Source organism: Miniopterus schreibersii (assembly GCF_964146895.1).
Source record: "Miniopterus schreibersii genome assembly, chromosome: 15".
NCBI lineage: Eukaryota > Metazoa > Chordata > Mammalia > Chiroptera > Miniopteridae > Miniopterus > Miniopterus schreibersii.
Window position 1 is genome coordinate 45955092 of NC_138115.1, and position 139689 is coordinate 46094780.

General features: G+C 50.4%; 5 protein-coding genes and 1 long non-coding RNA gene across 16 annotated transcripts; 3 read left to right on the forward strand and 3 right to left on the reverse strand.

Annotated features, from left to right (window-relative positions):
* Positions 1-24667: 24667 nt before the first annotated feature.
* On the forward strand, positions 24668-56731 carry WDR48 (WD repeat domain 48). Of its 8 annotated transcripts, XM_081160790.1 has the most exons (22): positions 24669-24746; positions 34378-34518; positions 36410-36488; positions 37171-37253; positions 37381-37510; positions 37825-37890; positions 39454-39542; positions 39936-40037; positions 40910-41134; positions 42933-43007; positions 43886-43988; positions 44760-44857; positions 45467-45574; positions 45894-45990; positions 46673-46768; positions 48523-48628; positions 49551-49638; positions 50885-50920; positions 52518-52594; positions 53910-54102; positions 54760-54858; positions 56632-56731. In XM_081160790.1, exons 1-21 carry the CDS (start codon positions 24699-24701, stop codon positions 54853-54855), a joined length of 2136 nt encoding a protein of 711 aa, XP_081016916.1. In that variant the 5' UTR covers positions 24669-24698; the 3' UTR covers positions 54856-54858; positions 56632-56731. The 8 variants fall into 8 exon arrangements, with proteins under 8 accessions (XP_081016922.1, XP_081016916.1, XP_081016915.1 ...); XM_081160789.1 differs by having other exon boundaries at positions 54760-56731; XM_081160792.1 differs by lacking the exon at positions 50885-50920.
* A 1-nt stretch (position 56732) lies between these two features.
* GORASP1 (golgi reassembly stacking protein 1) lies at positions 56733-66294 on the reverse strand. Its single transcript, XM_081160797.1, has 9 exons — positions 66133-66294; positions 63445-63525; positions 62734-62937; positions 61429-61515; positions 61159-61289; positions 60563-60935; positions 59623-59773; positions 59030-59179; positions 56733-58813 (listed from the first exon to the last, which is right to left on the reverse strand). Exons 1-9 carry the CDS (start codon positions 66193-66195, stop codon positions 58554-58556), a joined length of 1500 nt encoding a protein of 499 aa, XP_081016923.1. The 5' UTR covers positions 66196-66294; the 3' UTR covers positions 56733-58553.
* Positions 66295-66373: 79 nt separating this feature from the next.
* On the forward strand, positions 66374-93860 carry TTC21A (tetratricopeptide repeat domain 21A). The gene is made up of 29 exons (XM_081159852.1): positions 66374-66513; positions 67779-67908; positions 68720-68830; positions 69500-69666; positions 70161-70283; positions 70606-70763; positions 73557-73641; positions 75341-75439; positions 76398-76590; positions 80251-80348; positions 80485-80685; positions 81358-81487; positions 83311-83468; positions 83657-83872; positions 84351-84589; positions 85289-85361; positions 85453-85563; positions 85906-86044; positions 86231-86334; positions 87852-88040; positions 89252-89362; positions 90066-90147; positions 90985-91135; positions 91377-91538; positions 91673-91865; positions 91948-92172; positions 92469-92589; positions 92766-92833; positions 92934-93860. Exons 1-29 carry the CDS (start codon positions 66487-66489, stop codon positions 93009-93011), a joined length of 3942 nt encoding a protein of 1313 aa, XP_081015978.1. The 5' UTR covers positions 66374-66486; the 3' UTR covers positions 93012-93860.
* Positions 93861-95980: 2120 nt separating this feature from the next.
* On the reverse strand, positions 95981-107861 carry CSRNP1 (cysteine and serine rich nuclear protein 1). Of its 2 annotated transcripts, none has more exons than XM_081159909.1 (5): positions 107745-107861; positions 100653-100903; positions 98977-99236; positions 98201-98515; positions 95981-98097 (listed from the first exon to the last, which is right to left on the reverse strand). In XM_081159909.1, the coding sequence occupies exons 2-5, from the start codon at positions 100861-100863 to the stop codon at positions 97117-97119; spliced, it is 1767 nt and encodes a 588-aa protein (XP_081016035.1). In that variant the 5' UTR covers positions 100864-100903; positions 107745-107861; the 3' UTR covers positions 95981-97116. The 2 variants fall into 2 exon arrangements, with proteins under 2 accessions (XP_081016035.1, XP_081016034.1); XM_081159908.1 differs by lacking the exon at positions 107745-107861 and adding an exon at positions 107173-107377.
* LOC308567846 lies at positions 107532-116773 on the forward strand. The gene is made up of 3 exons (XR_014000386.1): positions 107532-108130; positions 109305-109391; positions 116170-116773. It is a non-coding gene; the product is annotated as an uncharacterized lncRNA (long non-coding RNA).
* Positions 116774-128599: 11826 nt separating this feature from the next.
* Positions 128600-137817, reverse strand: XIRP1 (xin actin binding repeat containing 1). 3 transcript variants are annotated; one of them, XM_081160224.1, is made up of 3 exons: positions 137671-137817; positions 131427-134766; positions 128600-131002 (listed from the first exon to the last, which is right to left on the reverse strand). In XM_081160224.1, the coding sequence occupies exons 2-3, from the start codon at positions 134760-134762 to the stop codon at positions 130994-130996; spliced, it is 3345 nt and encodes a 1114-aa protein (XP_081016350.1). In that variant the 5' UTR covers positions 134763-134766; positions 137671-137817; the 3' UTR covers positions 128600-130993. The 3 variants fall into 3 exon arrangements, with proteins under 3 accessions (XP_081016350.1, XP_081016348.1, XP_081016349.1); XM_081160222.1 differs by having other exon boundaries at positions 128606-134766; XM_081160223.1 differs by having other exon boundaries at positions 128606-134763; positions 137671-137809.
* Positions 137818-139689: the final 1872 nt, after the last annotated feature.

Consider the following 139689-nt stretch of genomic DNA (forward strand, 5'->3'; position numbering starts at 1 on the left):
CCACTGGACCCCCAATTTTCCTATTCACCTCAACGTCTTACCACCTTGCCTCTCAAGAATGAGGCAAATTTCTTTCAATGCCTTGGGCATAACAGTTTCAAAGGTGACCCCCCTCTGTTTTTACACTCATGCCCTTGGGGACTTACCCTCTGCCTCAAGCAATTTATCTGAGTGTTACTTTCAAGTAAACAACATGCTCCCTCCAAAAGAAATTTTAGTAAATAAATGTGACTCCACCTCATTGGATTGCCATAATTTAGAATTAAAGGTAATATTGTCTTATTTTTTACTGTCAATTTTATATTTAATTTTAGAAATTAAAATGGACACCAGAAATCTCAGTTAATGCTGTTTTTGTTGTTGAAGTCTAATTTTTAAGACATTTTAGTCAAGAGACATCTTGAAGTGAGCATGCATGTGCAGACAACCGGGTCCCTCCCCAGCTTCTCCCTCCTCGGCTTGCTCCCTGGGATTATCTGTGTCCTGGCCAGTCTAGCTCTGGCTCCTTGAAAGCCAGTGACCCCTCCCCCACAGCACCCAGCATGTTGTCTCCTTCTGAGAATGGATCAAAGCAGTGGACTGTGGGTGAACCCTGAACATGGGACCTTCAATGGGCCCCCAAAACCCAGCAACCTTGCTCAAGAGAAGGGGCTTATGTGGGTACTTCCTCAGTGACTCTGAAGGCCCAGGCTTCCTTACCCCCACCACATCCTTGGGCCCATCCTCCACCATCAGGGAGCCCAAGAAGCCTTGAGGTAGAGGCAGAGCTGCATGCAGTATGTGGGGGGCCCAGGTTCTCACAGCCTCAGTGATTCAAAACTATAGCACCTGCCTCTCCAGCCCCAAATCGAAAAACGAAAGTGTCTGATGTGGGTCCCTGAGAACCCAGGTGTACATTCTCACACACACACACACACACATACACACACACACACACACACACACACACACACCAGCAGAACAGAGACATGAAAGTAAATAGACCCAGAAAACCTAAAACATCATTGGGGCCACTCACTACCTGATTTCCTTTGTAAAGAAAAAGTCTAAAAGCCAGGGGGTTAAAGAGGGGAGGGCCCAGCCGGGCATGGCTCAGCGGTTGAGCATCGACCTAGGATCCAGGCGATTGCTGTTTGATTCCTGGTCAGGGCACGTGCCTGGGTTGCAGGCTCGATCAATGACTCTCTCATCGTTGATGTTTCTGTCTCTCTCTCTCTCCCTCTCCTTTCCTCTCTCTGAAATCAGTAAAGATATATTTTTAAAAAAAAAAGAAGAAGAAAAAAAAAGAGGGGAGGCTCGCAGGCCAGGTGATCCCAAAAAGATGCCACCTAGCAAGCAGGTAGGCAAAGGAAAGGGTGCCCTGGCACTGGCACTGGCCTAGTTAAGGCTCACCTCCCTGCCCTCACCTCACCTCTCACGCTAGATGGAGGCTCACATCATGCTCCTGCCCGACCCCTGCACGGGCTGTCCTCTCCTTTCCTTCCTCCCAGATTCACACACGTTCAGGGCTCAGTTCAAGTCCTCTTCTTCGGGGACCTTTTCTCACAGAAAGGTCTTACTTTGCTGGAAATGACAAATACTGTCCCCTGCTCCCTCCTCTGACCATTTCATGCTGGATGAGCCTCATCGGCTCAGTTAGATTAAAAGCTGGTCCAGGACAAAGACCATACCCTCTTCCCTTCTGTCTCTCAGCATCCAGCCAGGAGTTGATGCTCATAAATTAACATACAAGTTTCCTATTAAATGGGATGAAAAGAGGCTAAATGGGAGATGGCTCAGCTGCTTCCAGAAAGACACTGGTGTTTCAAAGCTCAAGGAAAACTGGAGGAGGGGAGGGGCAGGGAGGGAAAGCGCTCACTAAAAGCTTGTGCAGTACACAGAAGAGCTGGGCATCAGAACAAAGTCTCATTTAAAAGGGCAAAGAAAACACTAGAAGGCTGTTAATGGTGAACTGAATATGATAAATTATTACTTAATTCACTTGGTTTCACTCCTTGTTGTTATGCACAGTTAATTGGAGGGAGCCAAATGCTGAGCCTGCCTGAATGGGGTGGGAGGTGGGAGCAGTCTCTTCTCCAGGACCACAAAGCCCTCAGGTAGGGATGACAAGCACCATGCCAACCTCACTCCCCAGCCTCTTGGGTGGCCAAGTCCCATTTACCCACACTCTGGTCCCCCTTTGGCTGGAGCTGGTGGCAGCCAGGTAGCCTAAGGAAGGGTGGATCAGAGGGCTGGGCTGAGTGGCACGAGGTCCCATTATGATCTCCCAGCCTCTGAACACCAACTTTGCCCCCAACGGGCCCCACTCCATGTCTCTCACCCTAAAGGAAGCCAGATGCCTCAACAGAAGATTTAATTTCTCTTCAAAAACTTGGATTTTGACTGATTTTTTTTCTTACATTTTTATTTATTCACTATATTTACCCTGAGTTATTATAAAACACTTAGTGGGGGAGGGAGCCAAAGGAGACAGAGAAATGAGTAAGAGAGAGCTTCTGCCTTCTCTCGGGGAGGACAGATACCAGCATATCAAAACCGTTGTGGGCTGCTGCACAGAAAAAAATCTTTAACACTTAATTTAAGACAAAGAATCAGAGTCTGGGATTTTATTAATAATCCTGTGGCCAAAGGGAGAGAGGCAGGCAAAACAAGCCTGATAACACCATCAGCAAAAAAAAAAAAAAAAGACATTTAGAAACATAGAACTTCTACAGACCAGGATTTGACAAGTAATGTTTATATGACAATTAATTAGCAAGGCTTGGAGAGTTATGGTTACATGCTATGGGAGACGACATTAAAACATGGAAGTCCACGTGTCCACAAGATGGTTTAACAAACATTATCAAAAGACGTTTTCATAATCACAGAAATAGAAAAAGAGGGTTATAAGATATAATACAGGTCTAAGTTTGAAGACCATGTCCCTTTTCCTAAACATGCATTTAAATTTATTTTTAATCTTATGTTTAAGGACTATCCTCAACCTTCCGTTTTATCACAAGAAAAAGTTTTTAATTGCTACACTCCTTTTAGTGAAGCTTTTGTGTAAATAAATGTAATCTCAAGAGAAAAACTTCACAAGCCTGTTAATTAGAGGCTCACAGTCTCTCCTTGTGTGTGTATATATAGCTTAAAGGAGACCCCAGAGTGACATTCCTATCAGTATAGGGAATTAGATACCTTGAGTGGTTCTTACAGTTGGAACAACTAAGACTGTTTTAAAAGGTGAAAAATTAAAACATTTAAAAATCTCTGAGGACGCTACAGATAAAAACAGAAACCCTTGGCTGGAAGAGAGCATTAGAACTAGCTTTTACCTAATCGCCAAGCCTTGGTGACCTCATGCTCCATTTGGATGGCTTCATGGGGTGTGGGGCAGGTCAGAAAACCACGGCCGTTTGAAAGTGGGATGTTTAAGAGGAGTCTACTGGGTAAAGATGGAGCACCAAAGGACTTACATCCATGATATAAGGTGAACAAGAAATAAAATCTGCCTCTACAAGGAGGCTTGCAGAAGCAAACACAAATCCTTTCTGGAGGAACTCCACTTGGATCAGGCCCCAAGCAATTCCCACAATAAGGTGGTGTTTTGGGGAGGGGGGTGTTGAAGATTTATTTTATTTTTTTAATCCTCACTGGAGGATATTTTTTCCATTGCTTTTTTCAGAGAGAGTGGAAGGGGGAGAGAGAGAGAGAGAGAGACATCAAATGGTTGCCTCTGGAATGTGCCTTGACCACGAGAGGGACCAGGGATAGAGCCTGCAACTGAGGGACGTACCCTTGGCCAGAATCGATCGAATCCCGGACCCTTCAGTCTGAGGGTCAACACACTAACCACTGAGCCAAACTGGCTAGGGCAATAAGGTTTTAATAACACTTAGCAGTTCACAATAAAGATCACAAAACATACAAGGAAGTAAGTCACCATGAGTGAGAACCAAAACAATAGACAACATAAAGATTTTAGGCACTAGAATTATCAGACATAAAGTTTAGGAACTAATAGAAGTGCTTGAAAACATGAGGAACGAGACACTATAAAGAATGATCTTAGCAAATTTTTAAATGAAACAAATGTAATGTCTGGAAATTAAAATATTTAGCAACTGCAATTAGAAATATAATACACAAGTAAAACAGCAGATTAAACACATACGAAGAGAAATTTTTTAAACTGGATAATAAATATAAGGAAATAAGACCAGCATGTACCACAGAAACACAAAATGATGCAAAATAAGTAAGAGGGGTGAAAAGACTTGCGGGAGATCAAGGCCTAAAATAAGTCTAATTAATTGGAGTTCCAAAAAGAAATAATAGAAAGAGGAAAGACAATATTCAAAATATATTATAATAATGGAGAAATTCCCAGAATTGTTAGAAAAACATCAATCTTCAAGTCCAAGAAACTCTGTAAATCCAAAGAAAGAAAAAAAGAAATGTTTTTAATCAAAAAAATTTCAGAACATCTAAAGCAACAAGATTGTGGAATTTGCCATGGAGAAAAGGCAGATCATGTACCAGTGAATGACAAGTTAATTGATAGCTGGCACCTCAACGGCAGTAAAGGAATCCAGAGAGGAAAGGAAGAAAGTATCCAATGTTTTGTGGGGGGAAAGTCCATCTAAAATTCCATGTTGATAAAACTATCTTTTAAAAACAACGGTAGGACATAGACAATTTCAGACAAAACCTAAGAAGAGTTTATCACCAAAAGATCCTAACAAAAATTCTAAAAAATATACCTCAAGCTAAAGAAAAATTTTCCTAGATGGAGAGTCTGAGACACAAGAAAGGATGGTGAGTAACAGTATGATAATGTGAGGGTAAAGCTAAGTAAAAACTGACTTCAAAATTAATAATAGTAACAATAATAATAATGCCTAATGTGAGGGTTGATAGTAGGCTAGAAATAAAATACTGTATAACAGGGAGAGAGATTAAAGCATTCTCAGGTCCTTCCACTAATTCAGTGGGATTAAAGTGTTGATTAACTTGAAACTAGTGTAGGCATGTTAAATTAACTTGCTAAGAAATACACATCTGCCATTAGCATGTTACAGTTTCCAAGATTATAATTTATTTTACATAGCTCCTTATATCTTCCTCATTCAGAAAAACTCTAATCTCATCAACCGCATGTCTACAGGCCTTGTCTAGGGCTGGAAACTCTTACTGTCCAGGAAAGTCACTCTCTATCTGGTGGACAGATGCAAAGAGTGTAACTGTCCCCCTGTGCACCTTAATTATATTTCCAAGAAGTAGTTCAGAAAAGCAGACTGGAAAATGGCTTCAAGTTATCTCAAATATAAATTAGAGCTCTGCCAGCCGAGAAGAACTGAAATCCAAGGGGAGCAGGTGCCTCCTGGGTCCAGCCCTATGGTGCTCGGTGTCTCTAGAGGTCAGTCTTCAGTTCCTTTTTGCAGACTTCATCCACGGTCTCCAGAAGGGGCAGCAAGCCATCTGATTTATGGCTGATTTTTTGAGGTCAAGTGCCATAGTGACTATCCTGAGGTGAAGGATGAAGCCAGCAACAGGGCAATCTACAGGGAGAATTCCAGTTCAAAAAAACCCGAGGGGCCGGGGTGGCCCCGTTCGATGTCAGACCTTCCAGTGAGTGAGATGAATCTGACAGAGAGGGCACAGTGAGAGAGCATTAACTCAGAGCCCTGGGAACAAGGGTAAGACAAGGCCTGTTTGCATGGAGCTATGAGAGCTAACGAGCCAAATGCTCAGGAGGAACCGTAGCCCTGCTGTCTGCTCTGTCAGAGCAATACCTGGACCAGCTTAGGATGCAGAATTCCTGGAACTTTCAATGAGTGTAAAGGGCATTTTTCACAGAGCCAGAGGAAATTAGCTTTGCTCCCAACAGAGTGCACAGATTGTCCTGGCCCATGAAGGCACCTGTTTTCTTAATGGTTTAATGGGCTCTGAGTAAATAGGTGAGCCCCTGACTTCAGTAGGAAAGTCTGACTTTCTATAATACAGCCCCACAGAGCTAATAAAGCAAGGGGGGAGCTAGCTCCTTTAAAGCTGCTACTCCTTTATGAACCTACAGGGAGATGAAAGAACCCTGTGGCTTGTTGTACTGGAACCAACTTTCAAAAAGGTTTCCTTTATTAAGGGAAGGAGGTTTCCCTGAAAATGAGGAATCGGCAGAAATACTTCCTGAGAGATACGATGGCAAGGCATTATATGGTGGCCTAAAATGTGTCTGCTACACAGTGAAGGTGTTGATGGCTCAGGAGAGGGCTGGGGAAAGGGGGAGCAGCAGGACTCAATGGCTCTGAGTCAGGGATCAAGCATTTTGGAGAGGAGCATACACAGGACAAGGAGTGACTGAAATACAGGCCAAGTCCACACAATTCTGGGGAAACCTGGGTGCAGTCCTAGCAGCCTCTTGCTCCAGGTTTGCACAGAGTCTCTAGAAGCTGGGATCAATAAAGCCATATGGCATTTACCAGCTACGGGGCCATTTCCCGCCCCATGGTCAAGGAGGAATGTGGTCCCCTGCATGTCTGTGCTTCCTCCCACCTTCCTTCTCACACCTCCATAGATACAGCAGGGCCAACAGAAAGGAGACACATCCAACTGAGAAACACAAGCCTCTGCACCTCCCCCAGCCACACAAAATGATTTTAATGTAAAACTACCCATTAAAACACCGTGACTAATGCATGGAAAAAGAGAGGTTGGGTATGTTCCGAAGGGTGGGATGGGAAAATGAGCGTCACAGGCATTCATCCATCCCTCCTCTCTCCTCTTCTGTTCTGTCGTCTCCTCTCTTTCCCTCTCCTCTCCTTTTCTCCTCTCTCCCTCCCTCCCCCCACCCCCCAGGCACCACCTCCCTCTTTCACACCCACATACACACCTGTCCTGTCTTTATAGGAGTCACTGTCAACTTGCAGGGTTGGCTAATGGCACAGGCATGTCCAAGGTCCATATTCCTAGCTTATGGCTTCTTCCACAGGTGACAGGGTCTCTCCTGGTGCCTGAACCCTCTCAGGAACTCCCCAAGGGATGTGGGTCAAATACTGAGGAAGGGAATCCTCTCCCCAAGACACTCTGAGACCCAAGAGTTGCCTCCCAAGAGTAGGCTTCACACAAAGGAGGCGGATATCTGCCCATGTGATCTGAAGGTCTGTAACTTCACCCCTAAGATGGTCAACCTGTGAAAACTAGCAAACTCACTCTGGGCACAACACTTTGGAGGTAGCTAATTGATCAGATTTACTGAGTCTCACCTTAAAAATGCAAAGCCCAGGTGGCCTCTTGCCCCAGGCCCACCCTTGAAAAGGAGCACTCTGAACCAAGGACCATGCCCCACGCTCCAAGCACACAGGAAGCCAGCCCCGCCTGCCTGTTATTTCCCCGGGGTCCACAGCCTTGATGCCTGCCCTTGAAATTCATCCAGCCCTGGGCTGAGCCATACAGAACTCTGCAGGGAGAAACGCTCTTCCTTCCTCTACTTTTTGTCTCTCACTCTCCAGCCTAGGCAGTTTCATCTTCCCGTCTCCCTGGCCAGATACATACTCTGCAGCCTCCTTCCTCAGAGTTTCCGTACTCCTCCCTCCTCCTCACAGCTCTCTTCCTGTCTTGGGCAGCAGTGGCATCCCTGCAGCTCATACCTGCCCTCCTGGGTCACCTTCCAGGCCCTTCCTGCCTCAGGTGGTATCACACACACACCTCTCACCCCTGTCCAGCTCTACTCCAACTCCCCACCACTGTTCTCAACACCCTCTCCACCTCTCCCTCCACTGCCACCGAGCTTCTGCCCAACAACAGTTCTGCCAACAGCTTGGGACTATTCCAATCTTTTATAGTAATCCTGTTCAGAGTTTAACAGGACAACTACATTTTAAAGATATTTTATAAGTGACAAAAGGTATCTAAAGGTTTATTTATTTTGTAATGAAGGATTTTATAAATGAGAAAACAGAAATTTGAATGGGTTAGATGGCTTGTTCACTGTTGCACAGTGAGTTAGTGGCAAAGCCAAGGCAGGATTCTAGCCCCTGCTGACTCCGAGTACAATCCCTAAAAGAATTAGGGACTGACGGGTTCGGAAGGAATAAGGATATAAAGGAATGAGATACAGTGGAGCCTAGAAACAAAGGCTACATAGGCTTCGGCACTGTTGAGAGGTGGGCCTGTGTCCCTTCCCTTGAACCTGGGCAGGCTCATGATTGCTTCACCCAATAGGAGTGGGAAATTAATCTAGGTCAAAAAAGGCCTGCCTGGTTCTCTCAGGATGCTCACTCTGGGGAAAGTCGGTCTCCACATAAGAGCACCAAATACCTGAGACTGCCATGTTAGAAAGGCCACATGTCGTGCTCTGGTCAACAGCTCCAGCTGAGCTCCCAGCTGACAGCCAACATCAGCTCTCAGCCAATTAGCCAGTTGGACCCTTAGAAGATTCCAGCCCCCAACTTTTAAGTGACACCCCCCCCCTCCCCGGGATATATGTCCTCCCAGTTGAGACTTCAGAGAAGCCATACTCATTGTTGCCCTACCTCAATTCCGGACCTGCAGTACCTATGAATACAATAAAACGATTGTTGGAAGACAATCTGCTTTGGGGGGATTTGTTATGCAGCGGTAACTGAAGCAGACGCGTACAACCTGCGCATCTGTTCAAGTAATACATTTCGTATGACTGCCTCTAACAGCTTCTCAGCATTCCCTTGATAGGCCGTGAGAAGGTGCCAATTAAGAGCAGAGCTTCCCCCCTCAATCACACTCCTCACTCCAGCCAGGTCTTCTTTCTGAGAAGAAGTGGACAGCCTAGGGTTTCACTCCAGAGCCACATTAACCTCTCCGAACTTCAGTTCCTTCTCTATGACATGACAGATAGACAGTAATTCTCACTTCGTGGATGTGATGGACAATCCAGGAAAATGAAGGTGTAAACCTGCTCTGGGAGCTCTTCAGCACACTCTAAGGATAATCATTAAGGCTACCTACAGCCTGCTTCCCCCAGCCCACTCCACAGTCCCTCCTCTTGCCTTGCTGACCAGTAGACATGGCCTGACTCCTGTCGAAATAATTTTCCCAGCCCCAGCCATTAGCTCCACAGAGGCTCGCACAGCTGTCATCCTTCCCCTCTAGTTTGCACCTTCCCAATAAAAGCATTGCCTCTTTTGATTACAGGAGAATGCTCTACTCTAATTGACTTCCAGGCATTAAAGTTTTACTGAGATGATCTCAGAGGCTCCCTGGGGACAGGAGAAGTGCCGAGCATTGCTGCCCTTAGGGTTCTGGTGCTAGTGGAGAGTTTCTAAAACTGTTTGCTCTAAATTTTGGCAAGGCACCTTCTGGGGGATATAAGGAGTGTCTCAATGCAAGACAAGCACTCAATTTCCCTCTAACCCCAGGCATGGGGGTGCGTGAGGGCAGCTGGGTCCCAGGCTCCCTGCTGTATCTCACTGACTTCTCCCACAAGGGGCAGAGGAGGTCACAGACATGGAGGCCCGAACACCTGTGTTCCTGCCCCAACTCTGTTCATACAAGGCCTCTGCAGAGACACAGAAAAGTGAGAGATGTGGGCCTGCCCTCCATAGGTCCACAATACACCAACATCTGGTAGTATCATTAGCACTAAAAGAGGTAAACTGTAGGGGAAGAGGAGCTGGGATTAGGGGTAATCGAGCAAGGTTTCCTACTAGAAAGGAAACAAGCGCTAGACCTTTGAGAGCAATAATAGTAGTAAACACCTATATCCCACTTGCTTTGTGCCAAATCCTGCCTAAGCCCTTCATGGACCTGACCGCATTCATTCTTCACAACTCTTCAGGACAGACTTTACTTTAATCCCCTTGGACAGATGAGAAAATCGTGGCGTGAAAAGGTTGAGTAACTCAGCTGAAATTACAGCTAGTAAATGCTGGAGCCAGGACGTGGAGCCAGAAAGTCTGACTCAGGGTCTGCGATCTTTGTCACTGCACTGCATGTCCTTTCAAGGCATTAGTGCAAGGAGATCAGGAGGAAGAGAAAGGCCTTTTGAGCAGGAGACACGAAGGCGCAGAGGGGGGACTCTGCTCTCTGCTTTGTGGCCAATCACATCTTCCCGCTGTCTACTGGGTGAAAAAAAAGAAATCACGTGTAGGGTTTTACATGCTCAGAAAATTTCTAAAATGACAGACAGAAAATTTTATCAGTAATTACCTCTTAGAAATGGAAATGGGGGAGAGTGGTGGGAAGGGAGGGAAGCTCTGATTTTTACTTTTATGCTCTCCAAATGTTAGAAAATGCTGCCTTGAATTACTTTTAGAATTCCATGTTGTTTTGTGGAAAATGGACAAAGGAAAGACTTTCCTCCCCCTACCCCAACCAAGGTTCTCCTAAGAAAAACAGCTGTCAAGAGGGGGAAGCCAGAGACAGTTTTTGGGCTACAGAAGTGTGCAGTGAAGATGAGCCTCTGCATCCTGTCCTCTGCCCAGAGGGAGCTGGGGACCCATCCTCCGACCAGTCAAAAGGCCTATCCTTCAGGCCCAGGAAGCCAGGCTCACCTCCAACCTCTCTTTTCTCTTCTCTGAGCTTACCCAGCTTTCTACTCACCACCACGTGTTTGTAAAGATCACAAAAAGAGAGCTGCAGGCCTGTGTTTTGCAATTGTTAAAAATTGAGAACTTACCAAAATTGTGAAATTCTATATAAACATCTGGGTTTCTTAGTTCTTTGACCAAACCAAAAATTCTGGGCAGTTGTAGGCATGCATTCTCAACAGGCAACTTGGAAGCTGAGTTGAAGCTGCCCCTTTTGCCTCCATCTTTATCACTCCCTATACTCACTCTCACATTAAGGTCAATGCCATTTATATTGCTTCTGTGCTATTGTTTTTCTTACAAATGGTGGGCTTCTCTGGCTACTGGGTCCTGGTAAGCAGTTGAACTTACAGTTTGTGATTTAGACTGTAAGTAAGTTCCAGCTGTCTCTGTTCTCCCCAAGATCCTTGAGTGCAGAAACAAAGTTCAACACATCCTTTGCATGCCACACATCCTCTATTGGTAAAGCTTTTCACTGCAAGCCTGACAAATTGATCCATCATGGTTAAGTCAAAGAGTAAAGACCCGGATTTCAATCTATCCAGAACTGGCTGTGGCCAAATCCTTGCAGCTGAACACTCAATCCTCAAGAGTGCTCTGTGCTTTTATGCCTCAAAACACTGGTAGACAACACACTGCTCTCCCCTGGGCCTACAGTTTACTAAACAGAACTGCTGACTCTGTTATCTGTCTTTACAGATTACCAGCGTGCTCCTGGCTGATCTAGCTTCCCCTCTGACAGCCAGCTTCCCATTACATCTTTCTTTTGACCCCACTTCCCCTGCCAGTTTCTGCCCCAATTCTCTACTTCTCTTTGCAGTGAAAGGGTTGTCTATTCTTGCTTTCTCCAATTCCTTTCCGCCTGTTCTCTCTGAAACTCATTCCAATCAGGCTCTTGCCTCCATGCCTATAAGAAAACTTCTCATGTTAAGGTCCCAGTGAGGCCCACATTGTTCAACCTAATGACTATTTCCCAGCCCACAATTTTGATCACTTAGCCGCATACAACACAGCTGACAGTTCTCTCCTTTTACATACACTTTCTTTTTTATGTACATTTATTCCATACTCTTCTGGTTCCCTTCCCACCTCTCTGGCAGCTCTTTCTCAGTCTTCATTTATGTGTCCTCCTATCCCCCCCAAGACCTTACCATGTAGTGCCCCTGGACTCCATCCTGGGCCTCTTCTCTTCTCTACCACCACTGGTGATCCCATCTATCAACTACCATCTATCTGCTGATGACAATCAACTTGTATCTCCAGCCTATAACTCTCTCCTAACCTCTAAACTCATATTTTCAACTGCCTATTTGCCATCTCCACTGGGATGTAGACATCTTGAACTTCACATATCCACGGCTAAACTACTAAGATTTTCTCATGCTCAAACCATAGTCGTCTCCATGTCCGTTGATGGAAACTCAATCTTTTCAGTAGCCAAAAAACCAAGAATCATCCCTTACTCCTCCTTATTTTCTGTCACATATCCAATGCATCAAGGTAAATGTTGGGTCTACCTTCAAAGACAATCAATCTTAGGACTTCCTTTGCTTTCACCTAGGTGTGACTACCAGGTCCCACCTTAATTATTGCAATGGCTTCCTAACTGTTTTCCTGCCTCCACACTTGCCACCCAATTTACAAATAAATACATTAAAGATCTACAAATTAGGGTAGGGAGGGAAGGGTTTTCATAATCCCCTTGCAAAAAAGGAGGGATTCTTTGCTTTCACAACCACCTCCCATAAAAGGGGGAGTTTCGCTGTGATTACTATGAACTTCCTCATCCTAAGAATTGATTCACTTTATAAATATTTTATTTACATGTATTGCTTTTTAAGAAATGTGGCTGCAGCGCTAAGGAGAAGACGAACAGCCAGTTACATCAGCAGCTGAATTTCTCACGAAGCCCAGAGCGCAGCCTGTGGGCCAGCCCAGCCTTCCATGGTTCACGTCTGGGACAAGCAGCTGCAGCTCCCACGAGGAAACCTTGCTCCTCTTGCGGGAAGGAGCAGGGCCAGTGATCTAGAGCCAGGTTTGCAACCTTCACTAACCAAAAACACGGCACGTTTAAAACTGCTTTCATGCCTACTGGGCCCTATAAGCTCTTACAGGGTAGAATTAAGTTCTTTAGAAAAAAGCTTTTTGAGGATAATTGGTCTTGGGAAAAGGTCACTTTAAGTGAACCTACTTAAATGGGAAGTGAGAGTTTATAGTAGTCAGTGGGAATTAAGGGGAGTGTGAATTGGGGCTTTATCTTAAAAAGAACTAAAAATTATGATAGTAAGTTTATCTTATTTTAACACATTTTGATTGCAACTATGGACTAATTCTTAGAACAGAAAAGTGAATCAAGACTTGTTTTTGGCGTGCTTTTTTCTAGGGAAAAATTGTAAGATAGCAACATATGACACCTGCCACTTCTCATTTGATCTTCACAGCAAGGTTTTAAAGACAGAGAATTCTGCAAAATAGTCAAAGGCTTTATCACTTTTCCCCAGGAACTTCTCCTAATTTTCTGAATTTCTGAGCATCCCTTTCTGAAGCCTCCAGTGTGTCATCACCTTTGTTGGTTTTCTCTTTTTCAGTTGTAAGCAAACAAACTCTGCCAGACCTTCATTTCCTGGAGACTGTCTAATAATTATTGAATCAGTCCTCTACCATCACTTTCATCATCTGAGTCAAATCCTACGTCTTTTGCAAGATTGGCAGTTTCACTTTGCAACTGGTTGGCATAGTAATTGCAATGAAAACGCCTGACGTTGTTGGGGGAAGATGGATGCTAGAGTTAAGCCACAGGGAGGTGTCAGGGGGCTGGCTTTATAAGAATCTGTTACTGAGCACTTCAGGTTGGGGGTTACCTTCATCTTGGGTACTCCTATAGTAAATACTCTGATAGTGAGGTTCCCTTGCACTCAACAGGAGTTAGCATTGCAGTTTCTGGGTTAAAGGACTACGCTGGGAGACACATGAATGGTCTGCTCTGCGCAAGGTGGTCACCTGTAACCTATGGATGCCGGCTGGGGGACTGTCTAAGATCCATCCAGGCTGCAGTTTCCAGATGCTGTGTGTTTAAGCCCTAAGTCTGTGTTCAACCCCTGAAGCTAAAGTACTGAAAAACAAACAAAAACCAGCAAACCACAAATATCTGCTTTGTAACTACTGCCACCTACTGAGGTTAAGCTTCGTTTCCAATTTCACTGTCAACATTATACCTGACTAGCAGGCATTAGTTTCTGAATTGGATGGATTTGCCGTTCATAACAAGCCTCTTTCAATCACACCTGAGTTTATGTTAATGAGGTGGTTTCTGTAAAGTCCCTAGGATGGAGGCTGGTTGCCAGGCAGCACCAACCCTGTGATTACAGAGTTGGAACTTTCAGCCCCACCCTCTGAACTCCAGATTGGGGGGCAGAGACTGAAGTGCAGGTCATCACTAACAGCCAAAGAGTTCATCAATCATTCCTACATAATGAAGCCTCCATAAAAACACAAAAGGGACAGGGTTCAGAGAACTTCCAGGTTGTCACCAACCTGGAGGAACTAGGAAGGTAGTGTACCTAGAGAAGGCACGGAAGCTGCACACCTCTTCCCCCATGCCTTGTCCTGTGCATCTCTCCCATCTGGCTGTTCCTGAGTTGTATCCTTTATAATAAAATGGTAATAGTAAGTAAACTGTCTTCCTGAGTTCTGTGAGCTGTTCTAGCAAATTAATCAAACCCTAGGAGCGTGTTGTGGGAACTTTCAATTTATAGTGTGTCGGAGCATCACAGGTGACAACTTGGACTTGCGATTGTTGTCTGAAATATGAGAAGTCTCATAGGAAGTCTTGTGGGACTCAGCCCTTAACCTGTGGGATCTGATGCTATCTCCAGGTAGGTAAGAGTCTGAATTGAATTAAATCATAGGATACCTGTTGAGGTAAGAAGGTCTAAACCTATAGAGAATTTTTATAAGAATTTGAGCCAAATTGATGACATTTCTGGGAAGCAAGATCCCAACTGCTATGGAGAAGGGCAGTTTTGCAGTTTCTTTTATACATTTGGAATTTAGAAAGAAGATTAAATGAAGGTGGGAGACAGCAAGGTGGGGAATGGATTACAGGAGAGTCAACAAGATTATGTGCTCTCCCGAGGGTGTTTGCACTGGGGACAGGACCAGGGAGTTGAAGGGAGGTTGTCAAAAGAGAACTAAAGCCTCATCTCCCACTGTAGGAAGCCAATAGACAACAGCTAACCACGAAAAAGAAGATATAGGAATATAAGCATGTATTCAAAGATATGGAAGGAGATAAATCGTAAAAGCCTGAGAAAGGAAGTGGAAGAGGTAGCCTCTGGGGAGGGGGAATGGAGAAGAGGGGGCTGTTTTCCCAGGAAGTCCTACAGACCTATTTTACTCTAATCATGTATAATTTTGTTGAAGATAAAAACTGAAAATAGAAAAAATATATAATCCACATATAAGTTTTACATTTTTCCTGGACCTTAACTTTGAAAATGCCTGCTTTGATAGCCAGCCCCTCAGGGGTCAGGACCTGTGCCCCTGGGCCTGTCACAGAGCCTGGGCACCATGTGCATCCCATGTGTTCTGGGGAGTGAGTGAGGAACAAACGGCAGCTAGTTTTCCTAAGAATGGGCTGCTCATGGCAGCTTTAGCCCCTAGTACACAGGTGTGATCTGACTTGTTTAGGACTGACTTGGAGGCGACCGAGTTATTTCCACATCTATTTTTCCATGAAAAAAGGAACAGAATCTGCAAAATGGAACCGGTTAGTTCATAAAAGAGAGCAGTTCAGCCTTATGACTCAGACCACCAGCACGGTACACTCGGGATTTTCAATTTTGATTTCAGAAGTGGAAAATTCTCAACCAGGGGAGGAGGCATGAAAGAACCACAGGGCAGGGCTGCTGCGAGGGGATACGTGTGGTGTGAAGAAAAGCCACTGTTCATCTGTTCAAATGTTTATAGGATGCAGGGGAGATAGAGTCGAGAGGATGGTTTGTGGCTCTAGGTCTGCCACTTACTCATCTAACAAAGCTTGGTCGCAATGTCCTGTTAAATAAGAGGGCTGTGCTTGATGGTTGCACAGATTACTATCAGGTCTGAAAGTTACTGTGTGCTCTCCTAATACTATTCTCCACAGCAAAGGCAGGGCGGACTGATCTAGTCAAGGTAACTCTTTTATCTTTAAAATGGAAATAAAAACATTTTGGAAAAGAAGATATTTGGTCTTTGAGATGTACAAATTAAATAATGCATAATCCTATTTGTTGAATAAAATTAGTGTACTGGGTATGGTTTCTTTACATGCAGATGCCATGAGGTTTTTATTTGGGCTCCCTGCCAACAGCTTCCCTGCTTCATAAATTCTATTTAGAATGCTGTTTTCCTGATCTCTATGTGGCCAGAAAAAAAGGAGTATGCTTAAGAAATAAGTGATGATCCTCGTCTCTTACTTTTGCCTATGTTCATTTCTATGGCTTCTACTGCAATTATGTTTCTTTACTCAGGATGGCTAAAAATGTACCTGCAGTAAGAGCTTGTAAATGCAAAGGTAAATGCTTGATTAGCTGCAATTAGAGAACCATGAAAATAAATACCAGGTGACAATTTGCACTAGTCATCAAAGAGCATTCATTGCTGGAGGTGAGAGGGGGCATATTATTCCTCTTTTAAAAAATAACCAAAAACCAACAAGTCATCAGTAACGTCACCACGTAGGGACAGCTGCCTTTAATAGGCTGCATCATTAATACTGTCTTCCAGTTCTCTTTTTCCTGGTAGACATAGCAAACGTTGTGGTCCAGAGACACATTTCGAAGGCTTAGCACACATACGAATTCACATACAGAAAGCTCTGTATGTGCCATGACCAGACTATGGAGGAAACAGCCCCTGGCAGACACGAGGCGGAGAGGAAGCAGGGAGGAAGACATCCGAGAGTCGGGAAAAGGCAGCCAGCGGCAGGCAGGCCCCAGGCAATCGAGGGAGGGACCGGGTGAGGTACTCGGCCCAGGATCAGCACCGCCCACCCCTCTGGCTGCTCAGTGTTCATTCTCATCCTCAACCCACATGTAACTCTCATAAGGTCACTCTGTGTTCCACCTAACGCAAAACTGTAGTGTGAGTGCCTGACATTAAGCTTTTGATTGCCAAGGCATCCATTTTAAAAGGCATCCATAAACATATCCCAGCTATGTGACACAGCTGCTAGCTAAGCCAGATAAAGAACTAGGCCCTCCCCTCCCACGAAGGTCCCTCCCTCAGAAAACCCTGGGTAACCTAGATAACTGGCTGATGGAATGACCCTGCTTCTCCCTTCCCATCTCCTAATTTCTGCTCTTATGCTTTAAATTAGCCAATATAGAGTGAACCCACAAAGCCCTAGACACCCTACTCTCTGACCATAATAAAGGCAAAGCCCCAAGTCCTCTCTCCCCACCACCGTGTGGTACTCAGGGATGCTACACTGGTCCCATTTGGGGAAATGTCTGTGGAAGCTTGCTAAGAGTAATAGGGCAGGGGGGAGTGCCTCTGGCATTCATAGTTGATAGCATCACTATCAGTAGGCTGGGACTGACAACAAAAAAGTTAGGCAGAAGGTACATCCTACAAATAAAAATGCTCTCACCCTCTCCCCAACAACAGAGAGCTCTGTACTGCAACAGACCCTGCATCATTACTGATCCTTCTCTGAGAGCTATTTTATAATTCTGTAAATGACCCCTAACTGAAACAATGAAGACTAATTCCTATCAATTCACATTCAAACCGATTCTGTCCGATGGAGGGACGACCTTACCCACCCATGGAAAAACCAGTGTTGCAGTCACTTCAACACTCCTTTGCTCCACGTGAATTTGTGCTTCGACTTCTCCTTTGAACCAGTTATGACATCTGCCTACTTCCTTCACTATAAACAAAGTAAAATCTTTGTTTTTATTGTGTTCTATTTATTTATTTAAATATGTTTTTATTGATTTCAGAGGGAGGGAAAGTTTACATGGTGACTCTTCAATGCACCCTTTTTCTTGCACTTACTCCACTTACATCTTCATTGCTGGGCTGTGGTGAATGAGAAAGTAACAGCTTAATCAATCTGGAGGGCAGATCAGTCATTGGATGAGAGAGAGTCATTCATTGATTGGTGGCCTCTTACACGCCCCCTACCGGGCATGAAGGCCCCACACCCCGGCATGTGCCCTGACCAGGAACTGAACCGTGACCTCCTGGTTCATAGGTCGATGTTCACACGCTGAGCCATGCTGGTTGAGCAACTTGTGTTCATCTTATAGCTTCACGAAAGTCATGATTTTATTTTTATTTTTTTAGAATTATCCGTTAACAGAATTTAGCAAACAGGTTGACCATATAATTCATTGGATGTGAGGAAAACCCAACTTTATTTTTGTCTCTCAGTGCCCTGTGTGAATAACTGGAAGTATCAATAACTCTTAATCTGTCCCAAACATTTGCTTCAATAACTCAACAAGCATCCTTCTACCTGTGTTTTTAAGTAAAATGTAATTACACTTGTAGGATAAATTTATAGCAGAGGAACTGCTAATTCACTCTCCAAGATTATGCTGATTTACTCTCCCACTAAGAGTGTATAAAATCATGGGTTTTCCACATTCTCTGAAAACTATATGTTACCAAACATTTAGATCTTTTTCAACCTGGTAGGTAAAAAATGGAATCTAATTTAAGTAAGTATTTCCTTTATCATGAATGAAATGAAGTATATTTTCAGACAATGTAAGCCATGAATTTTCTTTTTCTGTAAGCAGCCTATTTATGTCCTTTGCCCATTTTTCTTTCCTATTGTGTTTTGGTATTTTTCACATTCACTTATAAGCTCTCCTCCTATAGTAAGGAAATTGGCCCTTTGTCATGTGTTGCACATACATTTTCCACGGTGGGGCCAGGGCGACTGTGAAGAAGAAATGGCGCAAGGCGAGCACAGTACAACTCGGTGGGTTCAGAGTATGGCTGCGCAGAGAGAGGCTGCCTCTCTCACATTTCCTCCTGCCCTCCAGATTAAGCTGTTACTCTCACATTCACCGCAGCCCAGCAATGAAGATCTAACTGGAGTGAGTGCAAGAAAAAGAGTGCATTGAAGAGTCGCCATGGAAACTGCCCCTCCCGCAGTATTTACCATTCAAAGGCTTCTGCAGGCATTCATGTACAACGAATTAGCAAAGGGAGATTTACAGACTCACCACCCTAATTTTGAATGCACTTTGAAGGTGTTTAGAGGCATAAAGCAAGCCTGTGGGGTTTGTAGGGAGATTACTAGGAAAAGAATTGTCTTCAGTTCCAGCTTCCACAGAGGACAACTGGTGAAACATCAGAGTGCATTTTGTTTTTGCTGCACTTTTCCTCCCTTCCCCATTCTGTGCTGCTGAGTGCCAGTCCACAGTGCTTGCTGATCTCAGGGGTGCTCTGTATTACTAGGCCTGAAGCAGAAGCTCTTAACCACCACCCCGGTCTTGCCTTCAGTGAGAGCCCAAGCTCACTGAAGAAGTTGAGCTACCAATCTGGGTGGGAAAAGGTATGCAGGGGACAAGTGAATTCTCCTTGTAGGGCAGATGAGAAGTCAGTGAAAGCAGAAGAGGTTCTGCGAGGAGTGAAGGACTGTGACTACTGTTGAAAGCATCCAGGTTGGTGATTCTGGCAGGTGATCTTAGGGAGATGGGGCCCTGGACACTGAGATTTCTAGCTATAACAAAAAAAGCCCAACCCCAGAAGCCTGTTCACTTTCAAAGGACACTAGGCATCTCAGCCCTAACCAGTGTGGTCTAAGGATTGTTGGTGCCTCCAGGATATGACCTCTGGGATCTATGAGTGACCTCATCGTGGATTAGGGTAGCCAGGGAGCCTTAACAATGACTGAGGTTTACTCTTCCATCATATTGGCTGGCTGAGAGCTCAAATAGCTCGTTATAATTAATTTAATTTTAATAATCTAACCTGACATCTTTATATACCAGAGTTTGTGGAATAAGATTCACACCCACTGTACTTTTGTGGCCTGGTATTTTAGGAAGCCTTGGCCAGTTCAGCTCCTGTATAAGAGTCCCACCACAGAAAAATTACATTTGTGATGTAGTTTCGTTATTTTTTCCCCACTTAGTAAATCCTCATAAATACACAGATTTTGCTTTATTTCCTTTTGTTTTCACGGTATATTATAGATTTTTATGGGATCACAGAGATTTCCTGAAAAGATATTTTGATTATGATATTTTATCAGCAGGAGATATTAAGCATTTTAAGGTCTGACTTGACACATTAGAATGCTGGGAAGGTCCAAAGTCAGGGATGGCCTGAATGGTTCTCTACTGCCCTCCAGTGGATAAACTAGACAAAGGCGGAAACATTTGTGAAATGGGAGAGACTGGTTTATATTTCTAATACTGGCATGTAAAAAATATAGACAGAAAGAGATAAAAAGAACTAAATGCTATTTTTCCCCAGTGTGTTAAAAAATATGTGCTCTGTTTGAATGATGAGTCATTTAGTACCATGCCTTCTAAGACTGTATTTAAACCGGATTTGCTGACAAAATAGCACACAACTTTTGACAAACATCTTAAGCATTCTGTCTCTATATTCACTTATATAATATTGTTTTACTTATTTAATTATAACCTTGTAGTCTAGTATATATCATAACACCCTTCTTAGTAGTTATACGGAACTCCTTAAAGAGTTATAAGGAATGATGATGCAGCTTTTCAATTTCTCCATGAATCTGACTGATACGACCAGCTTGCATGAAAAAGTTTATTTAGCACTTCTATTCTTTTTAAAATTAAACTTAAAATTCTATTTTTTTAAAAATTGATCTTTTAAATTTTTTTATTGATTTTTTTTTTTAAGAAAGGGGAAGAGGGGAGAGAAGAGGAAAAAACCTCATCAATTTGTTGTTCAACTTATTTATGCATTCATTGGTTGATTGTTATATATGCCCTAACAAGAGATTGAACCCAAAACTCTGGCATATCAGAACCAACTAAGCTACCTGGCCAGGGCCAAAATTTATCTTTAAAGTATCCAAATTAATGCATTAATCACTAGCAGACAGTAGGAGTTTCAAACCAAGCCTCTACATGATTTTGTAATTTTAAACAAATTTTTTTTAATTTTATTTTTTATTGATTTCAGAGAGAGGAAGGGAGAGGGAGAGATAGATAGAAACATCATTGATGAGAGAGAGTCATTGATCAGCTGTCTTCTCCACAGCCCCTACTGGGGATCGAGCCGGCAACCTGGGCATGTGCCCTGACCAGGAATCAAACCGTGATCTCCTGGTTCCATGGGTGGATGTTCAACCAATGAACCACGCCGGCCAGGCTAAACAAATTTTTAAAACATATTAATTCCTCTAAACAATTAAAACAAAAAAACACACAAAAATATTCATGTGTCCCCCTGATGATGATAAGTCTTCAAGGACATACCTGGTTACCTTTGATTTGTTCAGTAAGTAGATTGATCATGGAGCCAGAAAACATGTATTTAAGCATGAGGACAATCCGTTAAAAGTCTTGATCACAAATATTTTTCCAGGCTGTTGAGAAAAAGAGAGAAGGCAAGAACCAAAGCTATAAAATTTCAAGCTGGTTTGAAAACTTTAAAAAGTGATGGAGCCTATATTACATAAAACTTGAGACAATCTACTCTAGGAAATTATAGCACTAGCAATGTTTCCTGAGCAAGGTGATGATTAAAAATAATACCTAAAATAGACTGAAGATTTCCTGTATACCAGGTACTGTGCTAGGATTATTTCATTTACCTTGAGAAGAACCATATGAGATAGGTAGTACTGTTATTCTACTTTACAGATAAAGAAACCTAAGTTAACTACTTGGTCACGTAACTGGCAGAGGGAAGGACCAACCTCCAGAGCAAGATTTAACAAGAACGAATCTAGTTTATTTGGAAACAGAAGCCTTCTACAACTCTTATTTACTTTTAAATTTTACTGCATTTTTATTTAATGTGGATTATTTTTTCAGGATGTCAAAGTTTTCATGTTGTCTAGGACATTAAGCAGAGGTCTCAAAAACTGAGAACAATATAATAGGTGTCAAGCCTTCTTACATCTTGAATAGAGACATCAATCTTCCTATGAAAGAAATGCTAAGAGATTGATGGAGGAATTCCGTCAGGATAAGCCTCCTGGCAGCTACCCAACAGAAGACAAAGAACTGAATGGGGACTGGTGAGGCCGATGGTGAGAGTATCTTTGCAGAGCTGTGAAGGTGCTCTGACATCCCCCCTCCTCATGGATAAGGGAGGATGTGTAACAAATTGCCCTACCACTAAGACACCTCAAACAATAAACGTTTATTATCTCACACAGTTCCTGTAGGTCGGGAATTTGGGAGTTTAGCTGAATGGTTCTGACTCAAGAGTTTCTCATAAAGTTACACGCGAGATGTCATCTGATTAATGAAGCTGAGGTCATGCACACAATCTTGCCATAAAAAGGCTAAAAATAAAAAAAAAAGCGGGTAACTGTCTTTCTCACTTTCTGTAAGCAGTGCTCACCATCACCAAGACACACAGTGGGGAATTCCTCAAACACAGAAAGAGAGCTCAAACGATGGATGGCAGAAAATAAAGTCACAGAAATGTCAAATTCAGTCACCCCTTTAGCTGCCCAACACCAATATAACCACCGCTTTTAATGCTTATATGTCAAAAAAAGCTGTCAATATATTGCAACTATCCCTCATTCGACAAAAGGTGTACTAACTCTGTCACCCTCTAAGCGAGTCAACCCCGTTTCATCAGTTACCACATCCACTCATCCATTTCTAAGCCTAGAACCTCAAGTTGATATCCATGCCTCTGCAACTTATGGACTAAATAACAAAATTTACCAGCAATGGCGCACCCTAAAAACGATAGCAAATCAAAGGATAAAGAAAGAAAATAAAAGCTAAAACATATACAAGTATACACGATACAGCAATATGGGAAATATAAGAGAGATGACAGCTCTCATTTCATCCCGATCATGAGGATTTCACCTCCGTTATGACTTTCTTTACCAGCCATAGTGTTCCCTTTACTTTCAACTAAAACCTTCATTTCTAAGAAATCTGAGTGTTTGATGGACCTGTGTGTTTATGTGTGCCAGCAAACGCATTTCTGCTTGCTCATCAAGGCTAATCACTCCCACCAATACCATCACCTTGCCCTTTTCCTTCTTTTGACTATCCAGGGATGCAAGACATGCAAAACTATAGCAGTCTCAGCTCCAAATCAATGGGACCGCTTTTCAGCCTTGGTTTGAAGAATTCCTTTCTATGGAGACAAATCTCTAAACCAGCAAAACCCAGAATCTCAAAGAATGGCAGTTAAAATTTTTTTCAGTGGGGGGTCATTAAGTATATTTCTTTGTTCCTAAAGCCATCAAATTTTGCTTATGGAACTGTGGTGGTTTTGAAAATGCATCCACAAATCCTTTGACACTTCTGCCATAAAAAAAAAAAAAAGGAGTCTCCTTAGATATAACCAGGCTTAGTAAATCCTAATGAACTAGATGTGGTTGGAAGTGACACTGCACAACTTCCACTGTTGGTTTAGAAAAGGCATTAACTACAGCCTCCACCCGAATTTCTCTTTTTGGGGATGCCTGCCCTTGGAACCCAGCTACTATGTTGTAAGAAACCTAACAGCCCTGTGGAAAGGCCATGAGTAGGTGTCCTGGTACAGATTCAGCATCAGTCACCAGACAGGTGGAGTGAGTGGGCCAAGAGGTGATTTCAGCGCCCCAGTGCTTAGCCGAACCAAGTGGAAAGCGGAACACAGATAAGCTGTCCCCACTGAGCCCTGCACAAATTACAGGTTCGCAAGCAAAGTATATGTTGCAGGTGTTTTACTTATTTTAACTAAATTTAATTTTTTTATTGTATTACTTTTTTCAAATTAAATTTATTGTATAGTTGTTTTAAACCGCTAAGTTTTGGGGTGGCTAAACAGCAATAAGAGGAACAGGAAGAAAGAGTTCCAACTATTGGACACAACAGAAAGCATATCCTGCGTCCTAGAAGGCAGCACCGCAAGGGTTGTCTCCCGGAAGCGCCCTAACTAAGGTCCCCCAGGCCAGGCGCTTCCTGGCGGCGCACTATATATACCATTGGACCAACGGCTTCTACGGGCCTTAGCCCGCCGCACTGCTGCTCTCCTTACGGGGCGAGTTTCTCGGTCAGCAGCAGTGTGGCGTCAGACACAGCGGGGTACGAAGCATTCTGTCGGTCCCCGGATGGCGGTGCTCACGGACGCACAGCAAACGGGGAAAGCCAGTCTAAACCTACGGTGTGTTCCAGGGAAGACAGGTAACTATTCCCTCAGAGATCGGGAAGGACCGAAGGAATCGACTTGCCTCCTCCATGTGGCTGGCTGATCCTCCCGGAGCAGGGGGCGTATGGCCAACTTAGGACCGGTCACCGCTGCCGGCAACCTGCACCCTCAGCAATGGCGTCGGTAGCGGGAGCAGCGCCTGAGCCACGCCGGCCCGGGCGCGAGACGACTTCAACCAGATTCCAGAGCGCGCCCAGCTCCTTCAGCATTTGCAATTTCAAAAGTTGTCTCTCAGGGCCGTTTTAACTGGTGTGCGTTTTTCACCTTCCTAACATCCTTTACTCTCTTATTTGGACAGACTCTGCTCCTCCTGAAGATGGGGGCCACCGCCTTTGCAATCTCCTCCTCTGAGGCCAGTTTATGGTTCTCCACATTTTGGGGTGTGTCATGGCAAATCTGTCGGTTCCCCCGGCGGCCCAGGGAAACCCGGGGGGAGAGTGTCTGTCCTAAGCCGCCCACGTCCGGCATTATCAATCCTTCCAGCACTTTCCTCGAGCCCGCCTGGGCCTCTGGCGCAGCACACGCCGGGGTTCAGAGGCCCGCGGGGCTGGATTCCGAGGCTCGGAGGCCGGTGCTCCCTCCGAGACCGGCGTTACACGCACGCACGCGACAATTTCTCGGGACTTCTACCTCACCACAGGGCCACGGGGGGCCTACGGACAGCCCACCCGCGGCCTCACCACCTGCCCTTGGCCAAAGGGGAAGAGGCGCGACTTCCGCCCGGACGGAGCCACTTCCGGAAGTGACGTAGGAGTGTCAACATGCAAGATGGCGGCCCATCACCGGCAGAACACGGCAGGGCGGAGGAAAGTGCAGGTACGGGGGCCCGGCTCCGCGACCTCTCGGCCGCGGCTGCCAGCCCGGCCCACCTCCGGCGAGCAGATGCCTCGGGCCGCGATCGGCCGGGGTGGCGACGTGGGGCGCGTGGCACGGGGTGCGGCCGGCGGCGAGGGGTGGGGCCGCGGCGCTAACGGCTTCTGGAGGGGGCGGGGGGCGGCCGACCCTGCCTGCCTGGGCCCCGTCCCGGGACCCTCGGGGGTTCGGTTCGGAGCCCGGGGTTGCCGATCGCCCGCTTTCTCCCGGGCTCGGGCTCGCGAGGTCGGGATAGGCTCGTTCGCCGCCCACCTGCCTCCCCCTTCCCTTGCCTGTCTGCACAGCGCCCTGCCTGAGCCGCGTCCGAGCGGAGCGGAGGCCTCCGGGCGCTTCGCAGGCGGGCGGCTGCCGAGCCGGGGGACCTGTGCGGGGGCGTGGCGGGGCGGCGGCGCGCAGACTGTCCTGCGGGGTGTCCGCGGGGGCCGCTGCGCGTGAGAGCCCCCTGCCGAGGTGGAAACGACGGGGGCAGTGCGCTGGTGGTGGTGGGGGAAACGTAATTGTTGTTGTTTGGGAATTTCATTTCGTCTTCACCATTTCCTCATCTCCACTGTGCATCCTTGAATCTTCTTTTCTGTCTCCATAATTTACTATCCAAGGCTGAAGAGGTATCTTAACCTACCGATTTTCAGCGATGCGAGGAATAGCAAAGCCTTACAACAGGTGTTTGCTTCAGGTATAGTGTATGTAGGAGTGACGGTAGGGCGCCCTTAATTCATTAAACGTTACTGAGCACTTAGTGTGGCCCAATAATGTTGCAAAAATGTGCAAAGAATTGAGAGAGTGTAGGGATAAGTAACACCCAGGCTTGCTTTATGAAACAGCATGATCATGTAGTTCTACGGGGTGAAATCAGTGAGCGCTCCTTCAGTAAGGGAACCCCAGCAAATTGCTGTAGGCCATAAAGTCTTCTGGCCAGTGCACTTTGTGTTATTGATCTCATTGATGTGTAGTACAGTATCCTAAGCACTCAGTAGGTGTTGAATTGAGATCTAAAATAGCTTACCGTTAGGTGATTTTTAAAAAAAATTTTTTTTAAATCCTCAAGGATATGTTTTTATTGATTTGAGAGAGAGGAAGGGAGGGAGGGAGAGAGAGAGAAGAAACATACATCTGTCGCCTCCTGTACACGCACAGACCAGGAATGAACTGGAAACCTAGGTATGTGCCCTGATTGGGAATCAAACCCACAACCTTTTGGTGTACCAGACGACGCTCCAACTAACTGAGCCACCTGGCTGGGGCTGTTAGGTGATTTTTGAGTGCATCAGTGACAGAATTTAAGTAACCCAGCATGCAAGCCAGGTGGGGAGAATGTCTGCTCCTGGCTAAAATGTAACTCAAAATGGTAATTGTATTCTAGGTGTTAGAATGGTACACTCCTTAGGGTAGTAAGGAGAGCTAATCAGGCCTCTCCATTTCTTGTGTTTAGACTTAAAAGGCCATATAAAAGTATAGGGTGGGGAAATGTAAATCTGCAGTGTGTGTGGAAAAACTGAGTGTTTTAATAAGCTGAATGTGAGCCATTGCATGTAGAATGAGAGGTGATAATTCCACTCTTCGCTGATCCGAGTACAGAACTAGAGTTTGAGGTTCAGCATTTATCACCTTGTTCTTAATAGGTACAGCAATCTGGTTGATAGTGACTTTAAACTATTTCCTATTAAGAGCATTCGAAAGAACTGACTAGTCTGCTGAACATAAGATTCAGTGAGTCTTGTTAGTTGGTTTCAGAATTTTCCCCCAAGGTCTAGAACCAATGTGAAAAGCCACAGAGATTGATTTTATCTCATCATGAGGGAGAACTTTTATTTATGGAAGTGTTTTTTAAACTAGAGCATGTTCACTGCAAAAAACCTGCAAACAGCACAAAAGTATAAATGGTCATTATCGTCCACTCTTCAAAGAAAACTATGGACGGTGATATATAATCCTAGCCCAGGATTTTTCACCCTGAGTGTTATTATTTTTTTTAAAAAAACATCTTTATTGATTTCAGAGAGAAGAAGGGGAAGAGAGAGAGAGAGAAACATCAATGATGAGAGAGTTGTCATTGATTGGCTGCCTCCTGCACCCCCCTGACCGGGAATTGAACCTCGGTCTTCTTGATTCTAGGTTGATGCTCAACCGCTGAGCCACACCCAGCCAGGCCACCCTGAGTATTATTGACATCTTGAGGGGATGATTCTGTCGGTGGGGGAGGTGTTGATACTTTTTTAAGGAATTAGAATGATGGGAAATCCTGGCTTCTCAAGAAAAGACCCTTAGCCATATCTGAGTTCCTTTTTATGTAAGATGGGTAATTAAAACTGTGGTGCTAATGTGACATCTGTTAGAACAGGGGTCTGCACACTTTCTCCAAAGGGCCAGATAGTAAGAATTTTACACTTTGTAGGCCATCCTGTGTCATAACCACTGGTCTCTGCCATTACAAGGTGAAACCATCCATAGACGATACCTAAATGAATAGGCTTGGCTGTGTTCCAGTAAAACTTTGTTTACAAAACAGGATTTAGCCCAAGGGCAGTTTTTTACTAACCACCAAGTAGGACAAGATAGACAAGACTGCTTTTCAGAATACTTTTTAAATTAACACTCTAGAAATATAGGTTCCAGCAGAAAGTCACAGTCCACAAGATTGAGCAGGAAAAACAGATGTGAGAATTACTGATACTTGGCCAATTTTTCTTGGCCAAATTTAGCCTGAGTTAGCTTGATAGCTAGAAGTAGCCTTACATAAAAGAACTGTGTGATTCCTTTTATAGGATGTTATAGAACAGGCAAAGCCAATCTGTGGTGAAAAACATCAAATCTCGATTGGGAGTGGGGTGTGGAGGTTGGGGAGGAGTACGAGGCAGCTTGCTAGGGGTGTGGCAATGTCCTGTGTGTCTTGCTAGGTGTTTGTATTACACAGGTGCATTCAGTTGTCAGAAGTATCTGTACACTTAGGTCTGTACATTTCACTCTAAGTAAATTTTACATTTTAAAAAAGGATCCATGAATAAATAATGAACTATAGTTAATGTTTTACATGCTGAAGTATTTAGGGGGAAGTATCATTGATGTGCAACTTACTTTGAAAGGCGTCGGAAAATAACATCAAATGGATAGATTGTCATGAGGTAAAGCAACTACAGAAAATGTTAATTGTTGAATACATATATGTGGCAGGTATATGAATGTTTGCTGTGTGATTCTTTCAACTTTTGTATGTGTTTGAAATTATTCATAATAAAAGGTTGGGAGAAAATAAGTTTTAAAGGCTAAACCTTAGTTAGACAGTGACACACAGCAGAAGGTGAGCAAGTAAAATTTTAGTGCAGTGGCCAGAGAAGGCCTTGCTGAGAGGCTGACACGTGAGTAAGGATCTGAAGGAAATGCCGAAACGAGATGGCCACAGGGGAAAGAGCATTCTAGTGAGAATATCAAATGCAAAGGTCCTGAGGTGGGAATGTACCTGGCCTGTCTGGAGTAAAGATGCCTTGCGGCTGGCAGGAGGTGAGTGAGGGTAAGAGGAGTAGGAGATGAACTCAGTGGTACCTGCAGACCAGATCATGTCGAGCACTAGGGCATAGTGAGGTCTTGGCTCTTACTCTAGAGTGAGATGGGCAGCAGTTGGTGGATTTTGAGCAGAGGAATATCCATGATATACATGTGTTTTAGTAAGATCGGCCTGGCTTCTGTGTTGAGAACAGACTGCTGTGAACAAGGGCAGAGAGGGGAGGCCAGGAGCCATTTAGGAAATCCAGATGCTGTATGATAGTGGCCCCCACCAGGCTGGTGAGAAGGGCTTGAAATTAAAGTAAGGATGGCACCAAGGTTTTGGGCCTGAGCAACTGGAAGAATGGAGTCATATTATAGAGAGGAGTTCAGGAGCTCAGTTTGTGATTAAGACACATCCAGGTGGAGATGAGTTAATGCACACACACCTCAGGGGGGTCCTGGGGGCATAGCCCAGAGTGTCCCCTTCGTGTGCCTGAAATGCTTTTAAAATCTCCCTTCTTTTCTTAAAAATATTGTGAATTTTGTACTTATTCCATAATATATCCACATTTGTTTCCATATAAAAAAATTGTTTAGTTACCTTAGTCAGCAGAATGCCTCCCCACCAAAATGTTTTGCCCTAATCCCTGGAACTTGTGAATATGTTATGTTACATGGTAAAAAGGACTTTGCAGATGTAATTAAGGTTATAGACCTTAAAGCGGAAGGGTTATCCTGGATTATCCGAGTGGGTCCAATCTAATCATATGAGCCCTTAAAAACAAAAGAGCTTTCTCCAGCTGGAGGCAGAAGTCAAGAGAGATTTGAGGTATGAGGGGGAACCTCTGTTGCAGGAGAGGGTAATAGAAATCATGAGAAGAAATGCAGGCAGCCTCTAGGATCAAGGAAACTCGGCCCTCATGCCTGCAGTCGCAAGAACCTGAATTCAGCCAACTACCTGCATGATCCTGGAAGCAGACTGTCCCAAAGCCTCCAGGAGGAACTAAGGCTTTCCAGGACTTGTGGATTTTGGCCTTGTGAGAGACCCTAAGCAGAGGACCCACCCAGTCCAGCCTGACTTCAGACCTAAAGAACTGTGAAATTTAATGAAAGGGACTGTTTTAAGCCACTACATTTGGGTGATCTATTGTGTCAATAATAGAAAACTAATCTGATTATCTTGAAATAAAATAATCAAAGATTGTTTTTCTCCTGATTGCTTCTACCCTCTGGCACATTACCTATGACTGCAAGGGTCTATAAGCTTGAAAGCAGAGACAGACCACATGGATCATCCCCACTCTCTGATTTCTTTGTTTCAGGTCCCAGACAATTGTTTGGGAAATTAACTGCTGCTTACTGAGCCAGCTACAAATACTTAAAGCATAACTTACTGGATGCTTGCTGCCAGGGGACTCCCCTATTATTTTCTCCCTACCAAAGTCCCTTTAATGATCTCTTCCAGAATGCACACTTCCTACCGAGGGTCTCATCCCTTGCCGAGCTCTTACAGTACCTTCTCCTCCCTCTTTTTAAAAGCAAATCAGATGTGAGTCCTCTTCTCTGCCTTAAATGAAGTTTTTCCAGGACCTTGTTCACTCATTTATTGAGCAGTGCCTTCCAAAGCTGGGGGAATTTTTTCTACATGGACTTCCTGTCCTGCCGAATCAAGTGTAAAGGGAAAGACTTTTCAGGCCTGCAGGGGCTAAGTAACTTCTCCTGTGTTAGTTTTTTAGGGACCTGGGGATGTACTTCAGCAAAACTGGGAGTAAACAAAGAACGGAGACCTTGGAATTCAGGAAACATGGCTCTAGCCCAGAAAAGCAGTAAAGGGAAGCACAGAAGATGGCAGCTGTGCCAGCAGACCTAGAGGGCAGCCAGCCCAGCCTGGAGTGCAGGGCGGAGGATGCTGAGGGAGAAGCCTTCTGGGAAAAGGGGCTGGGGGGTTCTTGCTGGAATATCTAATATGGTGCAGCAATTAAAGAAAATTGGAGTTAAAGTGGAGGAAACCACTGAAGAAGGAAAGAAAGAACTCTAGGGAAAAGAAAAGCTCTCCGAGGAAGGAAATGTATTCATAATACAGCACTTAGCTAGTCAGCAGATAGCAGTTGCAAAGTCAGGCAGTGCAGCCCTGATTACTCATTCAACCCCAAATAGCAGCATATCCAGATCAGAAGAATGGAGGGGAGGAGGTACCATGGTAGTTTCAGAGCTACATCCTAACCCGCCACAGCCTGAGTAAATAGGTAAATCAAATGGGTAAGCCAGAAATGGTCCCTGACCCCTTCCCACTGGACCGGTCAGATAAGCACGGTATTTCAAGAAATCCAGTAAGTATCCAGAAGAAACCAGGAGTTTAAATTAGTCACCTCTGGGGATTAAGATTGGCATGGGGAGCATTACACAGACAATAGGTAGGTAGATGGTTTTTCTTTACAGTCTTTCAGTGCTATTTGAGTTTCTGAATATAGGCAAGAATTGCTTGGATAAAAATTATAAATTTTAAAAACTAAGTAATATATGTCCATTGCAAAACATTCATACCATATAAAAAAAGGCATGAGTGACAGTCACCATAATTCCATTACTCGGGAATAATTACTGGTAGTTTTATATGTGTATGTCCTTCCAAACTTGTACTTTTATTTTTAAATGTACATTTAATATTCTGAAATATTTTTACAGTAATGGTTACTATACAGGGCTGTGTCGGACCACATACATTTCACTTAAATATAGCATGGCTTTCTTCCCACATCAATCAGTCTAGATCTAGGTCAACATTTTTAATGATTGAACAGTATTCTGTTTTATGGTTGTGCCAAAATGTATCCCATTAGGATACTTCTAATTCTTTGCCGTTTTCAATCACACATCTGCGGTAGATACTCTTGAAGAGGTGGCCCACTTGTTTTGCTAGGAATCACTTTCCACCTAGAATGAGGACCTGACAATCACGCTATTCTCTGACCCTTTCCCACTGGACCAATCAGATAGTCTCCCAGAAATTTGAAAATTAAGATTCATATATGCTACATGGTCTCTGATAAAGGAAATGTGAGGGGAGAAGCAGATAAGGGGCCTTAAAGCCCCAGAGAAAGTGATTGATAGAGACTAAAATTGACATGGAAGCCAACTTGGTTCCTGATGGCTTTCTAATATCTGATTCATGCTACAAATATTTAATGTCTCCTATGCCAGATACCACGAGCAGGGGGAGGAACAAGGCAGACAAGTTTCTTGCTATCTTGTAACTTTTATTCTAATGAAGATGATGTAACAAAAAAGATAAATATGGAGTGTGGTAAGCACTGTGGGAGAAATAAGTAGGGTAAGTGACAAGGGGAGGAGATCAGGGAAGGCCTTTGAGAGGAGGTGCCCTTTCTGCTAAGACCTGAGGGTTGAGGTGGGCCAGACAAGATACCAGCTGGGGGAAGAGTTCTTGTACGGATTGGAGAGGTGGGAGTCTTCCTGGCAGGGGGAACAGTAAATGTGAAGGGATGGGAAGAGGAAAGCTCCATGTATTGGAGGAACAGAAAGGCGATTGGTGTGACTGCCTCATATGAGAGAGGCTGGGGGAAATGAGTTTGAGGAGAGTTGAGGGTGCAGGAAGCATGTGAAGGATTGAACTTTAAATGTAGTGAAAAGCTTTTGGAAGGTGTCAACAGAGAAGTGTCATGATTTTATTTCAAAATGTCTTTTATGAGTCATACTTTACTTCCTGCCCTTGGGCTGTTAGATATCTTGTATCCTTATGTTAAATTTCCTTTCTTTTTTTTCAATTTAAGCTGGTTGAGTCGATTTCAGTTACAGTTACTTGTATCCAAGGACCAGGTTAGGACAACATCCTTTTTGTCTTTGTGCACACAACCCTGGCCCTTTCCATGTCATTGATTATTTATATTCATTGGCCATTTTCTTTCTTTTTTAAAATTCCTTTTCATGACCTTTACTCTTTCTGTTGGGGAGTTTGGCTTGCTCCTATGTGTTGTAAGGAATCTTGCATGTTGTCAAGAGTAAACTTTTGTCTTTTGTATTCATTCCATTGCCTTTCCAGTTAGATGTTTGCCTTTTAACCTTGCTCCTACTGTTCTTTGACATTCAGAAGGTATTTTTAAAAATAACAGCTTTATTAAGATAACACTCACATAATATAAAGTCACCCTGTTAAAGTTTACAATTCATTGATTTTGAAGATATTCACAAAGTTCTGCATTGATCACACAATTCAAGAACATTTTCATCGTCCCAGAAAGAAACCCTTTACCCATTAATAGTCTCTCCCCATGCTCCTCTCCTCCAAGCCCCTGGCAACCACTAATCTGCTTTCAGTCTCTGTGGATTTACATATTCTGGACATTTAGAATAAACAGAATCATAAACTATGTGGCATTTTATAACTGGCCTCTTTCACTTACCATGTTTCTTTTAAGATTCATTCAGGTTGTAGCACATTGTCAGTATTTTGCTCCTTCTGTGGCTGAAAAGTGTTCCATTGCATGCATAGACCACGTTTTGTTTATCCTTTGTCAGTTGGTGGACATTTGAGTTGTTTCCACTTTTTAGCTTTTGCGATCGATGCTGTGGTGAACATTTGTGTACATGCAAAAGGTGTTGACTTGTATTTGGTCAGATCAGGGTTACTCTTTTCCTTTGGAAAGATTGCTGTCTGTCTTGTCATGTTAGCAGAGCCTTCTCAACATAGTGAATGTAAATATTCACCTGTCTTTTTTAAAGTATTTTTATGGTTAAATTATTCAATTTCAACCTTTAGTCCACATGAAAATTCATTTTGGTGTAAGATTTGGAAAAAGATATGTGATTTTTCCCAGTAGAATCACTAGATGCTCCCAGATGGTTTATTAAATAATTCATGCCCTCGTTGGTTTGAAACACTATGTTTACATCAGAATAAAAAATTTATAATAGGAAATTATGTTTTCAAATTTAGTTTTACTCCACTGATTCTTTTATATATATTCCTATTGTGGTACTTCATTATAATTCTGGTAGCTTTAGCTTTATAATACCTTTTAAGGTATTTAATTATGCTTTCATTTTGAAAAATAACTGGGTATTCCCCCAAAAAAACATTGTACTGTATAGTTTGTCAACTTCTAGAAAGAAATCCAGTGGGATCTGGCCAGAGTTGGGTTGAACTCGCAGGTTTAGGAAACAGTTGTCCGTTGCGAATCTTCTGTGCTATTACCTGGCACCTCCTTTATTCAGGCCTTTCTCTTGCGGACCTTTTGGGCCCGTTATGTTAGGTCTTCATTCCTGTTGCTGTCGTGAATAGGCCCCCCCACTGCCCCGCGCCTCCCGTTACGCCCTGACTGCTTGTCTCGCTGAATCAGAAGAGCTTCGTTTTCGTCTCCAGCCAGTTTGACTTTTCATAAGCGTAATTGTCGCGGCGGCTGCTCTTCAGTCCCACGCGAAGCAGACAGAACCTCCCCGCAGTCACGACGCAGCGCAGCGCACTCGGAAGGGGGAGCCTAGTGTGTGACTTGCTTGCCAGGTCACAGAGGGCCTTTTTGAGGAAGCGTTATTGAAACAGAACCCTAAAGCCTGCAGTAGGGCTGGCCAGAGAGGGGAGGGAGACCTTCCAAACCGAGGGGACCAGCACATGTGACAGTCAGGAGGCACAGCGTGTGCAAGGAACGCGGCAGAGGGAGCAAGGACAAGTGTCAGGAGAGGTGAGCGAGGCACTTGCTGCCGAGTTGAGCAGCTCAGATCAGATTGTGAGTCTAGTGGAGTGAGCACTGGAGAGGATTTTGAGCACGAGTGAAACACATTCTAGTTTCCAGCTGCTTGGTGGGCAATGGATCAAAGACAAACCACTGAGTGGAGAGGAGGCCAGTTAGGAAACGGTTACGGCAGTTGAGCATAGACTGGCTCATCTTGGACTAGCCTGTTTTAATGTCATTCTTCTCCACCCTTCCGTCGCTACAGGGTAAAATAAATTTTCATTGGATTGAAAACTTAAGTTTTATATTGGAAAAGATGAGATTCTGAATTTCAGATTGGCCACTAGCAGGCTGCATTTTATTGCATGTTCTGTAACTTCATAGAAAGCCAATGTTGACATGTTTGTCAGGTTTCTTACGTTATTCGAGATGAAGTGGAGAAGTACAACCGAAATGGAGTCAACGCCCTGCAGCTGGACCCAGCCCTCAATAGACTTTTCACGGCAGGTCGAGACTCCATCATAAGGATATGGAGCGTCAATCAGCACAAGGTAAGGCAGGGATCAAGGTGACATTTGAGAGTTATACTCCATGAATTTTGGTCTGTCCAATATGGCATACCTTTCATAGTTTCAGATGTAATCTCTGAGCACTGACTTACTTGGTACATTCTATAAAGACTGCAACCAGCATTCTATGAGCCTTTGAGAAAAACACCCGTAGGGGAGTTTGAGAAGTATTTCAGCAAAGGCAGGGGCTCCATAAACTAGGTCTGTGATAAGAGCTCTCAGCTACAAAGAAACAGAGGTTTGTCTGGTAGAGGGATTACTTGCAACAATTTATTTTTCTGCTTTAAATATGTTCCCATAAAGCTTCTTGGCAACCCTCTCATGCTACTAAGAAGAGGTTGAATATGCTTTTACATTTATAACTAATCTTGAACAGATACTTGATTTCTTCAAGGTTGGTGTAAAAGTATGAAGGCAACGTGCTGCCTTTCCTCAGATTTAAAGTCTGCTTTCTTAAACAGAAACCAGGATTTAAATATACATAAACACAAACCCCCAGTCAAATGGCAAGGAACTCCTTTTATATTTTGTTTGAATGCCTGTATTGTGAATGGCATAGAAAGGAAGATTCCGAGAAGGAAAAGGGCATTTATGGAGCAACCAGCTATGTACAGTACATTCTTAGCACTTTCATGTCCAGTACGGTCTTAGTTCTCACAAATCCTCCTTCAGGGCAGCTGTTATGGTTCATGCTCATAGATGGAAAAACAGACAGGGAATCCATGGTTAAATAGCTAGTAAGTGACAGAGAATTAGAGCCCATCTAACTTCAAAACCCTGATGGTAAACCTTGCAGTTTTAAAAGTTTGTGTCATCTTAGCAGGTTCCGCAAGTCTGATGTAGGATTCAAAAAAGACCCACTGTTTTGCACACTTACTAGATGGTGTCTCTTTAAATGGACTTTGGTCTAGTGGGCTTTGGATTCTTTAACCAGCGTCAGTAATGGTGGCCCAAAGTCAGAAATATAGAAAGTAAGAAAACCATGGCTTTTAAGTGCGTTTTGAAACTTATATTTGAATTGGAATGTCACCTTTCTGGAAATTAACAGTATTTCAAACAAATTACAGAAAACACAAATGCTAACCTGCAAGAATCTTGAAAGCTGCCTGTCCTGTCCTCAAACATCTTTTTTCTGGTCTTCATTTTATGACAAGATCGAGTAGCAGCGTTTCTCAGATAGTCTTGGAGAGAGCTGTTCTCTTTGCCCATGAAGTGTCTTGAGCTTGCCTGTCTTGGGTGTAGGATGTAACTAAATACTCTTCTTGAGACCTCTCCTGGTAGTAAGCCAAGGGAGAGGCATAGAAGAATCTCACATTACTGAATAGAAATGGTGACCAGGGTAGTGCTCCTTTAGCCCTTGGCTTCCGTTTCTTCTCTGAAGGACTGTAGGTACCATGAGGAAAACACTTAATTCAGACGGTAGAAACTGTGTAGGGAGCTAAAAGCAAAAGTGTTGGTCTCCATCTGAGTCAGGCTGGGCTCCTCCACATTCATCTGCCTCATTTCTATCCCTTCTGTCTGCTGTGGATCTTCACCACCACCGGTTCAAATTCCCAGCCTGAGATTGGTTCATGTCCTGTCCTGTCCTTTCCTAGAACCCCTTGCTGTAGCGTTGTTGTCTTCACTGACTCAAGGCATAAAAATTAAGCAGTTGTCTTGGAAAACTAGGCTTTTTATCAGTAATAAAACTGTCCTAAAACAAAACATCCATGCACATCTGTTATCTGGAAGCATTAATTCTTGGGAGCTAGACTTTAAGGTTGTGGAGCAGTGTGTCACACTAATTGAAGAATCTAAACATATCTGTAATTTGTAATATATTTCATTCCTAAGACAAACTAATGATGTCCTATGATTTTTCTTTTAATTTCAGCAAGACCCATATATCGCATCTATGGAACACCATACCGATTGGGTAAACGACATTGTCCTCTGTTGTAATGGGAAAACGTGTAAGTATTTCCTGGGTAGTGGGCTTCAGGGAATTTTAAATTAATTTGATGCATTTTTTTCATTTTTCATGTAAGCTTTTTATTGCAGTATAGCACATGTACAGAAAAGCATACACACCTTGAGAGTACAGCTCAATACAATTTTACAAGGTGAGCACCTGTATCAAGAATAGATCACCAGAAGCGTCCCCCGCCCTGTGCCACCTTTTCACTCACTACCCCTTGCCCCAAGGTACCTGCTCCTCTGTCTACTAAACACTGTAGATTAGGTTTGCCTACATTTGAACTGTAAATAAATAGACTCATACAATATGTATTCTTTTAACCTTATTAATTTTTTTTTTCTTATTATGGTAGGATCCATTTCTTGTGTTTTTTTTTCAGTCTGTGTTACAGAAATTTTCCCAATCAAATTAGTTCACCTGGAACTTTAAAAAATGTTTGCCCTGCATATTTAAAAAAATATTTGAGACAGAATACAATAGGTTCTAGAAAAAGCTTTACAATATATATGTACTATGTGTGTTTGTGTGTATGAACAGGTGTTTGAATTAAGAGTATTATAAATATTCAGGGGTGTGTGTGTATAAATATCAGTTTGAAACAATTGTTTTATGATAAGTCTTTAAAATGGTGATAAGTTATACTACTAAGGTGTTCGTTAATTCTTTGCCTCTTCTAGTAATATCTGCTTCTTCTGACACGACAGTAAAAGTATGGAATGCACACAAAGGATTTTGTATGTCAACATTAAGGACACATAAGGTAAAACAACTAACTAAATATTTCCATTTTCAGTGTCTGTAGTGTAATATTGGGATCTCAGTACTTTATGTGGCTCATTTTCTTATTGATCTACCATGTAGATCATAGTACATGTGTTCTATTACAGGATTATGTAAAGGCCTTAGCATATGCCAAGGATAAAGAACTGGTAGCATCGGCTGGGTTGGACAGACAAATATTCCTTTGGGATGTGAATACTCTAACAGCATTGACTGCCTCAAATAACACTGTCACAAGTAAGGTGTTTGAAAAAATTTCTTTGAAAGTACTCCAAGTTGACATAAATAAAGAATGGTTTATAAAGCATCTTTGATAAGTTTGCACTGAGACAGTGGTTCATATTTAGAGAGTGCTTCTACCTGTAGCATTCTAGCCCCCAAGAGTATGTTTGAACAAGAGGAGCTAGTTCCTCACTGCAGTATAAAAATGGTAACCTCTCCAGGTATCACCTGGTGTTTTTGTACGTGTGCATGTCTTAGCTCCCTAGCTAAAGAATAAGTTCCTCTAGGGCAGGAGAGTCTGTCTTACTACTACTTTGTATCTCCCACAGCATTGCCTGGCCCAAAGCCACACACTCAGCAGATATTGTTGATGGAGGTGGTAACTACCAGACAAAGTAGGCAGTTTCTGACTTTTAAAAGTGTTACTGTATATTAAGAGTCTTTGAGTTAATGGCCAAGATGGTAAATACCCAAAGCAAAGAAAGAAAAGATTTTCAGTACTAACTTTACAGGATCTTTTCAGAGCAGCCCTAAAGAATCCAGCCAATTCCAGAAGCGTTCAGGGAGGCCAGGGTGCAGGGAGAGGCCATTCAGAAATGTTCATAGCAAACTAATAGCATAGGTGCCTCATCAACTAAGAGGTCTCAGATTACCAGGTCAGACCCATACAAGTCTGGACTGGAAACTCAGCCTCGTGCTTGGCCCAACCTACTAGAGTCCTCTGGCCAGGTGTCAGGAGGGACTCTAAGGAGCACATTTTTGGCTAAGCCTGGCCTGGAATGTCTGTGTTCGGGACATGGCCTGAGCTATCTAGATCCCTGTACTACAGATTCAGTTTGTCATGCTTGTGGAATACTCACATTGGCATAGCTAAGGCACTTCTAATGAACCCGAGTGTGTGCCAAGAGGGGTGAGTTGGGAGGCTGATGTTTATAATTTTTTGATTATCTTTTTGCTTTTCCCCAGGAAATATGTGAAGTCTAAACACTGTTCTCCCCTTGTTCTTGATTTGCCACCTGTGCACTGCCTCAGGGATCAGTAGCTGGTCCCTGCTGGGGCTGTCACGGTCCATCATTTAGCTCTCTAGATGTGAGGCCTGCCTCAGAGACACTAACGAGGGGACAACGCAGAGAAGCAGGGCAGTCCCAGGTCCAAGGCCAGGTGTAGAGGTTCCAGATTTCGTAACACATGTCTTGCTTAGGATCGCTTAGAGAGGATCTCACATCAGGGTTTTTTTTATGATTATAGAAATAATACTAATAGCTAACATTTGTTGAGCACTTCCTACATGCAGTTACTTTTCTGAATACTTTACATATATTAACTCTTTTACTTAACACTTCTCAGTATGCTTGTTTATATTTATTCTTTATTGTAAAATTAGGATCATACTATATAGTTTTATATGCAATTCTTTTCACTTCTGTGATACTGTGTTCAGAATCAAAGGGCATGAACATGATTCTTGCTACATGTTGCCTAATTTCCTTCCAGAAGAGTTGTACCAAATTATCCTCCCGCAAGCAATGTATGAGAGTGCCATTTTACTGGGGGTTTTGATAATTGAATATTACCTTGTTTTCTTTTTAATCTGACTTTGTGAAAATAGTATTTTTGTTTTTATTTGTGTTTCTTTGAAAATAGTGAGTTTGGACATATTTTTCACATATTGGCACATGTATGTCTTTGAAAATACATTGCTTATGTGGATAGTTTTGAGATGACAGTGCAGTTCAATTTAGCAAGTATTTCTTAAGCACTGTGTTTACTCAAATCCAAAGAAGATGTAAAACTTGATGGCAATATTATTATTTAGAATCCTCTCTATTATAGACTTCTTTAGAGCTCTCATAAAGATAAGATTTTCTAAATTGAATAATTAAACTTGCAGTTTTTGCTGACTGTGTACTAAACATCTGATGGTTTTGTTAACATTTAGCTCCATTTATCCTTAATAGCTTCTTCTTTAAGTGGGAACAAAGATTCCATTTATAGCCTGGCAATGAATCAACTGGGAACAATAATTGTCTCAGGGTCCACTGAGAAGGTAAGAGAGGTGCTTAAAGGGGGTATTTTATCTCTAGAAAACAAAGACACCAAAATAACTCGGTCTGTGTAATTACTAAATATATAGACAGTGGTTTTGCCTAGTGGGATGCTAAAAGAAAGGTTTTATTTGAACAAATAAGAGTATAACTATGTAATTACTGTCGTGTGTGGTGATGGGGGTGGGTGGATGGGGTCTCGAAGGCCTGTGCATTTTTGGACATTAACGAGGCTTCCTCTGACTTGGAAAGGGAGCCGTAGGCAGTGGCCATTGGCAGAAGCAGTATTTCTTTCTCAGAATTTAATGGTTGTCATTTGATTTATAAAAGTCATCTATTCAAATTTGATTATGTATGGACTCAGTTTGTGCGTAACATTTTGTTAAAATTTACAGGTTTTAAGGGTATGGGATCCAAGAACATGTGCAAAACTAATGAAGCTTAAGGGGCACACGGATAATGTGAAGGCTTTGCTGTTGAACAGAGATGGCACCCAGGTACGCAGTTCCCTGGGGACATTCCCCTGATCACTTCATGCTCTTAGCTTTGTCCATATTGGACTGGCTCATATGGTCTCCATGGACCTGGCCAACTTTCTGAAGTTCCTCCCCACTACTACACTGCATGCCTTGTTACCCATATATACATTTATGAATGCGCTTTTGCCCGAGATGGTTTAAATAACAGGTAAATGCACTTCACGTGAAGCCAGCTGATTCACCCCAAGCAGAGGCAGTGGTGTGGTACTACGTTAAACCTGCCTGTCAGCCTTAGAGTGCGTAATTAGTGGGTATCTTCCCTCCTCCGGTCCTTCCTCCATCCCCTTGCCTTATTGACCCCTAAAGACTGAATGTAAATTTAACCACCGACAATACACCACTTTTACGTTAGGGAATTGATCAACAAAACAACTATAACTACTCACTTGGGGGAAAGAGGGGAAAAAAGAAACCTTTACTTGCTGATTCTCAAACTCTTGTGATACAGAAGAGAGTTATCATTACTGGGCCAGAGTTCGTATTGCATCCTGCAGAATTGCCCAGCAGGCTCCTAATCAGGGTCTCTGGTGGCATGTAAGTCAAGGGCTTACGATGTGTAATAGGCCAGTGAACCCCCGGGACGGCAGCCTACTGCCTCAGCTCCTCTGTTGTAGAGTAAGACCCTTATTTAGCAAATCTTAACGATTTAAGGCCTGTCACCATTGCACTTGTTTTGATTGGTGCCAACATCACTGGGGTGAGGCACTTTTCAGAGGCAGAAATACAGGTTGTTACGGTGTGCGTTTGACAGTGTGGAGTCAAGAGAGAAGCCAGTGCAGAGCAGGGGAACTTTCAGACAGGTTTCTAACCCTAACTTTCTTTGTTCCCAGTGCCTCTCTGGCAGTTCTGATGGGACAATTCGCCTTTGGTCCCTTGGTCAGCAGAGATGTATAGCAACGTACCGGGTCCATGATGAAGGAGTTTGGGCCCTGCAAGTCAATGACGCCTTCACGCATGTGTATTCCGGAGGGAGGGACCGGAAGATTTATTGTACAGACCTAAGAAACCCTGACATTCGAGTGCTGATTTGTGAAGAAAAAGCACCAGTTCTCAAGGTATGTGATATATATATTTCTTATTTAATTTAATTTTTTAAATTGATTTGAGAGAGAAACATCGATGTGAGAAAGAAACATCGGTTGGTTGCCCCTGTATGTGCCTGTACATGCCCGACCGGGAATCGAACCTCCACCTTCTGGTATATGGGACAACACTCCAACCAGCTGAGCCACACCGGCCAAGGCAGTATGTCACATATTTTAGTTTTATATAATTAAGATTGTTACATCTGTTAGCCAAATGTACATTTGAAAATTTGTATATAGGAAAATCTGTACTAAAACATGAATCAATTGTGAGAGTGTAAAAAAGATTATTTTAACATTTTTGTTAGTCACATGTAGAAGAAATGGTGACTTCTTGGGCACATCAGGGATGCCTGGCTCTCCCACTGGCGAATCCTAGTGGGATTGCCCCGCATCACTCCTGAGATCGCCTGGCTTTTCTAACCTGTCGTTAGAAGGGGAGTATGAGGAGTTCAGGTGTCTGAGCTGGTGGCAAAGCAGACCTGTGTCCCCTGCCTCAGGAGAGGGAGGGTGTGGAAGAGCTCTCCTGAAGGGGGAACAAGCTGGCTCAGCTCCACACCGGCACTCCCTCAGAAGTACTTGAAAAGCCATCCGTATTGACACCTGCTAAAAGTAAAGCCTAGGCTGAAAAATGTCCAGTCATAGGACAAAATGTTCAGCCTCACTGGTATTCCTAGAATTGCACATTAAAACGCAGGAATTTCCCAGATGTAAAATGGAGGCATGAAGAATAAAGACAGCCTACCTTGTCTTCTCAGAAACCATCTGGAAACAACAGCAAATACCCATCACCTGTGAAACTGAGTGGCATCTGAAACCCAGTCCACGGGGTAGGAGGGAGGGCTGAAAGGGAGTAGGGAAGGTGAGGCGGTTGAGAGGATGCCTGTGGTCTAGGAGCTCACACAGAGCTGGCCGAGTGCAGTTCTCTAGAGTAGATGACACATCCTCATGGGGAAGCCAGTAACGCCTTGGAGAAGCAAGAGCACCGTAGAGAAGCAAGAGCATTGGGGCGAAATCACAGGCACAGCATGTGTGCAGGAAGCAGGCTGATGGGGGGCAAGCTGGGAGGAGGAGCACTGCGCCGTGAGTTCTGCAGCTGCAGGATCTCTTGGCTCTGGCAGACAGCCATGTGTTAGAAGGAGCATCACTCAACTGAGAGGATTCCTGCTTGTTGGGAGCCAGCCCTGCTCCACAACTCTCATCCTGCAGTTTCCTGGTACAGGAAGAACAGTGGGCAAATGTAGAGTGACTCTTTGTATAATATGTGGGCATTTGTATATTTTGTATGTTTAGTATTTTAAAAATGCAGAAGGGCACACAGTAAACTGTTCGCAAGTACACTGACCTTAGGTGAGAGGGGGTACCTCAGGTGGAGGTACTTTTCACTTTTGCTGTGTTGTTTTTTTACTACAAACATTTTCAAAGAAAAAATAAACATATTTCTTTGTTATTAAGAACATAAAAACAAACAAAAGGGTAGTAAAAAACAAAAAATTCTGGTAAGTCCTTTGGATTGTACCCATTCAGATTCTTTAAATTAACCACACTTAAAACTTTAAGTCACCACTACTACACTTTTATAGGGTCGTGAATTTCTTTAGCACAGACTCCCTTGTTGATCTTTTAAATCCCTAGCTTTTAACACGTGCCATGGTATAGTCAACACACAAATGTTGAATGGACGCATTGTTTAATAATGTATAGCTGGTCCTGGCAGCTCAGAAGAGTCAGCATTCCACAAAGCAATATTTTTGTGCATTGTTTTCAGATGGAGCTTGATAGATCAGCTGACCCCCCTCCTGCAATCTGGGTTGCAACAACTAAATCTACAGTAAATAAATGGGTAAGTGAGCCATTGTACACTTGGCAAAGGATTGAAAACATGTTCTTTGTTATCATGACCTGCCAGATACCTGTAGCAAATGCTACTTGTGAACCTGACTTTCAGCATGCCTTTCAACAGTGGCAGAAATCCGAAAGCCCCCATGAATACAGGTGTGAGCCTAAGGGTTGTACAGAAATTAAGGTAGTAGTCCAAATGAAGCTTCTGACGACTGTCAGGAGCCAAGAAATATATTTGATGTGCTTAGAATAGGCACTGTAGCCTGATACAGTCAGTAGGTATCAGTACAGCTCTGACCTCATGAAGCTGCATTTGAAAATAGGCAGCCCAGGTACCAACATAGCAGGGAAGCTCATTAGGTTTCTGTTTTTCTAAACAGAGAAAACAAAACTGCTTTCAAATTTATTTCCTTTTTCTTCATAGTATGAAGAACAAGGAGAGAAATAGAAGTCATCAAAAGTACTATTAATTCTTAAATCTTAATTAAAGAAGATTTTACATTTTCTTACCAGGCTATTTGTGGATAACAAAGGAGAAAGTATTTACATTTATTTCTGTCCATATGCAGGTCAAGTGGTCTTTCTCTGTGCTTGTATCAGATGTTGTATGTCTTGTCTGTCGTGCCAGTTTGAGATCAACATCGTTTAACTGGAAGAGTGCCTCGTGTTCTCTCCAGAAAGACAATAGTCCCTTCTTCATGTTTGTTTTGGTTTTTTAAATCACGATAGATAATTGTACTTTGTCACTGTGTATTTTCTGGTTGATGTTACTGTTGGGTTTTTCTCATTTGCCAGTTCTTTGTTTTTCTTGCCACTTTAAACAGATTGGCAAAGCTTATAAAGCATAAAATGATTAAATACTGAATTTTATTCCTTCAGACACTGAAGGGGATTCACAATTTTAGAGCCTCTGGGGATTATGATAACGACTGTACAAGCCCTGTAACACCTCTGTGTACACAGCCTGACCAGGTTATTAAAGGTGAGTAAGGAGACCAAAGGCACCGTCCCTTCTGTGGGGATTAACTCTAGTTACGAAGAGACTGACAAGTAACAGATGACCTTCCTCTAAATGTAATTCTCATGTCCACAAAAGACTCATAATAGCATATTGATCTGTTTTTAATAGGAGAAAAACATGTAAACTGCTGTTCAGTGGCTTCAGAACATGGGCTTCCTTCAGTTAATCTCAGCCGGCATCGGAGTAGTCACGGTCTTGGTAGAGCCAACAGCCATTTTGAAAAATATAGAGAGTTTAATGTCACCTTTTGGCACAAGCCAGACAAAGTCAGATCTGGTCCTTGAATTCTGCATGCTTCAGCTGGGACCGTGGTGTCAGAGTTGGAGGTTAGAGTACTGAATGGCACGTCCAAGAACAGACTGTCCCTTCAGGGCGTAGAGAGGAGGAAACGGGGAGCAAGGTGACAGAGCTGGGCTGATGCAGAGGTTTCCTGTCGTCACTCGGGCTTTCCCAGCGGGTAAAACTTCACCCTCAGCATTCTCAACTAGCAGCCCCTGGAGAAGTGAGGAGTCTTTTAATCTAGAATCTGTTATTAAAATCACATTTTTTTTGATTGACCTTAAATTGCCTTAGGTATGATTGTATTACATGTGCCTTCTCACTTGCCTTCTCCTTCCTGGTGGTTGGTATGATTTCTGTTCTGTTACATGCAGTTAACAGTTATAGCCGTACTGCGAATGTAAATGTAGTAGGAGGATTGTTTTGCTAATTGTGTGGCTTTTTCTCCTTCAGGTGGTGCTAGTATTATTCAGTGCCACATTCTTAATGATAAGAGACATATATTAACCAAAGATACCAATAATAACGTGGCATATTGGGATGTATTGAAGGTGAGTATCTTTTTTTTTTTTAAATGTATCTCTGTTGATTTCAGAGAGAGGGAGGGACAGGAAGAGAGAGAGATAGAAACGTCAAGGATGAGAGTGTCATTGATCAGCTGCCTCCTGCATGCCCCCAACTGGGGATCAAGCCCACAATCTGGGCATGTTCCTTGACCAGGAACCCAGCCGTGATCTCCTGGATCCTAGGTCGATGCTCAACCACTGAGCCACGCCCAGCTGAGCTCTTTTTGTATTAAATATAGGTTACCAAATCATGTATCCCATATATGATCCCAGTATAATAAATACATAAGTTTTTATTTCTTATCCCAAGATACTAAATACATAAAGATTTAGTTGCAATACTTCATTTGGGGGTGGATTCTTATGTGCATATTAGATAAAGCTATAGTTTCCTGAAAGAGAATATTTTTAGGTTTTTAAAATTTTTTAATTATAATAGTTATTTGAAGGTAAATGCTCTAAAAACAAATGTTTGGCCACATCTTTTTAAAATCTTTTAGACTCCATATCATGTAGGCCAGTGTGAAAATTGTAAAATTTTGAATAGCTAAGCCAGAATCAAATTAACTATTATCCTCTCTTTTTTATGTATAGGCAAGTAAAGTGGAAGATCTGGGCAAAGTGGATTTTGAAGATGAAATTAAGAAAAGATTTAAGATGGTGTATGTACCAAATTGGTTCTCAGTAGACTTAAAAACAGGGGTAAGTTAGCAGTTGATATTTGTGCATTTTGGAATAGTTGAAAATTTCTAATATAGCTCAAAATTAATTATCATTAGTTACACAGTCCTGTTTTAAGTGTGAAAGAAAAAAATTATGTTAATTCTTGCAAAATGCAGTTTAAATACCTTTTGGTATCCCCGTAAATCAAATTGTAGTTGCATTGAATTACACGAAACATATTTTGGTTCTGAATCTGTGGCTTAGCACTTTGGTGAAATAGCACAAATAAAGAAGGTTTAGATACTTATTTGGAGAATGTATTCAGTGGAATGCCACTAACAATTCTCATTTTTGACAGATGTTGACTATTACCTTGGATGAGAGTGACTGTTTTGCTGCTTGGGTTTCTGCAAAAGATGCTGGCTTCAGCAGTCCCGACGGGTCAGATCCAAAACGTGAGTGTGTCCTTCCGCCTCCTTGTCACAAAAGAAGGTGGCATGTGCTGTCTTCCCTTTGTGCTCATCTTTCTAAGAGTCCGTCCTGCCCAGCCGGGCATGGCTCAGCGGTTGAGCGTCGGCCTAGGATCCAGGCGATCAGGGTTCGATTCCCGGTCAGGGCACATGGCCGGGTTGCGGGCTAGGCAGCCGATCAATGACTCTCTCATCATTGATGTTTCTATCTCTCTCTCTCCCTCTCCTTTCCTCTCTCTGAAATCAATAAAGATATATTAAAAAAAAAAAAAAAAGAATCCGTCCTCTTGTGCTGATGATGTCTTTGGTCAGGATTCTCCTAAGAATGTAACATGTACCTGATATATACAAATACAGTTTTAGTGGCTTTACATGGACATAGCCTTTTAAAGAATGCAGCTCCCGTTGTGTTTGTTCATTTTTAAAGAATGGCTATATCTGAACAACCAGATAGAATATGTTTACTCCATATTGCCACCGCCTTAAACATTCAAAGATAAAATTTTAATAGACTTGGCAAAATCTCCAAAGTCTTGCTTTTAAACATCGTTGGCATTGGGTTAAAAATTTAACATCAGGATATATGGAAACTTATTTTTCTTTCCCTCTATTTTTAGGTGAAAACTAGTAATTCCACTTTTTTTCTTTTTAATTAACTCTTTTGCAGTGAACTTGGGAGGACTTCTACTCCAGGCGCTCCTAGAATATTGGCCCAGAACACATGTGAATCCCATAGATGAGGAAGAAAATGAAGTAAACCATGGTCCGTGCTTTTCCGTCAGAATAAGTGATGAAAAATTACTCAGAAGTTAGAGAGACTTAGACTGGTTATTATTTTAAGAACCATTTTAAGCATTTGCTAAATTGTGAGAGAATATTTGTGGTGTGCCCAGTTTATTGCCTTCCCTTCCACATCCCAAAGTAAGACTATCCACCCAGTCTTAACTGAAAACCCAAGAAACTTTCAGCCAGTGACACTGCTCAAGATAGAATAAACACTGTATATTCACATGACTTTTGTCCTTAAAAGTAGGCAGCTTAGCAGGCTTATTCCAACGCTGTTTCTCAGAGTACTGTGGATCTGCCAAAGCCAGCTATTAGCTGCATCAGAAAGCTAAGGATGGCCTACTTCTGGTGGTCAGCAGTGACGAGGACCTCCTGTCAGACTTCGTTCTGGCTGACTGACTCACCCGTAATGATTTTTGCAAGGATGACATGCTTCCTTGAAAGCCAGTCTTCTGATGTCCCCGTCAGAGAGAAAGCACTGATCCCACCAGTGCTTTTCTGTCGCCTCCCCATCAGAATTTTACAGTGGGCTGTGACCCAGAGAAACTCAGTAGACACAGCTCTCCACAGAAGGTTGAGAAAGCCAGGCTCTGGTATGGGCTCTGCCATTCATCAGCTATGTAGCTGTGGGCATGTCATTTTCTGTTCTTGACTTGTCCTCCATCTGTAACATGACAGTTGGACAGGATGCCCTCAGGGGCCCAGGTATACAATAAAGATTAAGGAGTCAAGAAAGAGGGCTGCACTAAGCACCTCTTGGACCCAGGCTTTGGTTGGGGGAGTGAGAAAGAAGTCCCAGGAAACCCCAAATCTTAAACTGCAACCGTAAAGGCAGGGCGGGGCCCACCCACCTCCCCAGCCAGAGCTCAGGACACTACATGTGCCACCCGCCTGGTAATCTGCTGCACCTGCTCCATGCTCCGTGGCTACTCAGTAGCTGCTTAGATTATACTTGTTAAGCAGCTCAAGTATTCAGAGGTCTGTTGTGAGCTGCAGGTGGGGCTATTGCAGATCAGTGGGCATGGAACCTGTCCTGCAGGGACTGGCATTCTGGTAGGGCAGAGAGCTACTTCAGAAAGCATTCTGAGCTAGATCAGAAAGAACCCTGGGTGCCATGACGGAGGCTCTGGAGGTACGGTAGGGTTTCAGAGGGTGAGGTTGCTTCCAGATTCATTAGGGAAATGTTTATGAGCAAGTTGGCACTTGATTGCACTTGTCAAAAGATTACAGAGAAAAGAGTGAAATGAAATCTGCAGAGAACAAGAAAAGCAAGATTATGACCTTGTCAAGGATTTTATTTTTCACCGATACCTCTGCTATTAGTTACGGCTGCCATTCAAATAATTTTTTCCTGATCCAAGAAATTTTTCTGAGCTTGGTGTTCTACTACAAAAAAAAATTAAAAATTCAGATTGCTATTTATAAACAGGCTGCCCTAGACTTCCCTGTGGCTCAAGTAGATGGTTATGTTTTTGTTTCAAATCTCAGACATTGATCTCTTCTACTAAAACCCTCTAAAATGCAGTCATGTCTTGTGAGGCATATCATAGGTTGCTGTATTTCTTATTTTCAGGAATTTGACTTGGTTTGTTTTTGCTTTTATTTCTGACTCTGGCTGACTTAAAGGACTTTGACTTTATGACAGTGTTTGAAGCCTGTGTAAACAAAATGTTTAGAATCTGTGTTCGTAGCACTAACGCTGCATCTGACACCGTCTGTATCTTTTCTTAGTAAACGGGGAGCAAGAGAACCGAGTGCAGAAGGGAAATGGATATTTCCAAGTGCCCCCGCACACCCCTGTGATCTTTGGTGAAGCTGGAGGTCGCACGCTGTTCAGGTATGGGCAGGAGGGCTAGGGCCCTGTCTGAGAACTCATCTCATTTGCTCAGAAGTATTGATTCCAACAGATGTTATACATTGTTGATCATTAACTTCTAGAGATGTCAGGATTTGGAAGGTTTTTCATCTCAGTGAGATAGTTGTGTCTGATGCTATTAGACCCCATTCTAATTGAGAGCTGGGCCTCTGCTGTTAAAATGAGGTCGAGACCTTGCCTCGAGCAGCTTCTCTGGTGGTTTCTGCAGGAAACTGTCACTTCTCTCACTTAGCCAGCATGACTGCCAGGGTCAGGGAACAGATGGCATCACCAGGAGTCCCTGTCCACAGGACAGCAGCAGAGTAGGTAACTGCCCTCCAGCTGGGTCAGGCAACATGGCATAGGCTGCTCCTGGGAACTGCTGGGCCCAACTATGGCCCGATCCGAGGTGCGAGGGTGTCCTTTGTGAGGCCCTGCAGGAAAGAACTAGACTGGCTTTATCTCCACCGTTGCCAGTAAGGCCCTGGTGGCGTCGGGAGAGCTCATGAGAGTCTTCTGTGGGGCCATAAGGAAGAAAAGTGCTTGTCTTACCCTTGAGCGCAGACTTCTCTTCCCTTATGGTGGTTTTCTGGCCCCGTTACGTGGGGGAGGCCCGCGCCGTGCTCTGTGGCACTGGCAGGGCGCCTTTCCTGAGTGCTTTGCCTACACGCAGCTTTCTTGTCATCAGCAAGGACTCGGAGGCAGCTATGGTGTGTGCCTGGCCTGAGTTTCAGGGCTTCTCGCTCTTAGCTGAGTGAGTCACTGCCTAGCAGCACTTGATTTCCTCAGCTCAGTGGGGGTTATCCTGAATGAACTCTAAGGTCCTGTCCCTCCGTCTAGTGTTTATCGCAGTGATTTTGTCCTCTGCTTGTCGTGTCACTTACCGCCTGATGGCTGTGTTTAGGCTGCTCTGCCGGGATTCCGGAGGCGAGACCGAGTCCATGCTCCTCAATGAGACGGTGCCGCAGTGGGTAATTGACATCACTGTGGATGTAAGTGTCCTCCGCGCCCGCTTCGCCCTGGTATTTTTTCCAAATCACGAAGCAAATTCAGAACTGCTTTAGACTATGTAACCTTAAACTTTAATGCAGACTAGACCGCCAAAGAAAAGGAAGTTTCAAAGAGTTAACAGTACAGAGATTCCCCCGAATCCTCGTGCTCCCCCGTCTTGATCAATGTTCTGCCTCCCATGCCAGTGACAAAGCCGGGAGACCTGTGTGTCAGCTCTGTGCCCTTTGCAACCTCCTGGGCAGCGTCCGCTCTGGCCACCACATAGCCCTGTGCCGGTTCCAGACTGGTTGGCATGTCTCCACGGACTCTTGTGTCTCCCCTGTCAGTGAAAACCAGGTTGCACCCAATGAGGGCGACGTGCTATTCTACCAGCTGGCGCAGGAGCTGCCCTGGTGCCTATGACACCCCTGAAACCCTAGCACCTGTGAAACCTTTTAATACCTTTCAGTCTCAGGCTCCCCATTTACCTCAGAGATGTCATTTTTGTGTCTTTTTAATTGAGGACCAAGGAGGGAGTGGTTGTAGCTCCCGTTGCTTTTTTTTATTATAAAGCACCCTTCCACCTGGAGGTTCCCTTGTCTCCCAGCCCCCAGGCCCCTGCCCATGTACCCCCAGACCCTCTACAGTCTTCCTTTTTGTGAATAAATTTAGTAAGAAAAAAAATTAGACTGCCAGGTGGAATCCTCTTCTGCTTCCCCACAGTTCCAAAGTTGCAGAAGTAGTATTGATATTTATCTGTTTATGTCTTCGTTGGTTTTTAATTATAAAATTAACATATGCTTATTAAGGAAAATGAACGAATGAAGTGAAGCTCCCTTCCCTTTCTCAGTCCCTCCTTCCCTTCCATTCACCCCCTGTCCTTCTCCCCAGAGATAATAACTGTTAATAGTTTAGTGCAAAGCCTTAGTACTTTTTTTGATGCTCACATAAACATATTTTATCTATATATGCATAGAGCTTGTTTTATTTTACACAAGATCTGTTATACATACTGTTCTTCAACTTGGCTTTTTTTTTTCCACTTAAAAATCTATCTCGAGCATTTTTTCATGTCTCTACATTGGATCATTTCTTTTAAATGACTGTATACTATTCCATTGTATAAATGTACCATAATTTATTTAACCAGTACCCTGTTAATGGGCACTTAGGTTGTTTCCAATGTTTTCTATTACAAACGATGCTTCAGTGAACATCCTTGTACATGTATCTTTGTGTACTTTTTAGGATAAATTCCTAGAAGTGGAATTGCTGGATCAAAGGGTATGCACGTTTTAAATTTTGATAGATATTGCCAAATTGCCCTCCACACAGGCTGTACCAGTTTACACTCTCACCCACAGGGTATGCCTGCCCACACCCTCACCACCACTGGATACTTGCAATCTTTGCTGAATGATAAGCAAATACTATCACATTGTTTTAATATGGTTTGGGTTTTTTAAATATGTGGTGAGGTTAAGCATCTTTTCATATCGGCCATTTCCATTTCTTCTGTGAATTGCCTGTTTGTATTTTTTACTCATTTCTCTGTTGGGTAATTTGTCTTTCTTATTAATTTATAGAAGCTCTTCATGCTGACTATTAACCCTTTGACTGTTGTCTGTGCCTCTCAACTGAATTTTTACTTTGTTCATGGTATTTTTGTCAGGCAAAAAGTTTTAATTTGCTACTATCAGATTGACTCTTCAGGGTTCTGAGCTTCATGTCTTGCTTATGTATTTCTCACTCCAGAGCAGCAAAAAGGTTCTGTGTTCCCTAGATGTTCATGATAATGGCTTATGTCCAGGTCTTCAGTCTATTAGAAGTTAATCTGTTTGGTGTGAAGTAGGATATAACTTTCTACAAGCAGATAGCCAGTGTGCCAGCACAAGTTTTAATAATCTATCCTTGTTCTACTAACTTGAAATGCTCTCTTTATCATATACTAAATTTCTCTATACACGTGGGTCTGTTTCTAGACTCTGTTCTGTGCTGTTTTGTCTATTCCTAAAGCCATATGAAAAGAGATTTAATCTCTAGAACCTTCAGAAAATTTGTTCTCCATCCCAGATATACTCCCTCCGAGAACTGAAAGCCAGTGTGACAGCTGGTGGGTATTCTGTGGCCTTCCCTAAGTCTGAGCTCCCCATAAAGCACTTCGCCTTGGAGTGTGAGACTCTCCCAGGACACACTGCTGACTTTAGGCCTGTGGCTTATTCCTGAGGGGACAGCCAGATAGGACAGGGCATGGAGTCTCGGAGGAGATTAATGCACAGAGAAAAGGTGACCAGTTCATTTTACCCTTCACTGAGCATGTGGCTTACTTCACAGTAGCTGTCTGGGTGGTTGGCTGAGGTTTCCACTCTTGTGGAAAACCTCAGACGCCACTCTGATGTCCGAGGGAAGGAGTGTGGGAGGACCTGGTTGGCCTTTCAGTTGGACAAGGGGCCTCACCAGTGTAGAGTATATGGTTTTGCTCAAAGGCAAATATTCGGGGTTTCTCTCAACACTTAGTTTTTGTTTGGTCCTTTAGGGATCAGCCCAAATGTTTTAATGTAGAATTGAGATTTTGGTTTGTATGGCTTAAAGAATTAAAGTAAAACTTGTTTTGTTTTAATTCCTTGAATTATTTGAAAAGAGCCATGCTTGCCACTGGCATTACGTATTATCTTTTATTACAAAACTGAACATTAGACTTTCCTGATACATTTTGTCTGACGCTGACTTAGATAATTTGATAGCCTATTATCAATTTTGTAGAAAGTGACTTTTTATTGTAAAACTGCTGTTAACTTGTCAATCATGTTTTCTGTTGACATCATTTTAATTTATCAGCTAATAGAAACTATTATGCCACTTTTTACTTTTAATATTTCAGAAAAATATGCCCAAATTCAACAAAATTCCTTTCTACCTCCAACCTCATGCATCTTCAGGAGCAAAAACCTTAAAAAAGTAAGTAAATGTAGTGTTTTGTGATGATTTGGTCTAATTAATTACCAGAGAGGGGTTTTTTATTCATTATTGCTTTTATAGCAAAGGAGGCAAATGCTGGACCTAAGGCTAGTTTTAATACTATTAACACTTTTCACAGTTTAACCATTTATCAAGTACCTACTGTGGTAGGTTGCAGATGTTCAAAATAAGACATGGGTTTCATCTCTTGCCATAACTCATAGTGTAGGACACAAGCCGTGTGTAATAACTGCCTTTCTGGATACTTAGGAATCATGAGCGTAGGGGAAAGGAATTTTTGACTGGAGCTTCCCAGAAAGGCTTCTTGAAGGACATGGGATTTGAGCTGGACATGTAAGAATGGCTAGAACTTCAAAAGAGATATCCCAGGTCCAGGAAATGGTTGGATTGGGGATGTGAAGCGGAAGCACATAGAAGATTCTGAAAGATGAGCGGGGACCTCTGTAGCTGCAGCTCATGCTGTGGGGGCGGAGGAAAAATAACTAGGAGGGAAGTCGGAGAAGACATTAAGAGGTTTCATCCACGCATATACCACCAATTAAAATCAACAAGACTTTAAAACCTTTTGCTGGGAAAATTTCCAAACATACAAAACAGAGAATAGGGGAATGAACCCCCTTCATTCCCATCCAGCAGCTTCAGTAATTCTTAGCACATGGCTAAAACCGTTGCTTCCTCTGTACCTCTTCCTGCCCTCCCACCCATCTGCCTGCACACACCAGGGCAAGTCCTAGATCTCACCTCACTCGATTTAATGACCCCAAACTCGAGATGACTTTCGGAATTTGAGCCTGAGCCTACTTGGTTTGGCCGTTAACTGACGTCAGAGAAACAGGAGAAGTAGGTTTGGGAGTGAGGAAGTTGATGAATCCAGGTTTGAACATGCAGAGTTTGAGGTTCCTGCGGGAACAGCCAACTGGACATACCCCGGCAACTACTGGGTTTGGGGGTCTGGAGTTCAGGCAGGAGGCTGAGGCTCAGGGTCTCGGCTATCGGAAGGCAAGCCCTGGAAGGAAGGTGCGCCGAGAGCCCAGGAGCCTGGGGAGCCCTGGGGCTGCCTCCCCTCCAGGAGCATTTCCTTTGCCTGGGCTCCGGTTGAGCATAATCATGTCTTAAAAGGACACCATAGAAATCTGTTGGAAATTCTAAAACTGGATTAAGGCAATGACTAAAAATTGTATTGGCTTATGTTTCTGTGGTATGTTTTCATCTTTATCAAACATTAACACCAAGGAGTGTGGACAAGAGAACACCCAGTGATTTGGTGATGTCACAATCTGCCCTTGCGTTTTAGAGACAGACTTTCTGCCAGCGACATGCTCCAAGTCCGGAAAGTAATGGAGCATGTTTATGAGAAAATCATCAACTTGGATAGTGAGTCGCAGACCACCGGCTCCTCCAATAACGAAAAGCCCGGCGAGCAGGACAAGGAGGAGGACATCGCTGTGCTGGCGGAGGAGAAGATCGAGCTGCTGTGCCAGGACCAGGTGAGCCCCCGCGGGGCTGGTGCTGCGACAGCGTGGTGCCCGTGTGCCTCCCAAGCTGGTGCCGTCAGGGGCCTCTGCTTTTAAAGAGACAGGGATTCTGGGTGTCTCCCACCTGCGTGTGAGGCCCCTGCAAGGAGAGGGCAGGATCATCTTGATTTGCAGGGAGCATCTGTTGTTAGTTTAGGGTTTGAAGTGGAGGTGGGTGGAGCTGTTTTAATGCAAGATGCACTCACCCTGCCCGTGTGGCTCAGTGGTTGAGTGTTGGCCCATGCACCAAGAGGCACATGCCTGGGTTGGGGGCTCCATCCTCAGTAGGGGGTGTGCAGGAGGCAGCCGATCGATATTTCTATCTTTCTATCCCCCCTCCCTTCTTCTCTCAAATCAGTAAAAACATTTAAAAAAATAAAGATAAATCAGGATATACTCAAGGCCTCTCTCCCGGGGAACAGCTGAAGAGAGTTGCTGGCCTAGCCACACAGGCTGCACATCTACCGTGCCCAGGTTCGTGCCTGTGTACATGGCAGTCATGTCAGCAAGAGCAGGCCAGTCTCGGGCGTGGGGGCGGAGAGGACACGCTGGCTCACCTGATGAGAGTCCCGGAGTTAACAGTAAAGGACTTAGATGTTAGACATTTCTCATTTATGTTTTGTTCTTCAGGTTTTAGATCCAAACATGGACCTTCGGACAGTGAAACACTTCATATGGAAGAGTGGCGGGGACCTCACCCTGCATTACCGGCAGAAGTCCACGTGAGGGGTGGGTGAGCACCCGTGGGTATCCATTTACTGACCTTCCTCCGTGGCCCCAAGCGTAGTCCTAGGAAGCCCACTGAGCCCCAGTGGGAGCAAGACTAACGGCGGATTTGGTATGGACTCAGATTCTCTTTCAGCCGAAGTGACTAATCGAAATGTAATATAGAAACCATCTTCTTGTGTAGATTAAACTGTCCCCAGGGAGGCAGAGTCCGAGAGCAGAAGAACCCCCAGCAAACTCTCGTGAGATGTACAGAGAACTGACAGGCCAGCGCAGACTTGGCTTCCTCCTTTTATTTCAAAGGACCTTATCTTTGTTAGCACTTGTTAGAAACACATCCGGCAGGGCCACGTCTGTCACTGTTTCAACTTCAAACACGCTGTGTAGCTTTTCTAAGAGAGTACATTCCATTCATGCAGTACCTACCTATGAAGGCTTTTTCCAAGTTTGTCATTAAAAACAAGCAAATTGTTTTCTCCATTTAAGACAGTTATTTTTAATAGGAACTTGCTGTTGCACAATTCAGAGCCAGCCCATTTCATAATAAACGATTATTGTTGGGCTTGTTTTTAATACTGCACCTCAGATGTGTTCCTGTAAGAGGATCTGTTGAACTTCCAGGGGCTGGGCCAGAGCACTTGTACTTGTGCCCAGCGATGCCACACTGACCCCAGTGCCCTGGACTGGACGGCAGCCACAGGGAGGTGTGGCTGTTTCACTCCTTCCTCCCATGTCGTTTTATTTATGGGCAAAGCCAGGTAACACCAGAGGATCTTGCTCTGGTGAGCAGCAAGGCACCATCCCAACTTAAGACCATGGTGAAATTTTAACTTCATTTAAATGCTACCTAAAATGTATGGTGTCAGTAAAAGGATATCATGGTGAGTTACGTTGGTAACTCATAGCCTGGAAAGATACATATTTGTTTTTCCAGAGTTTTATACACAGGTTTTTGTTGTTGTACCTATATCCAGATTTCTTTTCTCTGTTCTTTCTAACAATCTAAAGCTTTCATAGAATCATTTGGATCTTGTACAGAATATAACTTATTGGGGATAAACACTTCAACTTTTGGCAGAAAAAAACACTTTGGATTCTCCCCAAGGTCATTTGTATTCAGGCTAGAACAATGGTCCACCCCGATCTGACTCCATGAGATGAGCCTCCTGTCTGAAGCCAGAAGCACAAGTGCCTTCAGAGGGCAGTTTCTCCAGTCCCTTGCCTCCCCAGCTTGTGCACAGCCCGTGCCCACAGCAGCAGGGCCTGCGCAGGGGTGGGCAAGTTTTTCTTTCCTACATCTTCACAGGTTCAGCTGAAGGCAGCTGATGGGCCTGGGTCCAGACCTTACTGTTAGAGATACTCTGATTCGCACAACTGTAGAGACAGGGCTCCCTCACTGCCGGGCAGCCTCCTCTGGAAAGTGGACAGGTCACTGCCTCTGGCTCTCCCAACGTGAGCAAAGACACGCCACATTCCCATCAAGCCCTCCCTCGCACAGAGAGCAGCCGGCTTCTTTTGTAAACAACCCTTTCTATCTGTTGGATACAACAGTGCACTTTTGGTGCACATTTTTTAGCAATAGTTGTTAATATTAAAAAAAAACAAAAAAAACCCTCATTTACCAGCCCTCAGTAGTGTTTGCATGAGGGGCCCTCGGGCTAAAGGAGTGGGTTCGCTGGGCCGTCTTGCCCTGCGTTCCTAGTCGAGGGGCGGCTGCGCTCCCTTCCCGTCACAGATCTGACCCCAGCATGGTTGTAATTTTTTCTTTTCTTCCAGTCAAACCAGTAAGTTTCCAGAAAATTTGACAGTCTGCAATGCCAAAAGGGTAAAAATCTGTATTTCACAGTTGTATAGAATAAAGGCTTTAGTTAAAATACTCAAAGTATAGCACGTTTATTTCTCTCACTTGTCAGTTTCCTTCTGAGCAGACAACAGAGAAATTGAGAAACCTCTGGGTTCCTGGTCACCGTGGAAATAATCAGCACTGACACCCATTTTGTCCTACAGTTTGGGGAGAGGACTGCGTAAGGGCAGGAAGAGCCAGAAGCCTTGGGCGAGGGCAACGGGGTCAGACCACCAGGCCAGCGGAGGGGAGCTGCCCGCAGAGCAGTCCCGTGTGCTTCTGTTTGTCTCTCTGGGTTTCCGCGGGCGCACTCTGGGCTCCCGGGCGGCCCAGCAGCCAGGCCCCAGCATGGCTTTGGATTCCCAGCCTCCTTGCTTTGCAGGCTGAGCTGCGCTGGCAGACATGACAGGGCTTGCTCTTAGTGCAGTGAGTGCTAGAACTTAGTGTTTGCTAATTCGGGGCCCTCCCTCCATATACTTGGTCTGTGCCCCCCACAGCCGATGGTCCTTGTGCTACGGGCCTAACAGAGCTCTGAATGTCCTTGTAAGCGTGGATATTGCAAATCAAGCAGCAAAGGGGGGGCTTTATGTGGACAGAGACTGGAGGGCAAGGCCAGAGGCAGCTTTCATGGTAGTCAGCCCAAAGTGTGGGAAGGTGAGGGGCTCTGGCCAGGACAGGTGAGGACGTGAGGTGAAGGGCTGTCCCTGGGTGGAGCCCCCCTCTTCCTGCAGGGCAGAGCAGAAGGCTCATCTGAGCCTTCGCCTCCCAGGCACCTGGTTGGGGGAGAACAGCCCCTCCCCCCACACACACACAATGCTATGGGAAAGAACAGAAGGGTCTTTACCCACTCTTGTCCCAGCCTCTCATTTCCCCCTATGGTGGGAGCTGTGTATGGAGATCAGTCTGGGGGACCGGCTTTGAGAGTCGGTGAATTTAAACTCGTAACTCATTCACCACTGGGGCGGGCTGGGTGCCTTGTGTGTTTAGAGATTGTTGTGTGAGTTTGGGAGGTGACAGGACTCACACTGGGGATACTAGGTCTAGCGAAGAAGAAACATCGGGGTCCAAGCACAGGTGAGTGCTGAAGATTCCAGAATTTCCAACCCTGCTCTCCCAGGAGAGGTGGGCAAGTTCACTGCCTCTCTCCTCCAGCAGTTACTGGCAGGTGTCAGTCAGCCTGAGCCAGCTGTGCAGTGTCACACAGGAATGGGGGCACATGACAAAAGAGACAGTAACTGGGGCTTCAAGGTTCCCCAGGGCTGGGGGTGCTTCCAGTGAATGCTGGCGAGCTCTACAAAGCGCTTAGGCAACTCCACACCAACCCCTCCTCCCTCACCCCATCGTCACACCTGGTCATGCCTCGGCCCTGCTGCCCCTGGGAAGCCACAGTGACCAAGCAGGAGCAAGCGCTGCACCTCGGGGAACACAGCCAAAGGATGCCCTCCCGAGGCCCACGTCCCCTCTTCCTACTTACTGAGGCTCCATGCCCCACACAAGCAGCAAAGCAGCCCTCTCCTACCCGTGCCCCAAAACTGATTTAACCTAGGGTGCCACCCCTAGCTCCCACCCGAAAAGGACATGATTGAGATTCTCAAACAAGCGCCCAATTCCCCAAAGCCAGGACCATCACGCAGAATGCTGGTAGGTCATTTCTTAAGAGACCAGTAGGGTCTGAGTGGACACGAGCCCCCCACCTGCAGAAGTCCCTGCACATCACTTAAAGCTGCAGCTTAGGAAGCTGGTCATACTGGGATGGGATCAAGCGAGGGGCTGGGTCCCGCAGTGTGGCCTGAGCCACCTCCCCACATGTGGGCCTCATGAAATGCCATCAGGGGCCTTGTCACAGCCCAGGGTGTTATTTGGGGGTAGAGAGCTGGGCCTGGCTGGCTGCCCCCTCTGCCTCCACCTCCGCCCGGAGGTCTGGACTTGTTGTGCTTGCCGGCTCCTCCTCAGCCTGAGCCTCGAGCAGCTCCGCAGACAGCCCGTCCTCTGGTGAGGCCGCAGAGGTGAGACTGTCGGGGAGGGTCAGCTGAGGCAGGTGGTCCTGCGGGGCCTGGGCGCCCGGGCTGTCCGGGAAGGAAACCTCAAACTCTGACCCAGACCATGTGGCCTCACCTGAAACACATGAACAGGATGGGGCTGAGGCCTGCAGAACCTGGGGCCACTGTGACTCCCAAACCCCACCCCAAACACTGATGGGGGATGACAGCCAGTGTCCACATGCCTTGATGTGGCTGGATTCCTCCAGAAGGCCAGCCTCTACCCCGCTGAGAAACTCCAGGCGGCCATCCCAACAGCCCTTCCCAGAGGCTTCAGGTGCAGATCACTCACCACCACGCTCGTGGGAGCCATTGCTGGAGCCAACATCCTCCAGGCCTGGGGCTGACACGGCGGTGGAGGTCAGCCCTGGGAAAGGGGGCAGGCTGGGCCAGGCGCTGGCACTGCTGTCCAAGAGGGCGATGCCTGACACGTCCAGGAAGCCTAGGGGAAGAGGCACAGTTCTTTGCTAGAACACAGCCCTACCTGCTAAAGGCCAGTGCCCTGGCTCACTCTATCCTGTTCCTGGGGCATCTGGCTCAGCCTGTGGTAAAGCGCCTCCCCAACCCAAAGAGGTTCCCCACTGCCTGTTCCTAAGGAAAGAAAGGGGCCTGGCATTGCACCATGGGAGTAGCACAGTGCCAGAGGCCCAGAACCTGCTCAGTCACCAATTTGCTATGACTCTGAGCAGGCCACCTCTCTTCTCTGGACAGCAGCCTCCCCATCTGCACACTGGATATGGTCATCTGCCACCATCTTGGCACATAGTAGGGGTCAGTGGGTCTGAGGAAGGTTTTGGTACCCAAAGACCAGCCCTGAGCCTGGGACCCATTTCTGCACCAGGCATTGCAGGTTGCTCAGCCTCCTCTCTGGGGCCCACTCGCTACCTGGGTCCATGACTCGCTGCACTGGCGGTGGAGGCTGAAGAGGAGTCTCCATGGGACGTGGAAGTCCCCCGAGGTCTGGCGCACCATAGCCAAGACTCCCAGGCTCAGGAGGCAGTCCCTCTATAGAGGAGCCAGGTGCCTGCAGCAGGGCCTAGGGGAGCCGGGGAAGAAGAGGGAACAGGGAGAGGGGGCAGTCGGGACAGTGTAGTCTAACCAAACCCAACCCTTGCTGGCCCCTGAAGCACCGCTCTGCCTGAAGAAGCAAACAGCCTTGGTGACCTGCCCCTTCTTACAGGTGACGGGAAGTTAGACGGCCTGGCTGGCCTCCCCTGCAGTGCTGACACAGAGCAGGAGCCCTCTTGCCACTCTGCCGAGGAGCCCAGGTGCCCATCTGGCTGGGCCCCATCAATGAGTCACAAGAAGAGAGGGCCTTCCTTGAATCCCAGCCTGCCTGGGAAGCAATCCTCGCGTGCCCAGGTACAGACCCCAGGCACCAGCCCAGTGCCTAAGGCATCCAGGTGACCCGCTCAACAGCCACGAGGGCAAGACCAGCACTGCCCTGCAGACCTGGCCAGACACCAGCCCAGCAGGGATCGGATGCCCTGCCCCTGGCCCAACTTTACCACGCACTGACTGAGGCACAGAACAAGGCTCTGCCCACCTCTGAGTCTCAGGTCCCCCACTCATTAATATGACAACTGGCGCCTTGCCACTACCCTCACCTCCGACCTAAGTGGCAGGAGAACCAAAGTAGGTTTCAAGGTCCCACAATGGGCCCACATGCTCCCACTGGGTCCCAGAAGCAGATGGGCCTCCTAGGGGCTCCAAAGACAGGCCCCTGGTGAAGGAAGCCTCCAGAGTCCTTTCTCCCCAGCTGGCAGGCCCCTCCACCCACATGAAGCTCCCCACTTCTCCTGGTTGGCAGGTGCTCCCCACATACCTCCATGTAGTCACCCTGCCTGGAACCCATCTCTGGGCCAGGATGAGCAGAAGAGTCCTGGGGGGTAAGTCCAGGTGGCAGGGTACTAGATGGAAGAGCACCAAGTGGCAAGGCACCAGGTGGTGAGGTACCAGATGGTGGAACACCAGGTGGCAGAGTAGCGGGTGGTGAGGTACCAGATAGCAGAACATCAGGTGGAGGGGTACCAGGTGGTAGGGCACCAGATGGAGGGGTACCGGATGGCAGGGCACCAGGTGGTGGGGTACCAGGTGGCGAGGTACCAGATGGCAGGGCACCAGGTGTCTTCTTGTGGTAGCTGGGGGGCTGGATTGGGATCCGATGCAGATACCCGTAGCCGATACCACACCCCAGACTGCCAAAGTCCAGAAACATTCAATCCACGAGTTGTCCCACAGCCCTTCCTATCTCTGCCACCCCCACCCACCAATGGGTGCTAAAAGGATGCGTCCTGGACAAATGATCAGCCTCAGGATCCCAGGACCCAGCCCTCCACCCCCCAATAGGATTCTGGGTCCATACCCACTGGCCAGGCACACCCAAGCCCCACCCTACAGCCCTTGGGCCCCCAGAAGTACCTGCCCTCTCCACCCCAGGCTGCGTTGGGAGTTACAGACACCTCCCGGCAGGAGTCGGACTCGGAGTTATAAACCATCAGCTTCAAGGGCTTCCCCTCGTGGGACTCGATGAGGGTAAAGAAGTCCTCAGACTGTGACAAACACACAGTGCCTGAGCCCTGCCCCCAGCACTGGAAGTGGGAGCCTCGACAAAACCAGGCACGTCTCATGGCAGCACCCATATCTCCACCCCGACAGGGCCTGAGGGGGGCTAGGCCTCGGGGTCCTCACCTCCTGGAGGAGCTGGTCTGAGCCAATCACATAGTCCGTGTAGGGGCGCAGGCCAGCAAGGGAGGCGGGCGAAGAGGGTTCCACATCCTGGGGAAGGAATTGAGAACTGTCCGGGGAGGAACCGGGAAACTGCCTTTCCAGGCAGTCAGTAGGATACTTGTCCTCGGTCCCCAGGCCAAGGCCTCAAGCCCAGACTCTCCTACCGTACCCCCTAATTACCCTACCTCTCCCAGGTCCACAGCCTGCCCAGTAGGGGGCAGCAACTGGGCACGGCTCACAGCACTGAGCTCCGGAATCTCACCTGGGTTCAACTTCTGACTCCACCAACTGCCAGCTGGGAGACTATGAACAAATATTTTAACCCCTCAGCCTCAGGTTCCCAACAGTTATAAGTAGGACATGTAGTGCTTACTCGTAGGGCTGCTGAGATTTTTAAAAATAATATATGTAAAGAATGAAAACCACATTTTGACCCACAGTCAGCGCCCAATTGCATGGCTGTTAATGATGCAGGCGTGCAGCTGAAGATCCCTGGGTAGGGGTTGAAGGCGAGGGCAGTGAGCAGGACTGGGTACAGGGGTGGCTTTCTCCCTTAGAGAGGGCCCTGGGAAGCTTGACCACTCCCCACCTCCTAGAGGAATGCAAAGGGACTTGCACCATTGCCCCGTGGCACTGAAGGACAAGCTGAAGCTGGCGGGAAAGGTTGATAAGGCCCCCCAAAAAGTCAAGGAGCAACAGAGGAGGCTAGAAAACCAGCCAGTTTCCAGCTCAGGGCACTCTCCTGTCAACAAGCCACAGGACCAAACATTCTTGCAAACTTGGGCACCCTCAGTGGATGCACACGTCACCTATGCACATGTATCTGTGACAACTCAGTCACTGAGGCTCACTAAGGTGCAGACCCCAGGCAGCAGCCCAGTGCCCAGAGAATGAAAGGGATTTGCCAGAAAAAATCCCACTACATAGAAAGACTAACGTAGCAGCAGCGGCATTCTGGCAGCACAACCACCCTTCCCACCTCTCAAAATAAGAATCCATGGGACAGAGGGTAAACAAATACCCAGTCACATGCTAACAAGAGGCAAGGCAAAGAGCTGCCCTCTCTGGGACACTGGAATGAGTGAGGCCAGGCCCTGCCCCCAGGGAGTCCTCTAACAGTCCCCATCCCAGCTACCCCCGCACACCCTCCGTGTTCTGGTCCCGCCACCTTCCCCCACATGCCCTGCCCCTGCAGTGCCCTGCCTGTGACCCCAATGCCCCACTCACCGCCCCACCCACATCCATGCCCAGCCCAGCCCCACTCACCAGCACGTGCCACACATGCTCGCTGGCCCTGTGGAAGCTGCAGAAGCGCACGCTGGCGCCCAGCAGGCCGGGACCGCCCCACATGTTGCTGGGTACCACCTCCACCTCGCGCACCTTCATGGTCTTCATGTTGAACACCTCCAGCTTCACGGGCTTCTCCACATTGGCCTTCAGCAGGTCCCTCAGCGTGTCCGTCTCCTTGTTCTACGGGGGCAGGGGGCTGACTCCAAGGACGCCCACACCCCAGCCGGGCCACTCAGACAAGTCTGGGTCTGAGATGGGGCAAGGGCCCTGGTGGCCAGTTGCCCCAGTAGGGCCTGGTGTGGGATGGGCCGAGGCAGCGACCGGGCCCAGGCCCAGGTCCACAGGTCAGGGCTGGGCCTGTAGCCATTATGACCACCCCTTTCCCCCAAGCAGTGCTAAACCTTCCTCCCTCAGTGCTTCCTGCCCCCAGGAGATGCAACAAAATCCGCAAAGAGCCTCCTGGGTCCAGGGTACTGCAGGGCAGTCCCACTCTGAGCTGCCCCTTGGCCAGAGCCCTCACATCTCTCATGCTCCAAGGGGCAGGCCCCATGGCTACCCCAAGAGTCAATCAGCCCTTCAGTCTAGCTGAGCACTGGGCAGGGCCTCCCTCCAGAAGAAAAGGAAGGTGGGAGCTGGGCAGGGGCTTCCTTTGGGACCTACGCAACACACAGACACAGCAAAGCTCACCAGCCGTGAGTGCCCGATGGTGATGATGAAGTCGAAGTAGGGCTCCAGGCCCGCCTGCTGGGCTGGGGAGTTCTCCTGCACCTGTCCCATGGCAGAAGCCAGTCACCGAGCCAGCCCCGTGACTTCAGTAAGTCCCAGCCCTCAGTCTCAGAAACCATCACCACCCATGTCCCAGCACGGAAACGCACTGGCATGAACTGTTCCAGACAGGCCCCACATGGGCACTGTCACCATGAACTCCATCTTCTCTCACCACCTTCCTGGGCACACATTTTCCTCGCTAGGAAAATGGCTCTTCCCTGATTATGACCCACAGGCCATGCTTCCAGAGATGGCCCGTAGGAGAGCACAGGGCAGTCCTGGGGGCTACCAGAAGGTCTCAGGAAACAGGGTGGCGCAAGCCTGTGGGGAACGCAGATGATTTCACAGAAACGTTAGGATGTGGACAGAAAGGGAGGGCCTGACGTGCAGTGGAAACGGACAGGCCCCAGGATAGACAGAGCCAGGGCTGTGCCCAGAAAAAGGCAGCGGGGAAGGAACCCTGTGGCCAGATCCCAGAGGGCCCCAGACCCTGTGGTGACAGGTCAAGGTCAACCCAACAGACGATGGAGGCAGACCGCAGGGGCAGGAATGAGCCTGAGCCAGGGAGCCTGGTGAGCAGTGCTGGATCCCAGCCTCAGAATCTAGCCTCCGCTCCTGCCTGGAGCAGGACAGCTCCAGGAGCCATTCCTGGCACAAGGGTGCTTCCTGCCCTGCTCTGCCCTGGACTCCCCAAATCCTGCTGTCTCCGACAACCAGGGCTTGCGGCCATGGCAGAAATCCCCTCTCAAAGGCCCCATTTACAGAGCTTCACTCAACAATGCAGCCTTTATCTCCAGGTCCCAACCCTGCATGTGGGCCCCACACCCTCGGGCCTTTGGCTGTGCACTTGATGCCCTGCTGGTCAGGCATCAGCCAGGCCCCAGCCCAGAGGGCACAGGGCTCATGTGGCCTCTGGTTCTGGATACCTCTGCTAGGGGAAGGCCCTGTGGCTTCTGCCGCCCACCAGCCCCTCCAGTCCTGGATCCCCCAGGCTGAAGGACAGCTCACCACTGAGCCTTCGGATCAAAGCCAATTCACCCCTGGAATGAGGACTCCTTCGTGGCAGTGTCACCAGTTGAGCCCCTGAGTGCCACCTCCAGAAGCTGCCATGGCTTCCAGTGAGAGTGCCCACTCAAACCCTAGTTAGCCTGGAGTCCCTGCCTGCTCCCCACTGCTTTAGGGGAAAGCTGGGACTAGGTTGCTTTTGAAAACCAAAGGACAGTTAATCAGAGAGCTTGGGGAGAGGCACTCCTCCATGCTCGGAGGCAACCCCCAAGCCACTGCACCTCCCTCTGGCAAGACCCTGCTCCTGAAGCCATGCCACCCGGCACCTGCTCACTACTGCTGCCCTCCGTCATTAACGAGGTCCAGAGGCTCAGGCCCCCAGTCTCCAGGCCCAGCCCCCTCCCAACCCACCCAGAGCCTCTGCCTACTCTCTCCAGTGGCCTTGTCCTCAGTCTGGCTGTACTTCCTGCCCTGGGCCTGGGCCTTGTCATCGCCCACTATGGCTCTACAGCAGAAATCACCTGCGCGCTGCTGCCCACCGCACCCCACAGCACCCCCACTATCGCAACAAGCATGGCCCTCTGGCCGGCTCTCCTTTGGTTCCCATCACACCCAGGCCCACAGCCCCACAACCCATAACTCTCTCCCCTGAGGTTCACATCAGGGAGCCTCTTGTGATTAAGGACAGCAGCTCACCCACTGCGGGTTGTCTGGGTTCCAGGGGACAGCACCACCTGCTTACCCCTCGCTTCACCCTTTTACTAACTCGACTTACCGAGGAGTAAAAGTACTCAGTTATTCCGGAATCTGACCCCAGAAACCCACCCCAGAGCCCGTCCCTAACCGCTGCCCTGTCCCAGCTGTCTCCGGGGGAATCTCCACTGCTCACAGCTGGCTGAAGGCAGGGACCTCGCCCATGTGCTTGGCACACAGTGGAAACGCCCACAGTTACAGAAGGCAGCACACCTGTTCTTCAGTTTTTAAAAATGTAAGTAAGTAATGTCACTCTTCCACTTAAGGCCTCCCAACGGCTCCACGTCTCAGAATAAAATCTGAAGTCTTCAGGCTGCCACTTTCGCTGGCTGGTGAGCACTGATCCTCCAGCCCCAAAGCCTTTCCGACCCCACGACGAGCGGGGGAGGCGCCCGTGGGCCACCAGCTGCTGGCGTCCACTTGGCTCCCCGACCCCGCGCGCCCAAGAGCGGCGACCGGGTCCCCAGGCCCAGCACGGAGAGCGAGGGGCACACAGCGGGCGATCATAAATGTGACCTAAGTGCACGACTGCGTCCCGACCCGAGCTGCCGCAATCTGCACCCGGGAAAAGCGCTACTCCCGGGGCCAGACCCGACCAGGAAACGCTCCCGCTTCCTGCACAGCTGGCACTGGGGCGGGCGCCGGGCGACAGCGGCCGCGGACGGGCCGGGCGCCGGGAGTGCGGCGGGGGCCCGCGCCGGCCGCCCCCACCGAGGGGCCGTCACCCTGCACCCCCGCAGCGCGCCGGGGCCGGGGCCGCGCTCGCCTGCCCTCGGGCCGGGGACCGGGCGTCGGGAGCGTCGGCGTGGACGCCCGGCCACGGTGGCCGGCGCCGCCGGAGCCACTCACCCCGTGCAGGTGGAAGCCCTCGGAGGTCTCCGCGGGCTGCTCGGTGCTGGAGCCCAGGCCCATGGCCGCCGCCCGGCTCCGGCGCCGGTGTCCCGAACCGAGACGCGACCCAGCGCCACCAGCGCCCGCAGCGCCCGCTCGCCCTCTCGGCGCTCAATTGCCAGCGCCTGGTCACGTGGGCCGCCGCGACTCCCGCCCCGAGTCTGACGCTCTTAGCAACCGGCCGCGGCTCCGTCTCCAAGGACGCGCGCGCCTCGGACTTCCGGCTGCGAGAGGCGTGCCCGGGACCCAGATTCGGGAATCCGGCCCGCTCCGCCCCACCGGGCCCGGACGGCGAGCCGCGAGCGCCCCGGGATGGGCAGCAATGACTCTTCTCTTATGGTGCGTGGCCCGATCGCAGACCGGCCGCTTCCTTTGGGGCTCTCCGCCCGTGATCCGGTGACCCCGCGCCCCGCTTCTCTCCTGCCACCTCTGACCGTGCCTGCTGCCCCCTTTACCGGCCTTTCGCTGTCATCCGCCGCTACAGGGGGGACCTGGCTGCTTCTCGCTTCACTCTCTCAGGAGAGTGCATCCTCTCTGGTGCTCTCTCTGCGCACCCTGAGCCCCAAATCAACATCCCCACTCAGTCCTGTCCCCCAAGCTCCCCCAAACCAACGCACCCAAACCCATCTCCATCATCTTGCCATCATCTGCCCTTTCCTTGCCTGTGCCTCTCCTGTGCCCCCCACCTCAATAGATGGCACCACCATTTGATCCCCCAGCTTTAACTCTTCCTCCTACCCATCCCCTGATCCTATCTATCAGCAGGAAATGTCAGCTCCTAAATGTTCTCTGAGATCACTCACTCCTTTTATCTCTGAGCCCAGGATCACCACCATCTCTCCCCTGGGCACCTGTAACAGTCCCCGCCCAACTGGTTTCTCGGCTTCTGCTCTCTTCACCAGCAGTCCCCACTACCAAACTCCCCACCACACACAAAGCCACCAAAGTGGTTTTTGCAAAGACACACATCTGAATACATCCCTCTCCCCTGCGTAAAACCATTCCAACTGCTTCCTTTTACCCTCAGGATGATGTCTGGGCCCTTTCATATGGCCCACAAGGCTGTTAGAATCCAACCACATCTGTCTCCAACCCCAACACCCACAAACCTTAGGGGAAGTGAGACTCGCTTTGAAATCTCAGCCCCTGTTCCTGGGTGACCTTTGTCAAGCCCCAGTCTCCATGGCCTTCGGCCCTCTTAACTGGGAAGGATATGGAGAGGATACTGCAGAAGATAATGGATGTAAAGCCCTGGGTACAGTTTCCGGCAGGTGGTTAGCCCACAATAAGTTGTAACTAACTACTGATGTAATTATTCTTATTATTGGTCCCCTCTCTTTCCTCTTAGTTCCTTCCTAAGACAGCTTGAGTTGAACCAGAATCTGTGGATAATTCCAAAACAAAAACCTCCAAACTCCTTCTGGGGCGGAGGGAGGAGGGAGGGCAACTGCATGGAGTTGCTCCCGGGGCTGGTGAACAGGATAAGGCCCGAATGTTCTCTTTCTCTTTCCTTTAGAGCACTAGAGGAGGAGCAGGGAACGGGAGGGAGCGGCTCAGAACAGACACACAAAAGGGCTATTGCAACTGTGCCTTCCCTCCCACAGGCTGGGATCATTTACTATAGCCAGGAAAAGTACTTCCGCCATGTGCAGCAGGCCGCGGCCATGGGCCTGGAAAAATTCAGCAACGACCCCGTGCTGCAGTTCTTTAAAGCCTACGGACTCTTCAGGGAAGGTAAGGACTCATCAGTGTTGGCCTCCTGACCTGGGCACTAGCCCAGCACTAACACTGACTCCACCAGATGACCGCTTCTACCCCAGTCATGGAAACAGTCTTGTACTCAGTGCCTACGTCCCCAGGCTAGTCCACAGAAGCCCGTGCAATCCATATCTAGTTGACTTTGAGACCTCAGGGGGCTCACTACTGCTGCAATGCACCTCAGTTTCCCCATCTGGACGAGTGGGTGGAAAGATGACTGCATGATTATTGAGCTGATCCCAGGCTTGGAAGCTGAGAGCTAGGAGTGCAGGAAAGGAAGGAAGTAGTGGGTATGGTGCAGGAGCAGGCAGAGAGTGGGGCCCGTGCAGGTGCTGACTCACCGACATTCAGAAGGTGGTCCTGGGCTGGGGACGGGCTGAGCTGTCCATGGCCAACATCAGTGGGCATGGAGGGTTAAATGTAATCGTTGGCTCTTGAACAGCTAGCTGGAAATGCCCCACCGTCCTTCTTCAGAAGTGACCTGAGCCAAAAATCTCAGCCTCGCAGGTATCCCTGTGAGTACTCACGGGTACAGCCTCAGCTCCAAGCCCTCCAGCCCCTGGCAGTCTGGGCCATGGGGCCAGCAGACTTTCCAGGGAGCTTCAGTCTTCAGGGACCTCAGGCCATTGGGGAATTTTTGGACCAGTTAGTTCTCTGATTTTGGGTGAAGCCAGGGGGTGCCAAGCCTTGGGACAGCCCTAATAAGGGCCCCCATGTACCTTCCATGGAACCTCCTGCCCTTTGGGCTTAGAGCCCAAGAGCATAACCACGTGGTCTCTCTTGGCAGAGCGCATCCAAGATGCCATCAGCAACCTGGAGAGCCTCCGGAATCACCCAGACATGTCCCTGTGCTCCATCATGGCCCTCATTTACGCTCACAAGGGCTGTGAAACCATTGGTGAGTGCAGCTATGCTTAGCTGGGCCTGGCTCCACCAGGGAAAGATCGCCCCACTCCAGAGAGAGACACAGCCCCATGAGGGCTACAGAAGGAGGTGTGAGCCCTGGTGACTGCAGGTTCTACTGGCCCATGAGGAGTGGTTGCTGTTCCCCTCCCATGCAAGGCCCAAAGAAGACCCAGTTGAGTGGGAGCCATAGGCAGAGAGCATGACAGAGGGAGGGGTCGTCCTTCCAGATCCCAAGAGTTGGGGGGAGACACCCTCCTTTCTTTTGCCATGATGTTGTCAGGAAAAATCACCCTGATATAAGTAATTCTACTGCTAGTCTCCACTTCTCTAGAGAGGTTCCAAGAGACCACAGACTACTATTTCCCTACCCAAAATGAATTGTAGGCCTGAGGTGGAGGATTCGGGTCTGGTCTGTCTGCTCAGCATACTGCTGGGCACCGAGGAGAAACGATAAATCTCAGACAGACAGCCCAAGTCCATGCCTGGGAAGCTCTCGGGGCACCACAGGGGCCAGTGTTGCTGGTTTCTAGGCCCTGGGCTGGTGTGTCATCGGCTCCATGTGTTGAGGGAACCTCAGAGTGTCCAGAGGCAGCTGCCTGGGCCCTCAGTGTCCCCTGCAGGGCCAAGCACACCTCCTCTCCCTCCTCTCTCGGATTCACAGACCAAGAAGCGATTCAGGAGCTCGAGAGCAGCCTGAAGGAAATCCGCAAGACGGCCAGCGGGACTGCCCTGTACTACGCCGGCCTCTTCCTCTGGCTCATGGGCCGCCACGACAAGGCCAAGGAGTACATCGACCGCGTGCTGAGGCTCTCCAGCAGCTCCAGAGAGGTACTGGTGGGGGAAGCAGGTCCCAACACATCATAGCAGGGTGGCCGTTGCTCCTACGCAGGGCCACGGGACTGGGGGAGGGCCCCACCCCGCCACTAACAAGACACCTGAGCCCAGTGTAAAGTAAACAGGCAGTGACAAGACAGGTGAGAGTGCCTCAGTGAGAGGCTGTGGGGGTCACGGGGAGGGCCCAACCCCAGCCCCAGCCAGGAAGGTCAAGGAAGGCCTCCTAGGCTGTTTTAAAGACTAGTGGTAATTATCAGGGGAAAGGATTTGATTTGGGGGGCGTGTGCTGGGAAGGGCATTCCAGGCAAAGGGGCAGTCTTTCCCTGGCAGTGAGAGAGAGCAGGGCTGCCCTGGGATCTGCATGCAGCTGCGCCTGGCAGGGCCTCAGGTGTGCGGTGATGCCTCATGGGACATGAGGCAGGAGACACGGGCCGACTCAAGGCCGTGCAGGACCACGGGCCTTATTTTTCCCCTTGTTCTTATTCCAGGGCTATGTGCTGAGAGGCTGGGTGGACCTCACCTCAGACAAGCCCCACACTGTGAAGAAATCCATCAAGTACCTGGAACAAGGAATTCAGGACACCAAAGATGTGCTGGGGCTGATGGGAAAGGTGGGCAGTGTGGAGAGAGGGGTGGGAGTTGCCCTAACTGGGAAATGAATGGACCACTTCTGGAATTGGCAAGTGCCCAGGGACCCCAGCTCTCTCCCTAAGGGGCAGCCCTCACGTGGCCTCGCTGAAGCCCAGGCCTGCTCAGGGCTCACCCATTTCCCTGGAGCCCCTGCCCTGCCTACCCTGAGACCAAGACTGCTGTGGACCTGGGCTGGTCACTGCGTGCCCAGGTGTCAGGCTCTGCTCCTGTCCTGGTGGAGACACTGACAACCCCCCCACCTGCACGGGCCCCGATGGAGGCTCTTCTCTTCGGCTTCTACAGGCGACATACCACATGACGCAGCAGAACTACTCGGGAGCCCTGGAGGTCGTGAACCACATCACCGTCATCTCGGGGAGCTTCCTGCCCGCCTGGGTCCTAAAGATGAAGCTGTTCTTGGCTCGGCAGGACTGGGAGCAGACGGTTGAAACAGGATACAGGTGAGGGGCAAGGGGCAACCGTGCCACTAATATGTTCCCATCATACCAGGCGGGGAGATGGGAGATACTGTATATTTGGTGGAACAAGACAGAAGTAAAAATTGTCACTAGAGGAGTCGTGAGTACTGATAGCATCTTCTCAGGAGGGGAGGAGAGGGAGAGCACCTACCTGTCCTGGCAGGAAGCCAGCAGCTGTGGCCTGCCATGGACAAATCAAGAAATAGGCATCTCGTGAGGTATGAGCTTATTATTTAGAGGACAGATGGAGGGAACTACCCATAGAACCCAAAGCAGCAGGAGTTACAGGGCAAAAGCAGTCATCACTGCGGTGTGAGGGATAGGGGACTGTATTTCTTAATTTTTTTAAACTATGGCAATGGGCCCGGCCGGTGTGGTTGAGTGTCGACCCAGGAAGCAGGAGGTCACAGTTCGATTCCCCATCAGGCGCATGCCCGGGGTGCGGGCTTGATCCCCAGCAGGGGGCGTGCAGGAGGCAGCCGATCAATGACTCTCTCATCATTGATGTTTCCACCTCTCCCTTCCTCTTCCTTCCTCTCTCTGAAATAAAAAAATAAAATAAAATAAAACAATAAACAAACTATGGCTATAATTTACTTTAATAAAAACTTTAGGGGAAAAGGCCATTGGTGACTGAGAGAAGACTTTTAGTTTGGGGCTGGGCCCGACAACAAGACAGTGGAGGTTTCAGGAGTTACTGGGACTGTGGAAGCCCCACGCCAAGAGTAGGGTGGTCTGGAAGCACTTTCACTGTGAAGAGAGGGAAAGACCGCTTCAGGGGAGGCATATCTGATGGGACGTTTTCTGAGGATGGAATTTTCTAGAGAACTGAAACTTTTCTTTTTAACGCTATAACTGTTTTTATCAAGTAATAAATTCTATGATAATATACAGCGCAGCCCTGAAGAAAACAAAACACAAACAAGCCTCTTCCTTCGCTGTGAAGGGAGGGCGAGTCCTCCAGAGAGGAGTGCAATTTGCGCCTCCTAGAGAGGGGGCTGTTAGGAAATTGAAAGGGATCCCCCCCTGCCCAGCCTGCAGCGCCCCACAGGTGCAGTCGCTCAGCGGGCCCTCAGCGTCCCTCTCTTCGTTGACACCTGGCCAGCGTCCTTGGCAGGAGCTGGATCAACAGCTGGGTTTGGTGCCTTGGGCCTGGGCCAGCAGGCTACCTAGAGGCACCTGGCTGGAGGGCACACCCGCTGGTGCCCGCAGCCACTCGCCCGGGCCCTGCCGCCCGCACTCGCAGGGAGACAGGGTTTGCTGCCAGTGGCTTGAGCCTAACCCCCTGACACCTTCCTCCACGGAAGCCTCCCGGCCGCTGGTGTTCACAGAATTCTCCCACTTGTAAATCTCTGCTGCTTCTGGGTGCGTTTCTCTTGTCATCCCCCATATTATTTATTTATTCTCTCCTCTTATTTTTCTTCACCAGTGTTAAAATAATATGTCTCTTTTGTCTTATGAAAGAAGCAGCTTTGAATTTTGTTGATGCTATTATGTCTTTGTTTTCTAATTTATTCATTTCTGCTCTTTATTATTTCCTGCCGACTTCCTTTGGACTTATTCTGTTGTTTTTCTCTCTTTTAAAAAAAAAATGTGTTTGGTGTTTGGGGATTTTTTTATTGATTTCAGAGAGAGGAAGGGAGAGGGAGAGAGAGATTGAGCCCCCAACCTGGGCATGTGCCCTGACCCGGAATCGAACCATGACCTCCTGGTTCATAGGTCGATGTCCAACTACTGAGCCACGCTGGCCGGGCTTTCTCTAACTCTTGAGTTGGATGCCCGGCTCCTCCATTCTCAGTCCCTTAGGATATAATCATTTCATTCTATGGCTGGCCCTTGAGATTTTAGCAGTATCTACACATTTTTATGTGTAGTATTTTTAGTATCATTTGGTTCTAAGAACTTTCTGATATCCATTCTGATTCTTCAGACCATAAGTCATTTAAAAGTTGTTTTTAAAAAATTTCCAAATGTATGAGGTTCACAGTCCCTTCACAATCCTTGTAAATGGTTAGAACTCCTTGAATGTGGGCTCTGCGTAATCTCGTTGGAATTTTAAGTGTTAAGTAGCATGACCCTCTATTAAACAGAAGGCCATTCCCTGACCAGACTGAAAAATATGAAGTTTCCTATAAAGAAACAGAATATTGAAAAGCCCATAATAGGATCAGAAACTGCCTCCACAATGACACATGATGGGAACCAAGGTGTCCCTTCCGTCTTCCAGCCGCACCCACCTCTCTGTGCTCCCTCCACCCCAGACCCTGGTACCATGTTCACGTCTGTGTTAGTCGGGATTTGAATAGGCTTCTTTCACAAAGACACCCCAAAATACATGACTTAAATAACATAAAAGGTTGTTCCCCTCTTAGGGAAAAGTCTGGGTGGTGGTCCAGGGCTGTAGGGCCCCAGGCCCCCCCGTCTCGCTGCTCCGCCATCCCTAGGACGTCGCTCACGTGGTCCACACTGCAGCCAGCAGGATGGAGGGAAGCGGACATGGAAGGCACGCCTGAGGGCACCCCAGGGTATCACACTGGGCACTTGCACGTGCTTCCCGTTGGCCAGAACTTAATCACGTGGCCACACCTAAGCTGCAGGGGGAGGCTGGGAAGTGTAGTTTTTCTGGGTAGCCATGTGCCCCACCAATTTGGGAATTCAATTACTAAAAGAAGGGGAGAATGGATACTGGAAGACAATCAGAAGTTGCCGCTGCAGCACCATCCTAGCCTTGCCTAGGAACACTCTCCATTCGCGTGTCTCCCCTTCCTGTTTCAGAATCCTAGAAAAAGACGAAAGAAATATTGATGCCTGCCAAATTCTAGCCATGCATGAGCTTGCAAGAGAAGGAAACGTGACCATAGTAAGTTCTGAGCCTTGAAACAAACACAGCCAAGGAGGAACCCCTCATAGCACCTCCATCCCCATGGCTTCAGAGGGTGCGCCCTGGATCTCAGCCCCCCCCCCCCCCCCCCCCCGCACTCCCTGCCAAGGATTTCTGCTCTGGTTTGGTCTCTGGGCGACACAGGTCGAAAGGCAGGCAGTGAGGTTGACTCTGGTTCTGCCAGGTGTTCCCTGTGTGCACCTGGGCAAGTATCTCCACCTGGATAGGCCCCAGGATCCTCATTTGTAAAATGGAGATAATTCCACTCACTTTGTAAGGTTGTTATAAGGAATAAATGAGATGACAAGTGAGGGGACTTGGCACAGTGCCTGGTGCACTATAACAACTTGATCTATGTTAACTGATAGAGGTCCTGGTTGTATTTCAGATTTCAGGAAATGCCAGTTTTTTTGTTTTTTTGTTTGTTTGTTTGTTTTTAGGGAATGGTTGGAATTAATCAGATATTGACGAGGCACAACCTGGACCCAAACTTGCACCTAAGCCTTGTCGTTTTCCGAAGAAACCCAAAATTGCCCTCAAATGCACTCAGAAACACCTAGAATTCTTAATAAAAACCTCAATGTCCAGGCAGGTTCTTATTTTCAAAAAGTTTGTGTTTTCAGCCAAAAGCCTGCCTTTTGAATAAGTGCATTGCCTCTGTAGAGAGTATGTCGAAGCGAGTCTTCAAGAGGTCAAAGAGGTCATGGAAGGAGGGGGAAGCTTCTGGTTCCTCCTGCACAGCCCTGGGACTGTGGAATTTGTGGTGAGGCAGAGGAACAGCCTACAATTGGAACCAAGCACTGTCCCTGGGTAGGAATAAGAGAAACAGGCCTGTCCTCAGCTCCCCAAGACCCCAGGGCCCTGGGCAAGACCTCCTGGGGACTGGCTGGAGGGTTAGTTTCTAGGGCAGTTATCGAGTCTTGCCCCTCCTCTGCCCCCACCTCAAACCCTGGGATCTACCCTTCGCCCCGGCCCAGGCTGCCCAGCTCTGATCTTGCTTGCACTTATTGAGCAGAGTGGACCCCCCCAACCAGGGTTTCTCTCCTGGCTCGTCTTTGCAGCTGGGAACTGAGAACCCTGTACACCTGGGGAGGGAGTGGGCTGAGGAGTCAATGGGAAAGGACACAGGCATTGGATCAATCACCTAGTTGTCTGGGTGACCTCGGGGAAATTCCCTAACCTTTCTGAACCCTTCCTCTGCTGGGATAAAAAATCCAGATGGTTAACACTGACTTACAGGGCCATTGGGAGGATTCACTGGAATGACAGAGAGGCACCAGTGTGGTGACTCCATCACAGTGAAGCAGAGGTTCGGGGCCAGGGACCCATTCTGACCATCTGGTCCTGGACCAGCCCAGGTGGGCTGCAGTGTGGGCGCAGTGACAGCTGCCTCCAGGCTCTGCCTGGGTGGGTCAGAAAGGGCAGCTTCTCTTCACAAAGTCAAGGGGCAGTGCCAACTCCAGGTGGACAATGTCCCTGAAAGCTCCACCTAGGGGCTCTGAAGCAATGCCAATGCCTAGACCCCCACGTCCAGTTACATTGGGTCTCTGGGGCTGGCCCTCAGGTGTAGGTATGTGTAGGTTTCCCAGCTGATGGTAATGCACAGCCAGAGTTGAGAAACTCTTCCCAGCTCCCGTTTTACATATTGCCTCTGACATTGTCTGTTTCGTCCCTGCAGGCTGCCGATCACGTTAGAAATCTGATTAAGGCGCTAGAGACTAGAGAACCCCAAAATCCAAGCCTCCATCTTAAAAAAATTCTGGTGGTTAGCAGACTGGTAAGAAGGCTTTTTCCTGGTTTCTGAAGTACTGCTGTTCCTTAGGAGGAGCCCCATGGTCCCCCTGGAAGCTCCTGTGTACCCCGCCTCTCCTCTCTCTGGCTCAGACTTGGCCTCTCAGGCTGGTCACCCATGCCCCATGGCCCCTACCCGCCTCTGGCCAGTACCTGTATCATGTGGGCTCTGTCTCCTTGGCTCACGTGCCCCTCAGAGATGCTAAGAAGATCAGGGAGATAAGACTGGCAGCACTTTTAGAGTGGGAGGCGCCTCTTTGGGTTTCTGAGGGTGGCGGTCTAGCTGTTGCACAGCAGAGCCATGCCCAGCTCCGGCTTTGGGGTACTAGGCACCCAACTCCCATAATCTCTGTGGAAGTGAGCTGGGAAGGCTGGCCTGTCTAGAAGGCCTCTGTGACTTCAGGCAAGGTGCAAACAGGCCAGGCCTCCAAACAGCCTGCCTCTGTCAGGCCCATCAGCCCCAAAGCAGGATTTACTAGGACTTGCCCCAGGAACGGGGGCAGCTCTCGGGCCTCAGGGACCAGAACTGTGGGGTTGAACGCCACGGGGAGACCATCTCTCCCTTCGTGTCTGTGTCTGAGTCTATCCAACTCATTCTCTGCACTTGGTAGAGAACGTGGCTGCTCACAGGCTTTGGGACCACTTCCCATCAATGGGGCACAGGGATCTCTGTCACCCAGCTTCAACTTTTGAAAAACCTTGTGGTAACTCCTTGGACACGGGTTCCTGTGGCTGGAGGCAGGTTCCACTGAAGAGGCCAGTGCAAGGTTCTTTGGGAAGTGATCAGCTACACAGACTCAGCTACCTGGACATAGGGTGCCTCTTAGGCTCCCCTGGGCCCCACTCCAAGCCTGTCCAAATGTCCCCCAATTCTGACACGGCCTTGTTCAGACAGGCTGGACTGACCGGTCTCCCCATCCCGTGTGTCCACTCTTTCCTTGCAGTGTGGGAGGCACCAGGTGATTCTACGGCTGGTGTGTAACTTCATAGAGCGCACCTTCATGGCCGCGCCCGCCTGCGCCCGCATGGCCATAGAGCTGGGCTACTGCTTCATCCTGCAGGACCAGGTGAAAGAGGCGTCCATGTGGTACTCGGAGGCCATGAAACTGGACGAGAACAGTGTGGCCGCCTTGACAGGTCTTTGCAGGCTGGGCAGGGTGAGGGCTGGGAGGGCAGATGCTGGGAGGCAAGCGGGGTGGCCTTCCTGGGTCCGAAGGAGAGGTGTGGGGAAGCATTGTCCCCAGAGGGTGTGTGAGTTTAGGGGTACATTGTATGATGGGGTACCTTTCCGTGAATCTACAAGCATAGATGTAAGAGGCACAGGAATTCTCCAAAGTGTGTTTAAAGCCACTCTGACCTACATCAGACCTCCAGTGTCCACACTCTGACCCCCTGGACAGCCTGCCCTTTCTGCTTGGACAGCCCTGCCTCTGCTCAGGCCCCACAAGGCCAGTGTTGGAGGCAGTCCTCCCAGCACCCCCGCCCCAAAGCCTCTAGCCTCACCTCTGTGGACCCTCCCCCCACAGGCCCCTGAGCTGAATGGCCACCAGTAATTCTGAGAGTTTTACTTCCCTGTCTGTCCAGGTGCTTCTCCCCTCCCCCTTTATATAAATGTCAAATGAATTTTCCAGAGCCTAATTTTCATTTTGCACATTTTAAATATATCTATACATTTAAATATATCTTTATTGACTTCAGAGAGAGGAAGGGAGAGGGAGACAGAGAGAAACATCAGTGATGAGAGGGTTGTCACTGATCGGATGCCTCCTGCACGCTCCCGACTGGAGATCGAGCCCACAACCCGGGCGTGTGCCCTGACCGGGAATCGGACCGCGGTCTCCTGGATCCTAGGTTGATGCTCAACCACTGAGCCACACCCAGCTGGGCTTTTAAAATATTTTTTTATTGATTTTTTTAGAGAAAGAGAAAGGGCGAGGGAGAGAGAAACATCCATCATCTGCCTCCTGCGCTCGCCCTACTGGGGATCAAGCCAGCAGCCCGGGCATGTACCCTGACCAGGAATCGAACCAGTGACCTCTCAGTGCCCGGGACAACGCTCAACCAACTGAGCCACACCAGCCAGGGCTTCACACATTTTTTAAAAGCCCTCCAATCCAGGTCCCTGGTGAATTCTGAACCAGCAGTGTTTCGTTTTGGGCGAGGAAGCCGCACCATCCAGTGCTCAAGGCAGGCCTGCCTCTTTCCCTGGCTCTGAGGAACTGTGTCTTTTGGGACAAGTCACTTCTCTCTCCACTCCAGGCTCCTCGTTGGTGCCACACAATTGTCAGAGCGGCCGGTCTTCATTTCCCCTTCAGCACGCCAGGCTGACTCCTCGGCCCAGGCCTCTTCCTAACCCCCAGATCCCATGGAAATGATGGAAGACATTTTAAAAAGATAAATGCAGCCATAGAAATGAGGAAAGGCGCTGCCGGTGGACCAGAAACTTTGAGAACGTCAGAGAGAAGCTGTAAAGCAGAGAGCCTCAGATGCATAGACACTCCTGCAAGTCTGGAAACCCGCGAGCCAGTGCGGGCAGAGCGGCCCAGCTCCCCCCAGAGAGCTCCAGGGAAAACACAAACGGAAAACCCAAGCTCGGGGGCACCGGAGGCTGGCAGCAGGATACGCCATGGGGCAGCCAGCGAGAGAGCGGGAGGATTGCTGACGACCAGGGATGGGATCAGGGGGCTCCGGAGGGAGCAGAGCAGACCCCTCCCCCGGCCACCCCCACCCCTGTGATTTCCCAACACCACAGGGACAGGAAGGACCCAAAGACGTGGCTGCTGGACACATGGGCAAAATCCCCTGAAACCTTCCTCCAGCACGCTGAGTCCTTCCCCATTTCCTCACCCAAGGGAGAGCCCCGGCCGTTAGGCCAGAGGGAAGTCCGCGGGGCAGCCCCACGCGCGCCAGCCCAGGCCGAGCCCACGCGCGCAGCCGGGAGTCACCGCCTTATCTGGCCCGGCTGAGAAAATCGGTCACCTTAACAATTTGGGAAATCTGCCCAGCTGCGCGTTCCCATTAGTCTAGTCCCTTTGTCAATCTCCTGGCAGTTTGAATGAGGGGCCAAGCGGGACGTGCGAGGCCGTGGCCGGATACAGAGAAGACTTGCCCCCACATAACACCTCCAGAGCTGGCTGGCTCCAGAGGCTAGGACGTCAATAAGTAAAGAACATGCTACCGTGAAAAAAATACAGAGAACCAGAAAGAGTTGAAGAGCCTGGCCGATGTGGCTCAGTGGTTGAGCGTCGACCTATGAACCAAGAAGCTTTGATTCCTGATCAGGGCACATGCCCAGGTTGTGGGGTCGATCCTCAGTGGGGGGCATGCAGGAGGCATAACTCTCTCATCATTGATGTTTCTATCTCTCTCTCCCTCTCCTTTCCTCTCTCTGAAATCAATAATTTTTTTAAAAAAGAGTTCTTGAAAATTAAAAATGTGATTGCAAAGTAAAAATTTCCATGGATGAGCCCAGTAGCAGGACGGATATCACTGAGAACCAAGATGGTGATTAGGAAGACAGTTAGGAATAAATACACCAGAGTGGCCAGGAAACACCTCTAAAAGAGTGGTAGAAACAGAAGGGATCTGTCCTCCCAAATTCAAAACATATCACAAAACAACAGCAGTGAAGCCAGCTTGAGGCCAATGCTGAAATAAATGAAAGAGATAAAATGGGACAGAAACCGGTCTTCTGATAAAGATGACACTTCAAACCAATAGAATTTCAAGGACTCATGGTTTGATACCTGGCTGTCCAGCAAGAAAAAACTAAAGGCAGCTCCCCATCTCACACCGTACTCAAAAATAAATTCCAAATGAATTAAGCATTTAAACATAAAAATTGAATTGAATTTGGGTTCCCTGGGAGATTCTAAGCATGAATGACAAACTCCGAAACTTTGAAGGAAAATATTTTACTGATTTGTAAACATTTAAACATGTAAACATTTAAAACTAATGGATGGCAAAAGACACTAAAAATAGTTACAAGGTAAATGATAAACTAATAGAAAATGTTTGCTACAGAGAGTTAATAATCTTAATATTTGAAGAGGAAAATAAAAATCACCCCCAAAGAAAAACAGGAAAAAGCTGTGAACAGAAAATTCATAGTAGAAAAGACAGTAACAATATGAAAAGATGTTCATTCTTCCTAATAATCAAAAACATGAATTAAGGCATGTTGGAATTCACTTTTTAGACTGCGAGGTGGTGAGGAAAGGATGCTTTCAAGTTCTTGGCAGTGATATCAGTGCAAATATCTCTGGAGGACAAGCCGGCCTTACCTGCCAGCGTTTTAGACATGCATGTTCTCTGACCCATCGACTCCACTTCGGGAATTGGAACACACACAAAATGCTCGCCACCGCCTTGCAATATTTATTCATTGAAAACAAACCCAGTGGGAGACGAGGTGTCCTTCAACAGGGCAATAGTTAAACCAGTGGTTACACCCACAGAGGAATGTTATGTCTTCATTAAAGAGAATGGGGCAGATTTGTATGAGCTGATGGGAAAGTATGTGTTTGCATTAATAACCCGATTCGTTACTGCTGGTTACCTCTGGAGAGAGGCACTGTGAAAGCCAGAGCACGAGCTGGGGATGTTTTTCTACATTGCCTTAGGATTTTAATTCTCTCCCATGAGCATGTATCACTCTTTACGTTTACAAAGATGTTGGAAAAGGTCCCCCACCTTGAGACCCTTCCTTCCGTGGTCCCACCAAGCTCCTTGGCCTGCTGGGCTGCTTGCTGCACTTCCCCGCTGGCTCCTCACTGTGTTCTGTTCTGCTCCCAGGGGTCATCTGGTGTCAGATCCTAGAGGGCCACCTGGAGGAGGCTGAGCACCAGCTGGAATTCCTGAAGGAGGTGCAGCAGTCCCTGGGGAAGTCTGAGGTCAGAGCTCCCTGGGGCCATGGGTTGTTCCAGGAGGGTGTCCCCCCCATCCTCCCACCCCCAATCTCCAGGAGAGAGCAGCCACGATGGCCCAGACCCCTGCTTCACCATCGTCTCCCTGGGGCTGCCTCCACAGGTGCTGGTTTTCCTCCAAGCCCTTCTGGCCTCCAAGAAGCGCAAGGGGGAGCAGGAGGTGACGGCGCTGCTGAGGGAGGCGGCGGAGCTGCACTTCTCCAGTATGCAGGGCCTGCCCCTGGGCTCCGAGTACTTTGAACAGCTGGACCCCCTCTTCCTGGTCTGCATCGCCGGGGAGTACTTGCTGTTCTGCCCCAAGCAGGTTAGCGGAAGGCGCGTCTTCAGGGCGGGGTCTGGCGCACGGATTCGGACAGAGGCAGGGACCTCCCCCGGCCCTTCACCAGGAGACTCCAAGCTCCAGGGGGTTGGGGAGCCCAGTGCTTTTCAGACTCCACCTGCAGCATGCACGCAGATCACCTGGGAGTTGTTCCAGTGCAGGTACTGATTCGGTGGGAGAAACCCTGCATCTGGAACAAGCCCCCAGGTTCTGCCAGTGCGGCTGGTCCAGGGAGGGCCCCAGCCCGTGCCCCGGCCTTTATCCTTGAGAAGAACTGAGTTCCCTTTTTCCAGAAGTCTTCTAAGAAGTATGTTAGTCTACTCGTTGGTCCTGCTTTCCCAGCTGGTCAAGATTCCTTGTGAGCAAGGATCGCATCTGACACACCCAGTATCCCTCATGCCTCGTCGTGAGTCACCCCACAAATGTTTGCTGAGTGCACTGCCATGTGCCGGACACCAAGCTAGGTCCTGGGAACACGCACGGACGAAACAAAGTCTCCATTCCTGGAGCTATGCTCTTGCACTAGATAGTACAGAGCAGATAATATGTGTGGAGGGAAGTTTCTTTGCTGAGAGAGCTTTCTCTGAGAGCTCCAGGAGTCTCTCTGAGAATGGGGCAAGCTTCACAGCCAGACCCTCCCCCCCCACGTCCTTACAGCCCCGGTCACCAGGCCAGATCGTGTCTCCACTTCTTAAACAAGTCGCTGTGATCCTGGGTCCTGTAGTGAAGGCAGCACCGGCTCTGATCGACCCCCTGTATGTGATGGCTCAGGTCAAATATCTCTCAGGTGAGCCTGTGGGTCCTGGTGGCCAAGTGGGGACTTGCATCCTCCCACATCCGTTCATCTATTCAGACACCTGGCAGGACTTCTGCCCCGAGTTAGTGTCCATGGGACCCCTGCCTGGTATACTTTATGCACACTCACACACACGCTCACACACACACACACCAGGCCTGCCCATTCGTTCCTTCCAGCCTCCAGTCTCCCGTCTCCCAGAAACCTGCCTGACCTCCCTCACCAGCAGGGGTCTCTCCCACCAGGCCTTTTGCTGATGGTTTGGCCCATGCTGGGTAGTAGTCACTGAGCCTCCCTTACGGGCAGGCACTGCTCTGATACTAGGACACAGCAGCAATCAAACAGGCAGAAGCTTCCCCATGGAGTCTGCATTCCAGTAAAGATACATCAGCTAAGCTGGAGCAAGGGGTAGAGGGGACTGTGGCAGGGTTGCAGCTTTTAGCAGGTGGTCAGGAAGGCCTCGTGGGGAGGTGACACCCTGTGCCATTAGTCTCTCAGAGCCTCTGGGTGGCCAGAGTGGCTTCCTTCTCCCATCTCAAGGCCCAGATCCTGGAGAGAGGGGAAGAAGGAGAGAACCCTTGTGGGTGCCCCCTTGTCCTCTCTCTCCCTCCCCCTCTCTCCCTGCCACCTTTCACCCCCGCTGCCTGAAAGCCAAGCTGACCTCTGTTGTCCGGGGGCTTCCAAAGGATCCAGAATGCCATGGGGGTGTGTCTTCCGGTGCTGCGTCCTATGGGTGGCACTCTGCCGCGGGCTCCCCCGTCTTCATCCTCAGTCCTCCCCAGTGTTCATCTGGGTACCAGGTTTACCCACAGCTTCAAGGTCTCCTGGGTACCAGGCGAGGGCAGGAGCGCTCCCCCAGGGGTGCTGGCAGCTGCCAGCAGGTTTAGGGCCAAAGCAAGGTCTCCAGCTGCTTGTGTTGCCATGGCGACATCTTCGCATTTCTGCAGCACCAGGGAAGGAGCAGGGAGTTCGGGGCCTAGGAGCAGGTGTGCCGCACCCACCAGTGATGCGGTGGAGGGCCCTGCTGCTAAGGGGCCTGGCTGCCCGCGCATGTTTTGCACCCAGCTTCTGGTGACCCCCGAGCTCACGTTTTCAATTTTTGTTTTCCCTGGAGTGGGAACAATTAAGGAACCTGGCTGCTGAAGGAGGAGGGCTCTCCTCCCAGTTCACTGCACCCCACCTCTAGGATGCCACTGCCACCGCTAAGGGCCAGCCTGGCTTCAGGGAGGTCTCTGAGCCCCACATGCCAGGGCATTCAGAGCTCCGCCTCAGGAGCTGGAGGGCCCCGGTGTAAATGCTGACTTTGTCCCATGCAAGCTCCATGACTTATATCACTGGAGTCCCAGCCTTCCACCTAAAACACAGGGATAGTAATACCAACCTTGCAGGGCTGGGCAAACATTAAACCAGCCTTTCTCTGAAGTGCTCTGTGTGGGTTGGGCATTGAGCAGGGGCTTCGTAAGTTGTGGCGAGTATAGCCACCATTATTATTAGGTTTCGTTCTGTTCTTAGGTGTGGGAATCAAGACTTAAATGTTTCCTGGAGCTTCCAGATGGAGCAGTAACATGGCGTAGCTGCCTCCCTGAGGGTGACAGAGAGAAAGGATGTGTCACGCTGAGGTTTGGGTTTCACGAAAACTGTGTAGTTTTCATTTTAGGAGGAAGCCTCTGAGTGAAGCAGAGCAGAACTGGGTAAAATGCCCACCTTGGGTACATCTGGGTAACAGGACATGTGAAAGTCATTCTGCTTTTACACACTGGGTCCCCAGAGTCCCCGAGGCTCCCCGGATGCAGTGGTCTGTTTGGTATTTCCAGGGGAGTTGGAGAATGCCCAGAGCACCGTGCAGCGCTGCCTAGAGCTGGACCCCACCTCTGTGGACGCCCACCTCCTCATGGCCCAGATCTACCTGGCTCAGAGCAACTTTGCCATGTGCTCCCACTGCTTAGAGCTGGGCGTCAGCCACAACTTCCAGGTAGGAGTCCTCTGTGCCCGTCACCCACTCAGCACCCCAAAGCCCAGCTGGCTGCGGTCCCCACTTGCTTTGGGAGAGAGGGCCCCGGAGCTCCCTGCATCCCTCAGATCATGCTGCTGGCCCAAAGGGGGGGGCAGGCTCCGTGGGCTCCCGTGGTGCTATGAACCCCACCCTCTGCTCTGCTCCAGGTCCGAGACCACCCCCTCTACCACTTCATCAAGGCCAGGGCCCTCAACAAGTCTGGGGACTATCCAGAAGCCATCAAGACACTGAAAATGATCATCAAGTTACCAACTCTGAAGACGGAGGAAGGCAAGAAGCTCCGCGGGCCCTCCATGCGGCCCAGCGAGCGGGTGTCGGTCTTGCTGGAACTGGCCGATGCCCTCCGGATGAACGGGGAGCTGGTAAGGAAGGCCATGCTCCTCTTCCTTGGGCCTGGGGCTCAGCCTGGGCACCGGACCTTTCAATTCTGGCTAATATTTACTCGGGCAGTTATTCGAGCCTTTATTTGAGAGCACATCTCTCCTGCCTAAAAAGGCCTCAGTGGCTCCCATGGCCCTCAAGATAAAGTCTCAACCTGACTGGGACCTGCCCTATCTGTCCCCTGCCTATGTCACTGTCCTCATTAGCATCTCAAGGAGGAGGGGCCCTGGACACCAAAGTGATCTCTTTTCTTTCTGCCACTGAAGCCCCTCCACAGGTGGAGGTGGGTCAGCCTGTGCTTGGCCTCCATGTAGCAGGACTGCTCTCCGTGTTTCATTTCTCTCCCGGGCCAGGTTGGGAAGGGTGATTGCTTTCAGTTTCCCAGAAGAGATTTTAGGTGTCAGGCCACCTGTGGCTGGCTGCGGCAAATGGAGGGTCTGTTGGGTTCCCATGTCTTAGCACGAGGCCACCAAGGTCATGCAAGATGCCATCAATGAGTTCAGCGGCACGCCGGAGGAGATCCGCATCACCATCGCCAACGTGGACTTGGCCCTGAGTAAGGGGAACGTGGACATGGCGCTGAGCATGCTCAGGAACATCACGCCCAAGCAGTCCTGCTACATGGAAGCCAAGGAGAAAATGGCCAGCATCTACCTGCAGACCCGCAAGGACATCGGCCTCTACATCGGATGCTACCGGTGAGCTGCCAGCACAGCACCCACAGCCTCCTCTCCAGCAGCACTGACGAAAGTATGAAATGTCCCGTGGGCTAGAATTTGAGCCTGGTAGGTCAGCCAGGCTGGCTCGTTGCTGAGTCCTAAGGACACCGAACTGAATCAGCCCTGAGCCCTGCCTCCACCCCCTTGTATGGCTCACATTCTGGGGGAACTGTGGGAACACCCCAAGGAGGTCTCTCTATGGTATGACATTGGGACCCAGAGGGTACCTTCCCAGTCCCTTTCCTCAGGCAAAACTCCATCTAGGCAATTCAGGTGAGAGGAGAGTGCTGGTTTGGGGATAGAGGCGACTATCCCAATGGCAGTGGGAAACCGTAAACAGTGGGGTGACACGGTCAGATTGGAGTTCTAGAGAGCAGTGTGGCTGCCTCATAGAGAGGGGTCTGGAGGGCTGAGTGGAGGCCAGAGGAATGGGTGAAGGCTCTGGCCATGATCTGGGTGACACATGAGGAGAGCCTGAACTAAGGTAGCTAGCACAATGCCTCATCACATTGGGATTTCAATGGGTATTGGATGGATGGATGGATGGATGGATGGATGAATGAATGAGTGATTGAATGACTGAATGTCAACCAGAGTGAGTGGAAAGAAGAGAAGGAGATGGACTCAGGAATTTGAAAGATGCACAAGTCTGAGATCAGCTTTGGGTTCCTTTTGCAGGGAGCTCTGTGAACATCTGCCTGGCCCCCACACCAGCCTGCTACTGGGTGATGCTTTCATGAACATTCAGGAGGTGAGCAAGGGCCTCATGGCCTTGCCAGTGGCCCCCCAATCTCACTTCTCCAGTGGGAGAGAAGAGAGACCTCTGACACTTTCCCCACCAGCCGGAGAAGGCCCTGGAGGTCTATGACGAGGCCTATAGAAAGAACCCACACGACGCCTCCCTGGTCAGCAGAATCGGGCAAGCTTACGTGAAGACTCACCAGTACACCAAGGTCAGGCTGGGCTGGGTGGGGAGAGGAGGGGAGGGCCGGCCCAGCAGGGAAGATAGGGGAGGGTGCATGGGTGGGAGGAAGGGTTTGGCTGGGAGGGGGAGTGCCTGAGTTTCCTCCTAACTCTCTGCTGAATGGGGTGCCGAGGGGGGAACTCAGCAACTCTCCACTGCTCCCCACCGGCTCTGGTTGAAGCTTGAGCCCTGCCAGCCAGGAGGGCCTCTTCAACTTAGGCTTCCGTGTTCTGGAGGGGCCCACAGGTGTGGTGGCTGCTGAGGGGAACCCAGCGTGAGGCGCTCCAGTGTAAAACCAGACCTGATGCCAATATTTCCTGTTTGCACTAAGGCAATTAATTATTACGAGGCCGCCCAGAAGATTAGTGGACAGGACTTTCTGTGCTGTGATCTGGCCGAACTGCTCCTGAGGTTAAAGAAGTTCAACAAAGCAGAAAAGGTTTTGAAGCAGGCGCTGGAACATGACGTAGGTGAGGCAGCATTCGAACTCACTACCCTCGCACTGGGGGCAGGTGCATTGCCCCCCACCCCGTTCTCTCTTCTCTTGCAGACCGGTGCAGGGACCAGGCACCAGCTGAGGTCCTGAACCCAGCCCCCCTCCCCATCCCCAGCCTCCCAAAGGGCAGACAACACAAATTTGCGTTTCCATGTTGCAGCTACAGACATCCCATCCATGATGAATGATGTCAAGTGCTTGCTTTTGCTGGCAAAGGTGTACAAGAGCCATAAGAAAGAAGACGTGCTGGAAACCCTGAACAAGGTAACTGACGAGTAGGTACAAGCTCCTTAATCTGCTGTTTTCTGATGGGGCTGAGAAGGAAGAATAGGACGAAAGGTTTGGACGTCTCCAGGCTTGGTCCTCAGAAGAGGACTTGGTTACACCTCTGAGCTCCACCTCCCATTTACTCCCCTCCCCCCCTTTGCTCATTGATGGATGGTGCACCCAAGTGCTCTAAGCCTGGCTGGGCTGGGCTGGGCTGGGCTGGGCTGGGCTGGGCTGGGCTGGGCTGGGCCGGACTGGAGAAGGCAGGGAGCAGGATAACGCCTTTGTCCTCAAGGGTGCTGGTGGTGACGATGATAAACGATGCCTGTAGCTCTATGCTGGATTCTGTACTAGGCTTTTTGCTTTCTTATTTAATTCTCACAGTAGCCCTTAGAAAAGAGCACTGGGACGTTGCTATTTAACAGATAAGGCTCGAAGAGATTAAGAAATGTGCCCAGTCACACTGCTAGTAAGTGGTGGAGCTGAGATTTGAACCAAAGTATGGCCGGTCCCAGCCCATGTTCTTTCCCCACTGGGCTGCCCCAGATGGGACAGCTCCTGGCTATTCCCGCCTTGCCTTCCTCACTCTGCCCAAGGATGTGGCCTGGCGCTTGTTCCCGGGGTGCATTCTGTAGTAGTAGAGGGAGAGCCCACTCTGACTGCGTGATTTATTCCATTGTTTGCCATAGGGGTCCCATTCCTCTGTTTGGCCCCCAGGGAGCCCAGTGCTGATGTGTGCCCTCTTCCTGAAACTTAACCCTGGCATCATTTCCCCTTGCCCCGATATGCTCTCTAGTTACTCCCTTGGTCATTGCACGTCATGGACATTTGTGGGGGCTGCCTCACATTCCCAGCAGGGCAATATTCAGAACAAACACATCCATCAAAACATGGCTCGTGCCTGGCCAGGCGTGGCTCAGCAGTTGAGCGTCGACCTAGGATCCAGGAGATCAGGGTTCGATTCCTGGTCAGGGCACATGCCCGGGTTGTGGGCTCGACCAATGACTCTCTCATCATTGATGTTTCTATCTCTCTCTCTCCCTCTCCTTTCCTCTCTCTGAAATCAATAAAGGTTGTTTTTTTTTTTAAAAAAAGAATTAAAAAAAATAAAATAAATTTTAAAAATTTAAAAAACCCACAAAAACAAAAAAAACCCATGGCTTACATTGAATACCTACTGTGTGCTTGTTCTAGCCTGCAGGAGGGCCTCAGCAAATTTGACACAGTAAGTGCCAAGGTGTGATGGAAACAGGTAAACAAGTCGAGTACAATAGAGTGTTTTGTTTGAGTGCCTTTGCTCAGCTCCTGCCCCAGAGGGAATGCCAGCTGCCTCCTAAGCACTCAGCCAGTGGCCTCGCGTGTCCAGAGTGACCCAGATTTGCTCAAGGGCACTTAAGATGCCCTTTCTAGTGCTGCAGGCCCTGACATAAGAGCTGGGGACTTCCTGTGAATTGGCCTGAGGTCTGGCTCATCAGCCTCCAGGTTTCTGACCCTGAGTTTACTGGTTTCCCAAGGCCCTGGACCTCCAGTCTCGGATACTGAAGCGCGTTCCGCTGGAGCAACCGGAGATGATCCCCTCCCAGAAGCAGCTGGCAGCCTCCATCTGCGTCCGGTTTGGGGAGCACTATCTGGCAGAGAAGGAGTATGCCAAGGCAGTGCGGTCTTACAAGGATGCCCTCTCCTACTGGCCCACTGACAACGAGGTGGGGTCCTCAAAGCCAGACCCTGCTCCTTCTCTTAGGGCACGATGCCCTGCCGAGCTCCCTGACCCGGCCGCAGGCTAGTTCCTTCTCTGCACCTCCCTGAGGAGCTCAGGTGTAAGGGGCATGGGACCCCTGATGTGAGGAGGAGCCTGCTTTAGCTGACGCCCAGGCCTCCCCCACCACAGCCCTTGGAGCAAGGCTGGGGAGCCCCACTTTGATGGCCAGTCATGGAGGGTGGAGTGGGGGAGACATTACTGAAAGTCATGTTGGTCTGGTGTCTTCAGGTCCCCCTTGGAGGTGGGGAGACAATGAGAGTGTGACTGCCAGGGACTCTGGGCATGAAGCCCAGGCTAAGTTTCCAAGGAGGTTTAGAGTCTTGAGGGAGGTAGGGCTCCAGTTAGGGAATGGTGGCTGGAGTTCACCCTAAGAGAGTAAATGAAGCCCTAGCCAGTTGGGCTCAGTAGTTAGAGAGTCGGCCTGTGGAATGAAGGGTCCCGGGTTCGATTCAGGCCAAAGGCACGAACCTCAGCTGCAGGCTCTATCCCCAGCACCTGTCGTCGGGGCATGTGTGGGAAGCAACCAATCAGTGACACGTCGGTGTTTCTCTCTCTCTCTCCCCCTTCCGCTCTTTCTGAAAAGCAATGGAAAAAGTATCCTTGGGTGAGGGGGAGAAAAAAAGAGAGAGTAAATGAAAAGCTTCATGACAGACCCATTCATTCATTGAACGTGCTCAACTCACAGATTTCTAATACATGCCAGGTGCTATGCTTGGCCCTGGAGACACAGTGGGACAAGACATAGTCCCTGTGCACAGACTGTCCTCAGGCAAGGGGCTGTGGACAAGTACACGTGCAGTTCTAATACCACGAGATCCGTGCCTGTGTGTGGGTCAGGACACTACGGGAACTTGGAAGAAGGGCACCTGTCCCAGAGTCTGGGGCACAGAGGGCTTCCCAGAGAAGGTGAGGTCGGAGTTAAAGCTGAGGGATGAGTGCGAGTTAATCAGCCCCCGGCTCCGAGAGGGTAGTTAGTGAAACGCGTGGCGTGGCTGGAGTATTGGTGGGAGAGGAGGCGGGCCAGTTCTCCCAGGGAACTTGGGACTTATTTTGGAGGCAGAGCTGATAGAGCTGGGGTATGAGAGAGCGAGGCATCCTCCCCGGAGTTGTCCCATGATGTCCCTCGTTCGTTTATTACTTCCTGCCTTGTTCCAGGTGGTGATGGAACTGGCACGGATCTCTCTGCTCCAGGGGCACCTGGACTTGTGCGAGCAGCACTGTGCCATTCTCCTAGAGACTGAGAAGAACCACGAGACCGCCTGCGTGGTACAAGGCCCCGCCGGTCCCGGTCCCCGTCCTTCCCAGGCTCTCCACAACCACATGCAGGCCTCTTTCTAGCCCCATAACCTCCAATGCCTGGCTAACCCAGCCCCGAGGCCTGTGCAGCAGAGGAGACTCTCGGGGCCTGCTGTCCTTCAGACTGGAGGGTGGGCTGGCAGCAGGGGGCAGCATCTGCCTCCTGGGACAACCCCGGGGCGGCAGGGAGGTGGATTCACTTCAGGGGAAACCACACCCGCAGCTGGTGAAGGCAAGGGTGGGACCAATTCCTGGGAATTGGGGAAGTGTGTGGGAAAAGCCCCACCACCCCAGTCCCACTTATCCCTATCACCCAGGCCACCTCCAGGGCCACCCCAGCAGAGGAGGGGAGCCCCCATTCTACCTCCACTGCCTGGAGCTAGCAGTTCTCAGACACGGGTGAAGGGGCTGGCTCTGCTAGCTGGCAAAAGATCCCACTGGTGTCCAGCCCTGGCCTTCCCTCCCCACTTCCATCCTCACCCCAGGGCTACCCCACCCACTTCCCCCAGGCAGCCCCACCTTCTGGGCTCAGCTTCTCCCAGTGCCCAGGGAGGCTCATCTTCCTTCCCTCTTTCCCCCCTCCCCTCAGCCTCCCCCACCCACCCCCACCCCCACCCCCACGCCCATGCAAGCTGCTGGCAGGAATTCTAGAGCTCCGTGTGTTTTCTGATAGATGATGGCTGACCTGATGTTTAGAAAACAGAAGTACGAAGCTGCCATCAATCTCTACCACCAAGTCCTGGAGAAAGTGCCAGGTAGCTGCCTGCATGGAGCCTGCCCACTGAGGCTGCCTCTGTCAGCTCCCAACCAAGCAAGCGCTGCTCTCCCCAGAAGGGTGGGCCCCCTCCCCTCCTTCCTGACCGGGCAGAGGAAGCCCCTTCCTCTCTGATTGTTCCCAGAGAGGCAGGAAACTGATAAAGCCCCGATGGAACGTGCTGGTCCTTCCCGAGTCCAAGGGGCCAGTTCCAGGTCTCAGGCAGGGCAGTGCTTGGCACCGGACCCAGGACAGCCTGTCTGTCCCTAAGTCACAGACACTGGGGATCAACATAAGTCCCCTTCTGAGGTCACAGCCACCTGGAAGTGGCTAGAACTTCTCCCCTGGTATGTAGCTCCATTGCCTCTCACTACGGCTCGTACCCCTCCCCCCCTCCTGGCTGGAGAAGGCGCCAGACACAGCAGGCCCACAGCGGTCTGCCCGGAGGCCCAGCAGATCATAGCTGTTAGGAGTGTGGGTCCTGGAGCCAGAATGTCTAGGTCTGAATCCTGGCCTTCCACTTGTCAGCTTGTGTAACCTTTGGCAGATTTCTCAGCTTCTTTGTGTCTCATTTCTTCATCTGTAAAATGGGAACAATAAGAGTAACTGCTTCGTTGTGTGGTTAATATACAGGTGAAACACTTAATGCCGGGGGTCAGTGTAACTGTTAGCTGCTCTTATTACTACATCTAAGCATCATTATCGCTATTCTCTCAACACTGGAGACCAGTGGAGACACTGAAGCTGCTGGAATGTCCCTGCTCAGCCCAGATAGGGGAGGTGTCTCCTGGTCCTCCCTGCTTTTCCCAGCCTGGAGATCTCCACTCTCTTATTTTAGACAATTTTTCTGTACTGAATAAACTCATTGATCTGCTACGAAGAAGTGGGAAACTCGAAGACGCCCCTGCCTTCTTTGAATCGGCCAAGAAGTTGTCCAGCCGAGTGCCTTTGGAGCCGGGGTTCAACTACTGCACAGGCATCTACTGCTGGTGAGTGGGGGGCAGGTGTGCCGGGCAGGTAAGGGCCGGAGGCTTTCTCCCTCACAGGCTCGCTGGCTGGACCTTTGCCCAGCACGGGGAAGCAGAAATTCAGCTTCCAGAGCGGAGAGCGGGGAGACCAGCGATCCAGCCCCTGCTCTGTGCAGACGTGGGGTGGCCCCTGTGTGTCCCCACACTCCCCAGGTCTCTGTTTTTCCCATCTTATCTTTGGTGTTTCTCTCCTCCACTGCAGGCACATAGGGCAGGCCAATGAAGCTCTGAGGTTCCTAAACAAAGCTCGCAAGGACAGCACTTGGGGCCAGAGCGCCACCTACTACATGGTGCAAATCTGTCTGAACCCAGACAACGAGATAGTGGGAGGAGAGGCTTTCCACAGCCTTGTGGCCGAGAGCAAGTAAGGCCTGGCTGGCCCCCGGGGGCAGGGGCGGGACCCCGGGAAAGGCGGGGAGAGCCTGCGGCCTCTGGGTCCAGACGCGATGAGGGCCATGCGGGCAGGTGGGCGGCCTCAGGCTCACGGGATGCCCGCAGCTCCCCCGGCAGGAAGGAGTCAGAGCAGCAGGGCGTGCGCACCGCCGAGAAGCTGCTGCGGGAGTTCTACCCGCACACGGCCTGGGGCCAGACCCAGCTGCGGCTGCTGCAGGGCCTCTGCCTGCTGGCCACCAGGGAGAAGGCGAACGTGGAGGCCGCGCTGGGCACCTTCATCGAGATGGCGCAGGCTGAGGTGCGCCGGCCGGCCGGGCGGGGGGCAGGCGGGAGAGGGCGGGGATCCCAGCGCAGATGTCCGCTTCCCACCCCGCGCGCAGAAGGACAGCGTCCCCGCGCTGCTGGCCATGGCGCAGGCCTACATGCTGCTGAAGCAGGTCCCCAAGGCGCGCACGCAGCTGAAGCGTCTGGCCAAGGCCCCGTGGGTGCTGGCCGAGGCCGAGGACCTGGAGAAGAGCTGGCTCCTGCTGGCCGACATCTACTGCCAGGGCGGCAAGTTCGACCTGGCCTCCGAGCTGCTGCGGCGCTGCTTGCAGTACAACAAGGCGAGGGGCGCAGCGCCCTGGGGGGCTGGGGGGGGCCGGCCAAGGGGGACACCCAGGCTGGAGAAGACGCGGGATAGGAGCGGGACGGGAGCGGGGAGCACAGCGGGGGCACAGCAGGAAGAGGCATACAAGGCCGGGCAGCCAAGGGGGAACATGCGACGGGGGAGAGTTGGGCAGGGTTCACGTGTCCAGGGGCGTGCAGGGGTCGCCTAGGCCGGGAGGGGCTGTGGGTGCCCGGGCGCTGGGACCCGATGCGGCTTCCCATCCGCCGAGGCTCTGACTGGCTTTCTCTGCAGTCCTGCTGTAAAGCCTACGAGTACATGGGCTTCATCATGGAGAAAGAGCAGTCCTACACGGATGCAGCCAGCAACTACGAGCTGGCCTGGAAGTACAGCCATTATGCCAACCCTGCTGTCGGTAAGGCGGCCGGTCTGGGCACACGTGGGTGGGGGAGGGAGTTGGCAGCAGGACCGCCACCCTGGCCCCTGGCCCCGGGCCTCAGGGCCTGTATTCCGGCCCATTGTTGGAACCAGAGGGGTACTCAGGTCATCAGGGTGCTACCCACCGTTTGTCTTCTCTCTGCCCTTGGATAGGCTTCAAACTAGCTTTCAACTACTTGAAGGGCAAGAGATTCGTGGAGGCCATCGAAGTCTGCCACAATGTAAGCCCCCAGCACCGGCGGGGAGGGCTCGGTGCACTGGCCTGGTATAGTGGCAGGGAGCCCGCCTGATGTTTTCACGCTCTTTCTCTCTCTGTCCAAGGTCCTCGGGGAGCACCCCAACTACCCCAAAATCAGAGAAGAAATTCTGGAAAAGGCCCAAGGGTCTCTGAGGCCCTAGCTGTGGTCAGTGGGAGCCAGGTTGGGTGGAAGCCATCAACCTATGGAAACTTCACGGAAGGGGTGGGATGCAGGTCAATGGAGAAGAGATTCAGAAAATGACATATTCTTCCTCATTTCTATATGGTGTGATTTGTTTGAACAGTGGCCTCCTCTGTTCCAAGGGGCATCCCAAAGCTTTATGTTTTTAAGGCACAAGAAGCAGTTTTGCTCTAGGGAACAAGGACATCAAGCGGCTTAGCTTCTGCTGGGTTCATTGGGCACCTTCCTATGGGCCCCACTTTTATCCCAGATTCTGGGAGGGGACGGAAGGGAACAAAGAGGTGGTTAAAAAGTACCCTACAGCTATTTTTAAGTGGTTATGTTAGCCCTGTAAATGCCTCTCCTCTCCTGTCTGGTCCCCTGAGTCCTGGAGCTAAAGAACCAAGGCCCCCCCCCCCCCGTGGTGCTCACTGTGTGCTCCCTGGCAGGGGGACCAGACAGGAGGCCCAGCGGCGCAAGGTCCCCATAGCCGTGATGTGCGTGGGAGAGAACACCATCCTGCAGGCTGCAAGGGTCGTCGGCCCACTCTGTCCCACGCATCCTGTCTCCTCCTCCCCGGGTCTTCAGCTGGCCTCTGCTGGTCCTCACTGGTTTGGGAGAAACTTGATTACCCTTGCCCAGTACAGGGAAATACGCCCCAAGAAAAAATAGTTCCCACTTCAGCTTCTGTGAAAGACACCGACCAACTCGTTCATTCTCCAGAAACCCTTCAACACCTAAAGGGACAAATGCAGTGATCCCTACTTAGACGAATATTGTTCACTGTAACTGGCAAGAGGGCGATAAAGGTCACCTTTGCTGTGCTCGCAATGCCTCTCTTCCTGTTTATCAGGATGGCAATAATGGGCCAGCCTGACCTCAGAGGGAAGGAACTCTGAACGGGGAGTCAGGAGGTCTAGAGTGTCCGTGTGTGACCTTCCTAAGACCCTTCCTTCCCCTCTCTTGGTTTCAGGTCTCCATCTGTGGCAGGAAATTAGAACTGGATCTGTGTGTTCCCAAATCATGGTACAAATCCCTGCCAATGCTATTTAGCAAACATTTAACAATTTTATATAACTGTGTGTTTAAATATTTTTATATAATGAGAAAAACAGCACAACAAACCCATGAATCCGTGGGTGGTGTTCTGTAGGATGGCTCTAACTTTTAAGCATATTGATGCCATTGATACAGAGTAAAATAGTCATTATAAGTAGAATGTGGTTGTGGCCAAGTTATGAAGAGAAGTCCGATGACTGAGGTTTGGGAACAGTGAACGGGTAAGGGTCCCTTTTAGATCGGCCCAAGTTGTCCTCGCTGGCTACTGAGCCTTGTTTTTGACATACTGTGGTTGGGTGCATGGCCTCTTGGTATGAATCACTGACCTGGAATGCTTTCCCCAGGTTACTACCATCATTCCTATGGGAAAACAGTCCACTTTATGATGATGTGCTTTACAACCCAGGGTTGTTGAGAAACAGGCCCGTCTGCATGGAGAATGATCCTCTGAAGGATTGCGCATTAATCACATTTATATCGCTATAAAACCTAAGTTGTCTTCATCTATGTTTAAAAAACAAAAGAGGCCAAGAAGTGGCTGTAGATGGAGAGTGACCAGGCTGTCTAGCCATGGGCTGTGTCCACAGGGTAGGAGAGCCTGCAGGGTCTTCCAGCTGGGGGTGTGGGAGCTGCTGGAGGCTGCCACCCAGACCCCAGGCTAGTCAGAGCAGAGCCTCACAGCCTTTGGCGAGATCCAGCTTTGGCATCATGCATGCTGAAGCAGTCTCCACAAAAGGATTCCCAGGGACCAGTGGGAAGGGAGACGGGACAACTGAATGCCCACCCTGAGAATCCTCAGACTGTCCCTGCCTAAACTGCTTACAAGGACAGGCTACCCCACCACGGGCCAGACTCCAAGCCATGCGTCCTCTAGTGGCCATTAACGATATGAGCATGTGGCCATGTCCACACATGTCCGCAGGCAAGAGACATATTTAAAAGGCAACAGAACCGGTAAGAAAAAAGAGAAGATAAAGGCAGAAGGAAGGCATGGGGCCTGCATGGTCCAGGCTCTCTTCTGAGTGCTGCGTATGCATGAACCGAAAAGGCTTGTGGGGTGCGCAGTGTTATTTGCAGTACCGAGGACACCCAGGCACAGTGAGGGGAAGTAATTTGCATAAGTAACCTCACTAGGTAGAAGAGCTGGGATTGGAACTTGGCATTGTGGGTCCATGCTCTTAACCAGTAAACCACAAAGATGAAACAAGGGAGGCCAGCACAGACCAACAGAGGCAGAGACTAGAACAAGGAGACTCAAGTCAGGTCTCTTTTGAGTCCCCTTCCCAGCACTTGTGCAAATTATTATTCCTACGGGAAGGGGAGGCTGACCTTGCTCCTCAGGCCCCCAGACTGGGGCTTACCAGGGCAGAGTGCAGCCTGCTCCCCTGGCCTGCAGCCCAGGCTGCCAGGGACAGGTCAGACAGGTCTGGCTGGTGCAGATGGATGAAGTTCTACTGCTTCCGGTGTTTGGTGCTCAAGTCCCCAGGGACCTCAGCAGCTCAGCCCCACATAAGGCCGCTCCCCAGCCCATCCCACTGGCTGCCTCCAACCTGGGGGAGGGGCGGTGACTTCACCATTAGAGGCCCCAGCTCAACGTGGGTGAGTGGGAGTGCGCCCTCACCTATCCAAGCACTTAGCTTATCTCAGAGACTATCCACCCCAGACGACCACTGGAGATGGGTTCTTCCAAAGGGAAAACGGATCCTTGTGCCCCACCTGCCTCTTCGCTGGCCTGCATGGAAGGAGGCCCAGAATGTTATGTCCCTCATTCCCACCCCCAACACAGGCTCTGCACCCAGTGCTGTGCAGGGCCAGTCTCCACCTTTCTCCCCACTGCCTCCTGAGGGTGTACCTGTGTTCCCAGATGTCCCACAAATGCAGACCACACCATTAAAAATAGAGCCTTTTTATTGGTACCTGTAAGTTCAGGTATAAGGTGTTCCCACAAGCACACAGGCTGACAAGGCCTCCTGGGTAAGAAGGCTGGTCCAGAGCCTGGGCTCCTTGGCACAGACACAGAGAAAAATGAATAAATTATAGCTCTAATATTCAGGGACAATATAGAAATTAGGATGCAAAATTCAACATCAGCAAATGGGCATAAAAGCCCTAAGGTGCCACCCCTTGCCCTGGCCAACTGACCAAGGACACAGGCAGGTGGGCCAGGCTGGAGTGCAGTGCCCAGAAAGCCCTGAGATAGTCTTCAAGGGCATGCTGTGGGCCCTGAGGCAAGCCCCTTGCCCTCTCTAGGCCTTCTTCCCCTTCCTACATAGATGGGCCAGGACTAAAGGCTGTGGCCCTTGGGGGAGGGGAGATGGGGCAGAGGACAGGAAGTGGAGGGGGCTGAGTGGAGCAGAAGAGGGTTTTGGTCATGGTTGGTCAGCCTAGTCCCTCCCTTGCCCACTGTCCTAGGCTAGCCTCTGCCTGCTCAGCCATCCAGAGCCAGGCAGCTGCCAGGGTAGACACAGGGCGTGAATCCATATCTGGTCTACACCTAAGACCAGGCAGGGCAGGCCTGCAGGACAAGGCAAAAGGGACTCGTGGGGTCTGTGCCCCACCCCGACCTCAGTATTGCCTACCAGCCAGGGATGAGAAGCCTAAGCCACCTAGTCTCCAAATAAATTATGGAAATAAATTATAGTCTTCACAGTCCAGAGGGTTCAGCCACCCAGGGGGGTAGGGCTCATGGTGGCAGAAGCTGGGAGAGGTAGATGTTTCCAGCCCTGTCTTGCTGTCTTAGGGCTAAGAAACATCATGCCCTCCTCTTCTTGGCATGCGCCATGGAAGTGGAAGAAACTGTGGGCACCGGGCAGCTGAAGGGGGAGAGCCCCCTCTCACACTTTCTTCAACTCAGAAAGTTAATAAAAATAAATAAAAAATCAATCCAGAGTGTTGCATGAAAATTAGGAGTGCCCACATGGGTGAGCCAGGCAATGGGAGACAGCTACATACGGACCCCGGGGAGCCCCCAAATTATGGCACAGCAGCAACAGGGCTTTCGGGGCCCAGAAAAGGCAGCCTAGTCCTCACACGGGCACAGGCTCCACCAGCGATGCTGGGGCAGTGTCCTCAAACAACTGGCTGTCCATGAAGGAAACCAGGCCCTCGGCAGCCGGCTCAGACAAGCCCATGATGGATTCGAAGAAGCAAACGCTGGTGTCTCCAGGCGGGGAAAGGGCAGGGAAGGGAATGTGGGGTGCCTCAAGGTTGTCCAAGCTGTCAGACACCTTCCGAGAGGTGTAGTGAGGCCCCAGACTGTAGTCTGGCAGGGCCTGGAGCAGCTCAAAGGAGTCACAGGAAGACAGGCTGAGGTCCACTGAGCTGCCCTGGCCGGCGTCTGCGCTGGGTGGCGCAGAGGTGCCAGGGAGGCTACCTCCTCCCAATCCTTCCAGGCCACCGTTTAGGAAGCAGCTGGCATCCAGGTTGGCATTTTCATCCAGGATGCCTGACGTGAGGCTAGAGCTGGAATAGCCATGGGTCCAGCTGGCCAGGCCACCGGGGTCACCAGAACCAAAGATATCGCCTAAGTGGAAGCAGCTGAAGTTGTCGAGGTTCCCCACGCCCGCTTCCTCCTCCTCCTCTTCCTCTCCGCCCAGGTCAGAGTCACTTAATCTCAGGATCCACTCTAAGCTGTCGTCATCCACATCAGGCTGGAAGCCGGGGCCAGGCAGGGCTGGGTGGGCAGGGTCATCATGAGGCTCGCTAGTGCCTGATGCTGCGGAAGAGTCAGTCATGTCGCTGCTGCAGCTGTGGTCTCCCAGCTCGCTGCTCACGGGGGGCTTGGCCAGTGGGAAAGTGGGGGTCAGGACCTGCCCACCAGAGCTGGGTGGGCCACTCTGGGCAGGGGCCTCCAGCTCCCCCAGGCTCTCAGCCCCCTGCTCCAGCTGCAGGCGGGTGATCGTGTGGATGAAATGGGTCTGAACCCGCGCCTGATTAAATTCCACGCGGCCCTTGGGGTTCTCACAGCCCTCCTTGCAGCAGCCACAGGGGAACGCTGTGTGGTCCATCTGCAGAGAAGGTAGAGGCATGAGTGAGGATCCTGAGGAGCCCAGAGAAGCCCCCAACCTCAGCCTCCCCTTCCCAGCCCAGCCCGACCACTGACCACCATACCTGGCACTTGATGCCCGCCAGGCTGCAGCTGCAGGTCTCAGGGTCACAGACCCTATCGCAGCGACAGCCACAGTCCTCCCGGGATTGGCGCAGAGCCTGCAGCTCCCGCTTCTCCTCTCGATCGATCTTCCGCACGCCGGCAGCCCGCAGCAGAGCCCGCCGCTTCCGGGCGGGGTAGGGCTGAAGGAAGGTCATTTCCTCCAACCGGCCGCCTGCCACGGCCACTGCCAACTCCTCATCCACAGAGGCATCATCAATGGCGTCCACTGTCAATGGCAGGCCAGCCTCCGTCTCAGGTACCCCAGCCTCTGTAAGCTGCATCCATAGGAGAGAGGGATGTGAGAGGCACAGACAGGTGGTCTCAGTCCCCACAGCCATCAGTCACTCGGCAATCGCTCCCCATGTGCTGCTATGGGCTGAGCACTGTGGATACCACAGTGACCAGGACAGCCAAGAACACTGCCCTAGGGGCATTTGCAGAGAGATTTCCTGTTCATGTCATCCCCCATTTCACGGACAAATGCCCTCACCCAGCCAGATACACTGATCCCCAGTGTCGGTCAATTCTGTATCCCTTCCCCAGGGAGGTGGGAGATTCAGGCCCTAGGCCCCAGGCGCTGCAGTGAACCAGCCCTTCCACGACCCATTCTGCCTGCAGATAATCCAGGCAACAGACCCTGATCAAGCCATCACTGGTCCTGTAGGTCTCCTTCCCCAAATACATAGTGAGCAAACCACCACCTGCCCCACTGTGGGCCCTGGAGGGGTCTCCCTACCTTCCATCGAAGCACCTCCAGCTTCTCCTCCTTCAAGCGTAGGCGGAGCTTCTCGTGCCGGGCCTGGGCTTGCTCCTGTGCAAACTCAGCCAAGGAGAAGCGGCGGCAGGAGCTGTGGCGAGGGGCCATACCCAGAGTGCAGCCTCCACGGCTGGGCACGCTGGTGAAGCCCTGGCACCGAGGGAAGTAGAAAACGGTGGTGCCATCGAAGGCTACGCGGCCTGGGCGCTTCCGGGGAGCCCGCTTCAGGATGGACGGGGCTGGAAGGCAGGCAGGGAGGGGGGAGGGCATGAGTTCTCCGTAAGGCACAGCACGACCCCAGAGAAGACGATGCTGAATGGTCTCTCCTCACACCTTCTCCTCTATCCTCACACCCCCAGAAAAGAAATGGATTTAAATTTTAGGAGCCAGCCTGGCTGGGATGAGATTTGGTAAAATTGAACACCACCCTTATGTCAACACTGGCTGATTGTTATTACCAGCCGAAATGAGAGCATTTGTAAGATTAAACATCTTTCCCACCTTTATCAGCCAATTATAGGTCCTTTGTACAGTTTTCTACTTTTTTTATATTGATTTGTAGGAGCTCTTTATATATGATATTAGAGACATCAATGGCAATTCTGCCTGTCCCAATGCAATACATAGAATTCTTATTCTCTCTGCAACCTGAACTGTCCAGCACTTTCTGAACAACATTAGCTAACAGCGGTGGCAGACGGCATACTCATCTTATTCCTGACTTAGCGGGAAAGGCTTCCAATATTTCCTTATTATTCAGAATCAGCTTTTGCGATGAAACATATTTTTAAACCATTTAAGTAGAACTCACTTATTTCTATCTTACGAAGAGTCTTATCTAGAAGGAACATTACATTTTATAAAATATTCTTTCAGCATCTAGAGTAGCTCTTAAGTTTTTCCTCCGACAAAGTCAGTTGGTAAACTATGAGATTGGGTTTTATAATATTAAACCATCCTTGCACTTCCAGGATAAACCCATAGTTGTTCCGTCAGTAAATTCTACATGCTAAAAATCCTACTTTTTTATGTATAATGCAGATATACAAATGGTACATAAATAAACATCATATCCGTGGTTGTAAAATACCAGGTGGGGGTGATGAGGAAAAGATCTAAAAAGGCTCCTTGGGGCAGGGGAGTGATAATAAAAAGCAAGGTTAAGAAACTGCTCCAGTTTGGAATCAGGATCTGCCAGCTTGAAAAGTAACTGGGGGAAAAAACTTTTCACTCCGCTCAGGCAAAGCCAAGCACATTTTGACAGGAGAGGGACTGGCCTGACAGCCTCGCAGCGGAGAGGTGCGGGCGTGGGACTCTGGCACAGCAGCTGGAAGGACAGGGTGAAAGCTGGAGAAACGAAACTGGAGCAGAAGGGAGGGGCCTGGGCGGGAAGGCTGAGGGCCACTCTCGGGAAAATGTCATGACTTCCAAGCAGGGAGTCCCAAGGTCAAAGGTGGATGGAGCCAGGGCCAAGTGCTTCTGGAGAGTGGGCATTCCTAAGTGACCACGGTATACCGGGAAGCAGACGAGGTGGGGAGCTAAAGCCATGGGGACACAGCCTCCAGAGGCCAGGGCGGCTCTGTCACAGGCCTCCCAATTCCATCGTTAGGAAAGAAGAAGCGGCATGTAGGGCTCCCACGGGAGTGAGGACTCACGGGTGAAACTTCGGGGGCCAGAGACATTGCGGTCAGGCAGGGGCATCTGATCCCAGGGGCCCTCCTCTTCCAAGTCCCAGGCCGGGGAGAGTGAAGAGCTTGGGGAGCAGGGGCCAGAGTGGTGGCCCGAGGACAAAGATGAGGAAGACGAGCAGAGTGAGGAGTCGTCGTCCTCCAGCTGGTCCAACTTCCTTTTCAGCAGCCCCGTCATGGTGGGTATAGGGGTTCTCCGGACGCCGGGCACAGACAGCCTGGAACGGGAAGCAGAAAGCTCTCAGTGGCAGGCATGAGGCTACAATCGTCGCCTCTCCCACTTACCTTTCGGGGTGTCCCAGGCCTTCCCGCCCCAGCCCTGGGAGCCCTATGTGTAGGGGGCACATCCCCAGGAGGCTTCTTTGCACAAGACAGAGAGGCCCAAGCCCTTGTCCTGATGCTTGGAGACTCCCACCACTCTTCCCAAAAGCTCTCCCAGGACACTGCAGGCACCTTCCCCACTACCTCCTACAACCCACCTACACACTCAAGCAGACCGACAGATGGACCGCCAGACCTCTGCCCAGCCTCGATCGCTCCCCGACAGGAATCCTGGGGGCTGACTCACTGGCTGGGTGATTCACAGGGCTCGCATCTGTGTGCCTTTGTGTGTGCGAGACTGTCTGCACGGTGGCTCTGCTTCCTCCTCCTTCCCTCCAAGCACACCCACAGGCACACTGCCCGGCGTACACACACACACACACACACACACACACAGAGCAGTTGCAAGCCCTCGCTCCAGGGCCCAGCTGACCAGGACACTCCAGGGAACAGGCCTGCTCCGCCACTGGCCCGGATTCCCAGCCCCAGGACTTTCCTAAGTCCCTCCTCTCCCAAAAAGGACCAGCTCAGACTTTCCCTCAGAAACCCCCACCAGCAGAAGTCCCCTGCCTCCAGTCATGGCTGTGGGACCTGGAGCCACCTTGGCTTCACGCCTCTTTCATGTCTCCTGCTTAGTCTTAAAAAGTCACCTACATCTGCCTTATACTCCAATATCTAGCCCTGCTTGCCTGAATTAACTTCCCATGGAAATTACTTCTTCCCCTTAAACAAAACAAAACAAAACAAAAAACTCTTCCAGTGAAACAGACCTGCCAAGACAATATCCCACTCTCTCCAGTCTGCAGCTTGGGGACTGGGAGCACCCCAGGACCCACCACTCGTGTCTCCCGTTTGAAGGTCTCAGCCCTCCGTAGGAATGCAACCAGACTCCCACAGCCAGCTGGCCCCATCCAAGTGGAGTGGAGGGGACTTAGGGTTCCCTCCCCTAAATGCCAAGGCAAGTAACAGTCCCTTCCACTCCTTGGGAATCCCCAAAGGACTCAGTCCTAAGGGCTGATCACAGCTACCTTGTCTCTGCACATCCGGTGGCACTCGGGCCTGGGCCCCCAGGAGGTCACCAGAAGGAAAGGGAAACGATGCAGAGGCCCCACGGCTGGGGGGCCCCTCCCCCACGGCCATCACAGGAAATGAGAGAGAACAGGAAAAACCAACCAGAAGGCTGGCAATCTCCTCCGAAGGTGTCCTTTCTACACACCCCTTTTCCCCTCTGCCAAGCCTCCCATGAAGTCCCTGGATCCTAGACCTAGAAGGTGTGCTGTCAATCGACTTACTGGATAGACTTACTGGATAAGATTCTTTCCAGGGACAGCCTCCCCCTGCAGGCACAAGAGAAGCAAGAGACAGCTCGCCTTGCAAACTCTCCTCGTTGGGCCCCAGGGAAAGAGGACTTGCAGGTGTTTCCGGGGGCTTCTCAGCGGGTAGGTTCTCAGGCTTGGCACGCCCCCCCTCCCAGGGTCAAACCACAAACAAAAACAACCCAGCTCCCAGCTGACCTGCAGGTTCTCCCAGGAAATGGGGGAACTTCATGACCCAGAGCCAGACATGCACACATATACACACATGCAGACCAGAGACGCTCAGACACACACGGACAAACTACACCCAGGGATGCTGTCCCTACCACAGTCCCGCTAGGAGAACCCATCTTTTCCCAAGCTCCAGATGTGGCCACAGGGTACTGAGTGGCCCCCTAATCACACACCCAAGCCTGAGACTCCCTCCCCCCAAAGTCAAATGCCCACTTGGTATTTCTGCCTGGCTGTTCCCTAGAAACATAAAAAACATAAAATTCTGCAAGCCCCAAATCGAACCCCTTGTCTCTATTCCCCACCCCCCCACCCGTGCCATCTGTTCCTCTTCCTGTGTTCCCTATCTTAGTAACAGCACTGCCACCCACCCAGTTACTCAAGCCAGAAACCTGCAGTCATCCTCAACTGCTCCTTCCATCCACATCCAGTCGCACATTAGCTCATTTAATCGGCACAAGGCCAGGCACCGACTCAGTAGGTATCATGGAGCCCACCCAGCATAGGGTTCAGAACCTTGGCTCCAGAACCAGACTGCCTGCATTTGAACCCTGGCTTAGTTCTTAATTAGCTGAGTGACCCTGGGTCAGTTTCTTAACCTCCTCACTCCAACCCTGTCATAAAACCTCGCAGGGTTAGGGGGCTTACATTAGTCAATACACGTCAAGTTCTTAGTGCTCGGCGCTTAGTGGCTATGTCATCCTGCACCGTGAAAAAAAGAATGAGCTCCTGGATACACACACAGATGAATCTCACTGATCCCATGTGGGTGAAAGAAGCCAGACACAAGAATGCATGTGAATGAAGCTCAAGGAAAGGCAGACCCAATCAGTGATGATACAAATCAGAAGAATGGTTGGTTACCAGGGGAGGGGAGGGATGCACTGGGGACAGACATGAGGGAATCTTTTGGAGAGGGGGTGGAGCAGTCTGGAGTTGATCTGGGTTGAGATTTGTTCCATGGGTGTCTAAAACCATAAAAATCCATCTAGATGTACACATGAAATTCATATACTTCATGCATGTCACCTATAATTTTAAAAGTTTATTACCCTCATGTGTCTGCCCCTGCTGCTACTACCCATGTCCCCTGCCTCTGCTCCTGTCCTCTCCCCATAGCCATTCTTTACCCTACAGCCAGAGTGTCTTATTAAATCCCCTATCTACCTGCCACCCCTTGTTTAGAATCACTCCGGAGCTCCCCTTAGGGGAGCTTGCCCTTAGGATCAAGTCCAGAACCCCACGAGACCCAAGCAGGCCTCGCTGCTGACACTCAGCCTCACCCCCCTGTGGAAGTCATCTCCAAGAGGGCCTCCCTGAAACCCCCACTCCTCACTGACTACACACCTCTCTGGGTCCTGGGATCCCGACATCACAGCCCTCACCGCCCCACCTCCCAGTGGCCTCACTGCTCATTTCCCTCACACCAGGCTGAGGGCCTCTCAGCCTGGCTGTCATTGTGCCCATGCCTAGAACACATTATGGCATAGAGAAGGCACCTGAGGACCATCAGAGGTAGGCAGGTGGGAGCTTTATATCAGGTATAAACACAGAAACAAGATTAAGCACAAGTTCTCGGGGGTGAGTGGTAAGTGTGATCTAATGATCCCATCACAGTTAAAGGGGGGAAGGGTTCATGCCCCTCCCCCAGCTTGCAGCACAGGGTTTGAACAAGAATGGTACCCAGAAGGGGGTGGCTCTGAGGGAGAAGAAAGCTCTGGCTGCAAGCAGGTGCCAACCCAGAAATCTCAGGAGGTGCCCTGTCAACTAGACAGGTCGAGGAAGCAGGTTTAAGTCAGACACCTTGGTTCTGCCGCAGGATATCTACAGAATGGGAACTTAAGGCAAGGAGTTATAAGCTCCAAGGCTGCAGATGGAGAAACTAGGGTATAGGGGAGCTACGGCCGCACTGCAGGTTTTGTGATGAACCCCAGCAGGATCTGCAGGCCTGGAATGAAATGAGAAATCACCTCCTCCCTGATACTCCTTTGGGTGGGGGGAGGGGGAAGCGCCACTGTCCCACCTGGGAATCCAAAGGCTGAGAGAGGCAGAGGCCAGAGATAAGAAAAAAAGACTCCGCCAGAGAGGAGAGGCCAAGTCAGAAAAAGGAATGAAAGATAGTGGAAGAGTCCAAGAAAAGTGTCAGACAGTGAGTCAGAGGGTGGGGGAGGGGCCTCCAGCAGCTACCCAGGAATCAAGATCCCGGCTGTGGCACAGTTCCCAGGGTGAGCACAGCCCCCTCCTAGGGTCCTGCAGGAAGGAAAAGCAATTCCCAGGAGCTGGCTCAGACAGAAATACCACACCCCCAGGAGCCCCGGAGACAGGCCCTGAATCAAAGAGAACCAGGCTTCTTCCGGGATCTGCCTGGGCCCTGAGAATCTGACCGCCTTCCTGCCACCACACACAGGAGCTGACAGCCCAGGGCCGGGGGGGGGCATACCTCCCCACCCCACTTGCGACAACTATCTACACACTCAGGCCATACTATGTGAATCCAGGGAAGGCCACCTCACCCTGGGCACCAAACAAACAAAGGCCATTTGGGGTGGTAGTTGGGGGAGGGGGGGCGCAACAGAATCTCGGGGACTCTGAAAAAGATACATCAACTCCTCTGTGCACCTCAACAGTCCAATGCCCCAGACCCCACCCCAAGCTAGTACTGGGGAGGGGGCACCTTTAGCAGCCTCCATCCATCTCCAAGAATCTGAAAAATGTGTCTTTTAACCTCAGAGCCCCTGGCCTAGGGCAGGTCAATTACCCCCAATACCTGGGGTGACATGACCCCAAGGCTCTCAAGCACTACTACCTGGGAGAAGGGGAGGGCACCTCTCAGCACCTCAAGCCCCCACTGGGATTGGCTGGAGAAACAGCCTGGGCAGCCCAGAGAGGGCAGATAGGAAGCCTTGGCACACCCCTCCCCCACCTCTCCCTCTGAAAGGGATGGGGGGAGGGGACAGTTCCTCCGCCTTGGCCTCCAGGGCCTGGCACTGGGGTAGGTGCCAAATGTTTGCTGGCTAAGTGAGGCAACTGCTGCTGCAGCAGGGAAACTGCACCTGACAGCAACTGCTTCCTCCGCCCCAGCCAGGCCTCCTTCACTCTCATTCATTCATTCAACAAATATTTATTGAGTGAGGTGCTGAGCACTGTTCAGGCACTTGGGCATAGTGGGAGCACGACGGGCGTTAGTGCCGCCCCTTGAAGCTTTGAGTTCAGTGAGCAGGAGTATAATCAGAGTTTACAAGCCCTGCTGTGTGCGCCGATGGTGGGTAGAAGGGGTGGGCAGGAGGGATGCAGCTGGCAGTGAAGACAGGTCTCTCCCAGGATGCAGAAAGGGTTCCAGAGAGGGGGCGCAGCAGGAGTGAGGGACTAGAGAGGAGAGCCAGAGTGGCGGGGAGGGAGGGGCTCCAAGGAGGCTGCAGAGCCAGGGCTCCCGGGTCAGGCTTTAACCTGAGGGCACAGGAAGCCACAGCAGGGTTTAAATAGGGAGTGACAATACCAGATTTGCATTTTTAAAAGATGGCTCAGCACCGGGACTGGAGGGGGTGTGACCGGTTAAACCTCGCAGCCCGAGCTCAGTGAGAGATGACAGGGCAAGGACACGGGAGAAAGGGGAATGAACCTGGTGACCTCAGGATGTGGGGACCGAAGAGGGCAGCGATGTCAAGGATTTGGGGGGCGAGGTGACGAGTGCCGCTCCAGAGGGCTGCGGGACATCTGAATGGAGGTGGGGGTGGGCGGTGGAGCTGGGGAGGGACCCTCTGTGTCACGAGTGTGGGCTATGCGTGTGACTGTGCCGGGGAGCAGGAGTGACTAAGTGTGTGGCGGTGGCGGTGGCGGTGGAGTCGGCGTCTCCGGTACGCGCCGCTGGAAAAGCCCCCGGGTGGGAGAAACTGAGGACCGGGAGGAAGTACGTGCTGGGGAAGGGAGAAGGCGCGCGTGGGCGGCAGCCGCGAGTGCCCCGGGGTGGCCTGTGTCGCTGCGCCCGTGACTCACCCCGGTGGCCTCCGCGGGTGACGGCGACTGACTGACAAACAGGTGAGTGTACGACACGATCCCTCTCCCTCCACCCCCTTCCCTCCCAGGGTCCGTGACTCACGGAGCCTCCTCCAGGCTCATCCCTCCACCGGCTCCCTGATCCCGCCTCCCAGGGGCGCCGGGCACGCGCCGCAGCCCCAGCATCCGCCCCCGGGGGGAGCCCGAGGAAGAAAGAGACCAATGTCACCTGCTCCGGCCACGAGAGGAACTTCTGAAAAGTTCTCAGGCAACTGGGTCAAAAGGAAACTCCCCCGCGGACACCCGCCCCCATCACCCGGCCCCGGCGCGCAGCCTCGGCCCGGCCGCCGCCGGCGCGCAGCTCGGGGCGCCGTGACTTCTCGGGGTGCCGGCGGCGGGCGGGGGAGGGGAGCGGAACACCAGCGCCTCTCGCTCCCGGCCTCCCTGCCCCGGACCCCGGCCGTGTCACGCAGCCTGGGGCCCCGCTGGGCTGTCTGTCCTTGTCCCCGTGCCCGCTCCCGGTGTCAGGGGGCAAACGGCAGGGGCCGCAGGAGCAGCGCCACCTGCGCGGGACGCCCCCTCCCCAAAGTCCCGTCCGGTCCGGCCCCGAGACCCTCAGCGCTTACCTGCCAGCCGGGCGCGCTCCGAGTATCCCGACGCGACCCGAGTCCCGCGTCCCGCCCGGGGACACCGTCCGCTCCGCGACCCTGCGTCCGCTCGGCCGGCAGCCGTCGGCCCAGCCTCCCCGGGCTCTGCGGTCCGGCGGCGGCGGCGGCGGGAGACTGTCTGCCCGGCCCCGCCCGCCGCTCCGCCCTCGTCGTCAGTGGAAAACTCCGGGGCTGGCCGCGCTGACGCACGCGGGGCCGCCCGCCAGGCCTCCCGCCGCCCGCCCCGCCCGCCAGCCCCGCCCGCCAGGCCTCCCGCCGCCCGCCCCGCCCCGCCCCGCCCCGCCCGCCCCGCCCGGAGGCCACGCCCCGCCCCGCCCGAGGCCCCGCCCCCGCCCGCCCGGCGCTGCGGCCGCGGCCTCCGTACCCGCGCCGAGGCCTCCCTGACTCCCCGCAACTCTCCGGGTGCTCTGCAGGGGAGAGTGCGCACCCCGGCAGCGAGCCCCGGCCCCAGGAGCCCACCCTCCACCCCTCTTTCCGACCGCACGAGCCACCCCACCCACCACGCGCGCCCCGAGCGTTTCCACCCTCACGCTTTCGCTGCAGGCGGCCCTCTCTCCCGGGATGCCTGCTGCCCTCTCGCCGCCGACCAGAGCCCCGTCGCCTTGCGGCCTCAGCTTGCAATGCCTCCTCCAGGGAGCCTCCGGGGAAGCCTGGCCCTCCCCCTCCGGCCCTGCTCCCGCTGCATTCTGGGTTCCTCTCTGACTGTCCTAGATGGAAGTTGTCGGGGACGAGCCCGGGCCTCGGTGCTCCTTTCTGCCTCCCTGCAGGTGGGGGCGGGGAGGCCCTGCTGCCCGCTGCCCGGGTGGCTCTGCGGCGGAGACGGTAGCGAAGGCCCCGCTCCAGCCACAGGTGTAGATCTGCAGAAGGGGCCCGGAGGCCTTTACTTTTCCCGGGAAGAACGCTCGGAGGAGAGCAGGTTGGGGGAAGCTACAAGCCCTGTCCTTCCTGGGTGCCTTGAGTGGGTGACCTGGGGGACCTGCAGCAGGAGGTGTCTGGACTGCTGGAGCCAAGCTCCCAGCGACTCCCCGGGGCCCTCAGGTTGAAGTCTCAGCTAACCCCCTGGGGCCTGCGGAGCTGGGATAACCTGGCCCTTGCCCACCTTTGCAGCCTCACTGCTCTCTCTCCATACTCCCCGCCCCCCACTCCCTTCCCTGCTCCTTCATTTTGTTTTTAATTTGTGCGCATTTCTTCTCATTTGTACCTCGTGCTTGTAACGTCGGTACAGCTGCATATAGTTTCAGTTTACACGGGAGGCGTTCGGTTCTACATCTCATTACGTTTCTTCCAGCCCTACCTCTACACTCCCACCCCACACCCTTGATAAAGTTGTTAGGGTGTGTTCTGCTCAGCGGCTAGAGCTCAGGGAGTGAATTGAATGGGCCTAGTGAATGTGTACAGGGAGGCGGGGCTCAAGGTGAGGACAGGGCTGGAAGTGGAGATGGGTCATCAGCATAAGGCTCATACCGTGAAGCCATGGTTTGTGGCTGAGGCGGCTCAGCAGGGAGTTTAAAGGCTGCAGAGCTGGGTGTCGGTTGCTAGAGAAGATTCAGCCCTTAGGGCTACGATGCCCACCACCATCCCCATCAGACACTGAGCTAGCTGTCCCTGTGGCTGCTGGTTGCAGACCTTGCTGGTCCCCAGGAATTTTTCTTTCACTGCCTCCTTCCTGTCTCTAATCCTCTGGCCAGGTCCCCAGGAGAACGGGTGTCTCTGACCTAGAGTGGAATTCTGCTTCTCTCTCTCTTTCAGTCTTCCAACTTATAAAATGGGGAGCACTGAACTAGAGAACCCCACCAGCTTCCACATTCCTTGAGCTAGAAGACCCTGCCTGCTGATGAGGGAACTGGGCCGGGTTGAGGGCTAGAGTTCATGAGCGTCCCTCAGGCTGCCTAGGTTTGCATCCTACGGGGCTGTGTATTGGGGAAACCAGACCCAACAGGTGCCAGGGCAGGGAGTTGGCAAGGGCTGGATTGGGGGCTTAGAGCTGGGAGCCCAATGGGTGACGGGGCTTGGGGGCAGGAAGAGAAGAAGAGAGTAAGGGAAAATATAGGAGAGTAAAAAGAATCAAATAAGTGACGTGTTTTCTCCAGAAAAGCATCTCCCTGTCCTGGGATGGGCTCACCAGATGTTGCCCAGATGTTGGCGGTGATGGAAAACATCTCCCTCTGGGATCCGAAGTAAGTTCTTCCTGTTGGTGGGGAAATGAAGGGTCTGTTCCAAGGCAAGGAGGGCGGGGTCTGGAGCAGCATCCATCTATGACTATGGCACATACATAGGCAGACACGCCCACACATCCTCAGGGAACTGCTGAATACTTAGGAGAGTCCCACAAGTTTCTCAGACATTCCGCATCCATGGACCACCTGTTTTAGGTAAATAAAAAATGACTAGTTTTAAATATTTTTAAAAATTAAAAATTAGTGATGAGTTCCCATCAGAAAGACTAAAATTAAAAGGACAATTTTTTTTTAAAGTAGCAAATGTAGCAAGATTGAGAATTAACCAGATTCATTCTATATTGTTGGTGGGAGGGTGAACTGATACAGTTTGGAAACTAATTTGGCAGTACCCACTAAGACCAAACATAGGTAAACTCTATGATCTTATAATTTTTTTCCTCGGTATATACCCAAGAGAAAAAAGGTGTTTATGTCCACCAAAAGACACAAGAATGTTATAGCAGCTTTATTCATCACAGCCTAAAACTGGAAACAACCTTAATATCCAAACCGTAAGTGGAAACAAATTGTGATTTATTATACGATGGAATATTACACAGCACTGAAAAAGAACAAACAGTTGCTTCATACAATGACAGGGATGAATCTTTATATTGAGTAAAAGAAGCCAACCACAAAATAGGAATAACTGATTCCAGCTATTTATATGAAGTTTAAAAACAGGCAAAACTAAAGCACAGTGATAGATAACATTACCTTAGGGAGTACTGACTGGAAAGGGCCACAAGGCAGCCTTCTGGGTACTGGAGATGTTGCATATTTTGATCTGGGCAGTGGTTGGACAAGTATGTCCATATGTAAAAAGTCAAGTTCTACACTTCAGATTTATTCACTGTATGTAAGTTTCGCCTTGATAAGAGGAAGGGGAGGGAATGACAATTGATGCCCTTGTTTTCAGCTGTCCACCAGAAAGTCTACCTCCTGACCAATGAGGGATACCTGGGGTCACAGGTCACGTTCAACTGTTTAGGTTTCTCTCTGTTTAAATCAGTGGAGCGGGTAAGAATTTTATTCAACTGTGATTCTTAGCTTGCAAGGATCTGCATGTTATTTTGCATCTAAGAGTTTTATAGTTTGAGTTCTTATATTTAGGTCTTTTATTGAAGAGTTCACAATCAAATCAAAGCAGCCGGCTCCTCAGAAATTCAACCTTAGCAGGGACACTGTCCCATGTGCTGCCTCAACCCCACTGCCTCCAAAGCTTGTCTCTCAGATGGAGACGCCTTTCTCTGTTCAGGGTGGCCTGGCGCTCTGATTTTTCCATCCATGCTGCCTGCTCGTGGCTAATGCGCCTCTTATCCCAGCCTGTGGACTCACTCAGAGTAGGTGGTGGCTCTCTTGGTTGTAGCGAGGGAAGGGAGGAGTCTTTAGTGAGGCTGGGAAAGGGAACAAGGCCCTGTCTCCTTAGGATGCTCAAACACCCCTCTCTGGACAACCCCGCCCCTCCAGTCCTGGGAAGAGTCCTGTCTCTCCACTTTGCCTCTTCCCCCTTCCACTCAAAGGAACTTACCTCTCCAGACCCCTATCCCTCCACTCACCCTAGTCCTTAAAGGTGTGGCTCCCAGAACAACAGCATCAGCATCGCTGGAGAACTTGTTAGAAATGCAGATTCTTGGGCCCTCCCCAAACCCACTGAATCAGAAACTCTGGTATTGAGGGCCCAGCAACTTGTCTTCTAACAAGCCCTCCACTGATTCTGGTGCACATCAGAGTTTGAGACCCACTGAGCTAATAAGGCCTTGGAGAGCAAAACCCTGGCAAGGGGACTGTCTTCAAGCACATTTCTTGGACATTCTTGTTTATCTAAACTGGAAGACATTTGAGTGTAGATCTGCAGATTAAAACGCTGAGCTGTTGAATTCTGGGTCAAAGGATTTTGACAGATATTGCCAAATGCCCTCCCCAAAGTTGCACCCATTTCCCTCAACCAGTAGCATCTGAGCATGCCTCTTTCCCAACACCGTCCCTGGCACTAGGTCTTATCAAACTTATGGATCTCTGCCAATCTGATAGGAGAAACAAAGAAGATATCTTACTGCTTTAACTGGCATTTCTCTAATTATGAGTGAAGTTGAGACTTTTATAAGCCATTTGTTTTTCTCTCTAAATGCTGGTTTATATTTTCTTATTTTGTATTGGCTGTTTTAAGTCTTTGAGGACTGAGGGAATGAGCTCTTCTGCCTGTCACACTTATTCCTGTTTGTTTGTACATTGATTTATAGTATGTTTCACCACACAGAAGTTTTAAATGTTTATATAGTCAATTGAGGGATCCTCATTTTCTATCATCATATTATAAATCAATTCACCTATTCTTTTCTCTAGCATTTTATGACCTTATTTTTAATATATAAATCCTTTACCCATTTGGAATTTATTTTGACATAAGGGATGGAATAGAGTTCCCACTTTACTTTTCCTCCACATGATCAGTTAATTTTCCTACCACCTTTCTCTTCTAATTTAAATGCTCCCTTAAACAGAAATTGACTTCTCATGTGTGGTGGAATCTGCTTCTGGCTCTCTGTTCTGGTCCACTGGATTATCTATTTATTTCCTCTTTAAGTACCAAAATGCTTTACAAATTATAATTTCATAATGTGTTTTATCATCTGATAGGTCTAGTCCCATCACGTTACTTTTCTTTTTCAGAGATTTCCTGGCTCTTATTTATTTCCACAGTTGAGTTTCTTATCATATTTTTTATTTTTTTTGACAAGTTCTCCACCTAACAAACAAATCCTATGAGTGTAGTTGACTCTTAAACAACATGGGTTTGAACTTCGCAGGTTCCCTTATATGGGGACTTTTTCAATAAATGTACAGTCTGTCCTTTGTATCCTCAGGTTCACATCCCAAGGTTCAACCATCCGCTGACGGAGAACAGTATTTTCCACCCGCGGTTGGAAGTCTGCAGGTGTGGAGGGCTGGCTATGCGCCTTGTTCTGTGCTGTTTTATATAAGGGGCTTGAGCATCTGCAGATTTTGATATCTGCAGAGGGTCCTGGAATCAATCCCCTGTGGATACTGACGGAAGACAATTGTTAAGTTTTGGGGGAGTCAAAAGTTATACTCAGATTTTTGACTGCAAGGAGTTGACACCCCTAACCTTACTTTGTTCAAGGGTCAATTATTTTAATTAGAATCACACTGAATTAAAAGATTAATTGAGCACTGATATTTAAAAAATATATTTATTTATTTTGAGAGAGAGAGAGACATCGATTTGTTGTTCCACTTATTTATGCATTCAGTGGTTGTTTCTTGTATGTGCCCTGACCCGCAACCTTGGCGTATCGGGATGACACTCTAACCAACTGAGCTACCCAGCCAGGGGTGCACTGACATTTTAATAATAGAATGTTCCCTGTATAACTTTAATATTATCTTTGTAAAGGCCCTTATATGTCTTTTAAATATTGTTCTGAACATTTTATCTTTTTGAGTGCTATTGTCACTTCGGTTTCTTGCTGTTATGTATTCTGATAAGTTGTATTTTTTCAATATAAAGGAAGGGTACTGAGTTTTGTATATTAACCTTGGAAATTGCCCTCATCCTGAATTCTCTTATTGCCTCTGATAGTTGTGCATTTTTCAATCACATCATCTATGCATACTTTTGCTATTCTGTTATGGCTTTGTTTGTTTTAAGCAGGACTGGATGTCAAATATCTTTTTGGCATGTATTGAGAAGAAATTATATCATTCTTCTTTGATCTATTAATATGGTCAATTTTATTAGAGATTCCCTAATATTGTTGAACCCCCTGGATGTTACTAGGATGAACTTACTTGGAGGTGATAAATGATTCTTTTGAGACATTGTTGATCTATATTTGCTTGTATTTTATTTGAGATTTTTCCACCTCAGAGATTTATGTCTCTGACCTCAAGCTCAGTCATATTTAATATTATTCAGATTTTCCACATTCCTCCCTATCTTTCATTTTCTTGATAGGCCACGAGCTGATGGACTCAATTAAAATGTACTCTTGCCCGACTGGCGTGGTTCAGTGGCTGAGCATTGCCCTAGGATCCAGGAGATCATGGTTCGACTCCCGGTCAGGGCACATGCCTGGGTTGTGGGCTCGATCCCCAGTGGGGGGCATGCAGGAGGCAGCCGATCAATGGCTCTCATCACTGATGTTTCTATCTCTCTCCCTCTCCCTTCCTCTCTCTGAAGTCAATAACGATATATTAAAAAATAAAAATAAATAAAGATATATATATTTTTAAAAGTACTCTTATGTTTCATCCAATTTCTACTTGCGTTTTCTGTATATTTTTATTCTCAACTATCATAGCTTACTCTTGATTTTGAAGTTATACTATTTGGTGTGTAGAGATTTCTAACACTAGATTCTAAACTAGATTCTTAACATGAATACTGTTCTCTCTTCTGTTTAACTTCCTTTTGTCTCGCTTAACATTTTTATTTTGAATTTAACCTTGACTGATGGTAGCCCTGCAGTCTCAGCTCAGTATCGTCTTATATATCTGGTTTACATTTTATCTTTAACTTTTCCAAGTTATTTTGGTAAAGATACATCTCTTCTACACAAAACACAATAGGACATTGTTTTTCGATCCAATGTGAGAACCTTTTTTCTATTATAAGGAGGGTTTATCCTATTTATATTTGTTGATATAACTGATATATTAGTCTTAATTCTGTCATCTTATCTTCTGTGTTTTCTATTTCAATGTTTCCTCTGTTCTCTGTTTTACTATGTGTATTTTTTTGTTTTCTCTGATATGCATGTGTGCGAGCACATGTGTTTGTATTTTTGCCTGATGATTTGAAGGTTTATAGTCTGCTTTTAATTTTTCTAGTGGTTGCCTTTATATTGAGTTATTTCTCTGCCAAGAGAAGAAAACCTTCATATGTAGGGAAAGAGTCAGATTCTCAAAGGCTGAGCCTTGGCACCACCACTCTGTCTTCGAATTCTTGATATCTTATCTTCAATGTGAAAAATGGTGATAGTCCTGCTCTGAAGCCAAGGGTTCGGGGTAATCAAGATTCTGAACATGCCACTGAGATGCTGCTTGAGCTGGCCACCTACGGCAAAGAGTGATAGCCACAAAGGGATGCTGTGTCTCATCTCTTACATCGAAACCTCATGTGAATATCTTTTCCCAAACAGGCAGCATACTTTGCTTAACAGTGTCTCTTACTTGCTGTCCATCCCTCCACACAGTGTCTGAAATGGTTGGAGAGGACACAAATAGAGGGCATTGACCCTTCTTGCTATTTGTTTCTACACATACCGAGATCAGGGGCCAGATTGTTGCCTGACAGCTGGTGTTTGTAAATACAGTGATGTGTGATTGGCGTTCAGATGCAAGTTTTGTGTGCGTGTGTGTTTTCTTTTAAATCTGTGAATTGATGCTGCTTGATCAGTCAGTGAACTAACAGATAATGGCACCCTCAAAATAAGATGCTTTTAGGAAAGCTTATTTTTTAAAAAGACTATTTACAGACGTGTGGGTGTAGGAGCAGCCCAAGGAATGGTGCAATAACCTGCAGGAGCACCAACAAAGCTGTGATCACCAATAGGCCTGAGGGGGGAAGGGGAGGAGCGGTCACCTGAAGGAGAGAACTGAGCAGACTGGGCTGGCTGCTTCGGGAGGCTCAGCGGCCCCTCAATGAAGGGTCCATCCGACACATGGATCCAGGGGACTGAATGATCTCAGTCTCTTCCCTCTCCCTTTCCTGCTGGGGGTCCCCATGGCTAAGCCCAACTGGGATCCATAAGCTCATTCATCTTATCTTGCAAAGTTTTTCAGTGGTAAATAGAATAAAAAGTCATCAGGTACATTTCCCTCATGTTTTCTGCAAATATGTGGAGAGCAGCCACATCAGTGGTACACCCATTGGGAATGCTGTCAACTCCCAGTAATGGAGTGGCTTCAAACAGGGAGGTTTGCTTCTCTACGGTAACGGGAAGGCTGGAAGTGGGCAGCCACCCGTATTCAGTAATGTTGGTGCTGGTATCTAGAATTTTCAGGCTTTACCTTGTGCTGGTGGCTTCCTATTTGCAAGATGACCTCCCAGCACCAGGCATCCTGACCATAGTTAAGTCAGGAAGAAAGGGGAAGTGGGGTCCCAGCATGTATGCCTATTTTAGAAGTGCCCTCAGCAGACCTCCCATCATATTTCACTGGCCAGAACTGGGCCTTGTGGTCTCCCATCCCGGCAAGGGAACATGGGAAATGGGCTGGTCAGGAATGCTTTAGACCACTTGTCATCAGTTGCCTGAGACTGGAGATCTCGGTGCATGGATCAAAATCAGGGATCTGTTATCAAGAAAGAAGGGCTGGGATAGATTCTGGATCCACAATGAACAAGGCTTGCCACAAGTGGTTTAATTCAACAATGAAGCCGATTGTCTGCTAGCACTCACTCAGGAAACAGCGATTGCTCTTTCACACTGTGTGCCACTGAGCCTATGTGACATCCAAAAGTGTTGTTTGATCGAGGAGTTTTGCCAAGAGTTTGCTCTGCTTTTTATCTGATCGTACTATTTCTCAGTAGCCTGTGACTCAACTTACAAGTCATAGTGGGAACTGGGTTGGTTTTCTCTGCAACTTTGACGACGCTTCTCTGGTTTTGATCTTTTCTCTGTCTCTAATGACAACATGCATCGGTGTCACACTGGACGTTATTACTTTGCACACTCTGGGGAGATCTGACTGGTTTCTTTCTAATTTACAGGGCCTGCTGTGACCATGATGCAAACGCCTCCGCGGGCTTTGAGCCACTACTTGGCAACATTGCATAATAGATGGTGCCTTCAGGACTTGAGGCAACATATCACCAGCGAACAAAATCCTATTTGCAGATATTCAGTCCCATCTCTCTTTCTGATTCGCACTTTCATTTTTCCTGCTCGTGCAAAATTATCTCATTCCACAACCTCATCTACGCTGGTATACATAATCACATTTTATACTGCAGTATTTTTTGTTACTATTTTCAATACTACTTTTATGCTTTAATGAGCCTCTTTGGAACTACTGATCCATCTTTACGATTTGGGGCCATACTACCATATGATAGTCACAATAAAATGAAAATATAACAGATGCACGCAATAACATGAAAGTGGTGTAGACTAATATCTTAGCAAGTTGAACTACAGTTAATGGCATTCTCTTTACTAAAGATGAACTGAGCTGAACTGGCCCACTCAGTTCTGGTGGCAGAGGTGCCCCTACAAGGCCATGATAATGATTACAAAGGTGATGGATTTCTATGGAAATTTCCCCTGATCTCGTGTTTATGAAATGTACATGAATGAAACTGCTTGTCTGTATAGTAGCCCCTGCTGCACCTCACTCTGTCCCCTGGCACTCACAATTCTCACATGAGCTGATGGCTTCTCCCTGTAGACACATGCCACTCCCTGCCCAGGGGATTTCTCTGGCGTTAGGACTGTGCTCAGCTGGCACACAGGGCAGGCTGGAAGTGCCAGGGAGCTGATGCCCCTGGCTGCAGCCCTTCCCCTTAGTGGGCTGGGGCGGGGTGCTCTGAGGCTGTCCCACACAGCCAGCGTCCCAGAGGTCCCAGTGGGACTGAACCGTAGTTGCAAACACTCCCCAGCACACCCTGGGTTGGTTCTCTTTCCACACTGTCTGCTTTTCCTCCACTAGTGCTTCCTGGGATCACCTGCCACGTGAAACACTCGTGCTCACATCTTTGTCTCAGGGCCCGCCTCTGGGGAAAATGAGCCCACGGCTGGTTTTTCCTCTGAAATCCCCTTGCTGGTGGTGAGATTCATGAGCCTCACTTTAGGGAAAACTGCTCTGGACAACTCTGGTCATTTTGCAAAAGAGAAGACGGGCCTGGAGTGGGGAACCTGATGTGCTCAGGGTCGCTCTATGTCAGAGGTGGCCCAGCTGGCTCTGGAGTTCCCTGTGATGGAGCCAGCACAGGAGGAGGTTCTGATGCCCTTGAGGGCTGTGTTAGGGGGTCTGACGGAGCTCCCTGCCCCAGGCGTGGCCTCAGGGGTCTCAGCCCTTCTCAGACATCTGGAAGAGCTACTGAGCGAGGACAGGACTGGGCAGGAGAGGAAAAAGAGAAGGGGCAGCTGAGGCTGAATGGGGCCTGGGCATGATCCCTCTGCACTTTCTCAGTCCCCTGAGCCCCTCCCAGCTTGTTCTCCAGCTCTTGTGGGTGCTCCACCTACTCCCAACCCCGTCATTGAAATGAAGAAGCCTCCCCTCACCTTATCATGCACGCACACACACACACACACGCACACACGTGCGCGCTCTCTGGGGCTAGACCCCATGTCTGATGGATTCATGTCCCAGAGAGAGCAGGAGATTCCTCTCTGCCTTGTCTTTCCCTGTTTCTGGAGGAAAGCCGGCTTTTTCTTGTGACCCTGTCAGCCATCGCCAGAAGAAGAAACTGGCTTCTAGCCCAGCTTTCTAAATAATATGATGATCTGTTCCAAATGCCCAACCTACAGACCTTTACTTAGTCCCAGTTGCCAGAGTGAGAAACCTGAGGCCAAGGAAGAAGTTGTACAGCGAGCCCATGATCTGACTCCCAGATGGCAACCTTGCCGTAAACTTACTCTCCTGGTCACCCACAACCCCAGGATGGGCACAGCCTGTTGGGGTCATGGTCCTGCTGGTAAAACCACTTGCCCTCCTGGCTGGGCCCGGCCCAGGTCCTCACCTCAGTTTCTATGGGGCCAACAGGGATGTCATCCAAAGGAGCTGGAGCACAAATGTCAGGGCCAGCTCCTACGAGAGGAAAGTCACTTCCCTAACCTTTGTGGACTCCGCAGTGGACAGGACCCAGATTCATGAGGGGAGCGGCGATGTGTGGGGGCCTTAATGACCCAATGAATCCCTGCCCTTCCACAGGGGCTGGGACTAAGAAGTGGGGCAATTCACTTACTAGAAGCTGGAGTATACGGGCCACAGTAATAACCCTACTAGCTGTGATGGTTTAAAAATGTCCACGCACACTCTCACATTTTTCTTATCAAAAGGGGGCATCTAATCCCTCTCCCCTTGAATAGAGGCAGCCTTGGTGACTTGCTTCTAATCAATAAATTGTGGAAGAAATGATACTGCGTGATTTCCAAGGTAAGTTAAATAAAAATGGTGAGGCAGCTACTGGCTGGCTTTTTCTTGGGACACTCGTGCCTGCGGCCCAGCCAGCATGTGGTGAGAAAGCCCGGCTTACATGGAGAAGCCATGTGTGTGTGTTCTGATTTCTACAGTGCCCCGGCCGAGGTCCCAGCTGACAGGCAGCGTCAAACGCCAGCTGCATGAGTGAGCGTGGTTTCAGATGATTCCAACCCCCAGCCTTCGTGCCTCTCTAGTTATGGGATATTTTCACTAGTCCTGCCCATACTATAGATTCTTGAACAAAATAAACAGTGCGTATTAAGCCACTAATTTGTGGGGGTGGTTTGTTATGCAGCAGTAGACAACTGGAACCATGCTAAAGTGAATTGTGTATTTACCAGAAGCCAAACATTGTGCTAAACACATTACACTGTAACCACATCTCACCCCCAGACGGTCCTGTTAGGTGGGTTCTGTGGGATCTGCATCTCACGGAGAATGGAATCTCTGAGTGACAGAGGAGCTTGTCTGGATTATAGAGCCTGCAAGTGGCAGAAACAGGACGGGAGGCAGTGGTGAGCTGGTAAATGTTTAACAACCAGTTCTCTGGGGGGGGGGGGTCATGATTTGCAGTGTTCGCCAATTTCCACAGTGTAAATTCTCCCATCACGGCTGATTTCAAGCTACTGGCACAGCAGGTGAAATTGGAAAGAGATGGGCACACTCAGCTCTCCAGGCAGTTGGTGGCAGCTCCAATCCACCCCTGGGTGCAGGCTGCCAGCCCAGGACCCCTGTTCAGAGGAGATGATGGAGAGTGTGTGTAGTAATGGACGGTCAGGAGAGCCTTCCAGATTTCTTCCTTGAAATCCAGGTTGAGATGCAGAAAAGTCATTTTGTACATTCACTCATGCTGTTTACTGAACTACACCAAATACTATTCTAGTAATGGATCATTAGCGGCAAATAATACAGACAAGGTCTCTGCTTTCCTGGAATTTTCTATTTAGCAGGACAGAGACAGACAGACTCAAAGGCTAGGGCATACTGAGAAGTTTGAGTAATTCTGGGAGTAGGAGATGGAGAGTGAAGTGAAGCCCAGACTGAGCATGCCAGTCAGTCTCCAAGAGGGGAGATGGGCTGGTGGCTCCCTTCTTTTTCATGGCCCCTCCCTTTGGGGAAACCCTGAGTTAGAAAAGTCACAAGCCTGTTCCATTGGGAGTTCCCCCTCCCAGCCCATGGAAGCAGCCCCAGGAAAGGAGGGACACAGATTTCCCAGGGCTACCCCCACCAGCCCCATTCCCATGCCCACCCCTCCACCTGTTGAGAAGCTTCCTGTAGTTGTCCTGAGGCTCCTGATTGTCTGGTTCTACTGGGACCCTTAAGTGGGTCACCATCCTCAGCATCTGCAGTAGAGATAAGAACCAGTGCACAATCCTGAAATAAGTTTCACCTGGAGCTGATTCTTAACAGGAAAAGACAATGCTTCTAATCCAAAGGAGTCAGTGTTCTGCAGAGAAGTCACCTGCCTAAAGCACAGCTTCATCAGAACTGTGGGGACTCGTTCCCCTCCAAGAGGACAACATCCAAGCGTGTGCAACTTCACCCAAGGAAGGGGATTTATTTTTGATGTACAAGATTGCACATCTTTAAAGCATGGCATGTGACGAATTAAGTTTTCCTGACATCTTGGGTCGGACAGAGGGCAGGGTGGGGAAAGGGGCAAGTTACAGGAGGTTTACAACGAGCAACAGGCCATGATTCACGCTGGATTTCTGGTGTCACTGCTCCTAAAGCCATTGACAGAACTTGCACAGGGAGACCCTTCCAGCACCTCTGCTCTGGGCTGCTCTTCCAGGTTCCCTCAGTTCTCTCCCTCAAGTCCCAGTGCTCCCTCAAGCCTGTCTTCCAGCGATTAGGGAAAACTGTGGATCTAGTTTTTGTAAAATTGTATGTTTCTTGCCATGGGAGAGACTTTTTTTAACCTATATTTTCTTTCCTTTGATAAAATTCGTACATAAAATTCATACATGTACATGGTTTAAAATATCCAAAGTGGAATAAAATGAAAAGTTAGGTCTGCGTTACTTTACTAGAGGCACTATAAATAGGTTTTTTGTTTTTGTCTTTCTTTTAGTCTCTTTCCAGAAACAGTCTATGTACATTACACACACACACACACACACACACACACATCCCATCCTACTTGACCTATGGGGGGCATTTATCCCAGCCCTCCCTGTCCCTCCCTCCCTCTCTCCTACTAAACACACTTGTGTCACTTGGCTGTGACGTGGCTCTCTGTTCTCCTATCTCACCCATTGCTTTTTTGGAGGATCCTTTCCTGGTTCTATTTTATCTCTCAATCTCTAAATATCAGATGACCCCAGGGCAATGACTTCCGCTCCGTTTCTCTCTATGTCCACCCCCAGGTGGCCCCTTCTCCAGCCGTGGCTTAAGCAATCACCCTCACTGCCGCCCCCTGTGCTGGGTGAGTTCCACTTGCTGTTCCAGACCCGCTCCCCGCCCTTCCCCCCCATGTTCTGTGCCCAGGGGCTGACCTGTATGAGCCAACTCGGTGGCTCCCCTGCCCTTTGGCTTCCCGTGGGGCCTGACCACTGGCCAACACAGACACGTGTTTGGAGGGTGGGAAGAGAGTGAGGTGAGGCTGTATGTTCTTCCTGAAAGGTTACCATGGCTGCCCTCCTCCTCTTAGGGCCTCTGCTCTTGTCAGCATATCAAAAACAGGTCTCCTTCCTTGGATGAAATCACACAAGTTTGAATGTTGTCCTCTCACTTAGCTCCCTCTGTCCCCAGGTTCCAGCAACTCCCTCCTCTTACCCCTTCAGAACTATGCACTGTTACTAGCCCTGAGGTCCCGCATGGTCCTCGCGGTTTCTCTATACCCTGTTACACTTCTGTAAAGAGTTCTTTTACTAAACCCTTCTCAAATTTCTCAATCCAAGAGACCCGGCTGTTTCCCTCTGGGACCCTCCTTGCTACAAATTCCAAACAAGTCTCATATTTCTGCCACCCCTGAACCCCTGACCCACGGAAGCAGCTCAGATTAATGACTCCTTACCCTACTCCCTAAAACTGCTCCTCCCATAGTCTTCCCTGTCCTGGTCCATGACAATTCCATGCTTGTTACACAATCACTCTTGACTCCTCTCACAGGCTCATCTGTTCTATCAGCAAATTCTATCAGCTCCACTATCAAAATACATCTAGAACACATCACTGCTTGACATCTTCTATCACCCTTGTTCAGCCACTGTTGTGTCTCCCTTGGGTTATTGCAACAGCTTCCTCCCTGAGCTCTCAAATCCCACCCTTAGCTCTTTGTCATCTATCTCCCCTCAGCAGCCGGACTAATCTTCTTTGCTCAAGACCTTCCACTGGCTTTCCATCTCATCAGGAAAGCCAAAGCCCCTACAAAGGCCTCAATGGTCCCCCTCCCTCATCTTCGCAACCTGGCCACACTCCCTTCTATTGCTCTGCTCCTTGACCCTTGCGCTTCAGCCACACTGGACTTCCCACTGCTCCTCATGTACCAAATAAAATCCTGCCTCAGGGCCTTTGCACTTTCTCTGCCCTCTGCTCCACAGGTGCCTGAAGTTTTCTCCCCTCATTCTCTGCTTAAATGTCACCTTGGGCAAGAGGCCTTCCCTGACCATCCCATCTAATCAGCATAACCTCCAACATTTTCTAAACTCCTTGCTCTCATTCCCTTCATGGCACTTACTTTTCCACACCTAATGCATTTCATTTGTGTACCCCCAGTCCTCTAACCCACAGGAATCAGGGGCTTGCTGTTTTGCTCACTGGTACACCCCCGGGGGTCTGCAATGTGCCTGGTACTTGGTAGGTGCTCAAAATACATTTGTTAAATGAATGTATATCTTTAAAACGTCACAATGAGGGAGTGGCACAGACAGGAGGTCAGAGGATGCTCCCCAGTTTTGTTTATCCAATGCTATAGCTTGGACATTTGGTCCATCTACAACTGCCTCACTCCTTTCCACAAGGCACAGTATCCCAGGGTACAGGGCGCCATATACTTTATTTAATCGGCTCCCTGTGGATGGACATTAGGTGGCTTCCAATCTTTGGTATTTCACACAACGCTGCTGTGAACCATCTTATGCATTTATCCTAGTGTTCACGTCCGCCGGATAAATCCCTCTATGTGTGCAATTGGTTGGGTCAAAGGGTATGTTCCTTTAAAATTCTGATCCTATTGCCAAGCTGATCTCCCACTGGAAGGCCCAGCCTGTTTCCCCCACCCCCCCTCGCCCTCCTGTTGGCGCCCCTGATCCAACTTCCTGATCTCGGTTAACACCGATCCGATGGGTCTTTTGGTGTCTAATTAGCATTTCCACAGTATGAGAGGACTGAAGAGCCTTCCTTGGTAGCCTCTCCTGGGGTCAGAGCTGCCCAGCCCAGGCTGGCGACGGGGCCTGGGCCCCAGCCCAGCCCGGCTGCCCGCCCGGCACCCCGGGCTCCACTCTCCCTCGCTTTCTGCGTGTTTCTTCCTCCCCCGCCAGCATCTGATTCCTGGAATCAGCCTCGGTGACCTCACACCAGTGACTTCACATCCGGGACCTTCTGGGAATTCTCAGCAGCACTTTTTCGTAAGAAACCGAACGGGGGAGGCTGGTGGGGAGAAGGAAGGGGGTGCGTCGTCAAGGGGTGGAAGGGGGGGGCTCGGGGCGGAGCTTTGGGGCCAGAAGAGAGAGAGACACAGAGGGAGAGAGAGAGGGCGGCGGAGCCAGCTTCCCTCTTGCGATCGGGGCGGGGGTGCGGCCCAGCTGCGGCCAGCGGGACCCGAGAACCCGCCCCCCGGCCCGCAGCCCCGCTCGCGCGCGCCCCGCCCCCGCCCTTCCTGGTTTGGGGCCACGGGGCTATTCCCGAGGGCCCCCCCCCCCCCCCGGCTGAGCCTTTACTAGAGTTTTCTTTGAAATGAGCTGGCTTCTAACTTGTCAGCTCTGCCAAAGGTGGGGAGCAGGTACCAAGAGGGAGAAAAACGGGGCGGGGCGGGGCGGGGGGTGTTGATTTGCAGATCAACAGTCTAGTGGGGGAGAGACACACAGAACAGAAAGGTTACAACCGGATTATCTCAGCTACAGAACTTCATAAGGTTGAGAGGTCAAAGGACACCCTCGATGGCTTTGGCTTGCTCGAAGGGGTTGCCTCCGAGCTGAGTCTCCAAGATCAAGTCTTCCAGAAACGGCGGGGTGGACAAAAGGGGGGCTACGCGGAGGGGGGTGGGGGGGTGGGGGGGGCGGCAGCTCCCAGGCCTGCATTATGCCTTTTGCAAACCTGGGGCTGCATTATGCCTTTTGCAGGCCCTAGGCACTTTTGTTTGCATGGACTCCTTCCTCCACAAACAAATATTTTAAAATATATTTTACCAACTTGCGGCATAAAAATGAATATGTTAATGTTATATATTAAAACATTTTCTTCTACCTAAAAGTGCTTTTTTTCCTTCTTCTGATTTTAAAAGAAGTTAAAACATTTTCACAGGCACTTAAAAATGTGGTTGGCGCAAAGCTCCATGCCTGCTGTGCCCAATGGGTAAGCTGGCCCTGGGCAAAGCCAGGGTGGCATGACACAGCCTGGAGGGAACATTAAAGCACCCAGAAGGGAGATTCTCCTGGAGGAGCAGGTGGGGAGAGGCTATAAGTATGGGAAGTAGCTACAGGAGAAGGGCCTTGATGGCCTAAGGAGTGTGGGTTTTATGGTAGAGGTGGCGAGGAGCCACTTTGGGGCTGGCAGTTTGGGGGTGCCACTTGAAGTGGGGAAACATTGGGATGGCTCTTGCTGCAATATGACATCCAAACCCTCAGAGCAACAGTGGAGAGATTTGGGAAGGCAGACAGATTGATGGGGGGTGGGAGGCGGGGGGAATACACTTAGGCTTGCCCCTCTGCCCATTGTCCCTCATGGAAAAGGAGGAAACATGAGAAGAAACCGTATGTGCTTCAGGACTTTGGGAAGACCCACTGGAAGGTCCTTCACGGGTAGGACAGCCAGGAGAATCTGTGCACCTCAACAGACCTGTGGGCTCTGCAATGAATGGCTCCTAATAGGCACCACAGCCCCCCTCCCCCTGCTGCCCAAGGCACCTCTCCAAAGCTCCATTCCCATTGGGCCACTTCCCTGCTCCCCATGGCCTTCCTCCAGAGCAGACCAGGCCAAATTCAAGGGCGGGAGTAGGAAATACACTTATAGGGAGAAGAACTGGGCTCAGATGACTCGTTGAAAGACCAACCTTTATTTATTCACTCTAAAACATGGATTGAGCACCTATGGTGTACTTTTGCACCATTCTGGGCACTGGGGATACAACAATAAACAAATGAGAGGTGGTTTTCATGGAGGTGATATTCCAGTGGGGAAGACTTGGCTGTGGAGGTGGCACTTTCCAAAGACGGCCACATGTCTTCTAGAACTTTGCCTCTTGCTCATCCAAAGGTGGTGTCTAATACCCTTTCCATTCAGTCTAGGCAGACTGGTGACTCACTTGTACCAACAGAATGCAGCAGAAGTGATTCTGTGTGACTTCTGAGGCTAGGTCTTAAAAGGCAATGCAGCTTCTGCCTTGTTAGCTGGGACACATGCCTTTGGAGCCTTGAGATGAAATGTAGGAAGTCCTACTACCCTGAGACTGCCATGCTTTGAGGTGCCCCAGGTCACATGGAGAGGCCACGCATGTGTGTTCTGGCTCACATCCCAGCTGAGGTCCCAGCCAACAGCCGGCATCAAATGCCAGACACGTGAGTGAGTGAATCTTCAGATGTTTCCAGCCTCTAGCTGTCCAATCCCTCCAGCCTTTGAGACCTCCCAGCTGTGGCCCCACACACATGGTGGCATAGAGACAAACCATTCCACTGTGTTCTGTGCAAATTCCTGACCTACAGAAATCATAAGCATTATAAATTGGTGGTTGCTTAAACCACTAAATTCAAGGTGGTTTGCTATACAGGAATAGTATGTAGAATGCTGACAAGCAAATATATAAGCAATATAATTTTATATTGTGATGATGGGTCCTCAGGAAAACATAAAAGAGCATGATAATTTGGAGGAAGGCCTTGTTAGAAGGGGGGGTTAGGGAGGAGATAAGGGGGGGAGGTAGGGGAACTATGGATCAGGAAAGGCCTTTCTGGAGAGACATTTGAACTGGGATCTGAGTGAGAAGGAGCCCAGTCACTGAAGATCTGAGAGAAGAGACTTCCAGGGAGCTGGCACCGCAGGTGCAAAGGCCCTGAGGGGGGAATAAGCTTGGTGTGTTCTGTGCAGGTCCAGAAGGCCGGTGCACTGGGGGGATGTGGGTGAGGAGGAGGGTGTGGGCAATGAAGATGGAGACGAAGGCAGAGAGGCAAGTCACTCTGCGCTTCCAGGCGGCTGAGAAGTCAGAGTTCAGGCCGAGCGCGCTGGGAAACCAGTGGAGGGTATCATACCGGGGTGACTTGGTCTGGTAAGCGTTTGATAAGAGCTTTGGCTGCCGAGTGGATGACAGACTGTAAGGACAGACAGGCGACGGAAGGAAAGCCCACTTAGGAGGTTATGGTAGTGGTCGGCCAAAGGGGGGATGGATGGTGGCCCGAGGTGGGACGATGGCAGCAAAGGTGGGGGCTGGTGGACAAACTCGGGACACAGGCAGTGCCCGGGAAGGGAGGAGGCGCCCGGCCGGCGGGCGGAGCCGCGACGTGGGTGAGGACCGGAACCCGGCATCCTCCCGGAGCCGCCGGGGAGGCTCGGAGCCAGGCGGGCCGGGACAGCGCGTCCTGGCGTCGGGAGCCGGAGCCGGCCGCGGGAGCCGGCCCCTGGCGGCGCGCCCGCCGGCGTTTCCTGGCAACGGCCGCCGCCGCCCGAACATTCCGAACCCGGCGGCCTGGGTGACGTCATCGTCACCTTGGCGACAGCGGGCGGGAACGCGGCCCCGGAACACACAGGGCTCCGGGGGCGGGGCCTGGGGTGTGTGCTCCGCCTCCCGCCTGCGGGCCCCGCCCCCGCCCCGGCAGGGGGAGAGGCGGGGCCCAGGCGCCCGCCGCAGGTGTGGCCGCAGGTGTGGCGGCAGGTGTGCCGGGCACTGGGCAAGGCCCCAACCAGAGGCCGCTGCTCTCCGTGGGGCACGCTGCCGCCTACGGGGTCACCGCCCATCCACACGCCTCTCCCCACTCTTCCCCCTACGCCAATGCCTCCAGCCATTGGGACTGCTCCTCTGTCATCTCAGGCCACACCTCCGAAGAGATGCCTTCTCCCAGCACCCAAGCTAAGTAACTGCCAACCCTCTCCTCGTGGACTGACCTTGGTTTTTTATTTCCTTCGCAGCATCGCTCCCCTCTAGAATTATCTTATCTGCTTATAATACATTGTCTTCCCTCTTTAAGCCTAAATTCCATGAGGTTAGTTAGGGATAAATTCTGCCTTGTTCATCTCTATTTTTATCACCCTGAACGGGAACCTGGCATGAAGTAGATGCTCAATAAATGTTAGTTGGGTGAGTCAGTAAATTCACTTAATCATGTCACTCGTCTGTGTGTTCATTTATTTGACATTTATGCAGTGCTTTCTATGCACTTGTGATGAGCACTAGAGATACTCAGAGGAAAGAGACACGGACTCCACCTGGAGGTGAGAAGAGATATGTTAAAACTAATAATTACAACAATACCAAAGGTGAACTTTTTTGAGTCCCAGATGCTAGGCATAGCTCCAAGCACTTAATTCACTTGATCTTCACAATAGCAGCTACTATAATTGTGCCCACTTTACAGATGAGACACTGAGAACAGTCACGATATAAGATGCTGGGCCTGTAATCAAGTGAAGTGTCACAGAGGACAGGGGAGGAGACATGTGGCCAGGGGCCCAGTGAGATGTGAGTATCAGGCCCTGGTGGGTATTTTCGATATCTTATTGCTCCCACACAGCACAGTTTTCCACAGGCAACAGGCTCCTTCCAGGTTAGAGCTCTACTGCTGTAGGGGAACCCCCCCCCCCATATCAGCAGAACAGGCAATGGGTAGGCTGTGAGGGTATGGAGGGCTGAGCTCTTGGCTGGTGGTACGATAGGACCCTGCCTGTTCAACTGAAGCCAAGTGTGGGCAAGTTTCTATATAACCTTGTAGGACATGGGGTGGGGCAGACAATCGTGGCTGTTAAAGCCCCTTTCTATGGAGGGCTATCTAGGAAATCCAGCAACTGACTGTCCCACCTCTGGGTTTCTGCGCGTGCTCTTCCCTCTGCCTAGCATGCACCTCGCCTGATTTTTACATAATTGGCTTTTTATTATTCAGGTCCCAGGTGAGGTGTTTTTTTCTTTTTTCATTAGAGAGGTCTGCTTGGGTCAAGTCCTCTAAGGTGATCATTTATCATTGTCACGTTACTATATGCTAAGACCCTAGCCCAGAATGGGAGAGTGGCCCAGTCAGGTGCATTGTCCTTTTTCCTGACCCGGTGTTTCCTGTTCATGCATTGTCTCTGCTCATTCTGGAAAGTCAGTACCTTGCCAGCAGGACCCCGTTAGAACTCACCGCTGAGCCCCTGCTGCCTGGACAGGCCTTGCATGCAGTAGGCGTTTGATGCTTTTGGAGAGTGAAAAGGGCCCCTCGCCCAATCACTTTGGCTTTCCAGGCCAGGGTCTGTCCCTTCCCTGGAACCTCTGCCATACACAAAGCACTTGGCCTGAGCAGGGAGAAGTGGCCCAGCCGTCTTGGTCACTGGCATTTTCCTGGTATGGGCCCGCCCTCCTTCCTGGGCCTGACTGGGCTGCTCTCCCGCTCTGGGGCAGGATTCTGGTCAGCTGCCTCTCCAGGATGGTGCCCAAGAACCACCAGGAGGAGAGGCCAGAGGCAGAGGGTCAGCAGTGTATGTGTGTGGGGGCAAGAGGAGCAAGGAGAACAGGGGTATGGGTCCCAGCCCAGATGGTAGGAGAAGGGGTCACTTTGCCCAGCCTTCCAGCACCTCTGTTGTCAGGAAAATGGGGCACCTGAAGGTCACAGGTGTTTCCCCCACAGTGGGGACTCAGATGCACAAACAGACACATAGAGGAGAGAATAAAACTTGGGTTTATTCAGACTGTTTCCTTCCCATTTGGGTGCAGAGTGAGGGGCAGTGGGGGCAGGGAGGCAGTACATTTGGCTTCTAGGGACATTGCTGATTGCCCTCTTTGTCTGTGTGAACTTTGGGTTGCCAGGATGACCCTCTGATCCATGGAGATGGTGACGAAGGGGCTGCTGCAGGGCCCTTCCGGAGCCCTCAGCCAGATCCCAAACAGAGGCCAATCCAGCGTCTAGTTGTCCCTGTCCTCTACAGGGGTTAAGAAGCAGATGGCTGAGGACATTGCCACTCATGATAGAAGTAAAGGCTGAGGGTGGCAGGTCACTCAGGGGCTCAGACTCAAGGAATGGTGTAGAGACTCATGGATGTCAGTGTGCGGGCCAGTCCTGCATGCGGAGCACATGCGTCTGCACACGTTACACCTTCCACAAACAGCTGCGAGCCCCCACTCTGCTCCTGTGCTCGGCCACTTGTGGGCCTTTCCCGACCTTTCCTTCTCCCTTTGCAAGAACCAGGCCTAGTGCTAGAGCTGACGACAGATGCCCTTTCTTCTTGGTCCTGGCCTCATGTGTGCAGGAGGTAGGCACCCACCTCAGTTCCCTGGAAGGAGGCGCCCCAGGGACAGGTGGAAAGTGGAGGGGCTCACTGGGCGGCAGGCTGCGAGTGGCCACAGGGCACCGGCTCCCTCCCAGCTTCCACCAGGCCTCCACTGAGCCCGGTGGGGCTGCACAGGAACTGCTTTAACAAGGGGGAGGCTTGGAGCTCCAGATGGGGCCCTGGGCCCCTGGGGGGCCCTGCCTGCTCCATGACCGTGGTGCAGGATGCGAGGATTGAGTTCCCGTACTGGTCCACCTCCTCATACTGCTCAGTCAATGTTCTCGTGGCTGCACAGTGCTGCGAGCCACCAGGCCCAGTCTGGAGCTCCAGAACACTCTTCTGCCGCCCGCTGGGCAGGGAGCTGGCTGGGGCTGGGGCAGGGGCAGGGGCAGGGGTGAGCTCGGGCTGTCCAGAGCATTGGGTGACTTCTTTTTTCCTGGCCTCATCTCCAACACCTTTCCGTTGGAGCAGGGCCTGGCTCACATCCTGGGCCAGGTGTACACTTTTCACTGAGGTGTCTGGGCTGCCTCTGGGGCTGGGAGCCTCTGGAAGCTTCCTTGTGGCTGACTTAATGGAGATGAAGGTTGGGGAGGAGGGTGCATCTCTGCTAGAAGGCAAGACCGGAGAGAGGCCCGAATCGTCTCTCAATGTCTCCAACCTCCTGGTGGAAGGGGAGCCTGAGACTACGGGACCTCTGGCCTCTGTGTGATTTCTGACCTTGGCTTGACTCTGGACCTCAGTATGGCATGTCACCTCAGTTTGGCTCTTGACTGCAGTTTGACCCCTGACCTCCTGGCCTGAGCAGTTGGACCTGGCTCTACTGCTGTCTATGACACTGACCTTGTAGGCACTGTGGTCCTTTGGGGGTCCTTGGGAATGGCCCCTGGTGTTAGCCTCAGGCTGGAGGCTAGACATGGAGCTGAGGGCCTTGTGCACAGCTTCCTCAATGTCCAGCAGCCTGGCCAGGGTCTGTTCCTTCAACCGGGCCACCTCTGCGCTGACCCTCGTCAGCTCCCCAAAGGCCTGCTCCATTGAGGCCTCAGGCTTATGAGGGGCAGCAGGAGCCTCAAGGGCCCCTCCTATCTGGGGCACAGCTTCAAAGATTTTCCTCAGCGACTGCACATCTACGCTGCCTGCGGCCTCTTTCTCCAGGGCTTGCACCTGGCTTAGGAGGTCCTGGAGCTCTTGCTGGCTTCCCTGCTGAGTCTCAGGGCTCTCGGGGGCCCCCTGCTGGGAACTTTCCACCGGCTTCTCTCCTGGGGTGCTGGCATCCTGCTGCGGTGAGGTGGGGTCACTGCAGAGAGCTGAGAGCTTGCGGGGCTCAGGGCTCTGGGCGTTGCTGCCCACAGCCTGACTCTTGGTTGGCCTAGGGGCCATAGTGCTGAGGCCATGCTGGGAGCCCGGCTGGCTCTGACCACTGGAACATCCAGCCAGAGATATGCCGCCCTGGCCTGTAGTGACGGGGACCGTGGCCGGCCGAGGCATGGCTGCATCTGTCTCGCCTTGTTTGGATTCTCCTTGGGAGGAGCTGGGAGACAGAGCTGACTTGGGCAGCCTCCGAGGAGGGGGGATCAGGCTTAGGTGTGCAGGTTTGGGGGGCAGCTGGGGCTTCTTCCTGGGGGTCAAGGTGGGCTCCAGTTTCAGGGTCTTTGTCTGTGACTCCCCAGGGCTTCTTTGGCTGGCAGGGCTGCTGTGGGAGTAGAGAAGGGGGTCTCGCAGGGGCTCGGAAGCCTGCCGGGTGGAGTCCTCATCATGGTGGGCTTGGGCTGGGAAGTCAGGTCCCGTCACAGCAGCTGGGAGAGGAGGGGGAGGAACAGAGGCATTATGGGAGTGCAGGCTGGCACCTGCAGCCTGAGGCCCAGAGGCCAGAGTGTGGTGGGCTAAAGAGGCAGCTTTCAGGGTGGTCTCTGCAGCGTGGAGGCCTCCTGGGCCGACTCCCTCCGTGGCTTTCTCTGGAGGCCCCCTGGCCCTCTGTGTGCAGCCCCCAGGCTCTTCCCGCCCTGGCCCAAGACTCAGACCTGGGCATTCTTGGGGTGGGCTGGAAGTCTGGGCCGAGAGGGCAGTCTCCCTGCCCCTTGGCGGGTGCTCCCTCTCAGAGGGCTGAGCACCCCCAGGTAAGTCACAGGTCCTCACAGGGTGAGCAGTGTAGATGCCGTCATGAATAGTTACCCGCCCCCCAGGCAGCCCTCTAGGCAGTCCTTTCTGTTCCCCACTGACCTTTCTGGGGGCTGCTGTGTTCCTGGGGTCACCTCCAGCCATAGGCCTGGCATAGCTTTGAGCAGTCCCAGTGGCCGAGGCCGGGGTTTGCAGAAGATGGTCCTGGGAGGGTATGGAGATAGCTCCAGGGGTGAGGCCCTGCATGTGCTTGCTCAGAACTTGCTGGTGCAGGCTTTGGGCCTCGGCGGTTGCCATCCTCAGACTCTGCATGGCTGCCTGGAAGTCTGCCACTCCGGGCCCTGGGGGTGTAGTCGTGGGTCCTTCTGACTTTCCCAGAGCTTCTATCCCTTCCTGCCCAGTACAACTGTTGTCTTGCTTTTCTTTGTCAGCCAGGGGGACTGCCTTTCCAATGGTCCATGGAGGACAGGGGGTGGCCCCTGGGCCTCTCAGATGCCCCATCCCCATGCTGGGGTCCAGTGGGGGAACATGAATGATGCTCTCAGTCAGAGGCAGCCTCTGGACCTCCTCACTGGCTGGCACTGGACTTGGGTCAGCCGGTGGCTCCCACCGCAGGCTGTGCAGGCCACTCAGGTCTCCTTTGTCTATGCAGCTGGCCAGCAGCTGCACACTGCTCCTCTCGGGGGCCCTGCTGGTGAGCCAGGGCTGCAGGGAGTAGGCGGTCAGTGAGACCAGGCCCTGCTCTGTTTCCTGCATCACCAGCCCAGCCCTCGCTACTGAGGTGCCCAAGCCACAAGCTAGCAGCTGCTGGAACTCTAGGTCCAGATCTTCCACATTCCTGCTGCTGCCTGGAACTGGAAGCCTCATGGGCTTGAGCCGGAGCTGGCCTGCTGGGTCCTCCTGAACCAGCAACCCCTGCTGGTCGATGTCCGGCCGCTGCAGCACTTGGCGGACAATCCTGGGAAGCTCGCCAGACACCAGCTCCTCCTTCCGTATGTGAGGGGCCCCCTGCCCTGGGCCTGGGAGCGCATACTTGGCAAGGCAGAGCTCCCCTGGCCCTCGGACCTCCATAAGGATGCCTCCATGGTGCAGGATGCCGGGTGTGGCATACAGAGTCCGCAGGGTCCCCTCGGCTGCTGTCTCCTGCCTCTCCAGCACTCCGCCTGACAGGCCCACTGGCTGCTCTTCCTGGAGGTCGCCCCCTCGGATGCTCTCAGCTGCCAGGGAGCCCATGGGGCAATTTTCAAAGAGCCAGGTGAACTTGTGCACAGAGCCCGCTGGGATGGGCTCAGGGATCGCCCTTGACCCCTGGTCTTCCCTCTTGCCTGCCTCCAGGGCCTGGAAAACCTCCTTCTGACGAGATACCTGCCCTGAAGGAATCTCCACTCGGCTGCAGTACCTCACAGGCCCTCTTCCACAGGGACGGCCTGATGCCCGCAGAGGCTCAGTCTCGAAGACGTGTCTGTCTGTCTGTCTGTCTCCAGCCTGGACCTGGCTAACCTGCAAGTGTTGCTCCCTGGAGCCTTCTGGCCTGTCCAGGGGTTGGGGCACGAACATCCAGGTGCAGGACTGTGCCTCGGCCTTAGCTGTGGGATCTGTGACCTCTGACCCCTGCTTCTCTGCCAACTCACTCATTGGGCATGTCTCAAACAGCCACCGGATGGTCTGCACGTCACCTTTGGGGGGTGCCTCAGGCTGGGAATCTTCCTGACTCTTTCCTTCTTCTGCCTGTCGTTCCTGCCGCTCCCGCTGGTGGATTACTTCCAGGGGCTGGGTCTCAAAGAGCCACCGGGTAGTGCTCACGTCTCCAGCCACCACTTCCTGCCGGGTGATGCCCCGCACCACGTCGACGGTACTGGGGTTTCGGCCCAGCTGGTCTAGGGGCTGTGTCTCAAACATCCACCTATAGCCCTGCACATCACCTCCGACTACTTGCTCTCTGCTGACAGAGGTCAGGGCATGGAGATGGCCTTTGCCATCCTGCATGGCATACACTGGGGACCCTGTGTCCTGGGACTGCCCAGCAGAATCAGCTGCTTCTACTGTGCTCACACTCCTGGGGGTAGAAGGCTCACCCTGCCCTATGCTGTCCAGGGGAAGGGTCTCAAAAAGGTTCTTGAAAGTCTTCACATCCCCCTTCATCCCATCCTTCTGGGGGGCACTTGGAGAGAGGGACAGTGCTGAGGAGCTATACGTGAGCCCCTCACCCTCCTGGGGACCCACCCGCTGCAGGAGACCCACTTGGACCTTGTCTCTGGGAGTGTCCAGGGGCTTCATCTCAAATAGCCACAGGGTGGAGCGGACATCACCAGGGACCACTTCCTCTCTGGGTGGGGCCTCTGCCTCAGCACCCTCTTCCCCCTTTAGAGTGTCTAGCGCTCGGGTCTCAAACAGATGCCGCTGCTGCTGAACATCTGGACCAGGAGGGAGAAGGTCTGGGGATGGCTGGAAGTCCTTCTCGTCCACCAGGATTTCCCGGATGGCATCCAGGGGCTGCGTCTCAAAGATCCAGCGAGTTGCGCTGACATCAGGCTGGGCCCCCTCTTCTAGGGAGATCCCCCGGATCACCCGCACCTGGCTGGGGTCCCGGTTGATGGCATCTAGAGGTTGGGTCTCGAAGAGCCAACGAGCTGACCTCACCGCGTTGCTTTGGATCTCCTCCCTGCAAACAGCCTTGACCTCGTGGATGGTGCCTTCTGCGTCCTGGATGGCGCACAGTGGCTCCGTTTGGAACAGCTTCACTGTCTTCTTTACGTCGCCCTTCAGCTCCTGAATCTCAGAGCGCAGCTCCAAGGGACTCTGCTCCTGGAGGGAGGGGCGGGAGCCCAGGCGGTCCAGCGGCCGAGTCTCAAAGAGCATCCTGGTGCCCTGGACATCTCCACTGGCCGCAGGCTCCCTCACAGTTGCCTCTGGTGCCTTGTCAGCCTGACCGGTCAGCTTATCCAGTGGCTTTGTCTCAAACAGCTGGCGGGCTGCCCGAACGTCCCCTCCGGATGGCCGAGGTCCGGCTGGCTCCTGGTCTATGCTGTTGGCAAAGGAGCCTTCCTCAAACTTGCGGGAGGTGGCCTGGACGTCACCGCTGGGCACGGGCTCTTTGGCAACGGGCTTCTCATGGTCCCCAATGGCATCCAGCCGCCAGTTCTCGAAGATCCAGCGCATGCACTGGACGTCGCCTTCGGTGGGCTCCTCAGAACCCAGGACCTCAGCCAGGTCTTCAGCCACAGCCTCAGCCAGGTTCTTGCGGAGCTCAGGGTGGATGTGCCTGTAGAGGCGGCGGAGCTCGCTGGCTTGCCGCTGCTGGTGGAACTTGGAGAAGGACTCCTTGGGTGGTGGCAGCGGCAGGTCCTCCAGGGCTGGCGGTGGGGGGAGGGGCAGGTCCTCTGCAGTGGCCATCGGCATGGGCGGTGTGGGGGCCGCCTGCATCTGGGCACTGGACATCCTTCTGAAGAGAAGGGTAGAGATGAGGGTGGTCTGGGGGCCTTGGGTGGGAGGGGGCTTGTTGCTGCGAGAAATAGGACAGAGCAGGGCACAGGGGCTGCAGTGACACGCCCTCTCCAGACTTCACTTGGGTCTCACTCTGCCACCTGCGTGCTTGGTGTATGACAAATCTTAAACTTAGGGCATGTGGAGCCATCCACCAAGGTGGGTCTGGGCTTCCCCAAGCAGGACACTGCTGGCCATGAAGCTCTGTCCTTCAGCCCAAGGGATGCTCAAACCTCCAGCAGGCGACTGGACGTGCCCCATCCTCACCTTCCTTTACCAAAATCAGTTTTCCCTGGTGGAGTCCCAGGTGAGTGGCCAGAGGGAATCCTGACATGGGCCCCAGCCAGAGAGAGGCGGGTCCCTAAACTGGTGACTGTTTCCCATGGAGAAGAAATTCTCTTCCGTAACACCAGAGGGCGCGCTTGCCGCTCTCATTGGGCGTCTTGTCCTAGGCTCTGGGCTCACTCCCCAACCTTGCCCAGGCCCAGGGAGGCAGAGCAGGGGCGCACAGCCCACGCTATGGCGGAAGCAGTAGAGGCTCACCGGGTGCCTCGCGTTTAGGCAGAGCCAGGTCCTGAATCCCAGGTAGGGGTTTCTGTGCTATACCCAAGACTCAGAGATCTGAGCTAGGGGGTTCCCAAGGGTCTTCTAACCCAACCACTCATAATTAAAGATGAGGAAACAGGCCCAGAAGGGTCAGATCTTGGTGACTGAGTAGTAGGCAGTGCTGATCTGGGGTCCCTAGACCCTATTTGGGGCTGGCTCCCAAGAAATAAAAGGGTAAGGGGTGTGAAGCTTTCTTATCGACTGTGGTGCCCCTCCGTTCCCCAGCAGGCACCCCTAGAAGAGTGGAGGGTGACGTCTACTGGGGTGGGGTGGGCATGGGACCCTCCCCAGAGACAGCCCTGCCCCTTGCTCGCGAAGACCCGGTCCCAGCTGTGTGCAATGAGCCTGAATCTGGCTCCATGGTCCTCTCCTTTCTCCACCTTCACGTCAATCAGTTTCTACCAAGGTGTTCCCCCCGCACCCCTGCTCCTGCTCACCCCTGCCCCTCTCCATGGCCTCCCACCCCTCGAGCCCTTCTCTGGTCTCTGTCCTCTGTGTCTTATCTGTCTTGTGACAGGTGTACTAACAGTCCCCAGAGGCCAGTAGGAAAAGAATGCGAAGCACGTGCCCCCTCCGGTGCCCCTGACCCACTGCTCTGCTCCACACTTGATGCTAAATATAGCTGAGGTCCGGCCTCAGCAGGGCAGCCCTGGGCTCCAGACGGAGGTTCAGGCTCAGCCCGTGGGACCCTGGGGGCCCTGGCCCATCACATCTCCTCCTCGCTGGGATCCCTGATCCTGCCCCTGCCGCTGGGCTGCAGGATGACTGGTGCTGGGACCTGGAACCTTTCGTGATCAAAGGGCTGTGGGGCTGAGGGGAGGTGCAGGGACAGTGGCAGCAATGGGGACAGGGCTTCCTCCTCATCTTTATCTCAGAAGGGGGAACTGAGGCCTGCCTTCCCCACCCCCACCCATCTTGTCCAGCAAAGCCATCAGAACCCCGAGAAATTCGAACTCTGAGACCTGCTGCCTGAGTCACCACACACTCTGGGGGTGGGGGTGGGGGTGGAGGTGGGGGTGGAGGTGTCCTTTAGTCTCTGAATTCTGATGGGGACCCCGTGCCAAAGGCAAACCATGCCTGTCCCCACCTCCTCCCCATCCTGTCACCACCAGTGTGGCCTGAGCAGATGGCATGTGCAAGGCCACTGGTTCCACCCTCCGCCACCCCCAGGAATCTCCAGAATCCCTGCTATGGTCCCTCACTGTTAGAATCATGGAGTCCGGCTATGTTGGACCTGAGGACCCTCAGAGGTCACTGAACCTGAGGACAAGCCCCGTGCTCAGCTGTTGTGGGTTCAGATGGGGAAACTGAGGGCCAAAGAGGGGAAAGGTGCTGTCCCAGGAGGCTCTGCAAAGCAGTAGTGAGGCCTGAAGCAGGTTTCCCAACTCCTAGCTTTCCCATGCCTGCCCCTGCCTGGCCTGACCCCTAGAGCTTAAGTTTCTAGAAGGGAGGGACGGGGGTTGTGGGGAGGGCAGAATTCAGAACTGGGACCAGACTTTGGGTGGGGGCCTGAGCCCCAAGCAGCTTCCCAGAGCTTGGCCTCCCCTCCGGGTGACCCCACCTCTGTTCCCAGTGATCCCTCCTTGGCTTAGCCCCTCCACATCTCCACATCTGGCTGACTCAGATCTTATCTCCCCACCTTGTGCCCCTCCCCAGGTCTGCCCCTAGTACCTTCCCATGAGTCAGGATGATGGCCTGGGGCAGAGTCCTAGGTCTGGATGTGTGCGGAGCTGGGCTCAGGCCAGCCCTGGGGCCTATGTGTTGGGACTTTCACCCACATCTGGGCATGAGGCTTGTCCCAGCAATGAGGGGTTGGACCTGCTTCCCATCCTCCACCCGAATGTCCTCCTACCTCTCCTCTCTGCCGCTTTCCTCCAGACACTGGGCCTTCCTGGGAGGAAGCCCGAAGCCCAGGGACTTCCATATTTGTATTTTAAATATTGAAACTCCAGGCCACCTCCTCCTGAATGCCTTCCTGGATTTTTTTTCAGACTGGCAAGAACTTATCCCTTATTGGCCTCAGGCCTGTGGCCACCACTCTGAGAGCTCCCATGGTGCTCACACTAAATCTCCCTTAACTTCCTTGTGGAATCTTTACATCAGAGACCCCTCCACTCACCTACATCCAGATGCATGGCCCCTCAACCTCTCTCTGCCACCCTAATACATGCTCTCCTGAGAGCCATCCAGAGCGTCCACAGGGGACCCCCACTGGCTACCAACCCCGCCACAGAAAGACAAAGGGCAGGCTGCTCACCTGACAGTCCCACTTGGCTGCTGGGGCGCTTGGGGTCTATGGCAGGTGCGGCCTAAGGGTCTGTCGTTCCTCTCAAGCTTCTGGCTTGGGGTTGGTTCTACTCTGCTGGATCCCTGAGATGACTTCTCGCTGCCCTGGCTCCAGGTCTCTGTCCCCTGCCAGCCCCAGCAGCTGCCTTTATCTTGCTGGCTAGGGGGTGGGCCAGGGTGGGGGCGGGAGGCAGAGGCTAAGTTCAGAGTATGAAGTGGTTCGGTTATTTTTAGGGCTTGTGGAAGTCACTCTTCCATCCTGGGGGAATCGGTTACATGTCCTTTGTGCGGGGGAGGGGAGGAGAAGTGAGGGAAGAGCTTCATTCATCCCTCTGATCCAGGACAGCCCGTGACTCAGCCTCGGTGTGGGATGCCGGTGTCCCAGACTATTTTCAGGGAATGAATGAGGGGCATCTGACACCTGAGGGCCCTGCCCCCTACCCCTGTGAGCCCCCACCTCCCTCTGGACCGGCCTCTGACTATCCCTGATGGGTGTGCGTCCACTGTGCTGGAGCCTGGAGGCCCTCGGACTCTGTTCCAGGCTGGAAACCTCTGAGATGAGGCCCAGCTTTCCTCTCCATCCGCTCTGCCCCTCCATCCATTCCTCCCCATGCCCCACAGCTCAGGTCTGCACAGCTCTGAGTGCCGCTGGATTTGGGAAGAGACATCTGGATTTCCAGGCCTCAGCTCTTTGCTAGGCCCCTGATTTATCACCGAGTTCCACAGACTGGTTCTGTGGCTTTCACAGCAGGTTATCTGGGCCCTTGTTTACTTTTGGGCTCTTCCCTCTGTCTGACTCAGGGCCCAGGTTTTCTGGGAATGGAGGGGAGGGGAGGGATGGCAGGCAGGGAGCTGACTGTGGGGTTATTTTTGATCCTGGAGTCAACAGCTTCCAGCCACAGAAGGGGGGGGGGGTCACAGTTGCCCCTCCTTTGCTGCCCAGAGCCTAGGGACTTAGCAGATTTCCTGGCATTTAGGCCAGGAAGGTGGTGAGGGGCGTCAGGGACCATCCAGAGCACATGGAGGTGGCATTTCTCCCGGGCTGCATGTCTGAGGCTGCACAGGTGCATCCTGTTACCTGGCAGCACAGGGCCTTCCTTCTGACATCCCAGTGCCCTCTGGTGCCTGGAAGTGATACCAGGCACTGCTCACTTTTTCCATTGAGTCAACTTTGGTCATGTAGCGTTGGCCTGTGGGTGGAGAGAGGGACAGCCGGGAAACCCTCTCCCTCATCTCCCACCCCGTCCTGTTTCCCTGCCTTTTCTCCCTGCTCCCTAGGTTCCTGGCTGTCCCCAGGAAGGTCAGGAAAATGTAATTGCCTCTCAGGCCAGGGGAAGGGGAGCCTAGGTGTCTCTGCCCTGGGGATGCCCAGAGTGCCGACCTGCTCTGGTGGTTTTGAGAATGGAATGAATTAAGACATGAAAAGGTTTTATGAGGGCGCTTAGCACGCATGCTGTAGAAGTGCCTGCTGTTGTTACATATGTAAGGAAAGAAAGTGGGTACTGGAAAAATTGGGGACCACTCTGTAAGTACACAATTGTCTAACCACTATGCTGTACGTCTGAAACTAAAACAGAATAATATGGAATGTAAACTGTAATTGAAAACTAATTTTTTAAAAAAGATAAACACCCAGGTAGAACCCACGTTTGTGTTCACAAGTGTGATAACTCCTGGTGGAAATTTCTCAGGCCTCAATATTAAGAAAGAGGCTTTTCCGGACCCCCAGGTTCGTTTTTACCTAGTACAACAGTGCTGCCTAATACAGTCCCCACTAACCACAATGACTATTTAAATAGATTAAAATGAAATAAAATTGAGAGTCCAGTTCCCTCATCACACTAGGCACATTTTAAGTGCTCCATAGAGATGTGTACCTAGTAACTATCACATCGGACAGTGCAAAACATTTCCATCTTTCTGGAAAGTTCCATTTCATAGCACTATTATAAACACTACAATCTCATAACAGATGATATTTCCCTCTTTG

Excerpts from the sequence above, each read along its gene's own strand:
- CSRNP1 (XM_081159909.1), bottom strand. The coding sequence starts at position 100,863 with ATGACGGGGCTGCTGAAAAGGAAGTTGGACCAGCTGGAGGACGACGAC. Across the intron at positions 99,237-100,652 it reads TGGCCCCCGAAGTTTCACCC|CCCCGTCCATCCTGAAGCGG; the intron begins GTGAGTCCTCAC and ends CCTGCCTTCCAG. Across the intron at positions 98,516-98,976 it reads TGGAGGTGCTTCGATGGAAG|CTTACAGAGGCTGGGGTACC; the intron begins GTAGGGAGACCC and ends CTATGGATGCAG.
- WDR48 (XM_081160789.1), top strand. The coding sequence starts at position 24,699 with ATGGCGGCCCATCACCGGCAGAACACGGCAGGGCGGAGGAAAGTGCAG. Across the intron at positions 36,489-37,170 it reads CTGTTGTAATGGGAAAACGT|TAATATCTGCTTCTTCTGAC; the intron begins GTAAGTATTTCC and ends TGCCTCTTCTAG. Across the intron at positions 45,991-46,672 it reads CGACGGGTCAGATCCAAAAC|TGAACTTGGGAGGACTTCTA; the intron begins GTGAGTGTGTCC and ends ACTCTTTTGCAG.
- XIRP1 (XM_081160222.1), bottom strand. The coding sequence starts at position 134,762 with ATGTCCAGTGCCCAGATGCAGGCGGCCCCCACACCGCCCATGCCGATG.
- TTC21A (XM_081159852.1), top strand. The coding sequence starts at position 66,487 with ATGGGCAGCAATGACTCTTCTCTTATG. Across the intron at positions 80,349-80,484 it reads AGTCCCTGGGGAAGTCTGAG|GTGCTGGTTTTCCTCCAAGC; the intron begins GTCAGAGCTCCC and ends CTGCCTCCACAG. Across the intron at positions 86,045-86,230 it reads GGCGCTGGAACATGACGTAG|CTACAGACATCCCATCCATG; the intron begins GTGAGGCAGCAT and ends TCCATGTTGCAG.
- GORASP1 (XM_081160797.1), bottom strand. The coding sequence starts at position 66,195 with ATGGGCCTGGGCTCCAGCACCGAGCAGCCCGCGGAGACCTCCGAGGGC. Across the intron at positions 59,774-60,562 it reads GGCAGGGTGACTACATGGAG|GCCCTGCTGCAGGCACCTGG; the intron begins GTATGTGGGGAG and ends CGGCTCCCCTAG. Across the intron at positions 58,814-59,029 it reads TGGCTCCCACGAGCGTGGTG|GTGAGGCCACATGGTCTGGG; the intron begins GTGAGTGATCTG and ends CATGTGTTTCAG.